Source organism: Dromiciops gliroides, chromosome 4 (genome assembly GCF_019393635.1).
Source record: "Dromiciops gliroides isolate mDroGli1 chromosome 4, mDroGli1.pri, whole genome shotgun sequence".
NCBI classification, from domain to species: domain Eukaryota; kingdom Metazoa; phylum Chordata; class Mammalia; order Microbiotheria; family Microbiotheriidae; genus Dromiciops; species Dromiciops gliroides.
The window spans coordinates 487,944,143-488,088,321 of NC_057864.1; the positions used below are offsets into that span (position 1 = coordinate 487,944,143).

The 144,179-nt window shown below is 45.1% G+C and overlaps 1 protein-coding gene across 1 annotated transcript; it reads left to right on the top strand.

Moving 5' to 3' along the window:
- Positions 1–7,045: 7,045 nt before the first annotated feature.
- On the top strand, positions 7,046–105,138 carry COL6A3 (collagen type VI alpha 3 chain). Its single transcript, XM_043964533.1, has 45 exons — positions 7,046–7,144; positions 25,621–25,733; positions 27,018–27,638; positions 34,161–34,763; positions 40,072–40,656; positions 43,078–43,677; positions 46,002–46,574; positions 47,447–48,055; positions 50,660–51,265; positions 52,120–52,731; positions 55,189–55,788; positions 56,997–57,334; positions 58,534–58,612; positions 59,254–59,399; positions 62,248–62,340; positions 62,993–63,046; positions 64,012–64,083; positions 64,707–64,733; positions 64,841–64,885; positions 65,192–65,245; positions 65,923–65,985; positions 66,743–66,808; positions 67,155–67,208; positions 70,530–70,565; positions 71,379–71,441; positions 72,055–72,117; positions 73,360–73,422; positions 74,831–74,893; positions 75,258–75,308; positions 75,775–75,810; positions 76,770–76,832; positions 78,318–78,380; positions 80,637–80,669; positions 80,761–80,797; positions 80,898–80,909; positions 81,221–81,714; positions 84,202–84,298; positions 85,228–85,926; positions 86,604–86,706; positions 89,761–90,109; positions 90,275–90,476; positions 93,017–93,280; positions 95,261–95,359; positions 102,496–102,660; positions 104,331–105,138. The coding sequence occupies exons 2-45, from the start codon at positions 25,652–25,654 to the stop codon at positions 104,369–104,371; spliced, it is 9,678 nt and encodes a 3,225-aa protein (XP_043820468.1). The 5' UTR covers positions 7,046–7,144; positions 25,621–25,651; the 3' UTR covers positions 104,372–105,138.
- Positions 105,139–144,179: the final 39,041 nt, after the last annotated feature.

The following is a 144,179-nucleotide window of genomic DNA, read 5'->3' on the forward strand; positions in this document are numbered from 1 at the left end:
AGAGAGACAGAGAGACAGAGACAGAGACAGACAGAGAGACAGAGAGACAGAGAGACAGAGAAATGGAGGAAGAGAGGAAGGGAGAGAGAATTGTGTTCAAGGGACAATAAAGAAAATAGGAACAACTCAATTATGGAGTATGTGTGTGTTTTGCCATTTCCTTCTCCAGCACCCTGTGAGGTAGAGACTATTATTATATGCATTTTATAGGTGAGGAAACTAGGGCTGAGAGAAGTCAGCTGACTCAGCTAGGGTCACTATAATAGGTAGTAAGTGGCATAGGCAAGATTCAAACCCAGGTCTTCTTGACTCCAGACTAGCGTCCTGACTATGATACCATATTACTAGATATTTGAGAATGTGAGATACGGAGTGAACTTCAGTCAGAAGATCTGGGCTTAAATCTTGCCTCAGACACTGACTGGCTTTGTGTTCGTAGACAAGTCACTTCTAAGCCTCAGTTTCTTCATCTTTGCCAAGAAAACCCCAAATGGAGTCACCAAGAATCAGACATGACTGAAATGACTGGACAGCAGCAGCAGCAACAACAACAACAACAGCAACAACAACAACAACTCACAGGCTTGTAAGGACCAAATAATTCTGGGATTCAGAGTTTTCTGTGATTCTGAGAATCTATCATTTTGACAGTCTCTGATTTGGTGACTTTAGAGATTCTTAGATTTCTTAATTCTGAGGATCTTTCACTATGTGATTCTGACATTTGGGATTGGGGGGATATACTCTAGACCAAATGGCAATTGGCTTTGTGCTTTAGGGCCTAAAAGAAAAGCAATCTGAAAACAAAGCTGGCCTCCCCAAAGAAGCATTACTTTATGATTTCCTTTCTGAAGCAAAAAATGGACAATGATAATCACTTAGTACAAGCACTGTCACCTGAATAGAAGTGATTGATCCCAAAGCAGTTGAGGGAAGTCTTTGTCTACTTTCAGAAATCAACCTGACATCTTTCAAACCCATCCGGTGAACATGTTCCAGAGAGGTAGTATTCCTTTAACTCAGGGAAGTTCATGCCAACTACACTCTGGCCAGTGCCAAGCTGCCCCGCCAGGAACTGTCAGATCCAAGAAATGGGAATCACAGAATGGAATGTGGCTTTTTCCCCAAATGAAGGACTCCACTATAAAATATAAACTTCATTTTGTCAGGTCCACCCCTACCCCACTCCTGGATTTATATCCAAGGGCATTCCACAGTCATCAAAATGAAAGGTGAAAGATTGATTTTATTTTCAGAGAATTTCCCTATGCTCTTTTCTCTCCCTGCCTCTACCTGTGGAAAAGTAGTGTAGACTTCAATGTCTGAATGAGATCCATGGCGGAAACCTTCTTTCTGAGACTTTTCTATCAGAAGTCATTCCATAGTAAATAAGAAATGCAAAGATGAAGAGCATTTTTTTTTTAGTGAGGCAATTGGGGTTAAGTGACTTGCCCAGGGTCACACAGCTAGTAAGTGTTAAGTGTCTGAGGCCGGATTTGAACTCAGGTACTCCTGACTCCAGGGCCGGTGCTCTATCCACTGCGCCACCTAGCTGCCCCGAAGAGCATGTTTTTTTAAACAACAGGTGACACGTGGTTGGATCCATGATCTTGTTGGTTTGGGTGGACCCTCCATGGGTACAATTAGCAGCCCAGGTGCATTTTCTATCCTGCACAGTTCTCCCTCATAAATTCCTTGCAGAAGGTCTTCCAAATGTTTAGGAAGCCTTCTCTTTCCTTTGGGATCTCCAGGGAAGCAATGTGACATGAGGACTGTCCATCTGTTGTCTCTTGTTTACATTTGCTTTTTAGTCATTTATGCTTTTGATCATAACTTTTCTGATGCTTTTTCATTAAGCAAGTCACTGCTGATAACATACACAAATCTGCCGATGTAGACGATTCATTTTTTTCATAACATTTTGGGTCACCTACAGTTTTTATTCCTCCAAGAGTCTCTTATTTCACGGAACTAGAGTGAGACCATAAGAGCTTTGCCCCAGGGCAGGAAATTTAGAAGGTACCACCAACACCATTCCTGAGCACCATTCACCTGCCTGTGCCTGTGGTGGACACCTCATCCCAAGGCATGCTTCTTTCTCCTCAATAATTTTGCCTCAGGTAAGGCTAGCCTGTTAACCTTGGCCGCTATTCTGACCAGGAGCGAATGTTGCTAGTTACAGCTAAGTCTTTCCAGTCTTGGCAGCCATATAGAGTTACATGGAAAATGTTGGTATTTAAGTAAGAAGTTTGAGAAGATTGAAAGCATCTCACTCTCCACGTGAGCAAGCCTTTCTTGTCTGAACATCAAGTTCTTTTTGTAGAAAGTGAGGAGTCAGACAACATCATCTTTCAAATTCCTTCCAGCTCCGTATCCCATGGACCCTAAATGTAACTTTCTCCATTCATTCTCTCATTCAGCAAGCATTTATTCAGTGCCTACTATGTGTCAGACATCAGAAGAATACAAAGACAATAAGGAAGCAATCCTTAGGAGGCAGTGTAGCTCAGTGGAAAGGGCACTGACTTTGGAATCAGAAACTGGGGTTCAAATATTGCTTCTTTTTTTTTTTGCGAGGCAATTGGGGTTAAGTGACTTTGCCCAGGGTCACACAGCTAGTAAGTGTTAAGTGTCTGAAGCTGAATTTGAACTCAGGTCCTCCTGACTCCAGGGCCAGTGCTCTATCCACTGCGCCATCTAGCCGCCCCCTTCGCATTATACTTTAAGGCTTACAAAGTACTTTTCTTGTAAGACTTTGAGTTATCTCTTTTTTGGGGGTGGGGGGAGGAAATAGGCCTTATGATGTCACCAGAGTAGGGACCTCCTGGTAAGGAGCTCACCCTTCACCGATATAGATCAGCAACAATAACGAAGACTCAGAGAATTTCCTGGGACTCGGAGGGCTTAAGTGGTTTTCCCATCATTACACAACTAGTGTGTGTCATAGGCGGCACTTGAATCCAGCTTCTGACTCCAAGGCTGACCCTCTTTATACTACATACTGGGGCCAGTTGGAAAGACTTGAGTTTGAATTTCAGCTCTGCTACTTGCTGTTTGACCTTAGCAAGTTCCTTTATCTGGGGGCTTCAGTTTGCCCATCTGTAAGATGGAGGGGTTGGACTAGATGCCTTCAAAGCCCCTTCTAGTTCTGAAGCCCAAGAGCCTCTGCTACTAAGTTTGGGTAGCATTCACCTGGTCCTTTTCAAAGTTCAATCCTTTTACGAGGTGAAGGCCTTGGGAAGGAAACATTTTAAGTAAAAACACGGTGGACTGGGGGCAGTTCACGGACAAGCTGTGGGAAAACTCATCTAGCAAATCCCTTCATTTCTAGCTTCATGGATATGAAGAAGCAACTTTCTGACCATCAGTTAGCAAACATTTATTAAGCACCTACTATGTGCCAGGCACTGTACTTAGTGCTGAGGAAACAAAGAAAGGCACCTACAAAGTCCCTTCCCCAGGCAATGGGGAAGGTAGCATGTGAACAATCGCGCACAAACAAGACAGAGATTGGATCAGCCAGGGACAGTGGGGGGTGGTGAGGGGCAGGGGAGAACCAGTTGGTTTTGGAGTTGGCATTGGAAGTCTTTTTATTTTATTTTTTTAAACATTTTTTGTCTAAATTGTGTATCTTCCTTTTAAACCAATAGGACTGAGTAACATTGCTCAGGGTTTCTCCACTAAAGCTCTTCTCTGATGCCTCCTTGTGGCTTCTGGGTGAATCTGGGCTCTCAAAGGTTTTGTCCGAAGCACATAAGCCCAGGAGATCCTCCCACCCCAGAGGCTTGGAGTGTGGATGGATGTGCTGTTGGCTAAATGGTCTTTCTAGCTGTCCTTCACATAACACCTCCCATCCCTATACCTTTGCTTAGGCTGTCCAGGTGCTTTAGAAGGCTCACTCTTCTCACCTCGGCCTCCTATAATCTCTGACTCCTTTCAAGTCCCATCTCCCACATGAAGCCTCTCCTGACACCCTCCCTCAGATGCTAATTGGACTCCCCCTCCCCACAACGATATGACTTTGTATTTACTTTGAATGTATTTTGGATTTATTTATGGGTATATATGTCTCCATAGATAGGAGACACAGTGGACAGAGTGCTGGGCCTGGAGTCAGAAAGACTCATCTTTGTGAGTTCAAATCTGGCCTCAGACACTTCCTAGCTGTGTGACCCTGGGCAAGTCACTTCACCCTGCTTGCCTCAGTTTCCTCATCTGTAAAATGAGCTGGAGAAGGAAATGGGAAACCACTCCAGTCTCTTTGCCAAGAAAACCTCAAATGGGAGCAAAAAGAGTCAGGCAGGACTGAAAGATGACAGAACAGCATCTTCTTGTGGAATATAATCTCCTGGAAGGAAGGGACTATTGCATTTGTGTCTTTGTGTGCTAGTGCCTAGCAGTGCTTTGTATGCAGTAAGTGATTAATCAATTCAGGACAGAGATCAGAGAGGTACCACAATGCCAAATTCAGAGTTTGTTCAAATAGTGAACCATTGGATTTAGTTATGAATTTTGATATAAGAACTTGCGTCAGAGTGTGTAAAAGAGTTTGTGTACTAGGTGGGATTTGAACTCATATAACTCCCCAGCAAAGCCTATTCCACTCTCTTTTGGTCGACTACCCTTGTGGTAAACCACAGAGAAGAACCCAGGCCACAACCACAGGAGAATGAGCCAGCCCTGATTCCAGGCAAAGTCCCCAGAAGGAAACAGCCAGCCTCCCAAGTGCTGGCTCCTCTGCCCCCATCTTGGCCATGATGACAAATTAGCCCCTTCTACAAAAAGCCTCATTCTCCCGTTCACCTTCCCAGCTGCCCACTAGGTGGGACTCGAGCCTCCCCACCCTTCACTTGGCCAGGGGCACTCTGTACCCAGCTGCCGCCCATGTGTTCCTAAGACCTCATGACTCAGGTTCAAGGTATGAGTCCTGGTGATCCCTCCCTGTTGCTCTTTGGCCCAAGTCCTTTTCTTCTCAGGTGTCCCCTTGGAAAGAGGGTCTTTTTGGCCCTCAAAGATATACAGCTCCCAGGATTCTCCCTCCACCCCAACAAGTGCTTCATCCCTTTTGGGAATGGCACGCATCTTTGGGGCTTGAGTCTACACCCCTTGTTTGAGATCAGGAAGACCTGCCAGGGTTCAAATCCTGCCTCGGGTCATTACTAGCTGTGTGGCCACAGGCAAGTGACTTCACTACTCTGAGTCTTGGCTTCGTCGTATGTAAAATGAGGGGTTTGGATAAGACAACCTTTAAGGTCCCTTTCAGCTCTAAATCAGTGACTGTGACATCTTTATGGACTCCAGGTCTATAGGATGGAGTTGGACTATTGGCCTAGAAATCCTTGGGGGAGGGGAAGCTCAATGGCTGAATTTTTTAAGGAAAAAAAGGCTTTCTTTTTGAATTTAATGATCATTAGCAACCATGAACATTTTAGTCAGAGGATTGCAAATGAAACTGTGGACTTTTGTTACCCAGTTTGTTTTATTCGGTCAACATGCACTTATTAAGTGCTGACTATGTGCCAAGTACAGTGCCAAGACTAGGGATACCCAAAAAGGCAAAACAAACCAACCAACCCCCACCCAAACAGACCGAGCCCCTGTCCTCTCAGCAGGACTCACATTCTGATGGAAAGATACAGAGAATAATCTATTCATATAGAGTGTGTGAAGGCAATCTGAAAGGTGGTAGGCTGTCCCTCTGTAGCCTCCCTCACCAGGTCACACTTGGAGTGTTGGAGTTTATTCTAGGGGCCACCTTTGAAAGGGCATTGACAAGCTGGACCATGTCCAGGGAAGGGTGAACAGAGTGGGGAGAGCACTGAAGGAGCTTTGGTTGAGGGACCTATGGAGATTAACCCTGAGAAGGGTCAAGTTATCTGTGTTCAAGTATTTCAAGGGTGATCTTGGGGAATGGGGATTAGCCTTGCTCTGCTTGCTTTCAGAGGGCAGAACCAGGATTAGTAGGGGGGGATGTCTAGAGGGAGAGAGGGAGAGAGAGATAAAGACACAGAGAGAAAGAGACAGAGACAGAGACAAAGACAGAGAGACACAGAAACAGAGACAGAGACAGAGACAGAGACAGAGACAGAGACACACACACACAGAGGGAGAGAGAGAGAGCACGAGAGTGAGAGTTCAGCTTTATAGAAATGGAAACTCCAATACTCAGAGCTGTCCCTGTGAGATGAGCTGTTTTGGGAGGCAGTGGGTTCCCCATCACTGGGCAGTCACTTCTTAGGGATGCTATGGGGGAGGGGTGATTCTCAGCCAGCTAGGACTTGGAACCAGATGATTTCTTCCACTTCTAAGATTCTGGGCTTCTAATCTTCTCTCCTTGCTTCCTCAATAAGAAATAGAATTTGGGTGAATGGAAAAACTAGCCAGTTGTGACTGCTGATTTTTGGAAAGTCAATTTTAACTGAACGGTTATTGGGAGAAGCCTCAAGTCCAGATTTCAAGAAGAAAACTGAGGGTGGGGTCCTGGTGGGTGTGTGTGTGGGGGGAACTGCATTTTCTGTTTTCCTCTTTCAGTCAAGTTGGAAAATAGCACAGAAAAACCATGGGTATCCAAGGAGGGTCCAAGAAGTCATGCTCTCTCCTCCTCAGGGCCCTGCCCCAAAGGTGACGAGCACATGTAGAACTGAGGGCGTCTGGGGGTGTAGGGGTCCGACTGCAGGCTTTGTGGGATGAAGGCAGGACTCAAAGTGTGACATCAGCCTGCAGCGGGGGCCAGAGGCAACAAAGCAGGAGTCTGGTTTTCATTTAGAGTTTGGGTCAGTTGCTCAGCGAGGAGAAAAAGGAGGGAGGAGGAGGAGGAGGAGGAGGAGGGGGAGGAGGAGGAGGAGGAGGAGGCAGGGAGCCCTTCACTGTATCACTGGAGAGCATCCAGTTTGCAGCTGTAGCCTCCCACTGAAGGCAGCTTAGCTCACCACGGCCACAGCCCTCCTATAAGCGAGCAGTGCAGAGAGCTTGCTCTCTCCTCCGTAAGCTGCACCCCACACCTCCTCCCCCTCTGCTCCTTTTGGTGCAGAAAGGCAACCTCAAGAAAGGACATTCAAAGCCAGAGGGAGGCAAAGGATGAAGCAGGCGCAGACATAATCATACACCGAGGTCCAATACACATAATTCTTCAGGTTTGCTCAGGGTAAGTTGTCTTTCTTCTCGTGTTTCCTTCCCTACTTTCCAAAGACCGAGTTCCAGGAAATGTTTGAAACCCGAGGGGCTCCGGCTGAGCAGCTGCAGCCGCGCGGGCCCCTTCTTTCCCAAGATTTGGGGCTGTCGGCTCTGAGGGCGTCTTTTCCCCATTTCTTGAAAACGTTTGTGTTTCTGCAGGGTGAGGGCTTCCCCAAAGGGTTCCTTCCTCTGCTCTCTTCACAGGTTTGCAAAAAGGGGAAGTCAAGTCCTATTCATTATTCAGTTGGTTTTTAGAAATTAAAAAAAAATCGTCCCTGTGATCACCCCACATTAAAACACTGAGATGGCGGGTGACTCATGCTAGGAGTAAGCCTCCTCTGGTGGACCCATCAGAGCCCTCATTTTGGAGTGAGAAAACTTGGATTTAAACTCCACCTCTGCCACTTGTTCTCTGTGTGACCTTGAGCAAGTCACTTACTTGTCTTGTCTGGGGCTCAGTTTCCTCCTCTGTAGACAACCCCTGAGGACCCTTCTAGCTCTTCCTCGAGCCAATGACCTTATGATCATCTGCAAGACAGAATGAGATAACTTATGCAGAGCACTTTGCAACCTTTACAATGCCCTATAAATGCTAGGCGTTTATTGTGATGATGACTTATTGATTAATTTATTTTTTAAGACGAGAGACCTCAAAGGTCCCTTCAAGCTTGAAACGTATGTTTGTTCCCATGAGTCTAAAGCAAAGCCTCCTGGTGCCCTCTTCTCACACTGAGATGTGCAGTGCGGCACGGACCACCATGGCCAAGGGATTGAGTGTCCATCTAGTGCTCTACACGGACTTGGTATGAGCTTCCAGTTCACACTAAGAACCAAACTAAACCAAGCCCAGCCAGATGAAAGAGTCTTTGCCTAGCAACACTGGAGCTGGTGGTTTTGGGGGGCCCAGGGGGCACTGCTGAAGAGCATAGCTTTCATATGGATTAGCATGGCTTCCTCAGGTTTGGGATGAGATTTGTCACCTGGCACTGTGGTTTTCGATTTCTGTGCTCTCAAGACAGAGAGGGTTGGATTCCCCAGATTCAGGCTTCTGGTGTGTGCAGGTCCCATGCCCATGCTAAGCTAACAGAGTGCTAGGATTGCCGTTCTCCACCAGGGTGTGGTCAGGCAGGACTGGCGCCTGCAAACAATTGGGGTAGGGGTTGGGTGGGGCTTTGTTCTCTTCTCAGTGAGCCGCCTCTGTGGAGGGCACAGCTGCCTTCCAGCCTCGGTGGTCCGGGGAAGCTGCCGATGGGGAGGGTCAACTGAGACGGGTGCTAGGTTTAGGTTCTTGTCATCTCAGGGCTCTTCTATCTCCTGTCCTTAGGGAAGGGCAGGGCAGGGCAGGGAGCACCACAGAGTTTGGAAGAAGTGGGCTCAGGGTTTCCAATTGTTCCACATTAGTCACATTTAGTAACTCCAGGGGTGCCACATGCAGACATAGAATGCTATTTTTTTTTAAATCAAAAGACGATCTATTACCTGTGTGATCTTGGGCACCCATTTCCTCATCTGTAAAATGAATGGATCAGACTCGGACGATTTCTGAGGTTCCTTCTGGTTCCTGATCTATGATCAGATGACTTCTCTGAGCCTTAGGTTCCTCCTCTGTAAAAGGAGGGATTTAGCTCTAGAGTGATTATCCCATCATTAATATGGGTATATCCTTCACCGACACAGGTTTTGATCTTGCCAAGGCTCTGTAGAGAGAGTTTGTGAGTTATAGCTTGATGGCTAGGAAAATGCCATATCCCTCAGGGAGGGGTGCCCTGGCAAATGGTCATTCACTGATGGGAGAGAAGCCACTTTGATTAAAGTCAAGTCTGGATCAGAATGAGAGACTGTTGGAGCTGCTCTGGAGTCCTTAATTCACAGATGGGGAAAGTGGGGCCCAGAAAGGGGGGGTGTTGTCTCCACGGGGATCCAGCTGGTTAGTGACAGAGTCAGAGTTAGACCTTGGGGCTCCACTTGGACCAGTGTGCTCACTACTGCTGAAATGGAGGAGGTAGTAACAGAGATGACAGAACAATGGATAACTGCCCCCCCATTTTCTTTGGAAATGAATGATGTAACCTCATTTCTTAGAAGATGAACATTCCTAATAATGCCTGGCTTATATGGAAATGAAGATGAACGTCCACTTTCTGAGTCCCAAGCAGTAGGGAGAGGTGTCCTGTGTTCCACCAAATTGTCTTTTATCTCTTTTGTACATTCTTATATGTTTTGGATAGAATGAAATCTCTTTAAAGGGAAGGACTATACCTCTGTCTTTGTATGCCCAGGTCTTAGTACAGTACCTAGCACATAGTAGGCTCTTGATAAATGCTTGTTGATTGGTCAGCTGGTGGTGATTGACAGGTGGTCCATGGGTAAGTCCCATGGCATTAATGGGAGGGCTCATGGAAATGTATTGCTTTTTACAAGGTCGCCTTTTTGTACTTGGTGCTCAGGTGAGGGGACCAACACTCCTCCCACTGCCTTCCCTCCCCCTAGAATGATGGAATGAATGAATGTGTATTTATTTAGGGTGTGGGCCATCCCTCAGCCCACCAGCTGGGCATAGTCAGTAGCAAGGTAAGACAGTGCAGGTGGGGGGTGGGTGGGTTGGGATAGGAGTACAGAAGAGGAATGAACAGTTTGTGTTTGCTCAGGGTTGGGTCCATGACTAATTTATTCTTTCCTCTCTTAATCCATCAACTTTGAATGAACAAAGCCTAGGAAAGACCTCATAAGATGGTGGTATGGTTGGGGTGGGGTGGGCTAGTTGTGCACAAAGTGGGCATGAAGGAAGGAATTTGCATTTTTTTTTTTCAGTGTTGGGTCCATGGCTGGTAATTTCTTCATCTCTCAGGCTGTTGACTGGTTATGAGTAAAGGAAAGGAAAATTAAAGACCAGGAAAAATAAGGGGTGAGTGTGTGTGTGTGTGTGTGTGTGTGTGTGTATGTATGTGTTAGAATAGAGTTAGAGGATTAGTTAAAAAAAGTACTGGTGTAAGAGTTGGCATGTGGGGTCTAAACACAGTAACCTTAAAGCTGAATGAAACACACTGATAAGGTTTGTGAGCTCTGTTGCTAGCTTGCTATAGGCAAGTTCCTTTCCTCCCTGGGCCTTAGTTTCCTCCTCTGTAAAATGTGCTGACTGGCTTCTGATGTCCCTTCCAGCATCAGCTCTATGACCCAGTGAATCATCTCAGGCAGGGAGGAGTCACGGTGCTCTGCTAGTCTAAGTGACAAGTCCTTGCCAGCAGAGGGACTCCTGGTCCCCAGGCAGTTCTGTCTGTACATGAGAGTGGCTTTTCCAAAGTGCTTCTGAGGGTCTTGGGTGTGGTGCAGGACTCTGGGTAAGGAAATAATCTCCCACTGAATCTTCTGTACCACAGCTCCCTCATTTTGGCTCTCCAAGATCTTTGGGTTCACTGCCACATCAAGTATTTCCCTTTATTGGTGAGACAACCCAGGGTGGGGGCTGGGGGGCTGGGGTGGTCCAGGGAAGAGCCTGGCAGCGGAGTGGCTGCTGCCAAGAGTCCATTTCAGACTCAATGTTCAGAAAAATGTCTTAACCCTGAGACTTGCTCTGGAGGAGCCTCCCTCAGGACACAAGGAATCCCCTTCCTTGGAGTCTTTCAGCAAAGGCTAAACGACCTCTTGTGGGGGGATTGTCCCAGGAATTCTGGTGCAGGGCTGGGCTGAGAGCCCTTTAAAGCCTCAGAGGCCCCTTTCAACTTAGCACTCCTGGGAGTCTCTTCACCCACATCTCTTCTGTGCTTCAATTTCCTATACACAGAGATAATGGGCTCAGCTTTGGGATGAGTGGCAGGAGAACCATTTTCTTACTTGGCTGAAGCAACGGGTTTGATGTTTGAGAACCTGGTTCCAAATCCTGGCTTTGCCATTTGCTGCCTGGGTCACCTTGGACCTGTCACATCCCTTTGCTGGGCCTCAGTTTCCTTCTCTGCAAAATGACCTCCAAGGTCCCTCCTGGTTCTAGAGCTATGATCCCCTGACCCTTTTTTAAAAAGGGGGTTCTCTCTCTCTCCCTTTCTCTCTCTCTCTCTCTCAGCTATCTACCTATCTCACTCTCTATTCCATCTCTATTTCTTTTTCTGTTCCTATTCTATCTCTTTATCTACTCTCTCTCTCTTTCACACCCCGCCCCTTTCCCTATCTTCCAGTGCAGCTATAAAGTTAGCTCTGCTTGTATCTATATAGATAGATATAGATATAGATAGTCTGTTCTCTGACTTCCAGCAGCCAGGAGTTGCTGGAATTTTCTTCACTGGCTTTCATGGCATGCTCTGTGTGAAATTCCACATTTTGTCTTAAAAACCCACCCCCACGCCTGGTATGTTGCATCAGCCTTTCTCCTGGGCACATCCCATTCTAGCCAAGAGACTTCCATGAAGATTCTTTGTCTCAGCCTTTCTAGGGAGATTAGGAAGTATTCAATATATGTGAGAAACATGCAGGCCTCTGTTTTCCTTCTGAATGGGGAAGATGGGAATGGAGGGGGGTGTGTGTGTGTGTGTGTGTGTGTGTGTGTGTGTGTGTGTGCGCGCGTGCGCGCGCGTACATAGGCGCACACTCATGCCCATGGTGCTGTCAGTTTTTCCCCTATGAAAGGTTCTTTGCTCACTGGTCTTACTCCTCTCCCCTCCCCCAGTGACACTGCTTGAAGGCAGAATCAGGCTAGCTCTTACTATTATATAAACAGTTCCAGGCTCCAGGCACTATTTTAAAAAACCAAAAAAACCCCAAACTTTCTCCCTTCGTAGCTCAGTTTAAGGATAGGAAAGCGGAAAGTGACCAGTATTACCGTAAGAAGGTCCAGAATTTGCTTTCCCCCCTATTTCACCCGTCATGTATTCTTGGCTCTCTTTTCTCTGTTTTAAGGAGAGACCCTCCCCCCCCCTTGTTTTTTCTTTGTGGGACTTGGGAGGGGGAGGGTCTGGGTAGACAATATCACATAGCTGAGCCGGCGTTGGATTGGGTGAGAATTCTAATTCTGTCACTCTCTGTTTGAACTTAGACAAACTTTGGGCCTCAGTTTCCCTTTTTGTAAAATTAAGTTCTACTAGATGATGTCTGAGGTTTCTTCTAGCTCTAAATATAGCATTTACGTGTCTTCTGCTGAGAAAGAGAGTCCAGGGTCTAGTTTTTGGGACGTGGTCTTCTCCTTGGAAAGATTTTTTTTCTCAACTGGAAAGAGGTAACTCCCAAATGCCTGGCAGGCTCCCAACTGCTTGGAAGATGAGAAATCCGGAGCCCCAAGGTCCTTAACTGGAGTGTCTCACATTGCTCTATAGTTCTGTGTCCTCTAGGGGGCGCCCTGACCCTCAAAGTCTCCCTTTTGCTTCTGAGCCAGGGTCTAGGGGAGGGGGGAAGGGGGGGAGGGGAGGTCCTCACTCTCTTCCGGAGCCCAAGCCCCCACCGGCCCTGGACCAAATCCAAGTCCAGGCCAAACGCCTCGCGCTGGGTTTCAGCAGTCTACACACAGACTTTACTGAGTTGGAGTCAAATCATGTAATCACGGGCTTATCAGTTTAGAGGGAACGCAGCATTTGGGGATGGATTATCATGGATTCTTCTAAAACCAAGAAAAGACCGGCACAGTTTGCTGCGGACTTTTGTGTTAGCATGCGCCTGGGACTGGAATGGGCCCCCTTCTCCTCCCTCTGCATCGGCCGTGGTGCCCAGCTCTCTGCGCCCCTGGCTTTAATCCTCATCTCTGTGCAAGAAATCAGCCAACAAGCATCTCAGTGCCTACTGTGTGCCACACATGGTGCCTGGCAGGCCTGGGCATGCAAAGTCTAAAGTGACACAGTGCCCACTCTCTCTTTTTTTTTTTGGTGAGGCAATTGGGGTTAAGTAAGTGACTTGCCCAGGGTTACACAGCTAGTAAGTATCAAGTGCCTGAGGCTGGATTTGAACTCAGGTCCTCCTTAAGCCAGGTCCGGTGCTCTATCCACTGCTCCACCTAGGTGCCCCACACAATGCCCACTCTTAAGGAGCTGGCACCCGTGATTCCCAAATCCACACTCCCATCCCCGATCTCTCCCCCGGTCTTCAGTCCCATATTTCCTGTTGCCTTTTGGATATCCCCATGAGTGTGTTTACTTAGCCTGAAGTCTTAGGCGCAATATGGCCAAGGGTGGTGTAGAGGAAGGGAAGGTTCGAATGCCACTTCTGCCACTTAGTCAGGCTTCAGTTTCCTCTTAGGTAAAATGAGGGATTTAGACTGTGTCCTCCAGCTTCACATCTAGCATCCTGTGCTCTTGGCCTTGTCTGCCATTTCTCCACCTTCTCTCATTCTATTCACAGTACCCTATCCTGTCCCACCCCCACAATTCTCCAGGTCCCCAGGTTCCTAATCTAGGATTCTCAGTTCAAATGCAGCCTATTACCCTCAGCAAGTCATTTAATCTCTGTTTACTTCAGTTTCCTCAACTGAGCATGAAAATAATAGCAGCTGCTTCCCAAGTTTGCTATGAAGTTCAAAGGAAATAATATTTGCAAATTGTCTAGCACAGTGTCTGGCACACAGTAGGTGTTAAATCCTTCCTTGCTTCCTTCCTTTCTCTTCTAAATGTTGGTCAAATCGAACTTGTGGCACTGAATCAATTATTATGGTACTCTCCCCCCTCCCCACCCAAGACTGGTTCAGCAAAGAGCTACTGCAGACACACTCTGGATGAAATGAAATTCTGTTGCCTTCCCTCATGACGGGTGAAGTGGGCATTGGAGGCGTCAAAGCAGTTTGAAAACTAGCTCTTCTGTGGTATACGTGGCAGAGTGGATAGAACACATGCTCTGGAGCCAGGAGAACCTGAATCAAATATAACCTCAGGCACACTAGCTGTGTGACCCTGGGCAAATCTCTTAACCCTAATTCCCCTCCCTCCTACTCCATTTCTTAAAGCACTGACTTTAGATGTGAGTTCAAATCCCAGCCCAGTCATTTACTAGCATATTTGACCTTAGACAAATTACTTGCACCCGTTTACTCATCTGTAAAATGGGACTTGCACAGGGTCCTTCCGAGGAAAGCATTCTGCAAAACCTCAAAATATAACATCTGGAAATGCTTTGTAACCCTTTAAAAAGCACCATATAAGTGCTAGTGATGATCAAAGTGGGCTGATTACCAGCCCTTTTTCTTAAGCAAGGAGGGAGTTGCTGAATTGGAGTTAGCCAGGAGGGAAAAGGGGAAAAGATAGGAAAAGATTTTGGCTAGTCACAGGACTAGAGATTTAGAGTTGAGAGGGGCCTAAGGGACCATCTAGTTTAAACTCATTTTACAGAAGAGAAAACCGAGGACCAGGGAGGTCATACTGGTGGATATGGATGGGATTGGAACTCAGGGCCCCAACTCCAGAGCCCATGCCTCTTCAGCTGTATAAACCAACTCCCTAGGGGGCGTTAAGGGATGTTCTTTCTTTCTTTCTTTTCACAGGGCAATGAGGGTTAAGTGACTTGCCCAGGGTTACACAGCTAGTAAGTGTCAAGTGTCTGAGACTGGTTTTGAACTCAGGTCCTCCTGAATCCAGGGGGCCAGTGCTTTATCCACTGCGCCACCTAGCTGCCCCCACTACCACTCTTTCTTGACCCTACCAATGTTGGCTGCTCAGGATTTCCAGTCCGGAGCTGGGCTTCTGATGCTAACCTTTGGTTAACTCAAGATTAGCTTTGTCAACTTGGGGCGTTCCCACCTGGCCCCAGGCAGGGTTAACAGACGGGTGAAAGTGTGGAGGCTTGAAGTCTGGAGAATTGCTGGAGGTAGTATCAGAAAGACGATTAACTCGATTAAAAAAAAAAAGTCATCATTTAATTGAAAACAGTATTTCCCCCATTCTGCGCGAAGTCAAGAGAACAGGAACAAAAGTGCTTGATTTTTCCTCTTCTGATTCAAGGACGCTTTGATGACCCTTTTTCCAGGTGTTTGCACAGTTCCTGGCTGGAATGCTGTGGCTGGGGTGGGGGCGGGGAGTGGGCAGGAAGGCGGAGGGGAGACGGCCAAGTACAGGGAGAGTTCTGAAGGCAAAGCTTCCCTGAGCCGGCCTCTCACCACGGGGAGGCTCTGGGCTATGTCATTGGGTTGGAATGAACGCTTGTGCCGGGCTCCTCAGGGGCCGGGAGGGATCGGCTTCCTTGGGATGAAAGCTGGCTTCTGCTGCGGCTCATTCCTCCTATTAGAAGCTATAAGTACAAATTTAGACCAGACCTTCAGTGGCACGAAGGGGAAGGTGCCAGGAGGCTGGCTTTGGTAGGACAAAGGTCCTAACGCCGAGAGCCGGCCCCGAGTAGCTGGCAGAGGGAGGGAGACCCCTCCCCCGAGAGGTCTTCCAGGGGGGTGGATGACCCCGCTTGGGGATGTTTGCTCGGGCCTCGGTTGGACTGGATGTCTCTGAGCTTCCTTACAGATCTAAGATGCTTTGAGTCTGGGCTTTCGAAATGAGACTTTCCGGGGGCGAGCGTTGGGTGCTGTGTCTCTACGTCCATGTGGGGATGGGTGGAGGATTCAGAAAGTCTCCTTTCTTTTTTGCTTTATTCTCGGACAAGCGACGCTGAAGAAGCTCTTGCCTCGGTCTTGTCTGCTGGCATGTTGTTGCAGGGTTCCATTACGTCTTTAGTCGCCGTCGGGCACTTTGCGCCTTCCTGATGTAGATCCTGACGGTCCTCCGCGCCTCAAAGGTCATCTAGTCCAATCCCCTGCCTGATTAGAGGTGAAACGGAGGCGTAGGAAGTATCTATCTATCTATCTATCTATCTATCTATCTATCTATCTATCTATCTATCTATCTATCTATCTACACACATAAATATCTACACACACACATATATATGCGCTACACACACACACACACACACACACACACACATATTATATTGCAGGTCAATGAGGATTAAGTGGCTTGCCCAGGGTCAAACAGGGCAAAGCTTTTAAAAAAGACAATCTTCGTTCTGATGAGTGCATCACTCAGTGATAAATCCATTCAGATGAACCGCGACACGGTTGTTAGGTGGCAAGCCAAGGCGGAAAGTCGCTGAGGCTCAGTGCATGTGGCGCCGCCGCTCTGAAGGACAGCCTGGAACGGAGACTTTCCTGGGAAGGTTTTCTGCCCCCTCCCTCCAAAGAACTTCCCTTTCAGAGAAAGTCCCCCCCCCCCCCTCCGCAAGCTCCCGCAGTGAAAGCCAAATAATGCCTCTGGTGCCTAACTCTTGTCAGGTGCACTTTCGGAGGAAGCCCCCGTTTCCCACCTACAGCTGCTCGGAGGAGAGGGGGCGGGGGGAAGGAGGTCTCGAATTCCTGTCCCAGGAGGTTTATCTCCTGGGCTTCATTCAGCCTGAGAAAGAGAGACAGGAGATCGCTAATCCGTGAAGAAAGCGGGAGAAATGGCTTTCCAATCTTGGGTTTCTAGGGCTAGGCTGGGAAAGGGTTTTAGAAGTCGTCCAGCCGACCCCCTTGTTTTATTGGCCCAGGATGGTGAAGGGTCAGACTGTAGCAGGATTCGAACCCGGGTCTTTCAAGTCTGGTATTCTATCCACTGTGCCATTTGAACCCAGGTCCCTAGACTCCAGAGGTAATCCTTTTCCCACTGTACTACAGCACCTCCTGTATTTTACACATCGAGAAACTGAGGCCCAGAAAAGGGAAGGGGTTCATCCAGGGTCACACATGTAGATAGTAGAAGAGGCAGCTCTGGAATCTATGCACAACGTCACTTTTGGGCATGCTTTGGCTCCCCCTTTTTTCTAGAGTTAATTAATAGTAACTCACATTATTTAGTGCTGTAAAGTGTGCAAAATGATTTTCAACATTATCTCATAATGCATGGCAACTGGGGAGGCACAGTGAATAGAACAGTGGGCTTGGAGTCAGAAAGACCTGGCTTCAAATTCTTCCTTAGACACTCTCTAGCTGTGTGACCCTGGGCAAGCCACTTCCCTTCTGACACCCTCAGTTTCATCATCTGTAAAATGTCATCTTTGAAAATAGCAGCTATGCCATAGAGTTGTTATTAGAATCAAATGAAATAATATGTAAAGAGCTTTGGATATTTTTAAGTGACAAAAATGCCACCTATTATTATTGTTATTACTAGTTTTTATTTGAAACATTGCTTAATTCATTCTCTTACATTTTTCAATTGTATATATTTAATGTATGTACCATATTAGCATAATATTACATATGTGATCTATAAATCAATTAATTAACATATATCATGTCTAAAACAGAGCTCATCAACTTTCCTCTATACCAACCTCTCTTCCTTAACTTTATTGTTTCTGACAAGGGCACCACCATTGTCCTAGTTTGGGTTAAACTCGGTTCTTCACTCCATACATTCACTCCTTTGCCAGGTCTTGTCAATCACGCCTCTATAACAGCTCTTTGTTCACAGACCCATCCTAGTAGTTCAGATTTTCATCACCTATTGCTATTACTATTAATTATGCCTGCATAAGAGGCTGGTGAGGTAGGCACTACACGTATTTTATTTCCACCTTACAGAAGAGGAAACCAAGGCTCACAGAAATGAAATTACTTGTCCAAACTCTCACAGCTAATATCACAGGTATGATCTGAACCCAGGTCTTCTTGACTCTGAATGCTGCGTTCTAGCCACTGTCTCCTGCTAGTGGTCAGGGCAGAGGCAATGCTAGTGTCTGCTGCTGCTTCTCTGATCATCCAGGAACATTTTTCATCTGCAGATATCTGCTTGGAACCTTCTCTTTGTATTGACTCAGTAGAGAGCACTGGGCAGAGGGGAACGTGGCCACCAAGTCACTGGAGGGCTATTATCAATAAGCATCAGGCCAGGGGACAACCAGCTGAAAGCATCCCTTTTCTGGTTGTTGTTGAGTTGTTTTGGTCGTGTCTGACTCTCTGTGACCCCATTTGGGGTTTTCTTGGCAAAGAGACTTGAGTGGTTTGCCATTTCCTTCTCCAGCTCATTTTACAGATGAGGACATAGGCAGACAAGGTTAAGTGACTTGCCCAGGGTCACACAGCTAGTAAGTGTCTGAAGTTGGATTTGAGTTCAGGATGATGAGTCTTCCTGCCTCCAGGCCCAGTGCTCTATCTGTTGGACCACCTAGCTGTCCCCAAACCATGCTTGGCTGATCTAATACTGATTGACAGTTCAGCCAGCCAATAACATTTGTGGAAAGCAGTAGAAGGTTTGATCCCCTCCCCCCTTCATTGTTATAGTTACTGAGACTACTTCTGGGGCTCATTAATACAGCATTCCTAGCAGATGGCTTTGAATGACTCAAAGCCAATATTTAATTATATTAATAAACATAGTTTTCTGCTTTCCCATTCAGATCACTCCATATATGTCCTGCAGCCAGCTCTAAGACACACAGATACATATACATATTCCCAACATGCACACACACACATCTATATACGAGTATATACATACACATGTGCATGTATGTATGTGTGTGTGTGTATATATATATATATACACACACATACATATAATGTATATATTTCCCACATCCCAGCGTAACAGGCCTGTGTTATGCTGGCCTGGGATGGGGTTAAGAGAAGGTTCAGGCATAGGCATAAGTTGCTGAATGACTCTTAGAGGACGGATGGACTGGGTCAGTGCTGATGAAGAGCTTCAGCCCATTCTCTGCATGGGTTTAAGCCTTTGTTCTGGAAATGGTTTCCTTGTGTGTCTTTCTTGACAACAAAACAAAACAAATCCAGACAAGGAAAAGAAAAGGCTGAAGATGTGATCAGTGTTAAAAAGAACTCATTTCAAAGAATCACAAAATGATTCTGAGGCTTCTTGGGAAGAGATTTCCAGACAAGAAACCACAGGGTGGCATTTCTCATTAGGTCAACTTTGTATTTTTAAAATTATGCACATCTTGGAGAGTGGAAGCTCCCTGAAGATAGGTGCTGCCTCACTCTTGTCTTTGTGTTTCCAGTTCCCAGCCTAGTGCTAGTGACAGACTAAGGGCTTAATAAATGCTGGTTAAGAGGTAGTGCAGGATGGCAGCTAGAGGGCTGTACTTGGAGTTAGAAAGATCTGGATTCAAGTCCTGACTCTGATAATGGTTGGCTGTCATTCTCAGTTTCCTCATCTGTGAAATGGGGGTTTATAAGATGAATAGTACCTACCTCAGAGGGTTGTTGTGCAGCTTAATTCAATTCAATAAACATGCTTAAATGAGATTTTCCCTATCTATCCATCCATCCATCCACCCACTCACCACCCACCCACCCATCCATCCATCCATCTATCTATCCATCCATCATCTATCTAAATCTATCAAAATGTCTCTATCTATACTGTGTTGCCAACTTTTCAGTATTATATAAAAATAATTAGTTGGTATTATCACTATAATTTAAAAAACTTCCTCATCAAAAATATCAAGAAAATCTTACAATGAGTATGACTAATCCTTCCATCTGAGTTAACTGCCTTGGGTCCATAGCTATACCTAGGAAAATCTAAGGTCCCTCCCTCCCCAGCCTAAGGGTCCTTAACAATTATTTTCTGAATATTGCCATTTTTCTTCCTTAGGTTAACAAGTGTGGCTGCACAAAGTCTGGTTCTGTTGAACTAATTTCAGTATGCTAATATGCTTTCAAACTGTTAGACAGTGGTATCTTACTTAGGGTCAAAGATGAGAAGGTAAGAGGACTTTAACTCCCAAAGCAGCCAGCAAGACCAGGAAGCAGTTCTTAGATCTGACTTCCCCCCAGTTTTGGCATGGTTGCATTTTAAATTTTATTCCTTTGTCTGCTTCCATGTCATACAATGTTTTAGTGAATGTTTTAGAGATAGAAGGGACCATAGAAGTCATGGGGTCTGAGGCCCAGAGAGGGTTAATTGACTGGCCCAATGTCACTCAGCTAGGTAAGAAGTAGAGTAGGGTTTTGAACCCAGGTGCTCTGATGCTGAGTCCAATGTTCTCTCTGTTGTTCTAGGTTGCCTCTTTTCACTTTTTCTATTGGTTTCAGTAATGATCATAACATTACAATAAAACTAGCTTATTTGCCCTTAACTCTGCCTTATTGGTTGCTGGAGGCAAAGTGCTGACAGTCCTTCCCTAGTTGGAGTTGTGCTTGAGATAGACCGTACTGCCTCCCCTCTTCCCTGATATGTCTTTACTCCCAAGTGCAATAGTCGTTCTTCTCCTGGTTTCACAGAACTCTATTACCTCTTCCTATCTCTGGGTCTATTCTGGTTATGGCCAGAGGAGAATGGCTCAAAGTAGAATTGTCTAAAGGGGAAGACTCTCTCCATAGAGTGTATGGTTTCTGATGCATCAGTATTTCACATTGGTTTAATATCTGAACAATATGGCAACCTCTCATTTCACAGCCTTGCTGTCACTGCTTTAGCCATTCTGTTTCAGAAAAGAATGAACAGTTTGGATGATTGGCCAATTAGCAGCATTATGGCAAAATTCCCCTGTTTTCTATTGGGACTGTTCCCAGAAAAAGTCACACTGGTATGCTACTCTTGTTTGAAGCTCAACTTAGATTGTGCTCTCCCTTTTAAGGTATTTGGGAGATGATATAGTGTAGGGAAAGCATGATGCAGGTGGGTTGGTGTGGGAAGACCTGGCTTTGAATCCCAACTGTGCCACTGAGTTGCTGAGTGACTAAATAACTTTCCCTGTTTGGGCTTCAATTTCTTCCTCTATAAAAATGAAGGGTTAGAATAGATGACTTCTAACGTTTGCTATCACCCTAAATCTAGTATTCCGTGACATCGTTTTCACAGAGGGTTCATTATCTTTGGGCCTATGGCATGGTCTCCATTCTATTAGTCCCTGCTTTGACTCTTAAAAATCCAGTCCTTACTGTTCTTTCCCCCTCCTTTGTAAATGAAGTTGTGGATTTTGACTTTTCCTCTTTGGTTACTAGATCTCTCATTCCTTCTCCCTACTTTAGAGAAACATTCATTCATTAATTTGTTCCACCAGCATTGAACAAGCACCTTCTGTATGCTAGATACTGATAGAAATATAAAGTTTCAATAAGACACAACTAGGGTTCCTGCCCTCATGGAGCCTGCAGTCTAGTAAGAGGATGAGATAAAAACAGAGAGCTATTAGTCAAAATATCGCATGACAAATACAGCTGGGTTATAAGCAAAGTGCCACGCAAGATTTGAGGAAGAAACAAGTTATTACTGACTGGGTTGAAATCAGGGAAGGGCTCATGGAGGGGTTGGAATTTAAGCTGATCTTTGCAGTGTACATGGGAATTCAATAGAGAAAGAGGAGGGGAGCATAACTTGATAGGCATAGGGAACAAGGAGAGTAAAGACACGAAGATAAGAGAGAGTAGTTACCCATAGACATAGTAAGTGTCAGAGGTAGGTATTAAACCCAGAGCTCTCCAGGAGGCATCATGGTACTGAGAGTAGAGTCAGGAAGACTTAGAGTTGGGAAGGACTAGCTAGATATTTACTAGCTGTGTAGCCCCAGGAAAGCCACTTAATCTTTTTCAGCCTCAGTTGTCTCATCAGTAAAATGGGGATTATATTAGAACCTACCTTAGAGGCTTGTTGTGAGATAATACTTGTAAGTTGCTTTGAAAGTCTTAAAGGGATACATAAAGGTCACCTGCTAGTATTTTTCTATGTGCCATCAATCAATCAAAAGCATTTTTAAAAAAGTAATCAACGGGCAGCTAGGTGGCACAGTGGATAAAGCACTGGCCCTGGATTCAGGAGGACCTGAGTTCAAATCCGATATCAGACACTTGACATTTACTAGCTGTGTGACCTTGGGCAAGTCACTTAACCCTCATTGCCCCACCAAAAAAAGAGTAATCAACATAATTATTATAGTTTTGGGTTCCAATTTTTATCACTCCTTCCCTCCCTCCCTTCCCCCTTCCCTTTATGATTATGTAAAACATTACTATATTAGACATTTTGTATAAGAAAACTTGAATAAAAGAAAAAAATGAATGAAAGTGAAAAACAGCATGCTTCAGTCTGTGTTCGATTAATATCTGTTCTTTTTTTGGAGGTGGATAGTATGTTTCATCGATAGTCTTTTGGAATTCTCTTGGATCATAAGCATTTTTGTGCCAGACAGTGCCAGGTTCTGAGGCTTACCAAGACAAAGAATGAAACCCTCTCTACTCTCAAAGAGCTTGGGGTCTAGTCCTAGGAAAGGATAGTTATTGTGTCTTGAATGACAGAAGGGCTATGGGCCTCTGGGCCCTGGACAGTGGCTTTAAAACCCTGAATGAGGGTGAAGTGGACCCCTGAGAAGTCTTTTGGGTGTTACTTTCATTCTCCATCATGGACACAAAATGAATTCAGTGTGCCTTTACTTTGAGTACAATAATCAGATAACATGTATTTTACTGCCCAATATGTGCCAGCAGCATCACCACATCCTCGCTTCTAGTTCTGTAGCTAACTCTGTGTGTGTGTGTGTGTGTGTGTGTGTATGTGTGTGTGTGTGTGTGTGTGTGTTGGCAGTCTGGTGAAGCCTGTGGACCCCTTCTCAGAATCATATTATTACAAATTGTGGTGTAAGAAAATGTTAAATTTCAATGAGAGGTTAGTGAAAATAAAGATGCAAGTTCAAACACCGCCCAGGCTAAAATCTCTGGCTCCGATTGTCTCTAGTGGAATGCCCTAGGCATCTGTCCTTGGTCCTGTCCTGGTCTACTCTTTTCTATATGATTTGGATGAAAGCATTAAGATGGGATGGCTGGCAAATTTGCAGAAGACATGAGTTAGGAGGGAGAGACAACATAGCATCTGGCAGAATCATGGCAAATCACAACTTCCTTTGTGCCTCAGTTTCCAGTGAGCGGAATGGCATCATAGAACTTACATTATACACATCATTGTGCTAGTGTTAGTATGGAAATAAAATGAGATAAGGGATAGAGATCACTTTGTCAACAACAAAAAGTGATGTAAATGTTTAATATTATCATAATTGTCATGACTGCTCTAAGCACTACTTCTGTATTTTCCATTTTCCCTCTTTAGAGAAATAAATAAGAGTTGACATTTTTATAATGCTTGATGGTTGGCAAAGCACTTTAAATGCATTAATCAACATAGTTAAATTTAACAAGCATTTAGGCACTGGTTATAAGAGGAAAATGGGAAATAGTATCCACCCTCAAGGAGTTCATATTATTTCATTTGAGCCCTATAAAGTAGGTGCTATGATTATTCACATTTTACAGGCGAGGAAACTGAAGCTGAGAGACATGAAGTGACTTGACCAGGGTCATACAACTAGCAAGTGTCTGAGGCTGGATTTGAACCCAGGTCTTCCTGGCTAATAGTCCAGTGCTCTGTCCACTATGTTGTCCAAGATGATTCCCAAGGTCCCATTTGGTGTCAAATTCTCTGACTCTGTGGAGACAAGCTTTGAAAGTTATCCAAAACCATTGGAGAAAGGAAACTACAGGTGCTTTATGGGAGAATGGATCTGAATCCTAGGATGGTAATTATTTTGTCTCCCTGACAGTCTTTTGCCTTTGCCCAGAAGCAGGCATCTCCAATGAACCAGATCCTAATTGTTCAAAGGGAAATAAGTTCCAAGGATGTAGAAACTCAACTGAGGAGACCTCAGTTGGGAAATTGGAAGGGGGGGGGGTGGGAATCAGCTGTTTCAAATGCAGCTGTTCTCTGCCTGATTCCTTATTCCTGAAAGTCTGGATAATCCAGACTAAAAACCAGGTTCAGTGTATATATAATTCTTTTTTGTGAGGCAATCAGGGTTAAATGACTTTTCCAGGGTCACACAGCTAGTAAGTGTATAAAGTGTCTGATGCCGGATTTGAAGTCAGGTCCTACTGAATCCAGGGCCAGTGCTCTATCCACTGTGCCACTTAGCTGCCCCCCAGTGTATGTATGATTAATGAATTTTCTAGTTTTGTGAGTAAGTAGACAGACATAATCTCTTTTGAAAACGATGCAATCTTGAGGGCAGCTAGGTGGCACAGTGAATAAAGCACCGGCCCTGGATTCAGGAGGACCTGAGTTCAAATCTGACCTCAGACACTTCACATTTACTAGCTGTGTGACCCTGGGCAAGTCACTTAATCCTCATTGGCCTGAAAAAGAAAATGATGCAATCCCCATAATCCTGGGATCTTATTGGATCATATATTTAGAGTTAGAAGGGACCTTGGAGGTCTTCTATGAAAATCTCATTTTACAGGGGAAGAAACTGAGAACCTGAGAAGGGAATGGACTTACTAGCTTAATAGTCTATTTTACTTTTTTTTTTTTTTAAGGGGCAATGAGGACTTGCCCTGGGTCACACAGCTAGTATGTGTCAAGTATCTGAGGATGGATTTGAACTCAGGTTCTCCTGAATCCAGGGTCAGTGCTTTATCCACTGTGCCACCTAGCTGCCCTTAAGCTGCTATTTTGGTTATTCAATCAATCAATCAGCTCACATTTGGTTTAGGCACTGAAGTGGTACAACACTAGACATGGAACTTCAAAGAAAAAAAAATGAAATTATTTTTCCTGTCAGGGAGCTTATATTTTTTCAGGGGAGGCATATACATATTTAAATATATAATAATAACAGTGCTTACCTCCTTGGTTTGTTGTAGGGATCAGTCATGATCATATATGTAAATTCTTTTGCAAACCTTAAAGTGCTATGTAAGTTTTAGCTATTACTACTACTATCAGTACTGCCACCACCACCACCTTTACTACTATTGCTGCTGCAGCTGTGTTGTTGAGTCATTTTTAGTTGTGTCTGATTCTTTGTGACCTTATTTGGTGTTTACTTGGCAAAGATGCTGGAATGGTGTGCCATTTCCTTCTCCAGCTCACTTTACAGATGAGTAAACTGAGGTAAACAGGGTGAAGTAGCTTGCTCTGGTCACACAGATAGTAAGTGTATGAGTTCAGATTTGAACAGAAGTCTTCCTGACTCCAGGCCTGGCATTCTATCTACTCCATTACCTAGCCTCCCTACTACTACCAACACCACCACTACTAGCTGTATGGCTTGGTGGGTCACTTCACTACCTTGACCCTCTATTTTCTCATCTGTATATTGAGGGTAGTAGTCTACTAGGCTCCGAGGTTCCTATATAGCTATAGATCCTTTACTTTGGACAAGTCACTTAGCTTCTCTGGGCCTCAGTCTTCTTATGTGGAAAATGGGGATAATAACACCCATATCATGCTATTGTGAGCACCAGATGAATGGATTCAAATTTCCCTTAAAAACATGTATAGTCTGGTAACATGAGGGATGATCATCAATCATGGGAAGGCCCCTCAGGGCATCTCTGAAGTCTATGGCAGTGCCTGGGCCTGTGGCCTACCCACTTAGTTCTTTGGGCCACAGCATTGCCTTGGAAGCAAAAGAAGAACAAAGCCAGAATGTGAACCATAACTCAAACATGGTGGTAAAGGGAATGGAAATTGACCAATGTTTTCCATCCTTTTTCCTTCTCAGGTCTGATAGCTGGTGCTTTGAAGAAAACAAAATGAGGAAGCATCGACATTTGCCCTTAGTGGCAATATTCTGCCTTTTAGTCTCAGGTTCCGGGATGACCAGTGCTCAAGAGGGTAAGACCTGGGAATGCCTTCTTTGACATGATTTTTTTTTTCAGAACAAGTTGGACGGGGATGTCCAGTCTTTTTTTAGAAACTCATGTCATTGTTTTGGCCAACATGGAGGCCATGTGTGCTGTCTAAAAACTATTGTTTACAGGATGTTCCTTTCATTTAGATACTACTTCTCTATGCAGGGAATGGGATTTCCTTTGTGAATATAAGGACATGAGCATAAGGATTGATCAGGGGCATCTCCCCCACCCAGATCAATTTGATGAGCTCACCAGGAAGATGAACCTTTGAATGTCTGTACCTCTTTCTCCATCAAGTGGAGATGCCCACTGGCACCTGGGCTAGAAGCCCAAAGAGGCTTCATTTGGTGGCTCCCTTTCCCAGCCTAGTCCAAAGGGTGACTCCTCTTTGCAGAGTCCATCCAATCTGGTCTCTCAGCTAACCAATTTAACTTGGAGGCTACCCTACTTATTAAGACTTAATAATGGGGGCAGCTAGGTGGCGCAGTAGATAGAGCACCGGCCCTGGAGTCAGGAGTACCTGAGTTCAAATCAGGCCTCAGACACTTAACACTTACTAGCTGTGTGACCCTGGGCAAGCCACTTAACCTCAATTGCCTCACTTAAAAAAAAAGACTTAATAATGGCTTGTCTCATCTCCTTAACATGATGCCAACAGGCATATCCCTAAGTTCCAGAGAGAAAGAGAAGTACACACACTCAAAAGTTCCATGAAACAATTCTAATCTCATAGAAGCATGATATAACAGTCTCAACTGAAAGAGTCCTTATTGGTTTTTTCCTGTAAAGGTGTGATTGAGTATTCAATTGTTAAATAATACTAGGAAATGACAGCTGGTTATCTGTGCTCAGAGATCCCTTCAGGTTGGACTGCATGTCTGAGATAAATCTTTGAGGTGACACTATATGGGAAAATTGCCACATGGTGACAAAGAATTCTAGGCAAACAGCAAACATTTCTCTTCATTCTGGATGCTTATGGCTGGTCCAAGGTCAATTTTACATATTGAACTTGGGTCACCATCAAATGAAGCTCTCTGTGTGAAAAGGCCTTTCTGCCACCACCATGGAACTTCTGTTTTGGTGGGTAAGTAAGGCTTGATGCTGGACTGATCAGCTTAAGATCTCATGTTCTTCCTCTTCCTTCTGTGCATGATGGAACTGACATAGTAGTTATTCATCTATGGTGCAGTGTAGATCAAGTCAGATGATGGAGAATCTGGATGGGTAGAAATTAACTTCACGAAAATGTCTTTTTTTAAAGCTGTCAAAATGAGTGGCGCTGCAGACATAATATTTCTAGTGGATTCCTCTTGGAGCATTGGCAAAGAACATTTCCAGCTAGTTCGGGAGTTTCTCTATGATGTTATAGAATCTTTAGCTGTGGGAGGAAGTGATTTTCGTTTTGCTCTGGTCCAGTTCAATGGAAACCCACATACTGAGTTCCTGCTCAATACCTACCGTACTAACCAAGAGGTCCTGTCCCATATTTCGAACATGACTTACCTGGGGGGAGACAGCAAGACTGGCAGAGGCTTACAGTACGTGATCCAGAACCATCTGACCCCGGCTGCCGGGAGCCGAGCGAGCGAGGGGGTCCCCCAGGTTATCATAGTATTAACCGATGGACAATCCCAGGACGATGTGGCCGGGCCCTCGGCCCAACTTAAATCTGCCGCCGCCGTGGACGTGTTTGCCATTGGCGTGCAGGACGCAGAGGAAGGCGAACTCAAAGAGATGGCCAGTGATCCCCTTGATTTGCATGTTTTCAACCTAGAGAATTTTACCGCCCTCCATGACATAGTAGGAAACTTAGTGGCCTGTGTCCGCTCCTCTATGGCTGCGGACATTGCCGGGGCTCCAGAGATACCCAAAGACATCACAGGTAACGAACGCTCCGGGCACCGAGCTGTGCCCCCGCCTCGCTCCCTCCTCGTGGCGTTAAGTTTGGCGGCAGCTTCTAGCATCAGAGCCACAGCCAGGCTCAGCTTTCTGGGGGGCGCGGACGTCCCGCCGGCCCAGACGGGCCCTGCTCCACGGAAGAAACTTGACCTAGAGCAGACGTTCTTAACCTCTTCGGTAGTCTGATGCAGCCCAGGGACCCTCCTCAGAATAACGCATTTTAAATACATAAAAGAAGATCTGTAGGCTCCCAAAGGAAATGAATGATATTGAAATAGTCGTGAAAGCATCTATTAAACCCCCAGGTTAAGAACCTCTGACCTAGGGGCACAGATGGTGACTCTCCACAGGTTTAAAAACAAAGGTTCTAAGAATAATTACTTACCTGTTGCTGGGCTAATTGACTGACCTGGGGTCATAGATTTAGAGTTAGAAGAGATCTCAGAAACCATTGAGTCCAAACGTCTCATTTTGCAGATGAGAAGACTGAGTCTCAGGGGTTAAGAGACTGAAGATCATAGATCTAGAGCTGGGAGGAGCCTCAGAGACCACTAAGTCTGGCATTACCATTGTTACAGATGAGGAAAATGAGGTTAAGGGACTTGCCCAGGGCCACTCAGCCCTTGCATGTCTGAGACAGGATTTGACCCAGGTCTTCCTGACTCTAATTCAAGTACTCTATTTATCAGAGTACTTTTGGCATTGAAAATTTGCACTGGGGCATTATGACTGAATAAAAGAAATATAAGCTCCCTCCTCCTTCTGCCCCCTGCCTTTAAAAAAATTACCAGGAAGAGATAACAAAAAAGTTGGCCACATTTTTTTTTTCTTGTGACTTTCCCCATTCATCTTCTGACTGTGAACTTCTTTCACTTTCCAGAAACCTTTGGGCCTAAAAGAGCCATCAGCCTGGGGAAAGCTGCCCCTCTTTATCCTGAGTCATAACATCCCCCAACCCACCTTTATGGGGTCCTCAGGGCCCTTTGCTAATTTGGCTGCCTCATTTCAGCTGCTGATACTGAGGCCCAAAGAGGGAGACCCTGTGCTCTGGCCTGTAGAAAAGCCTTGACTAGGATCTGGGACCCCAATTCCTAGGTCCTGAGAGGCTTCTCAGTGTTATTCTTGGGGTCTTTTTTGTTTGCTCACTGACTTCACACTAGACATATGTAGAACACAGTGCCTGATATGACTAGGAATTAGAACTTACTTGAAGGGAGGCCCCCTTAGTGGTTGCTGTGCCTCCCGCACCCCTACACACAGACACAGACACAGACACAGACACAGAACTGTCTAGCTAAACATCTTGCATTGTTAAGTAAATATTTGTTGAATTAAAATCAATATTCCACTTGCCAAAGTATGTGCTTTCTTAAGTCTACCACTCCTCCTCCCAACTCTCTGAATCCCAAGCCTGTGTTCAGAAGAGCAGTTTTTAGTCTTTGATTTGAACCCAGGACCTCACACTGGGTTTGGGTGTCTCTCCACTCTATCCTACTAAATCCGGTGGGGTGTTACATTTGCATCCTTTACCTCTGAACCCAGGAGGCACTGTGGTACAGTAGAAAGAGCTTCATTCAGAGGAGCTGGGTTCAAATCCTGACCCCAACATGTGCTTCCTGTGTGAACTTACCCAAGTCACTTAAGTTCTGCAGGTGTCAATTTCCTTCTCCCTAGAATGAAAGGGGTGACCTGTAGGGTTCCAGCTCTAGACTGAGGTCTTATGAGCCATGGTGTTGTGAGACAACCCTAGGCTGGAAGCTTCCCGGCTCTGACCTAATTAGGTATTTCTAGTTTTCTCATGGATTAGGGAAAGTCCAGATACAACTGGAGCCAAATAGGTTTGGGCTTTGAAGTAATTAGCAGACTGGGAAGGGTGAGGCTTATATGGGAAGGGCAGGTATTTGGATGAGGGAAAGGCAGAGATTGAAAGAAGTGAAGGGAAAGGATGCTTCTCTTCTGGAATAAATGGAACTGCTTTCTATTCCTTCCCCCACCCCAAGCTGATAAGGCCTAACATTGGGAGGAACTTGTGCCCAAGTGGGCACCACTGTAATGCAGACCTGAGTGCTATATTCAGCCTGCAGGGCTGAGTTATGAGGGATTATTGTAAGATGGAAGTGTGGACCTTATTTAACTGGAGTTTATGATGCAATCTGCAATTGCTGGGTAGACCTCGTCTCTACAGTGGGGATGAGACATTGTTCTAGATGGGGTTTATCAGCATGGTCAAGGAAATCACTAATTAGCATGTATAGTGATAGCATCTTCTGTAGCTGTTTAGCCAGTCCTTGGTGGTAGGGTTTTCGAGGGAGTGTAGACTTCCTTCCAAATTACCTCTAGTATTCTACACCACTATCTAAATGTCAGGGGAAGGTGTCTGCAGACATTGGCTCCCTAAAGACAGGAGACACCCAGTTCCTGTCAGTTTATCATCCAATTACCTGAAACCCTCCTTAAAATGCCCCAGTGCAGAAACTGACAAAGTGACTGAGGACATCCAAGAAGGGGATCCATAGGAAAATGGGGACACTTTGGTTGACTCCATTTTGCCAAACTAAAGAAAAACAGTTGATGAGATTGTGTTTAGAAATGACTGAAAGGCCTCGGCTGTCAAATCACCTCCCAAGGGAGTGGTTGTCAGTCCTGTCTGCACAGAACTGACCTGTGACAATGAAACCTTTGTTTTTATGCCTAGGGAAACATCTCTGCCTTCTAAGCAAGCTGACGCTCAAGCATCACCAACGTTCATTCAGCCTCTCCATTGTTTCTCTTCTAATTAACCTTGCTTTGTATGCCCACCGAGTCACCACTTCTTACTGCATGCTCTATGGTTTTAAACGGCCACTTTGCTTCCATTGAAATGTTTTTAAAAAGTTAATTCAATAGGACAAATACTCGGATGATTTATTAATTAGCAGTCATTTTTACCTCCTTCCCTCCCTTACCACTCTGGTTAGTTATGTATTAGCTGTCATTGTCTACTGGCCTCAGTTTGCCATAAGTAGACTGTGATCGCTTCTAATCACTACCAGGATGATCTTTCTTAAACCAGAGAAAAACATGAAATGTTCACTATGCTAAAAGAGGATTGCTTGCTAAAGCACACTTCTCATTTAAAGATGGGTTTGATGTTTTTTCCCCCTTCACATGACAAAGAAAGTTTGAAGCAAATGACAGAAATATATTTACAATGAAGCTTAGGAAACACAAATGATCCTTTACTTTTTAAATGAGCTCATTCTTTATGCTATGGATGCAAAAAAAAAAAAAACCTTCCCAATTCAGGATGCTATAAAAGCATTCACTTCTCTTGGTGGTTAATGATTCCATGATGCTTGACTGTTGTAACCCTTTCACTTTAAAATGCCATGGACATTATAAACCAGGAGCCAAAAAAGTAGAAAAAGGCCCCCTATTTTCCCTGGGTTTTTCTGAGAGAGCTCACTGCTTCTGGAGTCCTATTAGCGTTCCCTCTGGGTAAGGAACTTGAGCTAGCTAGGACTCCTGGGACATTCTGACTCCCTCACCTAACCAGCATGCTTTGAATCGTTTTCTAGCCCATGCTCCATCATTGTGTACATGAGTACTGTGGTTTTAACAGTGATGACAAATTATCCAACATTTCCCTAGGACCTGCCCTGGTTTAGGAGATGCTTGGCATGGCTTTTTCCTCAAAGAATGACCAAGTGTGTACCTTTCACTTTTGTGTTTTCTGGCCTGAAAGGAAGGTGTGTCCCTAATGAGGGAATGAGATGTTGTGTGGTTGGACTGTGTGATTGAGAGATGCAAGAAAGGATCTTAGAGGACTTCCAGTCCCTCTTTCTCCTGGTACAGATGAGGCAGCTTAAGAGAGGCAACGACTAATCCATGCTCCACTTTGGAAGAAGCAGCAGAGGCAGCGTTCAAGTCAGGTCTTTTGAACCCAGATTTAGTAACCCTAAAGCTTCGTGGTGAACACCTGAGAACTCTTACTATGGTAAAGTGGACTCATCGACCTTTGTCCCCATAAATCGGGCTTTGCCCAGATTGGTTGATGAGTCACAGAAAATCTATTGGCTAGTTTTTATTTACCTCTCAATGATGAGATATACATGATGGGATATATGTGATTGGTATGGTCTCCTCATCTACAGCACATCCATCCATATCACTGTTGCCTTTAGTAGATTTTCTCTGAAGGGTGAGTCATCCTCGATCTTAAACTCTCCTTTTGTGGATTGGGATCATTTGTTTGCTCAAGCTGAGCTATCCTTAGAGCTTGCAGCCACAACTCCTATGGGTCTTGTCTCTAGCAGATACTGAAACTCATTCTTCCTGAAGGATAACTGTCAGGATGGCTTTTATGGTCTAACAATAGAACCATAAACTGGACCCCGATGAATGAACTTGCCAATAGGGCTAAAGAGATGAAACTGGACCAATGTCCAAATTAGAGTTATTTTCTTTTTGTTTGTAAATGGTTATTAGTCTAGACCTGTGATTTCACTATTATAGGCATCCCTTGGTATGGGAACTCCTACCACTAATGAAGATTGTGAACTCATTTGAAACTTATAGAATTATAGACTTGATTGAGGGAAGTTTGAGATTTGCCCACGCTCATATAGCTAGTATGTGCAGCAGGATCTGAACACAGATCTTGCTGATTCCAAGACTAGACCCCCCCCACTCACCCTGTCCTATCGACTTATAGTTCTGAGTCAATATGGCAATTGGTTCAAGTTCCAATCTATGATCATAACAAAAACACAAAAGATTTTAGGGCATTTAGTCCCCAACTTCCAGAGAGAGTTCCCATAAGATCATATTATAATTTTCAAGTAAATAGTAAGATTTTAAAATTAGATAGAAGGATTGATTTACCAAAAGTGCCTCCATGTTAAAAGATAAGGAGAAAGAGCCTTTAGATATGCCCCTATTTTTCAAAAGTATGAAAGCAATACTCTTAAAATCACACTAAAATTCTTTATGGTGTTTATAAACATATATACATGTGTACGTATAGGTGTTTACAGTGTGTGTGTGTGTGTGTGTGTGTGTGTGTGTTCCTGTGTGTGTAGCTAGTATCCCTTCTTGGTCTGATTAGGTAGTTAAAATGGGTAAGTTAACTTTCCACTGAGTCTAGAAACCCCATATTAATGTGGCCATAGTTTTTTTCAGGGAATCTTTGAATAAGTCCATCATGCTTTGTAGATTTCAAGAGTACTGTCCGAATTTCAATGCTTTCCCATGGCTCCCATTTTCAGCAATGGAATGGAAGCTACTTGAGTATTATTGTGGGAAGAATAGATATCCTGGTAGTGAGTTCTCCATTCCTACCATTAGCCTGCAACAGGTAACTGCTGTATAAGGTTTTATCCTAGGTATGTCCCCCCACCATGTGATCATATTAGGGTTGTCCCTAAAACTGAATAAGGTTGGATAATTATGTCATGACTGGTTTTGTATCACCTTGTTTAACATTGTTCTGCATTACTTGACTGGATAGAGGTAAAATTGTTTTAAAATCCTTAAGCAATCCAAGGCTTTCATCTGAGTTCAATATGAGCACCCACCATGGCAGACAAACCAAATTAAGCCAAATCCTAAATGTTATTAAGATATTTATTTGGCCTTCCATCTTGCATTGTTTTAGTTTTCCTCCTATCATATTCATGAAAGTGATTATATAACACCATGTAAAAAATCAAATTGACTTTTCCAGCAAGGCCAAAGTATTACATGCCAAAGACATCCTGATGCCCTGGGTGAAGTCTGATGAATTTGCAAATCAGGGTGTATCATCTCACAGTCATACACTTAGATTACAATTGGTCTTCTTGTATTCACGATTGAAAATGGAAAGGTTTCAGAAATGTTTTATTGGTTTTTCCATTAATACATCCTTGGAGCATAAGTAATCTTTTTATTTCAGTTGGTTTCCCTTTATGTCATCCAACCAACCAGCATTTATTGATTGCCTACTATGTATCAAGGGATGTGCTCTCTCTTAGTTATTGGCATGCAGATTGCGTTTCAGACTGACCCCTAAAAACACTTGACAGAAGTGTTTCAGAATATTGGCTTGGGGCAGCTAGGTGGCGCAGTGGATAGAGCACCGGCCCTGGATTCAGGAGGACCTGAGTTCAAATCCAGACTCAGACACTTTACACACTTACTAGCTGTGTGACCCTGGGCAAGTCACTTAACCCCAATTGCCTCACCAAAAAAAAAAAAAAGAAGAAGAATATCAGCTCAATATTTAGCATCATTGGCCATGGGATCTTTTGGCCAAAATAAGATGAGAAATGAAAGTCTTACCAAGATGTAGTTTGACCAGGCACCTCTTATCCAACCAGAATGCAGAACTAAAGGAGATTTTCACATTTCTCACTCAATGTGTGGTGTGTTTTTTCCATATTCGTGTTTCTTATTGGTTTCCAAAGAAACATGTCATAATGTTGTGTGACTGCATGGAATCACCCATTTTTAATGCTTTCACATTTTGCATTTCTCTCTTTTAAAGCACAAGAATCTGCTGACCTTATTTTCCTTATTGATGGATCAGACAAGACTGGAAGTGTCCATTTTGCAGCCATTCGAGATTTCCTTGTAAATTTCCTTGAGAGACTTTCCATTGGAGCTCGACAGATCCAAGTTGGGGTAGTGCAGTATAGCAACGAGCCCAGAACTGCCTTCTTTTTGAATAGCTACTCCACAAAGGCTGATATTCTGGATGCAGTGAAGGCTCTTAGGGTCATTGGTGGTGAGGAGACAAATGTGGGGGCTGCCCTGGACTTTGTGGTGGAGAACCACTTCACCCAGGCGGGAGGCAGCAGAGTGGAGGAAGGGGTCCCACAGGTGTTAGTGCTCATCAGTGGCTCACAGTCTAGTGACGACATTAGAGATGGGGTGGTAGCCTTGAAGCAAGCTAGTATATTTTCATTTGGCCTTGGGGCCCAGGGTGCCGACAGGGCAGAGCTCCAGAACATTGCGACCGATGAAAATTTCGTGTTTACCACCCCGGAATTTCGTAGCCTTGGCGACTTACGAGAATACTTACTGCCCAACATTGTTGGAGTGGCCCAAAGAACAATTGTGTTGCAGCCCCCAACTATTGTCACCCAAGGTATGTATACCTCTCTGGACATCATTGAATGAATGGGGTTGGTGGGTTACCTCTTAGATAGAAGTAAAGTCAGTCATAGAGCAGATTTCTCTGTGGAAAAGTTGTAAGTCAACATAGCCACTCAGTGTCATGGATGATACCTAGAGTTTTTGGAGTTCAGTATGATTAAGAATGAGAAAACTTTGTGTGCTGATGGTTGGCTCTTCGTGTGATAGGAATTATTGTTAAGAGAACTTTCTAGACTAGCTTTACCAAGTATACTTAGTGAAAGTGCTAAAAATAATAAGAACCCTTGAATATATTATTTATCCTTGTAATTTAAATCTACCTGAAGATCGGGCCTTACTGTAAGCAATTAGCTCTTTGTCAAAGCAATCTAAGCATTGGACAGATGCCTTGTCACAGTCAGTGGCTCACTTCATTCTGGGATTTTTGATAGTTGAGTGCCTTCTTAAGGTAAAAAGTCCCCTATTCTCCTTTCAAAAAAGGGCTTTTGAAAGACAAAAAGAATGTCCTGAGCAATAACTCTTCTGCAAGGCATAATTTCAGACTCCCTTGTATGGTCCCCTCTTGATTCTTTGACCAGTGTGGCCTTTGTACTATTTGGTTGTGGTGCCATGGCCTTCCTGAAAAGTGAGTGGCTGGACAAGATGATATCAAGATTCCTTCCAGCACAGAGATTATTCATTTGTATTACAAATAGAATTTGAGGGGGAAATCGATAATTAAAAACCCTTTAAATATTATGGCATTACTGCCAATGGGAAATGACTAATTTAAATTGCTTTTCTTCTCAAACAGCCCCTCTTGCTGTCAGTACAGGAGACAGGATGGTTAACATAAGCAATGCTTTCCTAACTGGAAAGTTACGTAATTGAACTAGGTTGGAGTTTGTGTTTGCATTTTCTAGAAAAAATTGGTTTTGAAAAGCAAAAGGAACTAACCAAAACATCTTAAATGAATTTGTCCAGAAAATATTGGTCTGATTGGAGTGGACAAAGTCCTTTGCAGGGCTCTCATTTTGGGTATTGAGACTTTCCTTCCATGAGGGACATTGGAATGTTACCAGAAGAGGACTCAAAGACTAGCTAGTCAAACCCCTACCCAAATTAGAATCCTGACTACAAGTCATCATGCAGCCTCTGTTTGAAGACCTCCAGTGATGGGGAACTCACTACCTTCCCAAGCAGTCCATTCTATTTTTGAATGAATGAAAAAGTGTTTATTAAGCACTTAATATGGGTCAAGTTGTGTGCTAATCACTGGGGAGAGAAATAGAAAAATTGAGTCAGTCTCTGTTTTCAAGAAGTTCATTTTCTAAATGGAAGGGACAATGAGTCTTTGCTTCTCCAGGTTAATTTCTTATTAGGAAGTAGAGGAAATCATTGATATCAACTAGTATAAGTTAAATTGTATTATATTTATGTTTCCAATGATTTTTTTCTGCTTACTTAAATAATTACATTGTAATGTAAAATATTGCTAACAATGATCTCTGGTACCGAGGGCTGGACTTCAGCCAGATAATGCTGAGTGTGAATTGAAATGTTGCAGAAAACTATCTCCTTGTCAAGATCAAGGACAATGTGTCAGTAACTCTGAAAAGTATGACTGGGGTGAGGAGGGATTGTCTTTGGGCAGTCCCACACATAGCAATGAGAAGTGCCAGTGGATGGGTGGCAAGAGGAAGAAAGGCAGCCCAAGTCTGACCAAGGGACTTCCAAAGTCTCCAAATCTGGGGTCTTTTCTTGTTGGGGCAAATGGCCCTCCACGCTTCAGGAAGCCCTGAGGGAGTCACTGCCCAGTTATCCAACATGATAATTGATGTTCCTGATGATAAACCTGAGCTATTAAATAATGAGCATGGGGAGTGGAGTCAGAGGACCTGGGATCAGGTCCCCAGGTCTGTACCAGATTCTCCATCTGCCCTGACCAGACTACCTCTGCTGGTTTGGGGAGTGAGTGTACAGAGGAGGGTGACCAGGACCTTGAGATGATGTCAAATGAGAATTGATGGAAGGAACCAGAAATGTTTAATCTGGAGAAGTGAAGCCTTCTTGGGAGCCATCTTCAAGCACTGGAAGGGCTCTCATGTGGGCAAGGGGCTAATCTTATTCTTCATGGCTCCAGGTGGCAGAACCAAGAGCTCTGGGGGAAGCTGCAGAGGCAGGTTTAAGGTCTACAGGAGGGGAAGCGTCCTGATCACTAGAGCTGTCCTACTGTGAAATAGGCCACTCTGAGAGCTGGTGCTTTCCCCCTTCCTTGAGGTCTTCAATCAGAGGCAGAGGTTGGTGGGGAAGGGACCCATGTTGAGGGTAGAGTTGGACCTGTTGGCCTTTGATGCCTCTCTCTAAAATTCGGCATGAATCCTCCATGCCAATGTTGGGAGATGATGCCTAGACTTGCTCAGAGGAAGTTACAGGTCCTGCTGATTCATCGCTGCACAGGGCATGTAGTCAAATGGATCACAACCATTATGGGTTTTAAAATAGATGAAGAGTTTCCTAGGAATCTTTCGGTTGAAACTCAAGGTCAGGAGAGAGGCTATGTTGTCTTATATAGGTGTCCCTATTTTTTATATGTGTGTGAGTATGAGTGTGTGTGTTGGTATGTCAGACACTCTTGTGACCTTCACTGTTAAATCAATCACAGAGACTCTCACCTTTTTATCCAGAGATTTTTTCTTCCATCCATATTATTAGTCGTTGGAGATTCGACTTAATGACCTTAAAAAGCATAATAATAAGAGAACCTGGTTCAAATATGTTCCACCACTTACTACTTCTGTGACCTTGAGCAGGGTTTCTCTGACCCTCAGTTTCCTCATGTGGAAAATAAAGGCTTTGGACTAGATGACATCTAAGGTCCTCTCTAGGTCTGAGTCTATGAATATCTGCAGCTTTGAGGTTCCTTTAGTATCTTGAGCTTGTGATCCCATGTTCCTTCTCTTATCTCCCTTCTCGTATTGGGGAGGCAAGAGGAAAGGGCACAGGTCATGAAGTTGTAGGGTCTGTGTTCAAATTCTACCTTTGATGCTTATTCCTTGTTCACTGGACCTCTGTTTTCCTCATCTGTAAAACTGGAGGGTTGGATTAGATGGCTTCAGAGGTGCCTTCTAACTCTAGCTCTTGGTCTAAGACCCTTATTATATCCTTTCCCCCATATTTCTAAAGTTAAAAATTTTTCTTGACATCAAGCCAGGATTTGTCTATTTATAGCTTCCACCCATTGTCCCTCATTCTGCCTAAGAGGGCCAACAGAACAAATCCTGTCTCTATGAACTCTCTCTTCACTTATCCTTGCTATCTATTCCTTATTAGCCAGTTTAATTCTGTTCTTTGTATTCCAAAGATTTTTCTTCTTGTCAGAGAAAAGAGAAAAGATAACCTTGTCAGGTATCATCATCCCATCCATCCTCAGCTCCCGCTCCTCTTCAAGAACAAAGGACCAACAACAACCACCCCAGAAGTGGCCCTACCCTTTTTTTGTTTTTTTGGAGGGGCAATGAGGGTTAAGTGACTTGCCCAGGGTTACACAGCTAGTAACTGTCAAGTGTCTGAGGCTGGATTTGAACTCAGGTACTCCTGACTTTATTCACTGCACCACCTAGCTGCCCCTACCCTTTTTTTGATCCTCATGTTTTCCCTAGTAGAGCTAAAGACAAAAGGAGGAACCTCCTAAACCCAATAAAATCCCTTTATGTTGTCCTTCGATTTGCTTTCTAGCCTCAGTTCATTCTGAGCTTTGGTGCTCCCAACACTACTCTCAAAGCATTATGATGGGTTTATTTTTGTCTTCTATGGTTCCTCGTTGCTTCCATGTTCTATACATTTCATTCAGTTCTTTGAGTTTTTCAGTTCCCTAAGCACCCATAGCCTCCTCTTGATGTCTTCAGAATCACATTCTTTGGAGCTTGTTATCCCTCCTGGAATGATATCCCCCTTAGGATTTAAGCCCATAGTATTTAACTTATCTTTTCCCTAAACCCTTTGAGATATGTTTCCACATGCCAGGCTATTGACTCCCCTCTCACACATAGAGTAGTGCCCTCCACACAAGCTTCTTATTATTCCCACTCCAAGCAACTGATTTTTGTTAGCAAGAAATCAGATGCAGAATAAAATTACCTTTGTTGGTCCCTCCACTTGTTGAAGGATGAAATCCAAATATCATCATTATGACAAGTCAAGGCATGGGCATGATTAGCTGCTCTTTATTTGGCTCAGAGGGAGCTCTAGCAGATGTCTGGATCATTCAATCCCCCCCCCCCCCCCCGCCCCATCTTTACTATGACATTCCTCTGCGCCGGGCTTGTGGTCTGTTTCTGCACTGATCATCTGATGCTTCTTTCTATCCAGGAGATCCATAGCATATACGAGGATGATCATATTACTTGTGTTTTGCTTTTTTTGCTCTCCATCCAACACTCTCTGACATACTTCTCTGACTCCTGGGAGATTTACCTGTGCCTCTAAGATGCATAGAGTTTTCTCTATTCCTTTTGATGCTGCGATGTGGTCTTCCAGATGATCTTCTCTTTGTTATTTCCCCCAAAAGGAAATGCTCTGCTTAGGATATGTCTTTTATTCTCCTGTTTTTGTCTTTTCCATTTTATAGTCTACGGTTAGTTCCTATGCTATAAACCCATACTCTTATACCAGAACACACTTTCACAAAGAGCCTTCTGTGGTCTTATTTGTTTGGCTTTTATATCAATTTTCCTTTTGAACATCTACATTTTTTTGTTTATTTCTCAGTGATTTGAAATCACATTTTATTTTCTGAAAAGTGAAGCTGCAAAACAACAACAACAACACAAACAACAACAACAACAAAACCCTTGGTAAAGAATAGCTTTAACTGTTCCATAATTCTGCTTTGGCATTTGGGGACACTGGGGTCCTGGGCCCCTGTGCTAGTCCCAGGGGCATATCTGGCATATCTTTATCAATCCCATGTTTTTCTTTTGAGTTTCTAATGATTCCTGTTTTCAGGGCTGTATTTCAAGTGGTGTACTGGGGGAGCAAGGAAGATCTCATTGAATTTTGGTGGTGATACCTCAAATAGGAAGTTGATCAAAACCCAATTTGCTCTTACTTAGCTGATTTAACAGTTTCTAACTGCTATTATTTAGGAACAGATGTGGCTAACACTCAAGCATATATGCCCAGAGAATTCCCAACTGGAAAACTCTTAGTATTAAATCAAAGAAATTTGTAGTGTCTTCAATGTCCTAGGTTCTTAGAGAATCAAGTTGAATGTGAATATTTGAGTCTGTCCACTTACTATATAATATTACTGCCTGCAGTCATTGAAGTCAACAAGAGAGATATAGTCTTCCTGGTAGATGGCACATCTACACGGGGACCAGCCAACTTCAATGCCATCCGTGACTTCCTTTACAAAGTCATCCAGAAGCTGGAAATCGGACAGGATCTGATCCAAGTAGCTGTGGCCCAATATGCACACACTGTGAAGCCGGAGTTTTATTTCAAGGACTACCAAACCAGAAGGGATGTCCTCAGTGCTGTTCGGAGGCTGAGACCCCTTAACGGCACAGTGCTCTATACGGGTGCTGCACTTGACCATGTCAGGAACAACTTCTTCAATAGTTCTGTTGGTTATCGTGCTGCAGAAGGGGTTCCCAAACTCCTGGTGTTGATCACGGGAGGTAAGTCCCTTGATGACATCAGCCAGCCATCTCAAGAGCTGAAGAGAAGCGGTATCATGGCCTTTTCCATTGGGAGCCCATTGGCCGACAGAACAGAGCTAGAAGCGGTTGCCTTTGACTCCTCCTTGGTGTTCGTCCCTGCAGAATTCCGAAGTGGGCCTCTGCAAGCCATCCTACCTGGTTTGCTGGCACCATTAAGAACTCTTTCTGGAACCACCCAAGGTATGTTCCGAACTTTAAGTAGAGTAGTCGTTTTTAAGTGAGGTCATGGAGAAAGAAAAGGGTTTGGCCTCTGTGTCGCTAAATAGAATCCAGAACAGACTACTGCTAAAAAATAAGACAAGCTGGAGATTAATCTTGAGGTCCCTTTTTATTTGGGGTTGAGAAGCCTGGATCTTGGATGGCTAAAGGTCAGTCTGTAATGGCCGCATGTTTGAGCGGGCCTCTTGTAGGGAGGAGCAGTGCCTGAAGACTGAACTCCATCCTCTTCAAATTCCCCAAATAAAATGAGAACTAAACAAGGATAGAACGGTAAAGTTCAATTTTAAGTCCTCAAACGATTTCAAGCAAACCTTGCTCTGGGAGCCTGTAACCTGAATGGATTCGATCCACCCAGCCGTCCTTAATGAAGATGAATATCACGGAACCACCACTTCTCACCCTAACCAGCTTCTCCAAGTCACTGTCTCCTCCTTCTCTCTTGCATGACTGCATGCCAAGTCTTAAGATCATTTGGTGTCCCTGATGCCCCACCATCTTAAGGCTTAGTTGTCTTTCTATGTTTCAAATTTACCACAATCCCATGCCAAAGTTATGGAAAACAATTGTTCCAGGACATGATATAACTTATTGATTCTCAAAGTGATTCTCAAAGGGGTTAGCTGCTAGGTTCCAGTTAGGGCAGATGAGGTGGACTGTCAAGAATGACATGCCACATATTATTAATGTCTCAAAGGCATTGGCTCAGCCTTTATTTGGAAAGTAAGTAAATTCTGAAATACCTGAGGTCATCTTTTCCTACATTGAGAGGCAGGGTAGTATAGTGAAGGGAACTTCAGGAACAGCTGAAGCTCAGATACTTCCTAGCTATGTGACCCTGGGCAAGTCACAGCCTCTTGGGTTGTAAAATGAAGGAGTTGGACCTGAAGGCTCTCTAAGGTTCCTTCTATTTATGACCCCAGGCATGGATTATAAGCAGCATTAACATTTTTTAAGCTGTATTAAAGTCCGGGGCCCTTTATACATTTCATTTGAATATTGCACATATTTTATATGTCACAAAACGAAACTAAAACATGTCCCTGTGGCTTTCAAAGCACAAGGAAATGAGCAGGGAATAATGACAAATATTCTTCTTAATTAGACCATGGGCTGCGGGGAGGAAAGAGGACAAGATATGGACCTTTGTTTCCCCGTTACTTTACCCTTGGCCCTTGTGATGGGTACCCTACAGTTGTCTGTGGGAGGGGATGCCACTTTTTATATTTATCACCAGTTCTTGCCTCCATCAGTATGGTAAGGCCCTCCGTCCTCTTGGCTCACCTGAAGACAATTTTTCTTTCTTTCTTTTCTTCTTTTTCTTTTTTTGCAGGCCAATGAGGGTTAAGTGATTTGCCCAGGGTCACACACCTAATAAGTGTCAAGTGTCGGGGGCCGGATTTGAACCCAGGTCACCCTGAATCCAGGGCTGGTGCTTTATCCACTGTGCCACCTAGCTGCCCCCTAAAGACAGTTTTTCAAAAGGTTTTGCTTAGAGGGAAAAAAAAAGACACAAAAAAGCAGATCTGGGATAGGGATAAGGACCAGACTTGCAATTTCATTGGCACAGAAAGTTCCCTCTGCCGATATAAACCCTTAGTTTCCTCCTCTGGTGCATAAATTAAGTTGAATTCTTTTGCCTTGATAGGCCTTCAAATTCTTTTCTAAGGACCGGTGATCTCCAAATCCTTCACCCAATCCTTATCTACTATAGTCCTTAGTCTTTCTCCCAACCCAGTTCCCTTTTAACTCATCAATGCCCTTCATAAACTGTTATGCCCAGAGTAGGCCCACCACTTCTTTAGTTCTGGCCATTATACTCTTCAAAGCAGCATAAGGTTGCATGAGACTTCTTTGTTTGCCATAGTATACTGTAGGTTCATCTCGAGCTTGTAATCCACTAAGAACCCCCAGACCTTTTTCACAAGAGACAAAAAAAGCCACAGATGAATGGTTCCAATCGGGCATTAGAGGAAGAGCTCCAATCTATTTTAACCATCTTCCCAAACAGGACCAGATTGTGACAACGGCAATGGCACCTGGTGTGTGGATTTATTCTTGGGGCACTGGGGAGGGCTTTCACTGCAATTCTGATGATTTCTGACGCTAGTCACTCCACCATGGGAGATGGTCCACTCCTGTTTTGTGAGCTCCGCTCAGTTTCTTACCCTTGACCATTAAAATGCTTCACCCCTAGCAGTAGTTGAAATGAAATATGCAGAACCATCTGTCATATTTGATGCCGGCACGCTTGGCCTCACCGTGTGTTTCTCTGTGGTCTCGATGTTCCCATGTGTGTTTGCGCGGGATGCACACATGTCCAGCCTCACCCAGTGTGTTATCTGTCTCTGAGTATCTCACTTTGTTTTCTGTGCTTCACTGCAGTTCCCGTAAACAAAAGGGATATCATCTTTCTTTTGGATGGATCATTCAACGTGGGAAACGCCAACTTCCCTTACGTGCGCGACTTTGTAATGAACTTAGTGAACAGCCTTGATGTGGGCTATGACAATATCCGGGTCGGTTTAGTTCAATTTAGCGACACTCCTGAAACTGAATTCTCCCTAGACACATACCAGTCCAAAGCAGATTTGCTTGCTCGCCTGCGGCAGCTGCAACTCAAAGGGGGGTCCACTCTGAACATTGGCTCAGCGCTTGATTTTGTTCGCTCCACACATTTCACGGAAGCTGGCGGAAGCCGGATTCATGAGAACGTCCCTCAGCTCCTCCTCCTGCTTGCTGCTGGGCATTCGGGGGATTCTTACTTGCAAGCTTCCAATGCTTTAGCCCGAGCTGGAGTCCTGACCTTTTGTGTGGGGGCTAGCCGGGCTAACAAGGCAGAGCTGGAGCAGATTGCGTTTAATCCCAGCCTGGTCTATCTTATGGATGATTTCAATTCCCTACCAGCCTTGCCACAGCAATTGATTCAGCCCCTAACCACGTATGTTAGTGGTGGTGTGGAAGAAGTTCCACTTGCCCCAACAGGTAATGTTCAATTTTCTTCATCCCAACTCTCTATCTCCTCACTCCAGTGGAGACCAAACTGGGAGGCACTTGGTCAATACCTTTCTGTACCTTGTTGTGACCTTTAGGAGGGATGGAGGTTTCCTGGGATTGACTTTTTTTTCCTTTAAATTGGATGTTGGAGATACTATACCAGCATGCTCTGATTCTTCCCTCAGTGCTCTTGAAGGAAGAGAGAAATTAATTAAAAATGAATTAAGCAGGGGGGTGGGGGTGGGGTGGGGGTGGGTGCAGCTAGGCGGCACAATGGATAAAGCACTGGCCCTGGATTCAGGAGGACCTGAGTTCAAATATGACCTCAGACACTTGCCACTTACTAGATGTGTGACCTTGGGCAAGTCACTTAACCCTCATTACCCAGCCAAAAAAACAAACAAAAAATCAATTAAAAAGTTATTTCGTAAGTGCTCACCACGGGCCAAGTAGGATGTTAATTTACAAAGATAAAAGGGAGCAATTTCCTGCCCTCAGGGTGTTTACATTCTCACTCTGAATGTGAAGGAGCCCCTGGTAGCTCAGCTCCATTTCAGACAGCAATTAACAATGCTCTTATCACAATTGTGCCTCAGTTCCTTGTCCTTTTGGCTGCTGGAAGGCCAGCCCAGAATAGGTGTCTGTTCATTCCATGTCTCTTTTTCATCAGAATACTTTACATTTTAATTTTAAAAATTAAAAAATTAAAGTTCAAGGGTCGTATTGGATTTAGTGACCCTCCAAATGGACAAGTGCCATTGCCTTTCTGAGTTCTGTTACCATAGTGCAGAAACAGCAATATTCTTGGTTCATTAAATGACAGGAATTCAGGATATCTGAGATTTAAATCTGGAAGAGTCCTCACAGGCCATCTGGTCCGACCTCTCATTTTACAGGGAAGCAGAGGCCCAGAGAGATCATGGGATTATAGGGTTAGGGCAGGAAGGGGTCTAAGAGAGCATCTACTCCAACCCCCTTATTTTATAGGTGAAGAGACTGAGTTGGTTGGATGTGCCCTGTCAACATAATAAGGGAGATGCTAGCACACTTGGCTTGTTTGATCTTAATTCTGGTCCAAATTGTCCTCTTAAGCATTTGCTAGTAACTCCTGCTCATGTGAGCATCAGTGAGAACAGGGCTGGGTGAGAGAAAGCCCTGCATTCATCACAGCTGATCCCAATCTCCATCTACACCTGGCGTCATCTTTTTACACCTGAGCTAAATGTGTAGGATCATACAACTACCCCAAGGCTGAACAGAACCATCCGGGCTATTTAGTCCAAATGCTCACTCTGAGCTAAATCCTGGAGAGCCAAAGACAAAAATACAATACTCCCTTCCCTTGAGGAGTTTCTATTTTACTGTGGGGAAGTTCACCTTGGACCATTCCCATGATATCTAACAAAACATCTATTGTGAACAGGATGGCAAAGACAAATTTGGAGGGCAATTAGCTTGAAATGCTGGCATGGTTTCTACCCTGCCTCCCCTACCATAAATTGACTATGGTCATGGGCTCAGAAAGTTTCTAGGGGCTGCCTCTGCTGACTAGTGATAGACATGGAACTCATTGATTCTTGTAATCAAAACAGGTCCCAGGATCTGTTTGGAATGCATGGAGTAAAATTGAGTCAGCTCATCTAGTCTGAGCTGTAAATTCATGTTATCCATGGTTCTTGGTATTTTTTTAAAAAGGGAATTGAAGAAAAATTAGATTTTTGGACAAGGACAGAGTGGAGAGATAGATCTGTGACAATGCGAAAGAGTGTGCTGTTGGCCACTGTTTGGACCTTTTACCATAACCTCAAACTGAGTGAGATGATCATTCGTTTCAAAGTGGTAGCATGTTTCATGCCATTCATATTCGTCAACCCATGGCACCCTTTGTCATGGGGGATCAACTGCACATTTTAAAGCACAATTGTGATAAGAGCATAGTTAATTGCTTTATACATTAATTTAGCGTGAGTAAGGATGCAGCCTTCCTAAACCCTGCCACCAATGGCATTTCACAAGTGATAATGTGTCAAGGAACTTTTCTTGTGTGGTTTTTGGTTTTGCTTTTTTGGAGAAGCAAAGTGTTGAGTCAGATGGACTCATATTTTCTTCTTTCTATTCCCAGATGAACACGGTAGGACCTGACATTCTAGTGAGAGTGGATTTTCATTCTTTTTGGCTGCTGGTATAGCTTATCATCCTCCATCCTTGGTGAATCCTGTTAGCAAGTCCGGGTAGCTCTTTATTGAAAATCAACCAGCTGCAATCATGACTGTCTACTTTACTTATTTTGTTTCCATTCACCTTTATTTTAGAAAACAAGCGGGATATTCTGTTCCTCTTCGATGGCTCAGCCAACCTTGTGGGCCAGTTCCCTGCAGTCCGGGACTTCCTCTACAAGATCATTGATGAGCTGGATGTGAAACCTGATGGCACTCGGATAGCAGTGGCCCAGTACAGTGACAATGTCAAAATTGAGTCTCGTTTTTCTGAACACCAGAATAAGGGAGAGATCTTGAATGTTGTAAAACGGATGAAGATTAAGACAGGCAAACCCCTCAACATGGGTTATGCCCTGGAATTTGCACAGAGAAATCTTTTCGTGAAGTCAGCTGGAAGCAGAATCGAGGAAGGGGTGCCTCAGTTCCTTGTCCTTTTGGCTGCTGGAAGGTCAACTGATCGTGTGGACGTGCCAGCCCAGAACTTGAGACAAACTGGCATTATCCCATTCATTTTCCAAGCCAAGAATGCAGATGCTGCTGAATTAGAAAGGATTGTACTCTCCCCTGCATTTATCCTAACTGCTGAGTCTCTGCCCAAGATTGGAGAGCTTCAGCCACAGATTGTGAATCTCTTAAAAACTGTGCAAAATGGTGGACCACCACAAGGTATGCTTGGGGTCATAACTACTTTTCCAGGCTAGTTCTCCAGCATATGGGTCAGTGGGGAAACTTGATTGGAATTTAATGGAGAGATTGCTGAGCAAGTCAACTATGGGTTACATAGTGGTGTGATTTCATTTTTGCTACTGAGCTATTTCTATGACTGCCTCAGTTCCCCAACTATTAAGTGGGGAGGTGGTCAGGTGGAAAGAGTACTGGGTTGAAAATCAAATCCTGGCTTTGAAAATTTAATACCCGTGTGATCTTGGGCAAATTATGTCATTGATCTGGGCTTCAGTTTCCTCATTTCTAAAACAAAGGAGTTCAAAGATACTATCACTAAGGTCTCTCCCAGCTCTAAATATGTTGGACTATAGTGTTAGAAGAATACAGTTCAAATCCTGTCTCTGACATTTACTAGTTGTGTGACCTTGGCTTGGGCAAATCACTTAAACTTTGTGGACCTCGGTTTCCTTGTCTATAGGAGGGGGTTGGAGTAGATGACCCTGAAGGTCCCTTCTAGTTCTGAGTCTGTGATGTTATAATTTGTAGTCAGAGGGGACTCAGCTTGAATCTTGCCTCTGATATTTAACTAGATCTGTGATCTTAGGCAAGATTTATTGAGCTATGAATTTACTGATCTCAGGGAATTCCTTGAGCCCCAATTTCCTTATCAGTGAAGCAGATGGCTTCTGGGGGGATCTCTGTGATCCTATGATCCCCTCTCTTCTTTGCAATGCCATGAAACATCACTCTAAAGGGTATTATTGAAGACTAACAGAACTGTTTCCATCCTCCCCCATCTCCCACTAAGTCTCTTGAGTTTCTCCCAAGTACTAGGTCATTGTGAGTCACCTGCTCTGGCTTCTTCCTTTTAGGTCCAGGTGAGAGGAAGGACGTTGTGTTTCTGATTGATGGCTCTGAGGGGGTCAGAAGTGGCTTCTCTTTATTGAAAGAATTTGTTCAGAGAGTGGTAGAGAGCCTGGACGTGGGGCCCGACCGGGTCAGGGTGGCCTTGGTGCAGTACAGTGAGCGAGCCCGGCCTGAATTCTACCTGAACTCATACTCGGACCAGCAGGCTGTGCTCAATGCCATCCGCCGGCTAACACTGCTCGGTGGCTCATCCCTCAACACGGGCTCGGCCCTGAATTTTGTCTTGAGGAACATCCTTGTGGAGTCAGCAGGGAGTCGGATCTCTGAAGGTGTCCCCCAGTTCCTGATTGTTCTCAGCGCAGACAGGTCTCGGGATGACATCAGAGGGCCCTCGGTGGTTCTGAAGAGGAGTGGTGCCGTTCCCTTTGGCATCCGGATCGGCCATGATGATGACACAGAGATGCAAACCATCTCCTATATCCCCGACTTTGCCGTGGTCATCCCCACTTTCCAACACCTCGGTTCTGTACAGCAGGTCATCTCAGAAAAAGTGACTCTGCTCACCCGGGAAGAGCTGGGCAAGATAACGCCTGTGCTGACCTTGCCACCAACAGGTAGGTCTCCGATTCGCTTAGCTTCACCATATCTGGATTCGAGATGGAAATGACCTTCAAGCCATCTTCTGCTTGTGATGTGGGGTGAGATGTGCTTTTATGTTCAAAATCAGAGGCAATATGCCTTGAAGAGAAGTCTAAAGCTTACAAGGAAGCAAAACTTCCAGGCCGTCAGTGGACTTCAAGTTCAATTAGACAGCCAGGCAGGCAGGCAACAGGAACCTACTATGTGCCAGAGTTGTGCTAAGCACTGGGATTAAAAAGAAAGGCAAAAGACACTCCCTGCTTTCAAGGAGCTTAGAGTCTATTGGGGAAACAACATGCAAATAACTATGTACACACAGATATAGAAATGTGTGCAGGGGAAGCCAGCAATATTATAGGCTTGTGATTTCATCAAGATAGGAAGCTCCTTGTACTGATGGTAGCTGGCAGGAGCCTTCTATGTCAATTATAATCTTAGAGCAGCATTTCTCCAAGGGTGGTCTGTGGACCACCCCTGTGTCTCTCCAAAACCTTTTAGGTTTAGTCTGTGAGGTCAAAACTATTTTTATAATAATACCATTAAATTGCCTATTAAAATACTCCTCTCTTTCCCAACTACATATCTGTGTCAGGACAGATGTTCTTCATATACTTCAATTAAAACAACATATCGCAAAAGACTGAATGCAGAAGCCGATATGGGAATCCAGTGCTTAGCATTGTGCTTTCCACATAATAGGTGTATAATAAATGTTTATTGATTGATTGATCTATTAAGCCAGACATTAAAGAGATTTGCAAAAAATACAATGCTATTCTTTTTAATAAAATTATTTTTGTTTGGGAAGATGCAGTTTTTTTCATAAAAAGCCATTTTTGTTTACACATAATGGATACATTTTAACTCTAAATTTGTTTCTAACCCTAACCTTGGTGGCACAGTGGATAAAGTGCTGGTCTTGGAGTCAGGAAGACTCATCTTTGGGAGTTTAAATCTAGCCTCAGATACTTACTGCCTGTGTAACCCCGGGCAAATCGCTTCACCCTGTTTGCCTCAGTTTCCTCATCTGTAAAATGAACTGGAGAAGGAAATGGCAAACTACTCTTCTCTGCCAAGAAAATCCCAAGTGGGGTCACAAAAAGTCAGATGTGACTGAAAAACAATTGTAATTTTAAATGAATTAATAAATAAATAATTAATAAATGTAGTAATAAATAACAATAATAAATACAGTTGATCAGTTTTAGTGACTAATATGGAAAATATTGATAGAACACACTTAAACAAAAACTCTTTGGGGACCTCAATAACTCTGAAGAGTATAAAGGAAGTCCTGATATGAAAAAATTTGGAACTGTTGTCTTGGAGAGTCGGAGCTTAAGTGACTTCCTTGGATCCCAACTCAGCATTCTTTCCAATGCGCCATGTTGTTCCCATGAGTCTTTGGGCTGCAGCCTCTTCCCACTTCCTCTTTTTCTCCATCTGGGTTCTTTGCCCCTCCTGGACACCTGTAGTTCAATGTGCATGATATTTCTAAGTTTAAAACAAATGTTTCTACCCGGTAGGGAGCTGTGAAAGCCCAGATTTTATGCACTGACAGTTAGTCCATCTCCGGTTTTATATTAGTTTGGTTGGGACAGGGGCAAAAAAATAAATGGAAGCTGCTTCTCTTTGGCGTTTCCTGTGGTTTCATGTCTCTCAGCCTTAACCCTTGTGATTTTCATCATGGAATCTTTGAGATTCTGCAATGAATAACTTTGATCTCTGGGCATGTGGAAAAAGAAAATGTGACTGATTAATATCTATAAATGCTGGGGAGGGGGGCATTTCTAATGCTTTCTAATGTGAGAGGCCATATTCTGTTACAAATCAATCAATCAATAAACACTGATTAAGCACCTACTATGTGTGGGGCCCTGTGCTAGGTACTGGGGCTACAAAAATCCAGTCCCTACTTTCAAGGAGCTCCCATTCTAAAGAGTGAGACAGCATGCAGACAAATGTATACAGACAAGTTATATGCAGGATAAATAGGAAACAATTAACAAATCAAAGGTACCAGAATTAAGAGGGGTTGGGGAAGGCTTCCTGTAGAAGAAAGAATTTAAGTTGGGACTTAAAGGAAGACCGAGGATTCAGTAGTTGGAGTGGAGGGGGTGGTTCCTGGCATTGGAGAGGGCGGGAGAAATTGCAGGGAGCTAACGGATGGAAGGTCTGGTTTGTGGAACTAGGAGGAGGCCAGGGACCCATGAGAGTTTCTGTAGAAGGAAAACTACCCCAAAGCATCATCCTTCGGGATCATTTATTGAGGGTCATATTTAATTTAGCTCAAACTCTGTTGTGAAATCCAGCGCATTCTTTGGAGATCCTGGGAGATCGTAAGACCAGTTGTCACTTCAAATAAGGAGACCCAGTGGCTTGGACACACGTGTCTTTTTGTTTTATGGAGAAGAAAAATATGCTGAATTTGGAGCCAGAGGTTTCCGCTCTTAGCTATGCCGCTTACCTCCTGACCTTGAACGAGGGATTTAGACCCTTTTGGCCTCAGTTTCCTCATGTGTAAAAGGAGGGCCTCGGGGAGTTCTATGATCTGACATTCGGGCATTTGCTTTTCCCAGGGGTCAGCAGCAAGCGGGACGTGGTCTTTCTCATCGACGGTTCCCAAAACAACGTGCAGGAGTTCTCTTATATTCGTACCTTGATCGAGAGGCTCGTGGAGGACTTGGACGTAGGTTTTGACAACACGCGGGTGGCCGTGATTCAGTTCAGCGAGGACCCCAGGGTTGAGTTTCTGCTGAACGCCTACACCAGCAAGGAGGAAGTCCAGCAGGCAGTGCGGCAGCTGCGCCCCAAAGGTGGCCGGCAGATCAACATAGGCAGCGCCCTGGACTACGTGTCCAAAAACATCTTCCGGAGGCCCCTGGGGAGCCGCATCGAAGAAGGAGTGCCGCAGTTTCTGGTCCTGGTCTCTTCTGGGAGGTCAGATGACGAGGTGGAAGACTCTGCCTTCCAGATTAAACAGACTGGGGTGGCCCCCTTCACTGTGGCCCGGAATGCCGATCCCGAGGAGCTGGTCAAGATTTCTCTGAGTCCCGAGTATGTGTTTTCAGTGAGCACCTTTAGGGAGCTGCCAAGCCTGGAACAGAAGCTCCTGACCCCCATTACCACCCTGACCTCACAGCAGATACAGAACCTCCTGGCTCGAACCCAGTATCGGCCCCCAGGTGAGATGATTCTCAAAGTAAATGCTAGTTCAGATTCAAACAAGGAGCAAGACAGGACTAATAAATAAATGGTGGGGAAAATGAGAAAGATAGTTCAGCACCCTGAGTCAGATGACCTGGGTTCAAATCCTTGCACTCTTACCTGTGTGTCGGGCAAGTCCCTTCACTTCCGCCATACTCAGTGTCCTCATCTGTAAATTGAGTTGCTTAGATTTCGGAATCCTCAGGGTTCTTCCCGCTTTGTGACTGGTAAAAGGAATCTCTAGTATAATATTCTGGATAATTATTTTGCCTCAGTTCCCTCATCTGTAAGATAGGGATAATAGAGACACCCACCTTCTAGGGTTTCTGTGAGGAGAAATTGAGCATTTGAGACTTTTTGGAGGGGGATGAGAAAGGAAAAGGGGAATATGCATTAACTTCAAAATTTAAGAATAGTCCAAGAGACAAGTTGAATCCCCACGTGTCTCCCGAGGGCAGGATTTCGCTTTTAGAAAGGGATGATAGTTAAAAGTCTCCTGAGAATACCAAAGAAACAGTGTGGTGTAGTGTGGAGGGAGCTAGCCTCGAGGCCAAAGGATTCACTCTTCAAATCTCACTTCTGACACATTCTGACTGTGTGCCCCAGGTAGCTCCCTAAGACTATATATTGTGGAGAAGGTGCAAACTTGCTTTAGAGGAAGGCATTTTCTCTCCCGGCAGGTTCCTGTATCAATGAAATCCTAGATCCAGTCCTTATCCTTATGCCTAGAATCCAAAGGAAAAGAACCCAACATTCAAAGACCCTTGGTGAGCCTCGGTGGCCACACGAGAGAGAAATAACTCATTTTTCTTCTCTTTCCTACTTTCTCCAGTTGCAGAAGATGATGCTGCTGACATAATTTTCCTCATTGACTCCTCCGACAGTGTCAGCCGGGAAGGACTGGTCCACATTCGAGATTTCATTATCAGCATCGTCAGGAAGCTCAATATTGGTCCCAACAGAGTGAGAATTGGTGTGCTACAGTTCAGCAATGATGTCTTCCCAGAGTTCTACCTGAAAACGCACAAATCCCAAGCTGCCGTTTTGGATGCCATCCGACGCCTAAGGTTCCGTGGGGGCTCCCCACTGAATACTGGCAAGGCTTTGGATTTTGTGGCTAAAAACTTTTTCGTGAAGTCGGCGGGAAGCAGAATAGAAGATGGGGTGCCTCAACACCTTGTCCTGTTTCTCGGAGGGAAGTCCCAGGATGATGTGCTGAGGCCAGCCAGGATAATTAGCTCATCAGGCATTGTCAGTGTAGGGGTCGGGGGCCGAAATGTTGATCGAGGTGAGCTGCAGACAATCACCAACAATGACAGGCTCATCTTCACCGTCAGAGACTTTAGGGATCTTCGCAATGTTGAAGCGCAAGTCATAGGTTCATTGGGACCCTCAGGAGTGGTGACTCCCACACCTCCAGGTCCATTTCCTCCTTCAGCCCCAGGTAAGTGCATTATTACTCATGGATACAGATTTTGGTCTTATAGCTTAATGTTTTTAGATGCCCAGGAGTACTGACATTTTGGTAACAATGTTGTCGTTCGCTGTCAGGCGTATTCCCTAGTTCATCTATAAACTCCCTTCCCCAGGGCACTTTTCTCTCCAAAAGCAGAACTAGGAGGAACTCAAGATAATGTTCAGCGAGGACATGTTATTTGGGACACAGTATCATTGGCAACTCTTCATTATTGTTCACTCTGCTGACGTCCAAAGTGAGGATGTGTTAGCAAGACTGCAGGACCTAACTCCACCCTATCTTTGCACATGCAGTCTTTCTCCAACAAGGAAGGACTCCATGCCGAGCAGGGCTTTGCAGCCCCACACTTTCCTACACACTCACTGACTCACTTCTTCATTGGTTCATATAAACACTGAATGCCCTCTCATTCTTTTCAAGTTCCCTCAATCACTGCTGCATATGTAATTCCAGATGATAGTAGCTAGCATTTATATAGTGCTTTAAATAACGAGAAGTCCTTCACATGTATTATCTCATTTGCATCTCCCAACAATCTCAGGGAGTAGATGCCACAATAATCCCCATTCTACAGATGAGAAGACTGAAGATTAGAGACACTGACTTGCTTGGGGTCTCCAAGCTACTAAGTATCTGAGATGGGAAAGTGGAAGGAGTACTGAATTTCAAATCCAAGGAACTGGGTTCAATTCTTCAATGCTATGTCTGTGTGACCTTGGGAAAGTCACTTATCTTTTTTTTTTTTTTGGTTGGAACAAGTGGCCTGTATGGTCTTATCCAGATCTAAACCCATGATCCTATGGCTCCAAAGCCAGCTGGACTGGTGCTGGCCACATTGCTGAATCCCTGTGCTACAGTACTCTTCCATGCACTGAGCAGTCATTTGCCCCACTAGCTTTCAGGAGACCACCCTTACTTTTCACTTTCAGATGAGTCTTGACCTCCCATCATCAAATGTCAGTCCTGAGGCTAACCCTGACACCCTTAAACAGTTTCTGGGAAATAGAAATCAATCAATTAATCAATCCATCAGTCAATAAATAAGTTGTTACTTGTCCTTCATTTTCCAAGAGAACCATGACATTGGGGTGTTGTCATATGACTTCCACTGGATTGGATGTAAGTGAGGCAGGGCTGTGCATGGTCACTAACCTCACTTTCTCTTCCAGAACCGCTTGGGTCCAGTGGTAAGATGTACATCAGGACAATAAATATTTATTTATTAAGCACCATTTACAAGCTAGAGAAGAGTGTATAAAGACAAAAAGGAAAGAGTCTCTTCGCTCAAGGAGTAGTTTGCGTCCTATTAAAGACTAGGACACAGAGCTCCTTCTCCCTTCTCGTGTCCTCATAGCTTCCCCTATGGCTGACAGCCATATGTTTTAGTTTTTCTTCTGGTCTTAGAGGTGTCTCTGAAGGTGACTCGAGATAATAGGAAAGAGGAATAAAAATCGGTGGGAGGAGATACATAGAGAATAGCATCACCCCAATCAGTCGGCCATCTTTGATCTCTGTTGCTTTCAGTTAACTCAGTCAGCATAACGGAGTGGGCAAGATGTTAAATTTAAAGTCAGAATCCCAGCTCTGCACTTTCTATCTGTATGACCTTGGGTAAATCACTTGTCCTCTTCAGGCCTTAATTTTCCTAATTTTAAAATGAGGAGGTTGGACTAGATGATTTTGAAGATACCTTCTGGTTCCAAAGCAATTGCCCAGGTCTTGATCTCTCTTATCCCAATAGGATTCTGGGCGGGGGTGGGGGGAGAATCCTCTTACCTCAGAAATTATTTTCAACTCCTTCTTGTTCCTAGACTTCATTTCCCACATTTTAATTTTAAAATGCTCCAGACACCTTGCCTGGGTTAAGTTTTTACCATATTCTGTTTTATAATTATTCTAATTAAATTGAATACATTTAAATACTTTAATTAAAGATACCAGGGTGTTGAGGATAGAGTTGTTCTTAAACTCAGCAAGACCTGGGTTCAAATCCTGTCTCTGAAACAGAATTGCTATTAGAGTTAGGGTCCTAGACCCTTGGTAAGTAATTTAACCTCTTGATGCCCCCTGTAAGTTGCAGAGTAGGGACTGATCTACATTGTGAGGAGGCAGTGTCTTTTGGGAGTTCCCTATTCCAATGAAATTATAGGTCTAGTCCCCAAACATAACAAAACAAAAACCCAAACAGAAACAAAACACAGCCCCCTTTCCTATGTAATGAATTGCTACTTAATTACTTTAAGGAATTACTACTTAATGCTAGTTTTTTCTTGCGGGGGGGGGGGCATAGTTCCCTTTTAATCCTTCTGATGAGTATGCATTTTCTATAATCTACTTTTGACTCTCAATGAGTTGTTCTATCATTTTTGAGCTTTTTACTGTAGGCACATAAATAGACTCATTTTCTGTTTTTGATTATTTCAGTGGCAAAGAAAGCTGACATTGTCTTCCTGTTGGATGGTTCCATCAACTTCAAGAGAGATAACTTCCGAGAAGTTCTCCATTTTGTCTCAGGGATAGTTGACAGCATTTATGGAGATGGAGACTCCATCCAGGTGGGCTTGGTCCAATACAACTCGGATCCCACTGATGAATTCTTCCTCAAGGACTATGCAACCAAAGAAGAGATCATCGATGCTATCAACAAAGTTGTCTATAAAGGTGGGAGGGAAGCCAATACCTTTGTGGGCCTTGACCACCTCAGGAAGAACCACTTCGTGCCTGAGGCTGGCAGTAGGATTGAGCAGCGGATCCCTCAATTTGCCTTTGTGGTCACTGGAGGGAGCTCAGTGGAAGATACTGAGGAAGCCACCCGGGCACTGTCCCAGAAAGGTGTCAAGGTGTTTGCTGTTGGAGTGAAGAACATCGACTTAAGGGAAGTGTCAAGGATTGCTTCCAACAGTGCCACAGCCTTCAGAGTGGCCGATATCCAGGGGCTGTCCGAACTGAATGAGGAAGTGCTGGACATTCTGCATGGCACAATGAACGAGACGCTATGTCCCGGCATGACAGACATCTCCAGAGGTACCTCTCCTTATGTGCATGCGATATTGGGAAAAGCTCTGCCTTTGGAGTCATCCAGATCTGGGTTGGACGAGCCACTTGGCTTGGGTCTTCCTTTCCTGCTCTGTATAACAGGGGATTGTCCTGGATGCCCCTGAAATCCCTCCCGCCTCTAGACTTAGGATCCTCCAAATTATATCCCTTAGAAAGTGGCAAATGAGTTCATCACCCCCATCTCCAAAGATTCAACAGATTCCTCCCCCAGGTTCCCTGGCCATCCAGCTTGGTTTTCATTTGCTTCATCTTCCGCTGCATTCCTGTTGGTCAGGCACCATGCTGGTACTGGAGCAACTGTCGTTTGACTTCTGTTCTCATTTATTAAGCACCTAATGTGTGCCAGGCACTGTGCTAAGCCACAGGGATGCAAAGTCAAAGAAACCCTGCCCCTGTCCTCAAGAAACCTGCATTTTATTGGAAGAGATAACACACACACAAGTATGCACACACGCACACGTGTATGGGTGCGCGCGCGCACACACACACACACACACACACACAAGTACAAACAAAACAGGTCCAACTTCTCTTGCCCTTCGGGCTCTCTCCCTTTCTCTTAATTTTCTTTTAATTTCCCAGATTATAGAGGTTGTGTGTGTGTGTGTGTGTGTGTGCGCGCGCGCGCGCACACGCATGTGCAAGAATGTGAAGCCTGGTCAAATACTTTATTCAAAACTAGGTTGATTTGTTTCTTCAGGTTCTATTTAACTTAAATATAAGTCAAGGACTCAGGCTCAAATGATACCACTTAGATTATGATGAAATACTGATAGAACCTATTCTCAATGGCCTCATAAAACATCAGGCTTGGTACTCTTGTGACTAGCGCTTGCCATATAGTAATTTTCCCCAGCACAACTTCCCTCCTTCTCCCCACACCCTAAAAAATGGCTAAAGGAGAGGCCTTCCTTATTTCTCTTATTTCATTTATGGTTTGAAGCAGTGGGGCACAGGAGCCAGAGGCTGAGCTCAGGGAACGGGAGACAGGAGTTCAGTGTGCTCTGTTTGCCTCATATTGGCTCTGTGACCCTGGACAAGTCATTTAACTTGCACGTGCCTGGTTGGAAGGACCTCCTTGTATTGGGGTCTTTCCCTACTGAAAGGGTTGCTTTCTGGAGTCTCTAGCCTTCTTGCTGTGAGTTTGCCCAGCTTGACACATTCCTTGTTCCCAGCGTGCCACCTGGACGTGATCCTTGGCTTCGATGGCTCCAGAGACCAGAATGTGTTTGTGTCCCAGAGGGGCCTGGAATCCAAGGTGGACGCCGTCCTGAACCGCATCACGCAGCTCCAGAGGATCAGCTGCACAGGCAGCCAGGAGCCCACCGTGCGTGTGGCAGCCGTGGCCTACACCCCTTCTGGGCCCGTGGTAGGCTTTGACTTCTCCGAGTACCAGTCTGACCTGTTTGAGAAGTTCCAGACCATGCGCAATCAGCACCCTTACCTCCTGAGGGCAGACACCCTGAAAGCCTATCAGGATAAATTCAGGAGCCTCCCGGCAGGCAGTGTAAAGGTAAGAATGGGGCTGGCTTTCTGCACGTTGGGGATGGAAGTGGGAGGCAATGTGGTATAGTGAGGAAGGGCTCGGTTTTGGAGTCACAGGAACCGAGTTCAAATCCTGGGTCTCAGTTTCCTCATGTGGAAAGTGAGGGGGTTGGACTAGAAGATGAGAAGGTCTATAAGACCCCTCCCCACCTTGAAAGCCTCTGATATTTTGAGGAATAGGCAGAAGATTCTTGAAAGGAGGGGCTTTCTGAAAACCCTCGTAATGATCTTTCATTTCGTGATTATGTACATACTTTTTGCTGTTGTTGTTCAGTCATTTTTCAGTCGCGTGTGACACTCTGTGACCCCATTTAGGGTTTTCTCGACAAAGATACTGGAGTGGTTTGCCATTTCCTTCATTTACAGATGAGGAAACTGAGGCAAATGTTACTTGTCTTGGGTCTCACAGCTAGTTAGTGTCAGAGCTTAGATTTGAACTCAGGAAGATGTCTTCCTGACTCCAGGCTTGGCACCACCTCTCTGCCTGTACACACCTTAGAGCCCTTTGTTAGAAATTAATCTCTCAGAGGTACTGTTTCCTACACTTTCAGATCTAGTGCTGGAAGGGGTCTCAGCGGCCATCCAGTGCAAACCTTTCATTTTATAGATGGGGAAACTGAGGGCCCGAGTTTGGACTGACTCATTCATTGCTGGGGGTTAGGGTGAGGGTGAGAGACTAGTTTCTGCAGTTGAATTATCATTATATTCCAATCCTTATGTCCTCCATCTTTTTTTTCTTTCTTTTTCTCTTTTTTGTGGGGCAATGAGGGTTAAGTGACTTGCCCAGAGTCACATAGCTAGTAAGTGTCAAGTGTCTGATGCCGGATTTGAACTCAGGTTCTCCTGAATCCAGGGACAGTGCTTTATCCACTGTGCCACCTAGCTGCCCTGCTCCTCCCTGTCTTCTTTAAAAGCTCACCTTTGATTTAATAAATGAACCTTGCAGTCAAAACACCCAAGCCATGTCTGCTCTCTTGCCATCAGCTTAGAACTAGAATAGATGAGGTTTTTTTGAAAATGGGTGATCAGTTTGTATTATTAGAATGCTCCAGCTCAGGGCTCTGCATGCAATAGGCATGTTTGTAAATTGACCTGAAGATCCCTTCTGTTGAAAATTCTAGTAGTTTCATGTGAGTCTTGACATTGCTCCATTTTCCTTTTTCCAAGGTGGTTATTCATTTTACTGATGGGGTAGATGGTGACCTGGCTGATCTACAAAGAGCATCCGCTGAATTGCAAGAAGAAGGTGAGTACAATGGTTTGCCAAAAGTGGGTTTGCATACTTGGGTGCAAGAAAGCCTGGACTTGGAGACATCATCACAGTTTTCAAATATCCAAAGGGTTGTTTGGCATTGGCATAAAGGCATGGAGGTAGGAGATGGAATGTCACATGTGGGGAACACCTAGCAGGCCCATTCCACTGCAGCTGAGAGTGCATGAAGGGGAAGAGGGCTCAGACATGTTCTGCTTGGCCTCAGAGGGCAAAACTAGGACCAGTGGATGGAAGCTACATGCAAGTAAATGTAGACTTGACCTCAACAAGGAGAGCTCACCAAGACTAGAATAGACTGGAGGTCTTTCACCATAGATTTTCAGAGAGGAGTCAATTTCCTCATCTGAAAGATTAGGGAGATCCCCTGCATGTTGGACCTTTCCTATATGACCTTGTGCCAGTCATTTAACCTCCCAGACCTCAGTTTTCTCATCTGTAAGATGGGAGGGAGGTTGGTTTGGATCTGAGGCCCCTTCAGGTTTTAGAGTTATGATCCCATGAGCCCATCTTATCATTTGTTGCTTGGATAAAAGATGCCAGGAGCTTCTGAGTACCACAAAGCTTCTCCTCACACATTAGCTCTCATGAGCTTCTTTCCCATTTTCTCCCCACAGGTGTGAAGGCCTTGATTTTTGTTGGCCTTGAACGGGTTGCCAACTATGACAATGTGATGCAGCTGGAATTTGGTCGTGGCTTCACCTACAATAGGCCTTTGACAGTTAGCTTGATGGATCTGGACTATGAACTGGCAGAACAACTTGTAAGTTTTGAACATCTTTACTCAATGGATGAATCTGGGGGAATACAGGGTTTGGTTTGTAAGTTTCAGTGATCTGAGCTCACAGAGATGAAAGCATTAGCACAGATGGCTCAGCGGTGGCTTATCTGCTTGGGGCTTGTCTTGGTGCTGTAGCTATTGGTGGATCCCAAAATGCATAGGATGAGAGCCAGAATATAGGGAGGGGGGTCTCCAGAGCTGTGTATGTGGAACTCATAGCCCTTTGTCCCCTTTGATGACTGACCCCATCATTATCGATGGGTGAAAAATAGCTAACCACTGTATAGCAATTTAAGGTTTGCAAGCAACTTACATATAGGATCACATTTGGGCAATACTGAAATGCTGGGAAAACGAGATTGTTGTCTTGGCCTGTTGTCCAAAAACAGTAGCTAGAAGCATCGGAGGCACAATTCTAGAAATAGGTGAAAGTGGTTATGGCAAGATGGTAGCGATGAGATTCTAGGGGGAATGCTATACTTTCAAAGTGGGGAGGCATTGAAGAGACAAGGGCATGACTGTTAACAAAGTTCACTTACTCATGGGGAGCTGTCAGTTATCTCACCTGGAGGCGTTCTTTAAAGAAGAAAAGGGAAACAAGTGGGATAATGGAAAGAATGCCAGGCTTGGAATCCAAGGACCTGGGTTCGTATCTCAGCGCTGCCACTTAGTGAGTGCCTTGGAGCAAGCCCCTTGCCCTCTTCTGGGTCTGAGTTCCCTCACCTGTAAAATGAAAGTCTGGATGGCTTCTGAGGTCCTTCCAAACTCTCTATTTGTGATCTGTAGTGAACACAAATTTTGAAAGAGAAAGGGAAATCAGATTGATTCTTGCTTTAGGAGCCTAAGGGTGGCATGACATCTAAGCCTCCACAAGGATAGTGATGGGCATGGCTTCTAGCACAGAATAGCAGCTAAAGGTGCTGATGTATCTAAGGGTTGGGTGAACATTACCTATTGGTTATGAAATGTGCTTGGTCAAGCCAAACATGGTAGAAAGACTCCTGGGGAGAGAGGTCAGTGAACCTACAGGAAGGACAAATGAATAATAGTTATTGTTATATCAATTAATTTAACAAGATCACTACAGTAATTATCACCATTATAAGTAGTTTATATTGCATCTTGAGGACTTACAAAGCATTTTACAGACAAGTCATGTGAGATTCACAACACTGCGAGTTGGGTGTTAATATTCTTCCCATTTAACAGATGAAGAAACTGAGAGTCTGATGGAGTAAGTGGCTTGTCTGTGGCCACATACATAGTAAATGTCAGATTGGGATATTTTAGAATGGAAGTTTCCTGAGGGGAAGAATGGTTTCCTTTTTGCCTTTGCACCCTCAGCACCTGGGACAGTGCCAGGCACAGAGTAGGAGATTAATCACTTATTGTTGAATTGAATCGTTGAGCATGAAGAGCCCAAGAAGCAAAAATAAGGAGCACAGGAAGCAATGCTCAGCCCAAGAAGTGACGAGTGGAAGGGCGAGGCCCCTTGGAGGTGGCTGGAGGCTGAGAAATGATTTTAGTTTTGGAGGGTGGTGTCTAGATCACCAGTGGGCTCTGTGTGTGTGCACCTCTCTTTCTCCCCACTGACTGCTGAGGGGGTCTCTGAGGATCCCCCACCCCAGGTTTCTAATTTTTACCTGGTTTCTTTGGGCTGCAGAACGACTATGACTTCCAAATAACCTTCATTTCAGTGACACAGGATTTCAGGGTATGAGACCTCTCCCAACTGATGCTGGCTGTCACTCGTGATGACACAGTGGATCCTTTTGAGAGCTGTTGTGGAGAGGGGCTGTGGGGAAGGGAGTGATTATCTCAGGGTGGCCAACTTGGTGCTGAGAATCTCAGCACTTAGCAGGCTGGCCCATTGCATGATGGACGAATAGCCCCTTGGTGGGTCCAGACTGGCCAAGGCTGCAGTCTGCTGACTGAGACTCTGACGATGCAGGTTCACCTCATCACCACCACAAGACAGCCGACGAAGGCATTTATGGGGTTCCAAATCATGTGACATGAAAGAGCCGAGGCATTCACTGCCTAGAAACACCACTGGCAGTTAGTGGTTCATTGGCATGAATATCAGGGAAAAAACAAACGCCTTGATGATGCCACTCCAGTGATTGGCTAAGGGAGAGTTGATATTCCATCAGCTCATGTCCAGATGATGATTATGATGGTGACGAGCAAGGTCACAGACACCCGGGCAATAGAATCTGTAGAAAAGAAAATTTAAAAGTGGAATTAAGCAGGGACTTCCAGTGTGGAACCTCTCTCCCACGGAGCATTTGCTGCCTGAGGGAACCTGCTGAAGCTCAGAAGCATCCTTGAACTTGATCACACAGATCAAAAGAGAAAACAAGGAGACAGTTCATAGCACGTAGAGTTGAGGCACCTTAGGGGTCTTTGAGTTCAACTGTTTTCATTTTATAAATGAGAAAATTGAGGCACAGAATAGGGAGAACTGACTTGCCCAAGGTCACACAGATCGGGGTTAGAACCCTGGACACAAGATCAAAGTTTCATGTTATTTTGTAGCGTTCTGGCTGGTGATGGTGATACACCAGTAGTAAGAGTTACCCCTAAGAATCTCATCTGAGCCTGGACAGCATGAAATTAAGTCATTCACGTTGGCTTGAGAGGCTTCTACACTAGAGGTGCCTCTCCATCTGGCCCAGGTGTATACAGTCAGTTTTTTCTCAAATTCCCCCAGAAAGCCCTGTTCCTTTTAGGAGAAGGGTGGGGTGAGCCCTCAGGGCGGTTTGGTGGATTATTCACGTTCTCTCTCTTGTCACGGGCTGTCTTTCACTGTTCTCTTTTATTTCCCCAGGATAGCATTGCTGAAAGGGCTTGCTGTGGTGTTCCCTGCAAATGTTCTGGGCAAAGAGGAGACCGAGGACCTCTGGGCAGTGTTGGGCCGAAGGTAGCATCTGGGCTTTGGTTCATTTCATAAAACTGAAATCAAATTCCTGGAAAATTGTGTCAGCATATTTGAAGTGGAATTTTTCTTATCGTTTACCATGGGGTTAAGGAGGGGTAAGGGAACTGCGCTCTCATTTCTCAACAGAGGACACTGAAATGTAGCCAAGGTTGAGTTGACTAAAGGTCATGGGTGGAGATGGGATGGGACCACAAATCTCTCCAGTCTGTCTTTTCTTTAATATTCTGATTCTTTTTCCTAACAGCTACAGAAAACATGCATCGGCCCCCCTTATCTAAACACAAACATATTTCCATTGATTGATGTCCTAAGTCTGATCTATTTACTTGTACTATTGATGGGCTCAGGAATAGGAAGGTGAAACTCTGAGACTAGCTCCTGAGCTTCAGGGTTGGCAGGCATACAGGGTCTAGTGAAAGAAGTATTAGTAGCATCAATAAATAGCAGAAAAAACAATTCCAATTTGCTGGATGTCTGGAGAAATGAACACAAGTCTAGGAAATGAATCTGAAGTCAGGTTCACAGAATTAATGATATTCTCTGAAATTCAGGAGAATTGCTGAGGAATTGGAATAGATAGTGGAAGCTCCGATGGAATAGTATTCTATGAGTAAACAAATGGCTTTGTTTCTAGGGTATGCCTGGAGAAGACGGCTATCGAGGGTATCCTGGGGATGAAGGTGGACCAGTAAGTAACATTTTTTTTTGTCTTAAATTTCTTCTTTCCCTCCCTAACACGTTGTGGTCTAGGACTAAGGGGAAAATATACATTTATCCAGCCTAGACCATCTCTTCCTTCTGAAAATGTGTGATTCTTTGTAATCCCTTGTAGTTTTCCTGATTCTAATCTTGGCATTATTGTTCAGACCATGGCAGCTTATATAAGGAAAAATAGAGCAGAGCATTCTGATGTCCTTTATTCCTTTCACTTTTTGTAACAATTCCAAGATAAGACATTCTTCACCAGTGGCTGGGCATAGGACCTTTGTGATATTCTGGAGCCAGTGAAATAAATAGCCTTTCTAAGAGTAGGTTGTCAATTCATTGAGGAGAGAGACGGGTACTTTTCATCCTTGTGTTCCCAATAACTGGTCCAGTGCCTTGTATATAGCACATATGTATCTTAGCGTAGTGCTCGGCACATAGTGTTTAAATGGTTTAAAATCAGCCAATTGGTTCATTGATTGAGTAGGTGCTTAATAAGCAAGTGTTGAATTGAGATGTTTCGGCTGTGAAGATTACTATCAGACTAATCATTGTATGGGGACATGATAACAGTAATAATAGCTGGCTCTCAGGTAGTGTTTTAAGCTTAGCTGTAAAGCATTTTGCATACATACCTCATTTGATGTTACCTGTTTCCCTGAGCCATGCATTCCCATGGAGCAGATTCAATTTTGGATTGCCACTAAATATTTCTCTTGGGTTCAACCCAGAGCTGAGAGCCTATGGTTCATGCTTAGGTCTCAACTAAAAAGAAAAAGATCCTTCATTCCTATGCAAACACTTGGCTAACAAAGGATAGAACATAGACCAGACTTTATTTAATTTGAAAAAAAAAAGAGAATGCAAAAGGCTCCCATCCAACCCCATAAGCAGTCATAAGTAAATGAAGAAAATAGTTTAACTAACACATATCTTTTCTTTTCAAAGGGTGAACGTGGACCTCCTGGTGTGAATGGTACTCAAGGTTTCCAAGGATGCCCAGGCCAGAGGGGAACAAAGGTATGCTGTGGATGAGTGATTGGATCATGTTTGGGTAATATGTGAAAAACAACTGCAGCCCAGAAAAGTGACTTTAGCAGTATATGTGGGAAGGAGAATATTTTTTATAGGGATTTAGAATGAGAAAGATTTCATTTCTTCAAGGAGGAAGCTTCCTCTGAATTAACTAAATGAACTCTTCCCTCTTTGGAGCAGCTGCATTTTAAATATAGTAGCAGAATGACCCAAAAGGAAGAATTTCTCATGGTTGTTAAATACTATAGCCTTGAAGTCAGCATTTTGTTTTTGTTCATCACTCACTTTTATAACAACAACAACAACAACTAGCACATAGATAGGACTTTCAGGTTTGTAGAACATTTTACATGTTTTTTTATTTATGTAGTGCTAATATTGTTATTCTCACTTCATGAACGGGACAACTGAGGCTATAATTTGCCAGCCAGCCAGCCAGCCAATAAGGAGCCCCCAGGCCAATGTTGTCAGACTTGTTGTCTTTTTACTACCCACACAGGGCACCCTCTAGCCAGTGCCTGTCACTGCCCATGGATGACCTATCATTTTACATATGTATAAAATAGCATGTGTGAAAGGACTGCTAATTGTATCTCCTTGATTTTTAGGGGTCCCGTGGATTCCCAGGAGAAAAGGTATACAAGTATTTTTTAAAATATTGTTACTTTTCAATTCTCTTTTAAATTAATGGGCTCATTTACCTATTTATGTGTCTGAATCTTCTTTGTGTTTTCTTTCCTAGGGTGAATTGGGAGAGATAGGCTTGGATGGACTAAATGGAGAAGAAGTAAGAATTTTTTTTTTTTGGTGGGGCAATGGGGGTTAAGTGACTTGCCCAGGGTCACACAGCTAGTAAGTGTCAAGTGTCTGAGCTCGGATTTGAACTCAGGTACTCCCGAATCCAGGGCCGGTGCTTTATCCACTGCGCCACCTAGCTGCCCAGAAGTAAGAATTTAAAAAACTATTTGTATTTTAAAATAAAAAAAAAAACCCTCTTTTTTGAAATTATGTTGATTTCCAAAATCATCGGTCACATTACTTTGATGAGGGTTGTAGAATTCCCTTATGAAATTTTCCAAAACTTGTTTTTTAGGGAGACAAAGGATTGCCAGGTTCTTCTGGAGAGAGAGGCAGTGCCGGCAGACGGGTAGGTCATGTTTTCTCTACTATTGCTAAATTTATAAATACAATAGTTTTTCTTGCAAGGAAAATTTCAATTTTTACTTATAATCAAAGACATATATACCCAGCAGCAGAGCCAGAGGTGTTCTCTGGTTGGACAGGAGAGCTGTTTTCAGGTATCTGAAGAATTTGTCATGTGGAGAAAGGGGTTAGCTTTGTGCTCTTGGTACCCAAGAGCACAACTAGGTTGTGTTGAGTTCCCTAAAAACAAAGGTGCCTGGTTATGCCCCAGAGAGCACAATCAGGCACCTTGGCTGGAATCTGCAAAAAGGCATATTTAGGCTTGATGTCAAGAAGACCTTTCTAATGATTGGAGCTGTCCTAATGTGGAGTGGGCTAACTTCCAGGAACAAGGGGCTCCCCATCACTGGAAGCCTTTTCAGCAAAGGCTGGATGGCTACTTGTTGGGGGGTGTTGGGGAGGCAATTTTTGGTCAGGTACATATTGGACTAGGTGGCATCACTGGTTCCCTCCAATTCTAAGAGTCTGAGATTCTGTTTTCAGGTAAAATGGTATCTTTGGAGTAAGTCACCACTTTTTGAATATCATTGCCATTTCTAAGCTGAGTCCCATCATGCTAAAGGTAGGGAATGACTTTGGAAACATTTATGATCTTTGTTGTTTCTTTGTGTTTTATCTTAGGGAGACAGAGGTGTTAAAGGAGAGAAAGGAGAGAGAGGAGACATGGGAATTCGTGGCGATCCGGTAAAGAGAATTCCCTATTTGATTGCTCAGGGGGAGGGGGAAGGAAACAAAATGTGCCAGACATTGAGCTAAGGACTTTGCAAATATTATCTCATTTGACTATTTGCTCAGTGTCAAATCTCGGGCTGTGAAATATGAGAAAAACTCAGAAGGAAATGGAGACGTTCCCCAATTGAAATGGCAGGCTATGTGTGCCTAAAAAGAGCCCTGCCATCTCTTTCTAGAGAAGTCTGACTTATTCCTCTCTGGCTTGTAGAGGCTGTGCATTTCAGGCAATGGCTTCTTGTTCTCCACCAGTCTCTTTTCTCATGTGGCATTTGAACTCAATAAAGAAATCACCATTCCTGAGCCAGAAGGTTTCCATTTTAGTCCGGCTTACTGCCTCTCATTATGTTGGCCCTGGACTGGGACACAGAACTGCAAGGATTTTGTAGTAGCTTGTAACATCTTCCTTCTCAGGAGAAAATCCCTGCTGTCCCCAGTCTGTGAATGACCTGGAGAGTCTGTTGCCATGGGACTGCTGGCCAACCCCAGAATAAGTCCAGTGCCATGGTTTGGATGGACCATTGTGGGTTGGGATGATTTGAAAATTACCTTCTCTCTCCAAGGAGTCACATCTGGCCACTCTGCTAAATTCCCACCCCTGTTGGGTCATTCAGCAACAATCTAGCATTGGTCATGCGGTCCAGCGATTCATTAACTGGGTTAATTCTAGTATTGCTATATCAGATTTTCATGTTGTGGTTGTTGTTTTTAGGGTGAAATAGGACGGGACAGTCAACAACGAGGACCCAAAGGAGAAAAGGGAGAAATCGGCCCAGTGGTAAGCTGTTATATGGCCAAAGAAAGAAAAACTGAGAAGCTAAATTGGGGCAGAAGTAGGAAGCAGTGCTTTCCTTGGACTAATGAAGGCCAGTCCTGAGCCACAATGACACCGGGGCCAATGTTGTTAAAAGACAACCCTTCTGTGTGCTAAGTGTGAGACTCTCATCTTAATGAGCAAATCTTGGAGAAATATGTGTGTGGACATACCTGTGAAGGGGGAGTATGAATCCACAGTGTGGTGTACATATTTGTGCACACAGATCCATTTCATATAGTTTTCTAGGGAGCTCAGTTTCTTTCTTCATGCCCGTGAGATTCTCATTTCTGTCTCTTCTTTGTCCTAGGGAGTCCCTGGACTTGATGGGACCTCAGGTGGTCCTGGAGGAATTGGGAAGGATGTGAGTATATCTCATTTCTTTGCCTGGTGTTGGACATGCTCATTGGTGGACAGATGGTTCAAAGCCACTGGACACCTCTCAGTTCTTGGCAGGAAGTGAATTCCTGGAGCTCCAATTCACCGTAGACACTTTCCTTCCTCTACTGTTGTTCAAATTCGCAAGGGATGCTTGTCTCATGAACTCTTTGCAACCTACTCAATGTGAGAGGTAGGGTGTTGTAGTGGGTCTTAGAGTCAGGAAGACCTCAATATTCAACTCCTATCTCTGACATGTACTTGCTTTGTGTGACCCTGAGTAAATCCTTTAAATTCTCAGTGCCTGAGGCAGTTCTTTGAGACTCTAAGTGCTGGAAATCACTAAAAGAATTTAGAATTCAGGGAACTCCCCAAAACAGGGACAGTGTTTGGCAGCACACATGGAAGAGCAGTATTAGTGAATCATGTGATACTTGGTCTTTTTAGAGTCTAGAAAATAAGGATGTAGGAGACAGCCTACCTATGGAAGGTCATTGTCCAGCAGAGAGTGAATGGTGGACTGACTGGAGATGTAAGAAGCATTGCAGTGTCTAAAATTGCTCTGAGTATACATGAAGGCTGGTTCCAAAACAGAATGGCAAGGAGAGGAAGGTTTGGCCAGATCTTTTTGTTTTTTTTAATTTTAAATTTTAAAAAAGTTTTTTGGTGAGGCAATTGGGGTTAAGTGACTTGCCCAGGGTCACACAGCTAGTAAGTGTTAAGTGTCTGAGGCCAGATTTGAACTGAAGTCCTCCTGAATCCAGGGCTGGTTCCCTATCCACTGTACCACCTAGCTGGCCCGGTTTGGCCAGATCTTAATGGCCAGTATCTTATAGTGTCTGAAGTCAGACTGTGCAGAGTGAATTGCTGGAGGGGAGGAAATTTATGTGAGAGCTGCATTCTACCTACAATTGAACATCACACCAGGGTTACTCATTTCTTATCTCTGAACTCATAAATAGGCAAATAACTATGAAAATGATATTTTAGAAGCCCGCAGGGGAGGCTCATTAATTTTAAACGATGTCATTTGGAGTGACAATCAAAGGAAAGAGAGGTCATTTTTGGAGACGGCCACAATAAGCAATTGTCATTGACATGATGAAAAAACACAGTGAATGAATGAAGCCAAACATAGCTCCCATGGAAGGGGCTTAAAAATGTCACTGGCCCATAATTCATTGGAGGTCAATGAGTGTTTTGGAAATGACTTGTATAAGGAAGCCAGGACAACGCACTTTGTGCTCGTAGGGGGGGATGGGGACACACACACACTTGTCCTGCTGTTGAGTGTAGCAAGGAGAACGTCCTTCTTCTCTTTCCGAGTCTTTCCTTCCACCCTCAAGAGGTCTAAACAAAAGACCAGGCTAGGGCAGTGGTGAAAGATTATCACTGGCCATCTGCAGCCCAGTGGAATATTTGGATTCCACAGCAGAAAAAACTTCCTGACAATTTGAGATTCCCAAGGAGACTGCAGGACTTAGTCAGGAATGTTACTGTGAAGATTTCCTTTAGAGTATGAGTAGAACTAGTTCCCTTCCAACTTGCACCTTTTGTGAAAACCATAACTGGGGTTGAGTCACCAGAGCTTTGTAGCAGGGCATTGGAACTTAGAGGGCAAAATGATTCCAAAGGACTGTGCAATTTAAATATTTGCTACATATGTATTTTGGCAGCACTTTCCCTGACAGTTATGTAGGAACTAATTAGAACTAATTAGGTTACCTCTGAGCTCTGCTTTGTCCTGTTCCTCCCAGAAGCAGCCTCACATTATCCCAGGGACTCTGCCTCCCCCTCTCATCCCTCCCTTCACCAGGGGGATGCAGGCTTGCTCCTCCCATGGTCTATTTGAGGGCACATTTTATGCTACATGACTTGGACATAAAAATTGCTGGATTTAGCCCTGACCCACAACCACTCACACTGCCCCTAGGGAGCCATGCACAACTGAGGCAGGTAGGCTGGTGAAGTGGGATCCTGTGCAGAGGATACCTGAAAATATAAAGGGGGCAATGAGGATGTCCAAAGACTGGATGCCATCCAGTCAGATATTATGGCATAATGGACAGATGGAGGACTGGACTTGGCATCAGGAAGACCTGGATTCCAATCCCACCTCAGATTCTTGTTGACTCTGTGACCTTGGGCAAATTACTTCTCTTTTCTCAGACTCAGTTTCTTCATCTACAAAATGGGGTTAACAACAGCACCACCCTTACTGAGTTGTTGTAACAATCACATGGACGTTAAGCACTTGGCAGACCTTAAAGGGTTAATGAGAATGTGAGCTATTATGACTGACTATAGCTGCTTATACTTCCTTAGAAGGGCAGAGGGTCTGCATGACCCACATCTTGGGCATTTGTGTTTGCTCCTCCTTTTCCCACAGGGGGGAAGCACTCTGCCTAGAGATTACTGGGCATGGAAAGCTTGGAGAATCCCTGTCCCAGACCTGCTTTCTCTCTCTCGATGTGTCTGTGGGACCTGGGCATGGTGGCAGAGGCTTATTGCTACAGCTGTTTTCCAAATACCCGTCTTGGTGGGTCCCCTGTGCAAAGGGCTTCCGCTCCTTGGGGCGGGGTCTTGCAAGCAGCCCCAGACTGAAGTTTGGCCAAAGCATGATGAACGAGACTCTCAAAGCCTCCTTTTCCTCTCTCCCTTTGCTGCGCAGGTGTTATCTTTGGCTCAGAGGCTTGGGATAGTGGGGACGCCTGTTTGAAATCGGGCTTACATCACACTTTCTCCGCACTGTGAAAGAGTCGGAGTGGCGGAGAGGGAGAGTGTGGGCAAGGGGGAGCGATCATGGCCACAGGCTTCGCTTTGGAAACGAGGGGGAGAAAAAGCTGAGGCCGCGGGATTGTTTACTTTGGCAGCTTTGGGAGCCCCCTAAAGACTTTAATTGGCAGCAGTTCGAAGGAGACGAGGGGCCCTGCTCCAGGAGGGGTCAGATGGTGGAGGAGCCGAGACTCTGGACTCGGTCAAGCTCCAGTGCCTCACCCGGGGCTGCACATACTGAACACACAATAAAGATCTGTCGAATAGTAATAAGCACAACAGCTAGCATTTAGAAAGTACTTTTACATGTGTTAGCTCCCTTGATCCTTGCAAAAAGTCTGTAAGAGAGGTGCCGTGATCATCCCCATTTTACAGAGAGGGAAACTAAGGCAGAGACACACAGCTAATATTTATTCTTTAAGGTTTACACAGTTTTTTTGCATATATTTTTCATCAATGAATGAATAAATGATGAATGACTTGGAAGAGGCTCTTTTCTCTGCTAACCCATGGTGGTCTCTTGTTCCCACAGGGCGGCCCTGGGCGTAGAGGCCCCCCAGGAGTGAAGGTAAATGTTTTTCTTTTGTTCCTATCAATATTAAGGTCTCCGTGTGCCCTGCCCCCCTTCCACAGCTTCTTGGAAGGCTGAGAAAAGGGCACTGGGTCTGGGTACTAGTCCTGATACGCTTGTCATTAGACCTCTCTGGGGTTTGTTACAATGGGTGGTTCTGTGGGTATAACATGGGAGAAACAGGTTTGGAAATGTAGGTGATATAAAAACCAAGGTTTAAAAGCCAAGGTGGTAGCTAGTCCTGCTCTGAGGGGATGCCCCCTGGACAAAGAAAATGGATGGGAGCCGGCTTGGGTCAAGCTTCCTTCCAGCTCCAAGTTGGTGATCCTCCCCATGATCTGATACTTGGTTGGTTTATTTCAGCCATTGATTTAGCCTGCTCCCCACCACAGTTTCCCCAGTGCCTCCTCCTGGGGGCTAAGCCAGGGTATTCTCTGGATGGAAATGTTTCCAGTATGGCACCAGGGCTGGACTGTTTGCCTGTGGCCCAAGAACTGGCCTTGTTAGTTCAGAGAAGTTCCTCCCCAGCAAGTCGGTCACAGGGGGATGATGTTTTTGGCTAGTCACTCTAGGAAGGCTTCTACAAAGTCTTCTTGGTGGCATTGGGCACTGGAGGGAAGGAACACTCCACCCAGAGACTGTGGGGCGTGGGAAACTAGGAGAATCCCCGCCCCAGACTTGGTTTCCCTCTCTTGATGTGTCTGTGGGCCCTGGCTGTGATGGTAGTGAGGAAAAATGGGTGAATACAGGGTTTGAATTTGAATGAAATCAGACTGCCATGTCTGACCTTGATTGTCTCTTGTTTTTCAGGGTAACAAAGGCGGCCCGGGCCAAGTGGGAATTTCAGGAGAGTCAGGAGCAAGAGGGCCACAGGTAGGTCAAAGCTGAGGAGCTCCAAGCTTCTTTCTCAGGGGACAAGTTGTGTTTTAATTTGTTGGTTTGACTTTTCTGATGCATGGAGATTCTTGTGGTGGGTTAACAGCTAGGATGGGACACTTTGGCCGATATTTTTGTTGCCTTCTGAGTCTCAGTTGAGAGACCAGACCCAGTGTGGACAAGTGCCAAGAGTGTTAGATCTCTGGAGAGAACCTGGTGGGAACCTTGCCTCTGACACATGACCTTGGGCAAGTCACTCCCTCTCTCTGACAGGTTTTTCTGTCAAGTTAGGGGGCTGGATTAGATGGCCTCTGGGGCCCCTTCCAGCACTAAAGCTATGATTCCGTGGTCCTCTCTATGACCTAAGCAAGTGATCTCCCCCTCTGAGCCTCAATTCCCTAATTTGTAAAACTGGGGAAATAATGCTCGCCCATCTCATCTCACTGATACTTGTGACTAAAGGGCTTTGTACACCTTGAGGCTGATCTGGACCACAAGCTAGCATTGCCTTCACTGTTTTGGAACTACTCACACATACCCCCATCCCCCAGGATCTTTCTTAGAGGCTCACCCTGCTCACCATACTTATGTTGATCTCCTCTGTCCACAGGGTCCATCTGGCCCAACTGGACCCCCAGGCTTAATGGGTGAACAAGGCATTCCTGGACCAAGGGTAAATATGTCTTCCCCTCCCCTCCTGTCCCCTCCCCTTCCCTCCCCTCCCCTTCCCTCCTCCCCTCTCCATCTCCCCTCCCCTCCCCTCCCCTTCCCTCCCCTCCCCATCTCCACTCCCCTACCCTTCTTCCCCTCCCCTTCTCCCTTCCCCTTCCTTCCCTCCCCTCCCCTTCCTTCTCTCCCCTCCTCCCTTCCCCTCCCCTCCCCTTCTCCTTTGCCCTCTCTCTTCATTCTCTTCCCCCCTTCCCTTTCTCTTCTCTCCTGTTTTACTCCTCTCCCTTCCCTGGGAGTTGAGTGGGGAGAGGGAGGCTATAAAGGCAGCAGATGAGCACCCAGCCTTCCATTTATGGTGGCCAATGTTGAAGCCCCATCTCAAATTTTTTTTGTTGTTGTTGCTCCAGGAATCTGATACACACCTCCCTCCCCCCCCCTGCCCCCACCCCAGCTGACAAATTCTGAATAAATATATGAATGGAATAGAAAACAATTTGGAGGTAAAACCAGACATGAAAGTAGCAGTATGGTGTAGTGGAAAGAGCACTGGAGTCAGAAGACCTGGGTTCAAATCCAGCCTCTGAAACTTATTACCTGTATGACCTTGGGCAAGTCACTTTACCTCCTCAGGCCTCAGTTTCCCCACATGGAAAATTGAGGGTGGGGTGGGCTAGATGCCCTCTGAGGTCCCAGTCCAGTACTGAAACACCAATTATAGAAGCCTGCTGAAAAAGTATTAGCTTAGGAGAGCTTCCCCCAAACAAGCAAAGGCAGATGGCTTCCAGTCTGGAGTCTCAGTGTGAGGCCATTTCACATCTTTAAACCCACCCCACCTAGACAGGGGCAGTGCCTTAATTAAATTTTGCATATCTCTCAGAGGTGCCTGGACATTGTATGCTACATTTAGGGGGTGCTTAACAGCTGCACATAATGATCAATCCCTGCCCACAAGGAGCAGAGGATGGAGTGGGGTGGAAGTTGTGCAGGATGTGTCACGGGCCATGCCAGTGGCACAAAGAAAGCAGGAGAGGATGTGGAAGGGGCAGAGATGGCTTCACTCGCTCACAAATACCTGCCACGTGCAGGGAACCAGAGCTGGGCAGGGATGAGTAAAGCCTCATCAAGGAGGTAGAATTACATTTGGGCTTTGAAGGCTGAGAACAAGTGGGATAGATTTGGGAATTTGTGTGGACACCTATCGTAACCCTTGGACTAATCTGCACAATGCTGGCTCTTCTTCCTCTAGGGAGGTGGTGGCACCCCTGGAGTTTCTGGAGATCGAGGCCGACCTGGTCCCCTGGGAGCCAAGGTATGTCCTAGGAGACCCAAGTCCCTTTAAGGTGGACTGACTCCTAGATGAAGACTCAGCCTTAGAAGACCCTTATCTGTCATTCTTTCTGACTCCCGAGCTGCTCACAGCAGCACAGAGTGCACTGGTGGCTTCCCTTTTGCCTTTCAGAACAATGATCAATCAAGTTCTGTCTCACTTTTCTCATCTGTAAAATGGAGTTAGAAGGTGCCATAGAAAGAACCCATCTTGGAGACACAGACAAGCTGGTTTTGTGCCCCAGCTCTGCCTCTTAGTAGCTCTGTGACCTTGGGTAGATCACTCCATCTCTCTTCATCTGTGAAATGACAGGGTTGGACTACATGGCCTCCAAGGTACCTCTCAGATCTAGAGCTGGCATCCTCTGATCTCCAAGGTTCCTTCTATTTTGGAATCTATGATGTTATTAACTCTTGTTCTGCATACCTGGAAAATGCATGGATCGGTCAGTCCCTTCAGAATCCAGACCCATGAGCTATGATCCTATGTGGTCAGCTAGGTGGCTCAGTGGATAGAGCACTGGACCTGGCATCAGGAAGATCTGAGTTCAAATATGACCTCAGATACCTACTGACTGTATGGCTCTAGGCAAGTCATTTAGCCACCGTTTTCCTTAATCCACTGGAGAAGGAAAGGGCAAACCACTCCAGTATCTTTGCCAAGAAAACTCCCCTGGACAGTATTGGCATCTACAGGTTCACAAAGAGTTGGACATGACTGAACAACAACAGTGATCCTTGATTGAATTCTTGTTGTCTAACTCAAAAGACCATAGCTTTAGAGCTTGAAGGGATATGGGAGGTCATTGAGTCCAACTGTTTGAGTTTTACAGATGAGGAAACTGAGGCAGAAGGTGGCTAATTGGCTTGCCCACCTCAAAAGGATGTGATGAAGAAAATGCTCAGCAAATGTAAAAGCCCAATTATGGGCATATGAGCTGCCATTGTTATTTCTCCATCTCTAGCATTTCCACAGACAGATGCTATGAGAGATTCTTTCTCTCTTCTTTTTCCTTTGCTCTGTTACCAGCAGGGTTAGGGAAAGATTGGCTAGCTTTCCTGGATGACTTTCAGAAGTCCTCACCAAGGTGTTCTGGTTTCTTAAATGACCAGATCAGGGAAACCAACCAACAAACAAAAAAGTCCCAAATGGCTTTCCCTAACTGGCTTTAGAGATGCAATCCCAAGCTTCTACCGAAATCCAGTTCAGTTCAGTTCAATTGAATTCACTTCGGTCCATTCTAACCCAACCCAACTTATTTCAACTCAGCCTAACTCAACTCAGTCTAATCCATTCTGACCCAAATCAACACCACTCACTTAGGATCAAAGAGGACTTTTATGCACAATTTGAAGCAGGAGTGACTCTCTAAAATCATCTCTTTTCCTAGGGTGAGCCTGGAGAGCCTGGTCCAAGGGGAGGGAATGGACCACGTGGACCTCGGGGAGAGATGGTAAGTCTGAGAATGAACTCAGTTCCCGAAACCTTTCACGATTTTCTTCTGGAGCCATGACTCATAAGGACAAAGATGGGTCTTAGCCTCTAGAAGGTCTTTCCTGAGCAGACATTGTATCCTGAGGGAAGAATAGAGATGAATTCCAATCCAGGCTTTGTCTGTTTCTTTGGGGATCCATTTGAAATTATTGATCTTAAGAATTTTTGGTTAAAATGGCCTTTTCTGGGATAATGGTATGTCTGTTTAAGCATGACAGGATTACTTGGGCAGTGTTTAACCACACCCCACCCCACTTCCTTAAATACCAGGAATGCCCTACTATATACCCAACTGATGGTAATGTTGTCTTTTTTCTTCCCAGGGTGATGATGGGCGAGATGGCATAGGTCTTGAAGGACAGAAAGGCAAAAAAGTAGGTGCTTCCCACATGAAGAGTGATTGAACATTTATTAAAGTTTCACAAAGTGGCCCCAACCTATTCCATGGCTAAGGTGGCAGCAAAACTGCTTATGTGAATCTATGCACATCACATTCATTATGAACAAGAGAATGGATGTGAATGCAAGTTGTAGATGGTAAAACGCCATAGGGATGTAAGAAGTTATTATTAAGGGAACACTAGTCATCTTATCCCTAAACCTGTTACATGATTCTTTTTATGTTTATAATTAATAAATACCTAGAATGTTTACATTTATTAATAAAACAACAATGTGAATGTTCCACAAATAATATTCATTAAATAGAGCTATACAAAGCCACAGTCTTCTTTTCTTTTTACATAGACAGACTTTATAGAAATAAATATGAGTTTACACACATTTAAATTGGAGCAAAATCTTGACTGAGTCCTTTCTTGTCTTTGTTTTGTTTCTTAGGGAGAACGTGGATTCCCTGGATATCCAGGACCAAAGGTAGATAGATTCCTTCCTAGTAATATATTAATATGGCAAATCATATTATACCGTGTAAATCATCACATAAATCATTCTATACATCAACTGCTCTAAATCTGTTTCTCCACAACTCTACAAGGGAGATGAGAGCAATAAATGTGAAGTTTTACAGTTGGGTTCAAGCAACCAGCTTTACAAGTACAAGATGGGGGAGACATGGGGAGGCAGCAGTTACATGTGAGGGAAAGTTGAGGATTTATTGAGCTGCAGACTCGCCATGGCTTAGCATTGTGATATGGCAGTCGCCAAAAGCTAATGTGGCCTTTGGTTGTCCTGAGAGGCAGTGTCCATAGTGAAGGAGGGGAGCGTCTCACTGTTCTGTGCCCTGTTCTGCCCTGCTCTAGATGACTGTATCCAGTTTTGGAAGCTCCGTTTTAAGGGGATCATTTGTTAGGATGGGAGACCCCCAGGAAGATAACTGGGATGCTGAAGGGGCTTAGAAACCATATCATAAGATGATCGGTTGAGGAAACTTGTGTATATTTAGCCTGAAGAAGCACTCAGGGAGACCTGATAGAAGTCTTCTAGTTTCAAGAAGGCTGTCCCATGGAGGAGGTTCTTGCCCCCAGGGCAAAGAACTTTCCAACGATTAGAGCTATGAACAACCCAAACTGGCCAACTTGTGAGGGAGTGAGTTCCCTGTCACTGGAAGTCGTGTTCAGATAGGGACCACACTAACTTTGGTCAGAGATTTTTGCATGAAGTGGGAGACTGTACTCAACCAATGGGTCTGTTCCTAGTCTAGGATTCTATGTGGTGTACCCAGTGTAAATAACATAGACGCCCAACATAGCTGGAAGACTGAACTCAGTAGGCAAGGTGATCGAGTCATCGAGGACCTATCTGGCCTCTCTGACCTCAACATAGACCTTCTTACTCCAAAGCTGAAGTTGCCTATTCCTCTTCCTTTTTCCCAGGGTGCTCCTGGTGATCGAGGCATGGATGGAGGACCAGGGCCTAAAGGAAGCAGAGGCCGCAGGGTAAGTCAGGCTCCAGTATCATCTACGAAGCCAATGAATTCCTTTGTCTACGTTGGTTGACATGGCGACAGGCTTCACTTAGTCTCTCCAGACCTCAGTTTCCTCATCTGTAAAATGAGGAGGTTGAACTAGGTGGCCTCTGAGGCCTCTTCTGGCTCCACCTCTGTGAGCCTAGGCTCCTATGAATACATCTCAACTCCAGTGTACCATGTTGGCCTCTCACACTCTCCCTCTCTAGACATGGAAGAAGAATGGAAAACAAAAATACCTCCTTATCAAGATTTTTTACCCTTCCCTTACATTCTGAAAAAAAGCAGGTAATTCCCTCTTCTGCTACATGACTTTTATTAAGGCATAGTACTAGAGAGCCCTCCCTAGATTTGGAGACACAATAGTTGGAAGCATAGAGCTGTTAAAAGTTCTCAAAGTTGGAGTTGCCCCAACTGGTCCAGTGCATTAGTCAGCAGATTATCCCATCACCAGACATCTGTTGAGTGTTTCCAGGGTGTTTCTGGGCACATTGGGAACCCATAATGTTATGCTTTCCTTGCTCATCAACCGATGCAACTTCTCCACTTGACTAATGAGTTCATGATGGATCTTGCTGGAGGTAAAATTTTTGCTCTATTTCCTTGGGTTGACTTGACCCTTGCAGCAGCTCAGACTGTGAGATAGCTCAAAGTCAGAGGTCATTAACAAAAACTTATTTTTAGGCTTCTGGGTTTAAAAATTCCATTAGTGTAGATTGCTGAACCAAACTATTGAGAAGAAAGGTGGATTTAAAAAAAATGGATTGGTTGTCTACACTCAACAAATATCCTATGTTATAACCTTAATCCAGTTATCTGTCATATGTAAACCTTTTTTTTCTGGTGGTTGAATCAGAGGACAGATTCACTCTAAGACCACAGATCTCACAAAATCTACTGACTCCCCCACATTCATTTTCCCCCATTGCTCTTTGGACCATCTAGACTTTTGTTCTTCTAAAATTGTGGTGGATCTTTGATTTTCAGTTAATCAATCAATCAACCAATCAACAAACATTTATTAAGTGGTTACTCTTCCTGGGATATAAAGACTGCCTTCAAAGAGTTTACCTTATAATGGTTAATTAGCTATATGACATCCCTAGGAGAATAATTCTGTTCAGTCCAGACAAAACAAAAAAAATCCATGAGCTTTATTGACAGCAGGATGGCTTGAGATCATTGAAAGTATCATTGATTTCTGAACCCAGCTCTGTGTCCATCTTTGGAGCCTGGTCCAGATGTATATTTATGGCAGCAGGGAGGAAGGTGCTTGGCCAGATCACTGAGCCATGTACTCTCTACTGAGTTCAGTGCCAGAGACATACAGAGCCATTCCTTTGAGCCCAACCCTGGGCAAATCCTAGATTAGTCCAAGGAGTCTTAGGCTCTCCATGGGTTTCGGAACTCTGTCCCAAGTACATGGACCTTATACATTTGCTTTGCTGCTTTCCAGGGAAATTCAGGACCTCCTGGAGCAGTTGGACAGAAGGGAGACCCAGGATATCCAGGACCATCTGTAAGTACTCCTGAGACCTGCTGAACTAGCCACCTTTTCATTCACTAGTAGTAGTCACTGAGAATCACTCGGTGTCCAGTTCCTTCCTTCGCATGGGACTTCTTGAGTGTTGCAGTAGGAAAGGGATAAAATCAATCTCATGTGTCATTTCCATCTGCCTCAATGGAAGGCTTGGTATGTTGCTACGAATGAAAAGATTTGAATGTGTGTTTTTAAAATTTTTTTTTATTATTATTATTTTTTGGTGTAAGGCAATTGGGGTTAAGTGACTTGCCCAGGGTCACATAGCTAGTAATTGTTAAGTGTCTGAGGCCAGATTTGAACTCAGGTCCTCTTGAATCCAGGTGCTCTATCCACTGTGCTACCTAGCTGCCCCGAATGTGTTTTTATTGTGAAATTTAGAGAAGTCATCTAACCCAGCCTCTTCTCTTTGCAAATGAGGAGCCTGAGGTTCAGAGAGGCCCAAGGATGTAATAGATACAAAGTGCTTTGGAAACATCAAGGCGCCATTTGAGGGGGCAGAGATGATTATTTTATTGTGATTTGCCTGTATTCAAACAGGTAATAAGGAGAAGGACTGAACTTTGAACTCAGGACTGTGGCCTCTGCATTTTATTCATCTTTTACTGGAGCCCTTGACCCCATAACTTTCACCTTCTTCCCCAATGATTGGTTCAGAAGTCATTCATTCATTCATTCATTTACCAAACGTGCATTATAATGGTCTAGTAGTCACTCATTCTCTCACTCTCCACTGCCTCTTTCCCATATTTCCATTCTAAAAGTCCCCCCCAAATCTATTGAATGAATTGCTATTAAAAATCTTCTTGTGATTGTCTACCATTTCCAGCTGCCCTCCCATCTCTTCTCTGTCTTTCCCTGATGAAGTTCCTGAAAAACTCTACACTTGATGTTTCTGCTTACTCTTGACCTCCTCTATCCCTTCCTTGCCACACCTTGACTGAAGCCCTGCTCTCAAGATCACTAATGATTTCCTAGTTATTAAATATGGTGGCCTCTTCACCCATCCCCCCAGGCCTCATTCTCCTTTGGATATACTGTCTTCCTGGATGTTCTTGCCTTTGTCAGATCCCTGGCACACCCTACTCCTCCTGGGTTTCCTCTTCTCTCTTTAATTGCCCATCGTCTATTTTCCTGGAACCTCATCCAATTGCCAACCTCTCACCAAGGGTGCCAGTCAAAGGGCTGTCCTTGACAAACTTCTTTATCATCTTCAGTAAAACCACATGATGAGGGAAGTGGGGGATTCCACAGTATCTATTCCTGGAGATCTGAGGGAATAGAATAGATGGTTTAGACTGTCACCTGCTGAAAGGGCAGCTAAGAAGGTTGCAATGATCTCTTAGGGCTCCAGACAGTTTTCCAGTCTTGCTTTTGTGGGTTCTTTTTCCAGGGTTTCCAGGTTTTCCAGGGTTCTTTTGTGGGAGGTAAGTCTGGTGAATTGGAAGGAGCCTTAGATTGGAACCACAGGACCCAAGCCGGACTCTTGGTTCTGCTTTTTATTGCCTGTGTGACTTTGATCAAGTCAGTCTGTCTCTGGGCTTCATTTTCCCCATCTGCAAAATGAAGAGGCTGGAGAGAGAGAGAGAGAGAGACAGAGAGAGAGAGAGAGACAGAGAGACAGAGAGACAGAGAGACAGAGAGAGACAGAGACAGAGACAGAGACAGAGACAGAGAGGCAGGCAGAGAGACAGAGAGGCAGAGAGGCAGAGAGGCAGAGACAGACAGAAAGAGAGGCAGAGAGACACACAGAAACAGAGGGATACAGAGAGAGACACACAGAAAGACACAGAGAGTCAGAGAGACAGAGACACACACAGAGACACACAGAGAGAGAAACAGAGAGGGAGGCAGTACAGTATAGTGGCAAGAACACTTGAAGATAAACCCCAGCTCTTTTACTCATTAGCTGTGTGACCTGGGCAAGTCCCTCACCCTGGTAAGGTTCCAAGCATCTTTCTAAGACTAAGTTCCAGAGGAGGCATTAGTCTGCTTTGTTAGAGGAGGTCTCTCACCAAATCACAGGGATGGATCAAAAATAATGTGAAAGACTTGTGTTAAGAAGATAACTGGATCATTTAATTTATTTCTTCAATGTAATACTTTTCTGGATACCAAAGGCTAAAAATGTGAATAGGGGAGTGAAAAATTAGACATTTCTTTGCTAAACTTCTTCAGTAATGATACAGGAAAATAGTCCATAATTTCCAATCTTTTCTTCTTTTCCTTTTATAGGGTCATAAAGGCAACCGAGGAGAATCAGTTGATGTAAGCTAAACATTCATTAAAATTTAGAATATTGTTCATCAAGGTGTTCCCAGCTCATGCATATTACAATCTGTATTTTTTTCTTTTACAGCAATGCTCCCTGATTCAGAGCATCAAAGACAAATGCCGTAAGTCCTCACCCCCCCACCCCCCTTGAGTTACCTTACAACAATTAGGAAACTGGGGTTTGAGAGATGTTGATCTAACTGCTTCTCTTTTCCTTTTCAGCTTGCTGTTACGGTGAGTCTTTCTCCGTGGGTCATCGTTCTCACCCAGCAGTGGAGTGGGGAGCCCGAGTTTCAGATCCTGGCTCTGATATTTGCTAGCTTTTCAATGCTGGGCAGTCTGCCTGACCTCCCTGAGTATCAGTTTCCTTATCTGTAAAATGGGGTGACTTGTTCTTCCCCTCCCAACTTTCCAAGCTTGCTTTAAGAAACGAGTTTTGTAAACTTCTCAGTTCCACAGAGATGGAATCTCTCATTACGCTTCTATGTTTCTATCAGGAAAGGAATTAATTATTTGCTTTTCAAAAATTTGCCTCTTTTTTGCAGGGCCCCTGGAATGCCCAGTTTTCCCAACAGAGCTCGCCTTCGCTTTAGACACCTCACAGGGGGTCAGTCAGGATACTTTCAGCCGGATGAGGGATGTCCTCCTAAGGATTGTGAGTGACTTGACCATAGCAGAAAGCAACTGTCCCCGAGGCGCCCGGGTGGCGGTGGTGACCTACAACAATGAAGTGACTACGGAGATCCGCTTCCCCGACTCCAAGAGGAAGTCCCTGCTGCTGGAGCGCATCAGGAACCTCCAGGTGCCCTTGACGTCCAAGGAACGCAGCTTGGAGACCGCCATGTCCTTCGTGGCCAGGAACACATTCAAGAGGGCTCGCAGCGGCTTCCTCATGAGGAAGGTGGCTGTCTTCTTCAGCAACGGCCTCGTCCGATCCTCCCCGCAGCTCAACGAGGCTGTGCTCAAGCTGGCTGATGCAGGAATCACACCCTTGTTCTTGACCAGCAGGGAAGATCGGACCCTCATTAATGCCCTGCAGGTCTGTGCCGTGGGTGGGGCAGGGAGGGTCACATCATCTGCCTGCCTTTGGTCACTGCATGTCAGGAATGCTGTCCCCATGGACGGGAGCGGTGGTTGGCTAGTGAGGGCCACAGAGCAGACCAGAATGAGGCAAGTCTTCAGCAACCATAGGATTAGAGCTGGAAGGGAGCCCACAAGTCACCTTTAAAGACAAACTCAGTCGTGGTAGGGCAGACAGAGTCCCGGTGACATCGCCCTACTCAGGCAGAGGCCCTAGGCACTCTGAGACCTGGGATGAGGTAGGCTTCAGATGGGTCAAAGCTATGGGAAAGCACACATAGGGCAGCTTCTTCTTGGCAAGCCAGCACTAAGTGCAATGGCTTCTGCCACACAAGGGCAGATGGTGTCAGCACCCTCTAAATGTCAGGGAGCTCTGGGAAAGCCCTGTTTCTCAGTCCTGGCTCTGGTGGAGAAGACAGCCAAAGCACACCTCTCCTTCTGCCTTTTGTTTCCCACACGGCTTACAATACGTTAGGTAGGCAAGATGACCTAAGAGCCAGACCTCCTCACTGGGGATTCAGATTGTGTTGTCGTCAGTGAGGAAACTCCCTCCTCCCACACAGGCTGTCCCGAGCCCTGCAACCTAGAACTTTAGAGAGGGGTCTGGGGCACGGAGAGGTTCGATGACTTGGCTTCTTGCCCCCAAGCCCCCCCCCCCCTATCACGGCGCCTCTCAAGGCATGAGGAACGATTTCTAACGTTTGTCTAAACAATCCCCAATGAGGGGACACTGTTTCCTGCCTTGGTTCATCAGACGCCCAGAGCTGGAGGAAAATGGATGGTTTGGAGGGCTGGCATCATATTTACCCATCCATACAGCCTTTTGTTATGTTTCCTAGTGCTTGGACCCTAGCTCAGATGTCATCTGCAAGAGGCTTTCTCAGAGCTCCAGCTGCTGCTGCTGCCTTCCTCTGAGAGTACCTGCTGGCCTCTTCCTCCTCGCCTTCTTGCTATTACTATGTATATAATTATATACTTTCTTATCTATGTCCCTTCCCCTACCCTCTGTGAACCTTAATTTTCTCATTTGAAACTGACAGGGTTTCACTAGATTACTCCCAAGGTACTTTCCAACTGTATGGTTTTGGGAGCTGAATTCCATTTAGTCCAGTGGACTTTCAGTAATTGCCTACTCGGTGGGTGGGGGGCACCGAGATACAGAGAAAAAACAAAGCAGTCCCTGTCCTCCAGCAGCTTGCATTTTATTAGGGTTGGGGTGATGCTCCCTGGTGTTTTATCCACCAGAGCCAGACCTAGGGCTGGGTAACAGGGACTTGAACTTCAGAGAGTGCTGGCAACATTTGTCCCTGTACAGTACAAAGTCTCACAGCTAGTGTGTGTCTTCACAGAGCAGGTAGCCTCTGGTTGGAGCCTTGTAAAAAGCTGAGGCTTTTCATAAGAATTAGAGCTGGAAGGGACTTTAGAGTTCATCAAGTCTCACCCTCTGCCCCATTTTGCAGACGAGGAAACTGAGGCCCAGAGAAATTAAGTGATTTTCCCAGGGTCACGCAGCTAGTAACTTTTTGAGGTAGTCTTTGAACTCAGGTCTTCATGACTCCAAGTCTGATGTCCTATGGAAAGGCGCAGGGGGAATGTTACAGGCACTGGGGCATGGTCTGTGATTGTACAGCTTGGAAAGGGCCAGAGATACCCTCTTCCCTCTCACCTGGCCTGGGGCTCATTAGTTTCTCCTGTGAGAGCTTCCCTGGAGCTTTCTGACCCAGAGAAGTCTTAGCTGAAGGCTTAACCTTCAACTTGCATCATTTGGGAGGTAGAGGAGCAGGGAGCATCTCTGTCTGATTCTTTCTGTCTGTCACTTGGCTTGTAACCACCCAGAGCCGTTTGTAACCACTGATTAGTGCATAAGGAATGATGGGTTAGAGTGTTATGGTTTCAGGCAAGACTGTTGGGTCACAGGGGCAGCTGGGTAGGGCAGTGGGTAGTTCCCTGGGCCTGGAGTCAGGAAAGCCTGGATTCAATTTTGACTTCAGAGATTTAGTAGCTGTGTGACCCTGGGCAAGTCACAACCTCAGTCTGCCTCAGTTTCATTGTCTATAAAATGGGGATAATAAACATATCTACCTTACAGGGTTGTTGTGAGAATCAAATGAGATAATAATTGTAAAGTGCTTAGCATGATGCTTGGCACATAATAAGTACTATAGAAATGATTATCATTATTATAAAATGGCTCTGGGGCAGAGTCTGTAAATTCAGTTCTTACATTTGAGGAAAATGTTACTTCAGACTTGGAGTAGAGAGGAAGGGGAAGGAATGTTTCAATCTACTTGAGACACAATTCATGCTGCATTTTATATATGGACACATATATGTATCTGCGGGTATATACATATACATACATGCATATATATGTGTGTGTGTATGCAAATTCACACTGAATTTATTTGCTTACACCTTTCAAAACTGTTCCTTTTATCTGACCCAGATCAACAACACAGCTGTGGGCCATGCTCTGGTTCTCCCTGCTGGAAGGAACCTCAACGAATTCTTGAAGACAGTGCTGACTTGCCATGTCTGCTTGGGTAAGGCGCGCCATATTGGTAAAGGTTCAGTCTGCTCATTCATGGGGTTGATCAAATGGGATGCGGTGGTGGGATTGTCCGTCAGTCAAAAAGCAGTTCTTTATGTGCCAGGCACTGTGATGGGCTCTTGGGGTACAAAGACAGGCAAGATTACTGCCCCTCCCCTGAAAGAGGAACATTCTTATGGGGAAGATGACATTCGAATAACCATGGACATAAATGGTAGGGGGAAGGCATTGTCTGTGTCTTTGTTCCATTTCATTATTGTCTGAGATTTAATTTAGTTTTTTTTTTTTTTTTAGTGAGGCAATTGGGGTTAAGCGACTTGCCCAGGGTCGCACAGCTAGTAAGTGTTAAGTGTCTGAGGCCGGATTTGAACTCAGGTACTCCTGACTTCAGGGCCGGTGCTCTATCCACTGTGCCACCTAGCTGCCCCTTAATTTAGTTTTTAGGTTTTTTTTGGTAAGGCAGTTGGGGTTAAGTGACTTGCCCAGGGTCACACAGCTAGTAAGTGTTAAGTGTCTGAGGCCGGATTTGAACTCAGGTACTCCTGACTCCAGGGCCAGTGCTTTATCCACTGCGCCACCTAGCTGCCCCCTATTGTCTGAGATGGCAGTGAAAATCTGGCCATAAATATGGATGTGTGATTTGGAGATGTTTCCAGACTGGCTAATACTTCCCTTATATTTTGACTAATCCCACCTTTCTTATTTTTTTTTTCTTCCAATTTTTTTTTTGTGTGTGTGAGGCAATTGGAGTTAAGTGACTTGTCCAGGGTCACACAGCTAGTAAGTGTCAAGTGTCTGAGGTCAGATTTGAACTCGGGTCCTCCTGATTCCATCCACTGCACCACCTAACTGCTTCTCCCACCTTCCTTCTAAGGGCGAGGTCTGCCCAGAATCAAATGTCTTCATTGTGTTTCTCTCTAGATATATGTAAGCCTGATGCATCCTGTGGATTTAACAGCTATAGGCCTGCCTTCAGAGACAGGCGAGCCGCGGGCAGCGATGTGGACATCGACATGGCCTTCATCCTGGACAGCTCAGAGACCACGACACCGTTTGCATTCAATGAGATGAAGAAGTACATAGCCTACATGGTCAAGCAGTTGGACATCAGTCCTGACCCCAAGACGTCCCAGCACCTCACCAGGGTGGCAGTCCTCCAGCATGCACCCTGGGAGCACGAGACCAACAGCAGCGTCCTCCCTGTCCGTGTGGAACGCTCATTAACTGACTATGGTTCCAAGGAGAAGCTGGTAGACTTCCTCAGCAACGACATGACCCTGCTCCCTGGGACCCGGGCATTGGGGAATGCCATTGAGTACACCATAGAAAGTATCTTTGAAAGTGCACCCAACCCCAGGGACCTGAAGATTGTGGTGCTGATGGTCACGGGAGAAGTGAGGAAGGCCGAGCTCGATGACCTCCAGAGGATCATCGTCCAGGCCAAGTGCAAAGGGTACTTCTTTGTCGTGCTGGGTGTCGGCCGGAACGTCAGCGTCAAGGACATCTTTAGCTTTGCCAGCGAGCCCAGCGACGTCTTCTTCAAACTGGCCGACAAGCCCACGGAGCTGAATGAAGAGCCCATGTTACGCTTCGCGAGGCTGCTGCCCTCCTTTGTCAATAGTAGGTATCTTGTGGGAGTTACCTGGGGAGTACAGGTTGGAGAAGAGAAGGCCTGGGGGTGCAGTCAGTGCTTTGAGGGTAAAGACTGTGTTCTGTCCTGTCTTGGTACGCACACAGTAAGTGTTTAATAAATGCTTGATGGTGATGGTACATGAATTACAGAATCAGAGGTTTGGGGGTGGTCATCTGGTCCATCCTCCCATTTTACAAAGGTAGAAACTCAGGCTAAAGAGGTTAAGTGATGACCAAATTCACAAAGATAGGAAACAGCAGAGAAGTGTTGTGAACCCAGCTTCCTTGACCCCAAACCTAATGTCCTTTGTATTATGCCATGTGTGGAGGGGGCGTTTCCTCTCCTCTTTAAGAGGAGCTGCTGAGGGGCGGCTTTCTGAAGGCCCCCCCGCGGTCCCTGGGTGCTCCACTGCCTTTGGGCTCTGCCAGTCCTCCATGCTGAACGCCTTTCCTCCTCTGCCTAAAAAACAGATCATGTCTTTACTGTGGCCAGTGGGTCAGTCTGACACAAGGAGGTGAGGAGCCATGCTCCTGGTAAGCCCCAGAAAGCATCACTGGCCCCTCAGATCCAGGCAGAGTGGGCCCCAGCTGCGCCCACGGCTAACAACCGCCACAGCCACCGTGGCCACCACCGCCCTGCCATTTGTGTTTCCTTTCCTGCCTAGGTGAAAATGCCTTTTACCTGTCTCCGGACGTCAGGAAGCAGTGTGACTGGTTCCAGGGAGACCAGCCAGCCAGGAATCCCATCAAGTTTGGCCAAAGGCAGATGTAAGTGGTCCTTCTCCCCCAGGACCCCCCTCTGGGGAAAAGCTGGAAGGAGGAAGCACCAACATGGAGCCCTTGTTCTCAAAGTTGTTTGTGTTATACTTGAGATGCTCGGTGGTCTAGTGGGTGGCCTTGGAGGCAGAGGAACCCGGGTTCAAGTCTTGACCAACACTTGTGATTATGGACAGGTCACTTAAGCTGTCTGGGCCATAGGGAACTTTGGAAAAACCCCCTTTTTTTTTCAAGTGACAAGCATTTATTCTTTCTCCATTGGAAAAAAATGGGAAAACCCTCGTAATAAATATGCCTGGTCAAGACAAACAGATTCCCCCACTGGCCATGCCCTCAAATGTCTCATTCTGCATCTGGAGTCCCCTCCTCTCCTCCAGGAGGGGCGCAGCAGGCCCTCTGGAATCGTGGCCGGCCGCTGCATCCATCAGAAGTCTGGAGTCTTTCAACGTGGCTTGTGTTTATGACGTTGTTGTTATTGCCCAAAGTGTTCCCTGGTTCTGCTCACCTCCCTCTGTCTCTGTATCAGTTCAGATCAGTCTTCCCGGGTTTCTCTGAAGCTCTCCTGATCATTTCTTCTGGCCTCGTGGCATTCCAATACTCTGTGAATGCACTAAGACAGTTGAGGGACTTTCCATACAGGCAGTTCCCATTCCATGCCCCCCCCCCCAGTGAAATGACAAAACAATAATAGGAATAACTAAAGAGCTCCCCGTCCTGGGCACAAGGCCACGTCTGCCCTTTACGCAGCCAAAGTATTGTGTTATGCCCGGGAAGGCAGTGGTTGCCTCGTAGACTCTTAGTGCCCATGTGGGCATTGGCAGAGTCTCAATGTTCAGCCACACAGAGACTGTATTTCCTGCCTTGAGGTCTGGGGCAAAGGAGCTGGAGGGATGGGGGAGGGGGAGGGAGTGTAGCCGGAGCCTGGCACGGGCACGCTCTTCCAGGGTGTTGTTTGTGCATAAGGATGGCGAGGTGGCTATCCCCCTTTTCAAGTCCCTGCTCTGGGGAGTGACTCTAAGACAAAGGAAGGTCTAGTTTTTCATTCTACTGGGACTGGGGATGGGTGTCAGGGAGCTCTCCTCCAAGGAAGACACATCCAACAACTCCCTTAAATTCATCGGCACGAGCATTTATTAGGCACCTATTAGATATGGGGACGCAAAGAGAGCTTGATTGAGAGCTGGAGGGCATCTTGGGAGCCATCAAGTCCCACCTCCTGATTTTACAGGTGAAGAAACTGAGGTCTAGAGAAATGAACACCAGAGTCACACCGCCAGCTAGTGTCTGAGGTGGGATTTGAACTCAGATCTTTCTGATTCAAAACTCTGTACTTTTGTCACTATAGCTGCCACAAAAACAGTCCTTGACCTCGAGGAGTTTACAAGTCTCTTAGAGAATGGACACGCACACAGATTTGAAAACCCAAAGAAGCTACAAAAGCTTCCAGAGCATCTTGCAGAGGGTGGGGGAGCAGGGGACTCTGTGTGTGTGTGTGTGTGTATCTCCAAGACCCAGTCTGTTGTAAAGCCCTTTGCCCACACAAGCTTATTCAGTCCTCCCGACCCTGTGTGAGGCAAAGAACTCCAGCGTGAGGGGCCCCATTTTACTCATGGGTATACTGAGGTCTAGAGAGCTGGAATAACTTGTCCAAAGTCTCTGCGGGCTGGCAAACGGGGGAAGTGGAATTTGGATCTGATCAATCACTTAATTAACAAGCAGGTACCAGTCTCTGGTGAAACCCCAGCTGGTTCTGATGTCATCTGACATTGTGTCTACCACGCCCACTGCCTTTCCACTCAAGTACAGGAAGAAGTATACTTGGGTGGGGGAGGAGAAGAGCGTGGTTCAGACGCAGGATTTCATGTGTGTGTGTGTGTGCAGGGGGACAACGCGGTGACTGCCCTAGGTCGGCATTTCCTCTGCAGTTCTTGGCCCTAAGAATTGCCTGAGGATCAGAGAGTTCAGGACACTTCCCCAGGGTCACACAGCGACGTCAGAGGCTGGATGCATACTCAGTTCTTCTGGTCATTGAGGCGGGCTCCCTTTCTACTCTGCGTTGTCCTGTCTCTGTCTTTCCCTTCTCATCCTTCTTCTATCTTTTGTCTCCTTTTGCTTCTCTGTCTCTGCCTTCCCTCTCCCTCAGTCTTCATTCCTTTAATCCTTCCAAAGATTTCTCATGTCAGGGCTGTGGACTACAGTGGGACCCAGAAGGCACTGACACTTACAGGAGTTCTAAGGTGACTCAGCTCCTTTCCTCCCACTACGAGTTCTACTCCCCATCTTTCTTCTCTGTATGCACTGGATATTTGATCCCCCCTGCCCCAAATGAAGCCAGTTCTGTCACCCCTCTATGAGGTGAAGACGCACGCTGCCAAATAAATATACCTCCTGTCTTTACAAACATTCTCCTCAAATTCTAAGTAGAGCTAGAAGTACCTTGTGCCATTGCCTGAGCAGAGAGTTCCTCTCTGTAGATCATGCCATCCCTTGGACTTGCAGAACACTCAAATCTTTCTTCCATTGAGCACCATTCACTGGTCTTGTTTTTGGTGGCAAGGGGGCTCCCAGCCTTTTTAGATGGGGATTCAGTTAAACCTGAGTTCAAGTCCTGCCTCCAGAATCTACTAGCTGTGTGACCTTGAGCAAGTCACTTAACCATTCTCAGCCTCAGTTTTCTCATCTGAAAAGCAGGGATAACAACAGTGCTCACCTCACAGGCGATTAGCTCCTGGAGAGTGGGGAGCTTCTGTCTTTCTTTGTATCCCCAGAACAGAGAAGTGCCCGGCACATAGTAGGTGCTTGTTAAATGCTTGTTCACTAGATGACTGAGTAGCTTTGCAAACCTTGGAGTGCCAGATAAACGTTAGGTGTGGTCACATCCTACTGACCTCTGAGCTCCGGGAGGGCAGAGGCTGTGCCTGCACTTCTAAGGACCTGGGACTGACACAGTCCTTGGCACACAGTACAAATGCCACATTTGTTGAACTGAATGAACCGGAAAGAGAAACTCTCTGCATAGAACTAATGTTGCCTCTGTTTTTCCAGACATGTTCCTAACAATGCAACGTCCATGTCTACACCCAAGCCTGTGACGACCACGAAACTCACAACTTCAGCAACTCTACCTTCTGCAAATCAGGCTCCTGCCAAAGTGGCCCCTGCAAATCCAGCTGCCGCTAACCTTCCCTCTGTAAAGCAGGCCCCTGCAAACCCGGCTGTCACTAATCCAGCCTCTGTAAAGCAGGTCCCTGTGAGTCCTGTTGCTGCCAACCCAGTCCCTGCAAAGCAGGCCCCAGTGAGTCCTGTTGCTGCCAATCCAGTCCCTGTAAAGCAGGCCCCAGTGAGTCCTGTTGCTGCCAACCCAGTCCCTGCAAAGCAGGCCCCAGTGAGTCCTGTTGCTGCCAATCCAGCCCCTGCAAAGCAGGCCCCTGCCAATCCAGTCCCTGTAAAGCAGGCCCCAGTGAGTCCTGTTGCTGCCAATCCAGCCCCTGTAAAGCAGGCCCCTGCCAATCCAGCCCCTGCAAAGCAGGCCCCTGCCAATCCAGTCCCTGCAAAGCAGGCCCCAGTGAGTCCTGTTGCTGCCAATCCAGTCCCTGTAAAGCAGGCCCCTGCAAACCCAGCCTCAGTCGCTAGGCCAGTTGCCTCAAAGCCAGCTGCTACAAAGCCAGTGGCCGCTAAGTCAGTGGCTACAAAACCTGTGACTCCAAAACCACTCTCCACGAAACCCCAGGCCACGAAGCCACTGTCCCCGAAGCCAGCAGGTACGTATGGAGCCACATTGCTAGGCCTCAAGTGTCAGGTGGAATGGGGAAGACCCCTAAGACCTTCCTTTGGCAGGTGGGCAGGGGCTGGCCTAAGGGGGGCATCCTCGAAGGGTTTTCTGGAGGTGGCTTGTGTGTCAGCAGCTCTCTGCCACTTGCTGATTTCTAATTTAAAAGGGGAGAAGATTAAGAGAGATAATTTTTCTTCCTCTTGGAAGCAAAGCTAAGCATGGATTCCAGGGCTCTTGGCCTCCCTATTTGGCCACCTTAGCCACGCCCAGAGGTAGATCCCAGGGTCATGGGTATGGAGCTAAAGGGACGTCAGAGTTCATCTGCTCCTGGCCCTTTGTCTTACAGATAAGAAATGGAGGAAAGAGGAGCTGGGGGATTTGCCAAGAGTCACACAAGGAGTCAGTAACAGGATTTGAACTCAGGGTTTTGACTACTCTAGATTCAGCTCTTTCTTTACACCTCCTCATGCTCCTCCATCCCATTTGTCCTCATGTTGTGGCATGAGCGAGTGCCAAGCCTAAATCTATGGGAGGGGGTTTGCATTTGAATAGAGACCAAGCCCTATTGGAGGACTTCCGGGCAGCAGCCGAGATGGGGGAGAAATGGGGTTGGGGGCTGTCTAATGCTTCCCCTCAAAGCAGTGGTGTAGCCAGTGGCCTTCTTCGCCAGCAGAGACAATTCGCCCGGTGACCCGGTAGTCAAAAAGCAAAGAGAGGTCATCAGACAGAGAGTGTGTGGATGTTACCCTAGGAAAAGGAATCACAGAACTGCTCTGTAGCATCCCAAGTCAGTCACAGAATTAAGAATCCTAGGATTCCAGATCCTTAGGCTCGTAGAATCGAAGAATTCCAGAGGCCCACAAGCTCAGGTTGGAGTCCAGCTGTAGCTTAAAGCTTCCTGCCCAGGGGCCAAGCCAATGTTGCTTGACTTGAGTTGGGGTGAGGGGAGCGTGGTACCCGTCCTCTTGTGTTTGGGGGTGGTGGTGGTCATTTGGTCCCGAGGGCCAGGATTAGGAGCAATGGATGGCCGATCTGAGCTTGATGTCAAACAATGACTCCTAACTTAGAGAATCTGGAGGACCGATCACTCATTGAGTAGTGGAGCTTCCTGTGGCACACGGGATATTCCAGAGGGCCACCACGGCCTCCTTCTCTCTTAAATGCTGCATTTCTGTGAAGACTCCCAGTGACATCTAGAGAACACAGAACCGGATATGTGTGTGGAATAGCATCCCTCTCCCCTGGAATGAGGCAATCAGTGACTCTTAGTTTATTACAGAGATGAATCCTAAAAACCTTTACCACAAGACCATAGACCAAACCCAGTCTTGGAAGTGAGCATGGGAAAAGAATGTTATGGGGAGGCCAAGACATGAAGGGTAGACTGATTTCCGGAAAGTCAGCCCATGTGGTTTACTCTGTGGCATTTAGGCAGTGAGTTACTCATTCAGAGAAGACAGGAACCGCATTTGGCTAAGCACAATAAACTGTAATGCTGTGGGGAAATTCTGGGTAGAGCCAGAGTATCTTCTGGAAATGGCTAGACTCTTCTGGGGAGAATCCGTGGAGGAATGGAAATACCCATAGGCATTGCCCGGGATGAGAAGGGGTGGATGGATGGTGACTTGCACCAATGGAGAGATCGATGAACTCAGTGAGATTACAGCTCCATCTGATATGGAAGGAGGCTTTGTCTTTGTAGTCTCTCATGAGCAAGAGACTGATGATTGCTTTGAAAAAAATAATTTTTAAAAGGCAGGTGTCAAAATTGCATTCCATTAAAATACTTAGGAGTATCGAATTCTTCTCAAGAAAAAAAAATCACTGCATAGCAAGGGAAGTTGAAGATAAATCACTAGCCTCTTGCTCGTAAGAGAGAGTGTAAAGGGGCAGCTAGGTGGCGCAATGGATAAAGCACCTGCCTTGGATTCAGGAGGACCTGAGTTCAAATCCAGCCTCAGACACTTGACACTGACTAGCTGTGTGACCCTGGGCAAGTCACTTAACCCTCATTGCCAGAGAGAGAGAGAGAGAAGGAAAATCTCTAAAAAAAAATTGAACCAGGAATCAAATTGAACAGATGACTTAGCAGGGAGTGAACAGTCTGAATTTTCTTATGAGACTTTAACTCTATACCTTCATATGCCTTGACTGAGCAGTTTTCCATGAATTCTGTTCAACCTCGGTCTAAACAAGTTCTTAGATAATATTAGGAACATCTGATACAGGGCTTAAAAGGTTATTGTATCCAAGCACTTCATTTTCTAGGTGATTTTTACAAACTGAGACCCAGATAGGTCACACAATCGTAGATCTGGAGGCAGGCTTTTCAGGTCTTCCAGTCTGAATACTTCATTTTACAAGTGAGGAAACTGAGTCGCAGGGAGACAAAGTGATTTGGTCAAGGCCAGACAGGTACTAAGTAGCCACGCTAGGATTTGAACCTGAAATTCCTCTGACTCTAAAGTCAGCTTCCCCCTGTGCTGTATCACATTGCCATGTGTGACTTTGCCTTCTTTTTTATTCTAGTGAAGACATCCCGAGAAGTCCAGGTCTCTGAGATTACTGAGAACAGTGCCAAGCTTCGCTGGGTGAACCCTGACCAACCCAACCCTTATATCTATGACCTCACCATCACCTCCATGCATGACCGCTCTGTTGTCCTGAAACAGAACCTCAGTGTGGCCGAACAGGTCATTGGAGGTCTTGTTGCTGGGCAAACGTACCATGTGGTGATTGTCAGCTACCTGAAATCCCAGGTCAAAGGGACCTATGAGGGAATATTCACCACAAGTAAGTCTCTTCATTGCTTTAATAAAAAATAAAAAGAAATCTTTCCCTGAGTCTCAAATGGAATATAGGTTGGCCAGTGTAAGCAAACTACCCCACTCCTCCTGCCATTCCCCATCTTGTATCTCTGAAATAGTCACTATATGTTATCTTTTTATATAAGGATATATAATATAAAGACTATATAAAATAAATTTATAAAGCATAATGTCATAACAATTAGGGCTGCTGAAAGGTGGCATGAACTGCCTTGGGAGGTTGTGGAGGGGGGGTCTCTAAACAATGTCTGGACGATCACCTGTTACAGATAGAGGAATTCTAATTCAAGTTTGGGTTAGGCGACATGACTTTCTGGCCATGTGCCCTTCATCCAATCGCAAAACCTTTTCTGTACAATTGGGGTTTGGGGTTAGGTGACCTCTGAGGTTCCCTCCAACTCTTTGAACCACTAACCTCTGAGATCTCTTCCAATTTTGAGATCTTAGGGTTCTGTGTAAGTATTCTTCCCGTGTGTGTTCCATGTCCATGCATTTTACCTGTGTACATCCCTTTCTTCCCCATCAGTGGTTTGACCTTTGCAACAGTGCATCCTGTGTGCATAGGCAGAAAACCTTTCTTGTCACTTGCCTTGCTGGGCTGTTTGATTTCTATTGCTTTGAACTAATGCATACCCTGGTTTGCGGGTCAAAGAAATATATCGATGGGGGCCTCCTGATTTGTGTCTTTAATGAATCCTGACCCAAATCTACAACATGCATAGAATCTGGGATATTATTCAAGGGGGTCCAATGTAAAGGATATCCCAGGTTCTATAACTCTAAACCTACCTACACACATATATACATATATGAATATATGTATATATGTGTGTATGTGAACACAATTTATTTTTTGTTGTTGTTTAGTTGTTTATCAGTCATGTCTGACTTTTTGTGACCTCAGTTGGGGTTTTCTTGGCAAAGATACTAAAGGGTTTGTCATTTCCTTCTCCAGCTCATTTTACAGATGAGGAAACTGAAGCAAACAGGGTTAAGTGACTTGCCCAGGGTCACACAGCTATTAAATCTCAGGCCAGATTTGAACTTACAAAGATGAATCTTCCTGATTAGGCCCTTGCTTTATCCACTGTACCATCTTGCTGCCCCAGAATTTAATTTATATTCAATATAAAACCTTATAGGAAGCTGGACTTGGCTCATTTCTCTTTGTAATTGGATGCTGTCAGTGGCTTTACATTAGTGTTGGGATTTCTTCACTCCAGTCCCTTCTACAGTTGTCACTATATTAATGGAACCCAAGCAGAAATACTTGGACTCAATTCATCATCATGCTTTGATAAGACTTTTACATCAGTTTTCTCCTTGTACAAGAACAGAGATCTCAAGCATCATTTGTACATGAAATTAATCAGCTGATAGTTTGTTTCTAGAGAAAACAGGCTCTCCAAAACGGAATTTTAGTCATGTTTGGTCAGCCCAATGGTCCATTCTTCCACTGGTCTATTTCAGTGATACTTGCTGATCTCTGGACACATTTTGCTCCTGCCTCCCCAGAAGAATAAAGGAGCCTTAAGAGCATTTTTGTCTTCGCACCCCCATTGCCCAGCAGAGTGTGTGGAACACAGTAGGCGCCTTATTGAATTGAATAAAATTGTTTCTGAGAAGATGTTTAAATAACAGCTGATAGAAAAGCTAAGGAATTGCCCAAGAGGTTAGAGGTTGTTTTGGTTACTTGGTACAGGAAAAATGAGTTTAGAGAATGCTCAATCGATCAATCAATCAGCTTTTATTATGTGCTCAGCACTGAGAGGTGCTTTTATTTATAGAAATGTCCTAATCCCATCTCAATACCCATCTTCACTCTAGGTTTAGTAGACAATTAAGCCTCGAAAATTGCTTTCTTCAAGTGGCTAAGCCGTGTTGATATTCCTTAAAGGTTCATGACTCTGCTTCTCTAACATGAAAACTTATTTTGTTCCTGTAGGGAAAATCCAGTCTCTACCACCTCAGCCACCAAAGACACCTTCAAGCGCCACAGTGAACCTCATGGTGAATTCTGAACCATGGAAAGGGACAGAAGCAGGTGAGTCACTACACTATGAACAGTAAGGATTTGGGGTCCAGATCTCTGTGTTCATGAGCTTGGGGAACTTCCAGTATGGAAGGTCTTTCCACAATGCAGATCAACAACTCCCTGTAACTTAGGGTCTTAGAAAGTTACCTGGAATGCTGGGAAATTCAATGACTTGCTTAGGGCCATGCAACCAGAATGTATCAAAGGCAGGTCTTGAACTCAGGTTTTCTTGACTCCAAGGCTAGGTCTCTCTTCACTAAGCCACTCTGCTCCTCAAACATGGTAGATATATGCACTTGATGACATTTTTTTTAACAGCTTTTGTCTTTATATCACCTTTATTTCCAAATATCTCATTTCCCTTCTTCCCACCCAGGGAATCATCCCTTATAACAAAGAATAAGAAAAGAAGAGGAAAAGAAATAGTTTAGCAAACCTCATCAAAACATCTCCTGGGTCTGATAGTGTTTGCAGTATTCCACACCCATAGTCCCCCACTCCTGTGCGAATGGGGAGAAGTCTCATATCATTCTTTAGGGGCAAACTTGCTTATTTTAGTCACATAGAATTCAGTCTCAACACTTTTTGCAGCTCTTTTTTCCATTGACTTTATTGTAGGCAGAAAGACAGCATTTAATGAGCTCTTACTGCATGCCAAATGTGTGTGAGGGGGAATCATGTCCAAGCAAGTGACACAATCCTTGCCCTCTAGGACCTTACAGTCTAGTGGGGGGGGTGTATGAAGAAGACAAGATGATTTATTTCCTGCGTCATATGATTGATCAGGGAGTAATGAGATTCTGACCTGCAGTTGACAACTGCCTCTAATATGAGACACACGTGGCACTGGGCGTGTTTTTTATTTACTAAATATTTGAGGGTTTAGCAGGTGCCAAGACACTCTAGAGAACACAGACCAGAGCCAGGAATACTCAGTGCCCCCAAGAGCTGGTAGCCTGGGAGGGGCCAGAGAAATGGGCAGAAACTTGGTGCAGAGTCTAGGACATATGAAGCTCACTTTTAGGAACTGGGGAAAAGAAGGCTTGGGATAGTAGTGGGGGTGGGATTTGAGGTGGCTTAGAAGGGAGCTCCCAGTGTAGACACTCTCTTCACCAATGAAGATCAACAAGTTGTCTAAAGCTTCTACTCTTAGGGAGTTGTCTAGTGGTGTTGAAAAGTGAATTGATTTGCCCAGTGTGTGTCAGAGATGGGACTTGACCCCAGGTGTTCCTACAAAGAACTCCAGTGAAGACCTGTGGTTTCCAGGAATTCCCCCCTCCCCCACTACATGTCCTGAAGGTTCCCACCAGGTTATGAAGGACCCAAGATGGAAACTGCAAAGGGCAGATCCCATAATGCTATGAAAACAATTTTCTCAAGACTTGAGTTGGAGAAGAAATTTGCTTTTAGTCTAAGGACATTCAAGGGGTGTGTGTGTATGTGTGTGTGTGTGTGTGTGTGTGTGTGTGTTTTGGGCACAGTGACACTACCCCAGCTCATATTTGGCTGATGATAACATTGACACCCAAGGTACTTTTGTTGTTGTTTAATTGTTTCAGTTGTGCTCTACTCTTCATGATCCCATTTGGGTTTTTCTTGGCAGAGATACTCGACTGGTTTGTCATTTCCTTCTTCAGCTTATTTTATATATGAGGAAACTGAGGCAAACAGGGTGAAGTGACTTGTAAGCTAGTAAGTGTCTAAGGCTTTCTAACTCCAGGCCCTGTACTCTGTGCCACCTAGCTTCCCCAAGTATATAAGGTGCTTTATGAATACCAGCCTCCTCTCTGGCAAACATGCCTCCCAACTCCCATAAGGCTCTATGGGATTCCCCTAAGATCACCCATTTGGGACTGAACAGAACTTTAGTGATCATTGAGTCTACACCCCCCCACACATCCCCATGTTGTAGATGAGGAGACAAAATCCAGAGAGGTTTTTAAACACCACATGGTTCAGTAGCTGAGCTTGGATTTAACCCCAGGATCCTCTAACTTTAAATCCAGCCTGGATTCTCCCCCACGATGCTGTCCCTTTTTGGATGGAGCAGCAAAATTCCTTCCTCATTCTAGCATCCGTGAAAATAATCCCAACCTCAACTAGGGAGATTTGGGGGTCTGTTATGTGTGGCCCAGAAGGATTAAGGCAATACAAACAGTTTTCCCAGGGTATAAACAACAAAATCTTTAAATGAGTCTCTGGCTGCTTTTCTTCTCTTTCCCCTTTCTTTTCATGGTGAGTCAGAAGGAGCAGAATTAGGAAGACTTTGTAAGCTTTACATTGGAATTGTTCCCTGTGAACCTTTAAAAAAGGCTAAGAGGCTTCTGGGGCTAGAAACCCAAAGCGGGCGAGGCCAGGAAGTATGGCGTAGGGGAGGGTGGTGACTTCGAAGTTGGAGGCCCTTCATCTGAATACTGGCTCTGCCACCTACCACCCTGGTGACCTTGGGTCACTTCATTTCCCTGGGCCTCAGTTTTCTCTCCTGAAAAAAGGTGGGGGGGGAGGTTGGTCTACATAGTGTCTTCCAGCTCTAGACCCAGGAATCTCCTTAATGTAGGCTAGTAGACTAAATCAACCATCCTCAGGATTTCTTTCTTCTCCTCCTCTCACAAAATTCAATGCCCAGTTACCTCCCATGGAAGCCTACTTTGAGGAGCTGCTTTTGAATGGCACCCTTTGGACAATGACTTTGGGATTCCTGAAATCAAAATAGACACATTTAATTTTTTTCAAAAAAGCACAAACGAATGAAATTGACAGGCATTTATTAAATGCCTGCTATATGCTGTGCTGTGCTGCATGCTGGGCATACAAAGGAAAAGAAATAACAACAGTTCCTGCCTTCAAGTAACTTACAGTCTAGTTGAGGGAATCCCACATACAGCCAACAATGCTGCTTCATCTACCTTTAGATTTAAACTCATTGATGGTTAAATTGATTTCAAATAGTTAATAGTTCTATCTTTTTACAGAAGGGTGAAAACTTCAGAGAGATATCAGAAGCTGTAGTTGTCCACTAGGGAACTCTGCAGAAAAACCTGGGATTCCTTTCCAAGGGACTCCATTCCCAATCAGTCACTTCCTCTCTACTCTGCACCTCAAAGTGGTTCACAAGAGAACACCATTAAAATGGTGAAAAAACCAACTACCTTTCCTTTAGTCCATTCCCTTGGCCCCCTCCCCACTCTCTTTTTTTTGGCTTAGATGTTAATGTTTGTGCCTTTTGGAATTCAGATTGTCTGTTGGTTTTTGACATGGGACTATCAGATTAAGTGGTTCTTTGACTGGACCAGGCAGAGCTGTGTCCAAGTGTGGTATGGTGTGTTGGGAATGCCTGTAGATTTGAGACAGAGGCCAAGTGCATTATCAGATGTGTGGTATTGTGTAAGTGCCCTCATAGGGTAGCCCATTCTGCTGCATGTGGCATCATCAAACTTTAGACATGCAGTATGTTATTTTTGGTCCCACCAAAACAACCTCACTCCTTTTCCCACCACTACAGCAACCGAAAGAGTTGAACAACAAATGCTTCTCGACGGGCAATGGTTGCCAGGTAATTGGCTTCATTTGGAGCCGATCTCACCTTTAACATCACTCCCTGTTTGGGTAGCTTGACCATGCAAGCATTTCTATAGCATGCTTTCTCACAAAGCTTTGTACCATGAAGTGGGTGTGAAGGGATGATCAGATGATTTTTCCTGGTCACCTCAGAGGAAGGCACCTTGATGCTCTGAACTGGTGCCTTCTCAGAGTTCAGTCATTGGAGCTAAGATGTTTCACATTCCCATTAACTTTTGTTTCTGCCCCAAGAACACGGTTTGCTTCCCAGGATATGTGCCGTTATCCCTCTCTGCTAACTCAGCATCACATCCTTTGTCTCTCTAAGGCACCACATCACTAACTCGTCAGCCAGGCGTCATGATGTTGAGTAAGACAGTAACAAGGGAGGAACGTCAGGTGAAATAATGGGGGGAGACTGCTCATCTAGTCTATTCATGAGTTACGGTCCTAAGAAAGAAACTTTATTTTATTGTAAGCACAGATCAGATTATTGATATGAATGGGAATGTTCCTCCCTCAGAATTGCTGCTTAGTCCCTTGTGCTCAGGGAGAGAAGCTCCAAGCAGCAGAGGCAGCCAAGCCCTGGGTATCGAGTCTCCTGCTCACCTTGGCAAATGTGCATCCTCGTTGTGAAGTGTGTGGGACCACCACGACTGATGCTTGGGGGAAAGGAGAGAGTGTGGCCCTCCAGGCCTTTGCTAGAAGCCTAAAACAGAGCTAGAATTATTTGCTTAATGAGAAGGGAAAGAGAGAGCAAGAATAGAAGTTGCTTTTACTTTTTTTTTTTTTTTTGGTGAGGCAATTGGGGTTAAGTGACTTGCCCAGGGTCACACAGCTAGTAAGTGTTAAGTGTCGGAGGCCGGATTTGAACTCAGGTACTCCTGAATCCAGGGCCTGTGCTTTATCCACTGTGCCATATAGCTGCCCCCAAAATTACTTTGAGACCCATTAGGCTGCACCAGGATACACAAGTGCTGAAGGTCTCCTGCTAGTTGATGTCTTTTCCAACATCTGGGATGGAATCTCTGCAGCAAGATCTGCTCAGAGACAGGCTTCCTTCCCTTGCTGGCTCTCACTCCAGACTCAGACCCCTCCTAGAACACCAGGGCCAATGCTAGAGAAGCCTTCTTGCTTCTTGATCCATTTCCCTTCCATTTAAGGAAGTCATTTCTCCTTGGCTACTGCATATGTTTCATCCATCAGAAACAGGCAGTTGGTTAAGATGGGCTTTTAAAAGCCACATCTGTTTCAACAGTCGGAGAAGGCTTCCTAAGGGGAGGGTTCCATTGTCTTTCTTCCCTGCTGTTTCCATTGACCCCAGAAGGACAGGAAGATGAGGGCTGTCTACCCCTTGCTGGGTCTGATCCAAGGACCAGACCAGTAGTGACCCCAGAGTTACGTCTGAAAACTCAGATGAATTTCAGGGAGGACACAAAAGTCCCTTCGGCAATGAATCTGTTATAGGGAAAAAGCTGCCTTCAAGTTCTTGGATGGCCACTATAGAGAGGGGGAATGAGCAATGTTCTGCTTGGTCTCACAGGGCAGAACCAGGAAGGATGGGTGCATGTCTCAAGTAGTTAGGTCTGATTAAGGGAAGACTTCCATACAAAGACTCCCGGCTGCTGGAGGAAGGGAGTCTGCTCCCTTGGAGGTCTTCAAGCAGAGTTTAGATGACCCCTTCTCAGGGCTGTTATATAGGGCACAGGCTGGGCTGGATGGCTGCTGAAGTTCTTCTAGACTGGAGAACCCATTGTCTCTTGTTGTCAGTGGGCCACTTACTGGTCAGGGGTCTGCCCCTACTGAGCATCTCCTGAACTCCAGAGCCCACTTCTGAGACTGTATCCCGTGGCGAGGATGTCTTCTGAACTGGGGTGAGGGGATGACAAAGGTGGAGCTAAACGGGAAATGGAAATTGGGTTCCATGCTGTGCTCTTTTCAGACCGTCAAGCTCAGGTGGGTCTCTCAGCAACCTGTGAGACATCTTGGCACTCATCTATCCTGGGGTCTTTGTAGGCAGGCCAATCTAGGATGACGCGTTCAAAGCACTTGGTCATCAGGAAAATGATTTTTAAAAATCCTCCTTCCTAGTGGGGGCGGCTAGGTGGCGCAGTGGATAAAGCACTGGCCCTGGATTCAGGAGGACCTGAGTTCAAATCTGACCTCAGACACTTGACACTTACTAGCTGTGTGACCCTGGGCAAGTCACTTAACCCCCACTGCCGGGCAAAAAAAAAAATCCTCCCTCCTTCCTTCCTTAGGAATTTGGAGCTTCACATTTTTCTCTGCAGCTACTTGGGATGCTGGAGGATTGGTCAGGAAGCGGGTTTTGTGAGGAGGACATGATGAGAAAAACAAGTTGCCTTCCTTTGTTTGTTTGTGGGTGTTTTTTTTTTTGCAGGGCAATGGGGGTTAAGTGACTTGCCCAGGGTCACACAGCTAGTAAGTGTCAAGTGTCTGAGGCCGGATTTGAACTCAGGTCTTCCTGAATCCAGGGCTGGTGCTTTATCCACTGTGCCACCTAGCTGCCCCTGCCTTCTTTTGTTAAAGGAAAATATCCCATACTCCAGAGTAGCTACAGTGTGTGTGGTGTGTTTTATGTTCCTGTGCATGCATGTGTGCTCACACACACATATGTGTATGTGCATGTTTGGGGTCTTTGTGGATTTTATATTGGTGTTTATCTTCAGTTCCTCATTTAACTTTGCCCCAAAACTCCACAGAGAGCTAAGATCACCTCCTCTCAGAGGTTTCCTCTGTTTCTCCCAGAGCCCAGTTCTTGTTCAGAGCCCCTCGCAGGGTGTTGTTTGTGAAACTGGACTGGGCAGGGACTGGCGCTTTTCAGCTCTGAGAGTCTGGGCTATTTCTTGGAGGCTGTGGGAGTGGCACGAGGAAAAGGCTGGGGCTTTAGCTATAAAGAGAAGGACAAATTCCTTTCCTTTCTCATCTTCTCCATCCTCTCTTCTCTCCTTTCTTTTCCCTTCTCCTCCCCTTCCTCTTGGGTCCCCCTTTCCTCTCCCATCTTTTCTCCACTTTCCCTCCTTATCCCTTCTCCTCTCCTCCTTTCTTCTCCCCTCCCTTCTCTGCCCTCCCCTCTCTTCTTCTCTTCCCCACTCTTTCTTCCTGTCTTCTCCTCCTGTTTCTGCCCCCTTTTCTTTTTTCTTTCTCCCTGATATCTCTCCTCCTCCTCCTTCTCCTTCTTCTTCTTCTCCTTCTCCTTCTCCTTCTCCTTCTCCTTCTTCTTCTTCTTCTTCTTCTTCTTCTTCTTCTTCTTCTTCTTCTTCTTCTTCTTCTTCTTCTTCTTCTTCTTCTTCTCCCTTCCCCCTCTTCCTTCCCCCCCTCTCTCTTTTCCCCTTTCTTCCTCTCCCCTCCCCTCCCTTTCCCCCTCTTCTTCCCACCCTCATTTCTTCTCCTTTTTCTCTTCTTTCTTTCTCCCCTCCCCTCTTCATTCTTCTCTCCTCCCTTTCTCCTTTCTTCTCTCCCTTTCCCTCATTACAATATCTTTGGCTGAAGGAGCCCTGACACCTTGGCTCCAGTGACCAGTACACATGCTGCCATAATGCTCTTTCCTTTTCTCTGAATTCAAGATGTCTGCAAGCGGCCCAAGGAAATTGGGACTTGCCGGAAGTTCAACTTGAAGTGGTTCTATGACCCAGAGACCAAGAGCTGTGGCCGGTTCTGGTACAGTGGCTGCGGGAGCAATGGAAACAACTTTGAGACTCAGTCCGACTGTGAAAAGACCTGTTTGCCTGGTGAGTGGCACTGACTCCCTCACTCAACCATCTCCTATGGCTCCCTAATGCCTAATGATCAAATACAATTTCTTTTGTTCGGCTTTTCAAACCATTCACAACCAGACCCCAACCTCCCTTTCCAGTCTTCTTTACTCCCCTTGCCTAATACTGGACTGGATCTTCACATATAACCTTTCATTTTGCCCCCCTGCCTGAAATGCCCCCTTCCTCCCCTCTGCCTTTTAGAATCCCTTGTTTCCTTTTAACTTCTGCTCACTCATCATCTTCTAGAAGAGGCATCTCCCAGTCCTTCCAGCTGTTGGCACCCCCCCATAACCTTCTTTATACATTTATATTTATTCTGTGCACAGATTTGCATATTTTATCAGTTGTTTCCCCCAGTAGAAGGTGAGCCCTTCCAAAGATGGGCCGTTTCCTTCTGTTGTCTTTCTCTCCCTAGTGAATTCCTAGCACATAGTAGGTGCTTAATTCATGCATGTGGGGAGGGCACATATGTTCACTTCCCCATCCCTGACCCTGCTCGAATGGGATGCTGAACAGTCAGCCCCGGGAGGCCAGAGCATGTGCATGGGAAGAAGCATCCCCTAAACATTTCTAGGATGTGACGCCCAAGCTGGGAACTCTGGCCATAAAGTCAATTCATTTTAGATCAACCAAAGCAATAACCACTGACAATGGGTAGGTCCCTGTGCTGAGTGCTGGGGAAATAAATGTGAACCAATACATCTAACACACACTTAGGCAGTAAGCCTTCCCAAAGGACTGTTGTGCCAGGGCCACCGAGCTCAAAAGCAAGAGGACTGGGATTTGATGCCAAATCCTCCACTTTTCACATTCCCTTGATTTATTATCAGTGCAAAGGACAGGCTCCCAAAGTCAGCCTCTCATGAGCTTGGGAGTCACCACTATGGATTGTGACCCACAGAGCTCATACCACAAAGCATACAAGCAGCCTGCAGAAGTCCCTCAAATTACACACACACACACACACACACACACACACACACACACACACACACACACACCTCTTTTAAAGACCAATTCAGTTAAGTGGGAGTGGTGAGGGGAATTTGCAGGCCACTCCCCTTTTGACTATTCTTACAAACTAGGTGCTAAGCCCAGATTCTAGTTGCTGAAGTGCTATCTGCACTCTTTGAATTGCTCTGCTCTGGAAACTGAGGCAGATAGGTGAAGTGACTTGTCCTTCATGACATGGATTTGAACTCATCTTGCTGCCTCCAGGCCTCTATCCACTGCGTAACCCAATAAATTACAGCTGGAATTTGAACCTATATCCTCTATGCTCTGGGCATAGCTCTGTTGCCCCACCTTAGTCCTGCCTCTGATCACATTAAAGATACTTCTAGGGGCAGCTAGGTGGCACAGTGGATAGAGCACCGGCCCTGGATTCAGGAGGACCTGAGTTCAAATCCGGCCTCAGACACTTGACACTTGCTAGCTGTGTGACCCTGGGCAAGTCACTTAACCCCAATTGCCTCACCAAAAAAAAAAAAAAAAGATACTTCTAGTTGATTTTCATAATCAGAAAATGGCTTCCCCTGTTTGTTAATAACATTCATTCATTCTCTCTCTCTCTCTCTCTCTCTCTCTCTCTCTCTCTCTCTCTCTCTCTCTCTCTCTCTCTCTCTCTCTCTCTCTCTCCACAGCTCACATCAATCCTGGAGTCATTTCAACAATAGGAACCTAACTGTCACAGACTGTTGACACATACCTCTTCCAGAAGCACAGGACTCAGCTATTCCCAACTCGCCCCCGTAGAAGCTATGGGTAGACAAGACCATGCACTGTACTATTTCATGCTTTACCTTATGAGCAAACCTTGAAGGAAATATTTTTTGTTTTTTAATTTTTTTGCTGCATGACCTATCAATATGGTGCTAAATTTGTTTGTGGACTGAGTGCTCTTGTCTTCAGGTGGTTATAGCCAATCCCTTCCACATTATGAAATCCAGACACCCCCCCAACCCCCTGCCCCAGCAGTGTTGCTCATGATCAGTTGGCCCAATTCTCATTCCCAATGGAGGCTCATTTGGAGCCCATGTAAAATCTCCAACAAGAAGCCCCTAGACTCCCTACAGCTATATTATCTAGACCTGCTTCGCTCATCATTTCCCTAACTGAGCATAACTTGAGATGGGCAGCCTCCATGTGGAGAGCTATTTCTCCCCACTGACTTCCTATGAGCTTGGTTGTGCGGGGTTAGATTTCCATCTGATTCCTCTTTGTCAAGATTCTGAACAGAAGTAACCTAACTAGAAAAGAAAAAAAGCACCTTCACCCAGATGCACTGCTGGGCCCCGCACCTCAGTTAAAGATGTTAAAGTCCTGGTGTAGAATGTTCTTGCATTCCTCTGATGTTTTGTGTTTTATAGAATAAAAAATGGGGAGGGAGGGATTTAATTTTTATTTTGTTTTGGGGAAATCTACACAATGGAACTTTTAAAATAAAATTGAATGGAGATTTTTGAGCTTGGATTTCTTGTTCTTTTGGGGGGAGTCCTGTCGGATATATCCCCTAAATTGGTGGTGTGGGAGGAGGATGCAGCGGCAGCATTATTAGTGGTGGTAGTAATATTAATATGAGTATTAATTAATATTAGTAGTAATATTATCAATAACTAATATGTACAAAGGGCTGATTGTGGGCCAGATGCTGTCCTAAGTCCTTTACAATTCCACACCATGACTTTCCCCATTGCAGTTTTGATATGTCTATATCATGGGTTGGCATAAGAAATTAAGTGGGATTTTTGGGGGGAGTTTTGCAGAAACCGCAGATGATACAGAAAAATCTAGAAACTCAGAAATGCACAAATATATGTACTGTTCCATAAAGACCCTATAAAAGCAAAAGAAAAAGCTGAGAATTCTCTCATAGGAAGGGAGGGTCAGTAAATTTTATACAGATTTTTCGGATCACAGAGGTGGGGTATAGGGTGGGCGGGGAGTAGGTGGGCGTATGTACCCCCAACCTCCTCCAAGTGGGAAGGACGACTGTAGTATCTCATTTCATCCTCACCACAACCCTGGGAGGTATGGGATATTGTAATCTTCATCTTACACATGAGGAAACCCAAGCAGACAGAGGTGAAATGACTTGGCCAGGGTCGCATAGCTAGTAAGTGTCTGAGGCTGGATTTGAACTCAAGTCTTGCTGACTCCAGGCCTCTAGCCACTGTGTAACCCAGTAAATTACAGGTAGGATTTGAACCCATACCTTCTCATTCTCAGGCTAAGGCTTTTTCTACTGTACAACATTGCCTGTCACATTATATCTCTGAGTTGGAGCAAGATAGAGAATAAGTAGCTGGGACTGAAGCTACGAAGATTTAATGTCAAATCCTATTTCTGACAGTTAATGGCATTGTCTGACCCTGGCCAAGTCACTGAACCTCCAGGGGCTTCAGACACCCACTTAGGGCTTAGCTACTAAGTCATATATAGGTGACAATCTGTTTTAGTGGAGGACCTTCCCACACTGGGTGTTCTGTTGAAATTATCATGGCTCCTTCCCTTCTCCAGTAATATTTGTATAGTTTACCCTTTCAGGGTTGCTGGGAGAAGGGAGAAAGCACTTTCTAATATGACTCACCCCCAAATGAACCATTGGGATATTTTTCAGTGACCCAAGAAACCCTGGGAAAGGCATCTAGCCCCTAGAAAAGATGAGGCTCATATGCATTCAGGCAGTCCCTGGTTTTCCACCATCACCTCACAGATAGATGGAAATGTCTTTTCCCCATCATCACTGATTATGTCAATCAGTCAATCAACAATCATTTATTAGGTACCCACTATATGCTGCACACCATGCTGGGCTCTACAATTACAAAGACAAACAGTACCTGGCTTTAAGGAGCTTATCATCTGTCTGAGAACCCAACGTACACAGAAGAGTAGATTCACCATGAGCTCCCTCTTCTCTCCTCATCTCCCATGCCCCTGATTCATTCCCTACTATGTCCTCATTTATTCCAGTGTCTGATGAAGAGGTGGCCCTCTTCCTTGCCAAGTCATCTTCCTTTGGATGTGCCCTTCATCCTCTCCACTCTATCTTCTCCATTATATTGTCCCCACTCTCATTTCATCACTAATCTTCAGTCTCTCACCATTTACTGGATCATTTCTGGCTGCCTGCAAGTGGATCCCTCTCTCCCCATCCTTAAAAGCCCCTCACTAGTTCTCCTATCCCTGAGAGCCATTATCCTGACTCTTTTATCCCCATCCTCTCCACCCTTTTTGGCTAAGAAGCCATCTACATTTGGTTCCTCTATTTCCTCTCCTCCCTTTCTCCTCTAAACCCTTTGCAAATCTGACCCCTAATTTCATCATGGAAACTGCCCCCTGTCAAGTCATCTCTTAATTGCCAGTTTCACTGGCCTTTTCTCAACTTTTATCTTTCCCAACCTCTCTAACACCATCGATCACCTTCTCTCCCTGGACCTTAGTGTCTTTCTCTGTAAATTGATGGGGTTGGAGTGAATGGCCGCCAAGGTCCTTGCCATTTCTATATATATCAGCCCAAGATGCTAACCCCAGGCAAAGTGCAGTAGTGGCAGGATATGATAATTGCCTCAGCCCCACTCACCTCTTGGAGATGTGGGAAGATCAAATGATTGACTCTTATGATGGATAATGAACAAACGGGAGGCCAATACCCTCTCACCCTGTCCCATCCCATATGCTGACCTATCTAGAGCCATCTAGTCCAATAGTCTCATTTTATAGAGAAGGAAACAGACTCAGAGAAGAAGCAAATTGCTTGGGGTCAGATAGCTAGTAAGTGTCCTCTACTCTTTCCACTGCTTTCCTTCTTCTAAGGATGCAGTCTGACTCTGGGTTTTTCTGGAAAAATAGGAAAGACAACATAGCATGATGAATTAAGTCCTGGTTTTTCCTGTTAAGAAGGAAAAGGACCCTACCTGTGATTTTATTGCTATTGGGAACTCATAGTTGAGAAAACATTTTCTAACAATTAAGGATGGAACTTCCTCTACAGTCCAGAGTCTTAGAGAGTTGTCTATTGCCTTGAAAAGTTAATTGATTTACTCAGGGTCACGAAGCCTGTATGTGTCTGTTACAGGTAGGATTCAAACCCATGACCTCTTACCTCTGAGACCAACTCTCTATCCACTATGCCATGCTGTCTCTCAGAGTTAGGAAGAGCCGGATTCAAATCCTGCTCTTTATGTTTTGCTAGCTGAGTGACCACTAGCAAGCCACTTAACTGCAGAATGACAACTTTGAGGGTTAGGAAGGATCTCAACGATCACCTTGTCCAACCCATCAAACAACCCAAGGAAGCTCCACCATAATGTCATTGACAAGTGGTTGTCCAGTCTCTGCTTGAGGACCTTCCTGGAAGAGGAGCCCCCCGCCTCTCGAGACAGACAGCCCATTTCCTTTCGAGGCAGGGCACATTAATAGAAAGGTTTTCCTGACATAGGGTCTTGAGGTTGCACTAGCAACAGTGAGCGGGTGCCCACTCACTGTTGCTAGTGCTCCCCTTTGGGGCCAATTACACCAACGCTAATTCCTCTTCCAGAAGACAACCCAGTGAACACTTGAATACAGGTGCTATGTCCCCCAGAGTCTGCTCTTCTCCAGGCTAATCATGCCCTGTTTTTTCACCTCATCCTTACATTTCATGAACTCAAGACCCTTCACCATCCTTGTCACCCCCTTTGGACACTTTCTAGCTTATCAATGGCCTTCTCTAAATCATGGTTCCCAGAACATGGTTTGACTGGGGCAGAGTACAATGGGATTATTCCTTCCTTACATCAGGAAGCCACAAGCTCCCCAGTGCAACCTCAAGAATCTGAGGTTTCTCCACTCATCCTGTGGATGGGTTGCACCTGCACTGGCTGAAGAAGTTCCCACATTAATGCAGCCATAGATACTTTATGTAATTATGTATCCTTGGTGTTATCACCAGCATCATTGTTGCTAGACTTTGAAGTTGTGTCATCTCATTTGATACTCACAACTCTGTGAAGTAGGTTCTAGACAGAATGTGAGGTAGGAGGCAGATGGAAGCAAAGTGACTTGCCCAGGGTGACACAGCTAGTAAATATGTGAGGTAGGATTTGAATTCGGGTCCTCCTGATGCAGATGAGAACTCTATTACAGAAGTTAACATCCATCTTTGATTTTCCCATAATGGCATGGGGTGAACATAGCTCCTTACAGATTGTCGCGGAGGAGAATAAACTCTTTTAGGCTCTAGCAGTCCAGAAAGGCTTCAAGTCCAGGCCTGGTGATGAAGAGTGTCACTGTTGTCCATGGGCCAGCATCAGTCTGGATCACTATGTCGGTCTCAGATTGACGAATATTTTTTGGACCACAGTAACTCAAAGGCTGTCCACTGGGTTAAAGGGAGCTTGAATTCTACACTGGTGGAGGGAGAACCCATTGATCATGGAAATAGTGGCTTTTCTGAAGGCCAGAATGAGTGTACTGCAGTGAAGGTATACATATTTCCTGTGTAAACTACCCTGCATGCAAAATTTTAAAAATATTTATTTTCCTATGACTGTGCAATAGTTTCATTAACACCTGCTTACTAGGCCAAAGCTTCCTGTTGATCATTGCAGAAATTCCCTTATGATGAAAAATAGGTTCAATGGGACTAATTCCAATAATATCCCCATGAAAAAAGAGAGAAAGGAAAGGAAAGGAAAGGAAAAAAAGGAAGGAAGGAAAGAAGAGGAGAGAGAAAAAGAGAGGGAGAGAAAAAGAGAGAATCTGTTGATTTCTCTGATTTTGGTCAAGCCTAGATGGCAAGGATCATAAATCTGAAATACCAGTAAGGAAAGAATTTCATGGATATGAACTATATTGCAACATTGCTAGTAATATTTTCCAAGGAAATAACCGGGAGCTGCCTATTTCAGGCATTCTTTTTTAGCAGCTGACCTTTTCTCTGTCCCCTTACTCCCCACTGTCAATGTTCTGATTCTGATCTGTGGGGGTGGGAAGAAGGAGATCCTATATCCTTGACATGAGTAAAGACATTATAGAACCAGCTGCCATTGCAGTATTAATGGGCAATCACAGTCAGTTCCCATGTTTTGCCTTTTGCTACCCATACCCAAGAGTCATACTTCACTAGGTGCCAACTGCGTCTCCCTGCCTTGGCTTGTTACAATGTATGGAATTTACTGCCTTGTATTCTCAATTGTAAGAAAGCAGGTTTCCTTTCCGTGCCAAAATTCCATTGGCCAGTTCCAGCTGGTCACCCTTGGGGACTGGCCACTCTCATAAGAGAAAGCATATTTGAAGTTTCCCGGCTGAGGCAATTCTTACCCTCAGTTATAAGAGTCATCCTTGTTACTGACGCCTCTTTGGTTTCATTCTGCATGCTTTATCTTGCCCCTTTACCTCCTAAAGGTGAATGGTTTCATTTTTCCTGGATTTTGAACCTCTCAACTTACTCTTTTTGTCATTCAGTCATTCAGTCATGTCTGATGCGCCATGATTTTGTGGACCATACTATTCATAGGGTTTTCTTGGCAAAGATTGGAGTGGTTTGCTATTTCTTTCTTCAGTGGATTGAGACAAACAGAGGTTAAGTGACTTGCCCAGGGCCACACAGTTAGTAAGTGTCTGAGGCCATATTTGAACTCAGGTCTTCCTGATGACAGGTCCAGTGCTCTAACCACTGATCCATCCAGCTGCCTCCAATTTTCTACCCTTTGGTATTTAGGTCCTCTGTATTTAGGTCTATCTATCTGATTTCCCATCCTTATCTCCAATCCATGCTTATGTCCTGACACCAGTTTGATGACCTGCTCGTTTTGTTTTTTGTTTTCTGATAAAAAAGTATTTTATTGTTTTTTCCAGTTACATGTAAAGATAGTTCTCAGCATTTGTTTATACAAGTTTTCCAATTTCAGATTTTTCTCCCTCCTTCCCTCCTCCCCTAGACAGTAGGTAATCTGAAATAGGTTTTTTATATATATATATATATATATATATATATATATATATATATATATATATTTATATATATATGTATATATATATACACACACACACATATATACACACACACACACATATATATACATATACACACATATAATAACATTAAACATATTTCTGCATAAGTCATGTTATAGGAGAAGAATCAGAGCAATGAGGAAAAACCTCAAAATAGAAAAACAACAGCACCAAAACCAAAAGAAATAGTATGGTTCAATCAGCATCTATACTCCACAGTTCTTTTTTTTCCTTGATTTGGAGATCTGGTCATTATTTTTGGAAATGATCTGACCCTTGATCCTCTGAGTCTTGCTTCAGGGTTTCTTGCCCATGGCCTTCATCTTATTTACATCATTCCAATGTGGCAGGAATATATTGATTTTTAGTCACGTCGAGGGTTAGCTTTAAACTCCCTATGGCAGGAATCATTCCCCCAGCCCAAATCTTCTCATCTCCAGGCTAATCATTCCTCTTCCCTTCAAATTCTTCTCTAGAAAGGTTTGGAGTTCTTCAGCAAACTGCTCATCTTCCTCTAGAGTTGATGCTCCATTACAACGGGACACGCAGAACTGGAGATAGGGACCAGTGGAAGGTCTTACACTTGAGCTCAAGCCACTAACCTCAGAAATACAGAAGGGGGGACTGCTCAGAGTTTTAGTGGACCTCAAGGACAATGTGCATTCATTAGCAGCATGGCTGTGGCAGCCAGGAGACCACGCATGACCTTGGGCCATATTAAGAGAGACACAGCTTCCTGGAATAAGGTGGTAATTGTCCCTCTGTACATTGGTCACATCGGATCTGGGATAGTGTGCACCATTCTGAGCACAAGGATTTAAGAAGGGTGTTGGTTAAGCTGGATAGTGTCCATGGGAGGGTAATGAGGATGGGGAAGGGATTTGAGTCAGTGTTATATGATGAAAGGAACTTGGGCTGTTTAACCTAGAGAAGCCCGAAGGGTCACTATGCTAGCTGTCTTCAAGTATGTGAAAGGTTCGTTTTCTTCTAGCTGGATCCAGAAAGTAGAATCAGAAGCAATGTGTAGAAATTATAGAGTCAAGTTGAGGCATGTTAGCAAGAAAATGTCCTAAGCATTAATGGAAAAAATGAGACTATCCAAAGGTAGAAAGGGATGCCTGGGGCTGTAGTGGGCTCTCCATCACTGGGAGCCTTTGATGAGTGGCTAGATGACTATTGGGAAGTATTGATGGGCCAGATGAGTTGACCGCTGGGGTTCATTCCAATTCTGAAATTATGTGACCAGGAGAGGATCATAGAGGAACTTGAGAGATTTAGTTCAACTTTTTCATTTCACAGATGAGGAAAATGAATCCTAGAGAGATGAAGTGTCCAAGGCTTGTCCAAAGCCACACAAGGATTGAGTAGCAGAAGGAAATTGGTTTCAGACCTTCTCTCTCTCTCTCCAAATCCAGTGCTTTTCCTGTGGCGTCCTACGTCCCAGCCTCCAAAGGTGATCTGAATAGTGCAGGGTCCAAGAGGACTGACACCCTCCCTCCCTCTCTGCTGCTTTTCTATACATGCAGATAAAGGGGATATTCATTTTTCAGCAGTCACATCATCCAGCTGGCTCACACCGAGTTTGTGCTCAGCTTAAACCTTGAAGACTACTTCACAAGATTTGTCAGCTGCCAGCCTAGGACTCTTCCTCTCTGTAAATGCAACAATTCTCTGAAATTCCCTGGAAGCTTTGGTGTATTCCATGCCCACAGCATCCATTCTGAAAACACCAGAAATCCCATAATGCTGCAGGGCTTGTCCATGTTAGGTGGACTCTGGGTTTAGCTGCTGGTCCCTCTCACCAAACCCTGTGCTCCCGTGTCCTGTGCCCACATCTCCTGAGGCACCACCAGGGACACTCTTTGGATTCTGATGCTCCCCATGTTCCCCATTGAGTTGCTGGTTCTTCTGTACCTGTTCATCATTCAGATGCTGTGTCATCACCACCTGTTCTTTCAGAGAGAGAGAGGTGGGGAGGGGGACTGGTCCCATTTTATTTGCTGGTGATTCTGACATAGACCCCTGACAACATGCTCTCAAGTCCTTCTCATTTGCCACAATTATGCCCACACCCAAGCCCTGGGTCTGTCTGCTTCTCCCCCATGTTGTCTTTTCCCATGTGGTCCTTGGGGGTGCGCCCATCTGATACTTTAATCTGCTGGGGTCCTGTGGTTGATACTGAGATGGCTGTATAGGGAGTATGGTTGGGAACCAAGAGCCATGACCTCTCTTGTCAACTCCGCTGGCACAAGTGCCCTGCCTCAGCTTGGCTCCATTCCTGATGCCCCATGCATGGGACAGAGGAGCCACTCCCTTCCTTGCTAGTTGCTTTAGACACAGAATCATTTATGAGGTCTAATTACATGTACTTTTTTTTTCTTTGGTAGGACAATGAGGGTTAAGTGACTTGCCCAGAGTCACACAGCTAATAAGTGTCAAGGCCAGTGTGAGGCTATGTGTGAGGCTAGATTTAAACTCAGGTCCTCCTGAATCCAAGGCCGGTGCTTTATCCACTGCACCACCTAGCTGCCCTCCATGTACTTCTTACCTTGAGGATCTAGCATAGAGACCCCACTAGCTCATCCTAGGTCTTAGGAAGCCTGGGTCCTGCCATGATATTCTGGCTCCCAGACATGAGCTAATATTTTTAGCTCTTGGCATATACTTGCTTCTTTCTGGTCTGGGTATCTAGCCTCTGGGCCAATGGTGCCATATTTATAATAATAATAACAGATAGCATTTATTTACTATCAGTAATAGCCAAAACTTGCACAGGAATTTAAGGTTTGAAGAGTACTTTATCTCTATCTATCTATCTATCTATCTATCTATCTATCTATCTATCTATCTATCTATCTATCTATCTATCTATCTATCTATCTAATCACATTTGGCCCTTAAGCATAAGAACCCTGGGGGAGGGGAGGCAGGGGCTATCCCTATTTGACAGATGAAGAAACTGAAGATGAGAGAAGTTAAATGACTTGATTAGGATCACACAGCTAGCACATGTATCATCAGGTGGGATTCAAACTCCGGTCTTCATGACCTTCCAAGTCCAATACACTTCCCATTATGCTCCCTAGCTGCTTCATCATGGCATTCCATTGGGGATTCACTGGTTTTGATGGTAGACACAGTGGTCTGGAGCTTTTTCCATGAAGATAATTCATGGAATTCCAAAGTTTCAGATTTGGAAAGGACATCAGTCACCATCTAACCCAACTTATTCCTGGGCAAGGGTCATCTCTACATCCTAGCCAACAAATGGAGGTGGGGCTAGTGCTCCTGACTCTTAGGAATATATCATGGATCACACCTGGGGCATCCAGCATAAGAGAAGGTGCCCTTAAAGGAACTTTGTAAGACAAAATCATTGGAGGAGGAGGGAGAGATGACTTTATGAAGAGACCTTAGACCTTGGGACACAAGTCCTTGGGCGAGGTTCAAGGTAGATCAAGACATTGGAGCTATGGCCACAGACCCAACAGTACCAAAAGGCAGCTGATGAGGTTGTGACCATGGGGGTAAAGGGGTAGAGAGTAGAGCAGGGTTGGGCTGGAGAATTCCCTGAGGGACAGTGGCTAGGGAATATCTTCCAGTGGGATCCTGTTTATAATCCAATGATGTTTATATCCAATGATGATTGGATTAGAATCAGAAGGGATCTCAGAGGTGATAGAGTCCATTCCCCTCATTTTATAGAGGAAGCCAAACCTGAGAGTGGTCGATTGACTTGCCCATTTTCTCCTAGAGCCAGAGTATCTTTTGAAGTCAGATCCTCTGACCCCAATTCAACACTCTTTTATTATCGTTATTTTTGCCATTATGATTTTTTCCCCATTTAATATATTTGAGGACAAGGCCAAAGTAGGACATGGCTAAAACCTGTTTTCCTAGAGACTGGGCAATTATGTTGAAACCTTTCCTGAAAACTGACTCATTCAATTTGAAATCAGCTATAGGCGCATGCATCTTTCTTATTCTTAACTCAGAACTGGCTGGGAAATAGTAAGATGACAAATGATCCTTTTATTTTTTCCAGGAAAAATAACAGTCCCATTTTATATTTCCAGGCAGTTTGCAAAGGTCGATCCTGCATGACCACACCCCTGCCTGAGAGGAAGGTATGATGGATGTTGGTCCCTTAACGATTAATCCTTTGCTGGGGGCAGCCCATGAAATGGAGGGAAATTTTTCCCTCTCTGTGGGTCTCAAAAAGCTGCAGGATTGGGGTGCAGTGGTCCCCATGCTCACGAGTAAGAGCTGCCAGAGACTTTAGGGACATCTAGTCCAAGCCTCTCATTTGACAGCTGAGCAAACTGAGGCCCAGAACATTTCAGTGTCTGCTCAGGGCCACAAAGGCAGTGAGCAGCAGAGCACGGACTGGAATCCGGCTGCACGGACTCCAACCTCAGCCTCTTCCCACTGCACCCTGTGGCCGTCATTCCACAGTGGCTGCCCTCAGTTTCTTACTTCCATCCTCCGATGGCTCATCTGTGGGTCTCGTCTGCAGACCACCCTGCTTTTGTCGCCTGACGAATATGTCGCTCATGACTTTGTCTGAGGATGCCTTTACAATGAATCTGTGGGGCTGCGGAAGGACCCCTGGATTTGGAGTAAGAGGACCTGGCTTCTTATTCCCCTTCTTGTAGGACTTTGGATAGATCCTGTCACCTCTCTGGGCCTCAGTTTCCCTTTCTGTAAAATGAGGGGGTTGGCTTTCAAGGTCCCTCCTAGCTCTCAGTCTATAATTTCCAGTTCTTTTTTCTGGCCCCTCCCCCTTCTTTGTTCCACTGCATTCTTTCCCGGCTCTTTTCCCTTCTTACTGAGCTGGCCCAGCTCAGGCCAAGTCTTAGAGAAGTCAGGGCTGGAGCTGCAGCCGACAGCCTGTAGCCAAGCTCAGGAGGCTCCTCCCAGGAGCCGGGCATGTGATCATCTGTTTGCAGACCCTGAGTATCTTCTCCTAAGTTCCCCGCCCGCCACCTTCCCTTCCTCACTTTCTGCTGACATCATGAGGGTGCCAGGGAAGGACATGGTCTGCCCTCCTTTCATTCTCATCCTCACCGTGGGCCCAGCTCATTCTCTCTTCCTATCCCACTTCCCAGGGGACAATATTGTTAATGGGAGAAAGCAGAGTCCTTGGCCAGTGGAAGCCCGGCCCGTCCCTGGGCCCATACCTGGAGCCCTTGCCTGTGGGTAGGGTCTGACAGAGAGAGCCAGGCTCACCTCAGAGGAAGCCTGTCATGAATATGAGTTATTTCCTAAGTCTGAGCTGGAGACCACCGAGCTGTATCCTCCCCCACCCCTCTCACTTGACGAGGGATTCTTAACCTGGAGTCTTCATGTCAATGCAATGGTTTCCTTTCAATCCTACGTATTTGATCTTATTCATTTCAAGACATGATTGGGAGAAGGGGTCCCGAGGCTCCACCAGACTCCTAGAGGGGCCGTGACCCCCTGAAGTCAGGGATCCTGCCCTTGGCCCTTCCCCCACCTCTTCCCAGGTATCACTGAGATGGCGCTGGGCCTCAGTTAGGGTGGCACAGGAAACAGATGAGATGCTTTAGAAAGAACAGAGGCATTCTAGCCAAACAGGAGGACCAGCCGAGATAATTGTAGAGCTATTGGCACTGTGCCTGGCACAAAGGACACAAAGAAGGTGCCACACAAATGCAGCCATGTGAGAGGGTGTGGCTAACACCTCTATTTTACAGATGTGGCTAGGGCTACTCAACCAGCATCTGTGGTGAGATTCAAACTCTTGTCTTCCTGACTCCAGCAATAGGGAGCCCTCTCTTGGCTTGGAGCCAGGGGACCTTCTCTATGCTAGACAGGCCACGGGGGCATTCTCAAAGGTAGCCAGGAGCCAACTTAGCTAGCAGTGACAACTGAGTCGTTCTTCTCTCTAGAAGCTTCGAGCCCTGCTCCACACTCTGCCCCCTTCGTCCCCCACCTCCTAACAGAAACGGGAGCCGCCAAGGTCCAGCTCAAGAGGAGTCCCTTCTGCTTTCTATCCCTCTTTGGTCTCCTGCCCTGTCCTGTCAACCATATTCCTGAGCTTGCTAATTCCTTATAAGGAATCAAGCTGGGGCCTTGGAAACTGTTCAGAGGCTTCATTCCAGCGTGTGTGCTTGGAAGCCAGAGGGTCCATCTGAGAGGGAAGCGGGGAGACAGAGGGGAGCGGCGAGGGGTAGGAGAAGGGAAGAAGAGAGAGGAGAGAGGCAGAGAGAGGAGAAAAAGAGAGAGAATTGGGGGGGGAGATAGAAGAGAGAGAGAGGAGAGACAGAGACAGAGACACATACAGAGAGAGAGATCATTTGCCAGCGTGGCTGAGATGGAGACCAACAATAATTTTGTACAGCCCAGTAGGCTTTGCTGGGAGAGCTTAATTTTTTTGCACTGTTCAAACAGTCCCAAGCGTCACTGGGCAGTGTTAATGGCTCTACCTGGCAGAGTCTATTCCTGAAACCCCAGGCTAAAGGCCATGGTTCTTTTCAGAGACAGCCAGTGTTTCACTGGGCATGGAAGAGAGAAGAGGCATCTGCCATTCACTTAGACATTTGTTTCTGGAGTCAGGCTGAATTTGGCCTCTGGCTCTGGAAAGACTAACCCCGCTCCCACCTTTGGGGAACACACGGGATTAGACCCCAGAGCATTCCAAGGCAAGCCTCTGGAATCAGTCAGTCAGTCAATAGCAATTGTGAAGTATCTCTTCTGCTCTGCACAGGGAGTACACAAAGAAATGAATCAGCACTTGCCCTCAAGGAGCATGTAATCTATTGGGGGGAGGGGAAACAAACAATATTTACACAGATTAATTGATATGGAATAGAATCAACTAAATATGAAGGGATGGGAGTGCTATCTGTTGGGGGGTCACGTTTGACCTCGAAACAAGTCCTGCCCTAGAGGAGGCTAGGGAAAAAAAAACAGAACTCATTCATTCTCTGGTCCTCTAAACCCACACCCTTTTCCTCTATTCCCTATTTCTGTCAAGGGCACATAATCCAGTCAGGATGCCCCTAGCTGCCAGTGTACCCTTTCATCTTCCTCTAGCCTCTCTCTCTTTCTCCCTCTCTCCCTCCTTCTCTCTCTGTCTCTCTCTGTGTCTCTCTTCCTCTCTCTGATATCATCTGCTATCCAAAGCTCAGTTACAACTCTAAGATTCACAGGCCTAGATTGTTGGCCGGGGAGTTGTATGAAATGTCTTGCCTGAGGTTATATAACCAGTGTGTATTGCAGTCAGGATTTGAACCCAGGTCTTCTCGATTCTGAGGCCAACTTTGTCCACTGCACTGAACAGCCTACCTGGCTTATAATCATAGGATCCAACATACAAAGTGTGAAGGTTCCTTCCCTTTAGCAGCTTACATCCCACCGCCCTCCCAGCCTCCTTGGCCAGCGATGGGAGTCAGCCTCCACTCTGTGCCCCCTCTCCCCCTCTCCTCCATATCCAATCAATTGCCAAATGCTGTTGTTTCTAACTTGGTTAATGTCTCTCAGAGCAGCCTTCTTCTTTCCTCTGACAATGTCACCCTGGCCGGGCCCATCATAACCCAGTGGCTCCATATTTCTTCAAAGTTCTTACATCTCTCCTCCCCACCCTACCAATATTCTGCTGTTCCTTGCACACAACACCCCATCTCCCAGTTCTGGGTGCTCTCCTGGCTGCCCCCCACCCCCAAGCCTGGGACTCTCTCCTTCCTTGTCTCTGCCTCCCACTTCCTTGGTGCCTTCAGATATCAACTAAAATGCTCTATTTTGCAAGAAGTCTTTCCCAGGCCTTCGTAACTTCCTCCTGAGATCATCTCTCATTTGTCCCATAAATATATCTCTTGTATGTATGTACACAGTTGTTTCTTGTCTCCCCCTTTAGACAGCGAGCTCCTTGAGGGCAGGGACTGTCTTTTGCCATTCTCTATATCCCCAGGGCTTGGCACAGTGCCTAGACATAGGAGGTGTTTGATAAGTGCTTGTTGAATTGATCTGACCTGCCTTGAGGGCACGCCCAACCTTTCAGAATCCCAGATTTTTAACCTGGGTATTATCCTTGTCCGTCAGCTCATTTATCCAATCAGCCACCAAGTCTTGTCGATCCTGCCTCCATCTTTCCCCTTACAAGGTTACCATCCTAGGTCCTCTCAGGGATACTTGTATGTCACTACCCTGCCCAAGAAGCTCCAATGGCTCCCTATTATCTGCACCAAAAAATACAACCTCTTCTGGAATTCATAAACTGACTGCAGATGTTTTTAATCAACATATGTTTTTAAGTGCCCAGGTCCTATACTAGGTTCTAAAGATACAAAGCATCAGTCTTACAAACCAAGCCCTAGGGCTCAGAGAAGTCAAGTGATTTATTTGCTCAAGTATTCTCATGAATAAAACAAGGAGTAAGGGGCTGGTCTCAGTTACCTCTCTGATTTACCGACCTAGATCGTTGTGGGGGCTTGCGTTAAGTGACTCGCCTGAGGTTATTTATTTATTTGAACAGATAGATGCTAGGATTTGAACTCAAGCTCCCTGACTCCAAGTCCATCTCTTTCTACTCAACCTTGGACACTTGAAACTAGCAATTAACACATATTTACCAAGATATTATAGGAACCATTCTTAGCATTGGGGTTATCAAGACCAAAAAAAAATATGAAGGTCCCTGCCCTCAATGAGCTTACTATAACTCTATAGGGGTAGACAATATGTACTCTTATAAGTTATACAAACAGATAATATATATGTGTTATGTATGTGTAGCACATACACATGTATGTACATACGTATGTATGCACGTATACATGCATGCATGTATATTCAATCCTCAACTTTCATGGTGTAATGTTTCTAGAAAACAGCACCAAAGAACAAAACATGTGTTGATATATTGAATCTATGGGAAATGTGGGATTAGGTTCCCACAATTATCAAAAACTGTAATCTTTCACTAGAGATTGCTGAAAATACAGGGGTTTTTGCATACAATTCTTTACAATAAAATGTTAATTCTAATAATATGCACTTTTCCTAACACAGTAACCATGAAAGAACCCATAAAATGTAGCACACAAAATACAATTGGTAACATGCCAAACACTTTTTCATGCTAGTAATTCCCTAGGATTCTGTGACTTTTGGTGCTAACATCTCAATAAAAATAACAACACATTAGTTTCAGACAATATTCACCTTCCATAACTTGAAATCTATAATACCAAAAATATTGTGAAGCAAATATTTTTAAATTGAATACATTTTTAACCTGAATCTTACCTTTCACCGTGTCAGATAGCATGTACTATATACTGCTGTAAACCCCTCTATCTTGGCTGCCCTTTGAAAACCAAAGGAGAGGTTGCTGGTACTTTCTTTGCTACTGCTGGAAGATGCTAACATTGTTGAGGTCTCGATATCACCTCCGACACTGTCCTTCATGGATGCTGGATGGTGGTAGACATTGTCAGTGATACACCAGCAGGATCAGATCAGAGAGGGCACAATTGCTGCACAAATTGAGTTTTAAAGGCAAACAATGAAAACATGAGAGGAATGTACACGGAGCTCTTTGCTCTAGTTGGGTGAACAAGCCCAGTGAAGCCCAGTCGAGGACCAGCTGCTCCACAAACGTGCTTATTGTGCCTCTCATTTATCTCTTTACTGCACAGAGCTATGAATGTGCATGGCTCCTAACATGAAAGTGAAAATGATAAAATCATGTGAATGCTTTAAGTGGTGCAAGCTGAACACATGAATACTGAGGAATGACCATGTATATACTTCAGTCCTCTTTTGTTGGTTTTTTAATGGGGAAATAGTCATGCTTATTGATGTTGATTTCAATCTTTCACATTCATAAAAATAAAAAGGATAATGTAAGAAAAATTATATCCCAAACTTATATATAAAATTTGTGTAAAATAAACACATTTAGGTCAAAATTTTCAGTGGAGGTACTAGTAACTTGGGGGGAATCGGTAAAGACCTGAGGTAATTGGTGATATCTAAGCTGAACTTTTAAGGAAAGTAGGGATTCTAAAAATTGAAGCTGAGGAGAATGCATCCCAGGGTTAGGGGATATCTTGTGGAAAGTCATGGAGGTGGGAAACAGAAAGTGTAAGCAATAGAAAGAAGTTTAGTTTCACTGATGGACTCTGAATTGGAGGATTTTTTTTTTTTTGCCAGGGGCAATGAGGGTTAAGTGACTTGCCCAGGGTCACACAGCTAGTAAGTGTCAAGTGTCTAAGGTCAAATTTGAGCTCAGGTCCTCCTGAATCCAGGGCTGGTGCTTGATCCATTGTGGCACTTAGCTGCCCCCTGAATTGAAGGATTAAAAAAAAAATTCTTTATTTCTTGCTTTAAAAAAAATTTTTTTTGATCTGTGTTTTCTTTCACATCATGGCCAAAATGAAAATACATTTTGCATGACTGCACATGCATAACCTATATCAAATTGCTTGCCTTCACAAAAAGGGCAGGGAGAAGAGGAAGGGTAGGGAGAGAATTTGGAACTCAAAATTTAAAAAATGTTAAAATTATTTTTTTATTTAATTGGGGAAAATAAAATATCAAATAAAAAATTTAAAGGTCAGTTTGTTTGAGAATTCAAGAAATGCACAAATCTTGGGGGTCCATATGACCTACAGAGAACTTCAGGAAGACTCTATAAATGGAGAAAGGGAATTGCAGAAATGTTACTCCTTTGCCACTTGTGTTTTCTTTTTCTTTTTGTTTTTGTTTTGTTTTTTATGGGGCAATGGGGTTAAGTGACTTGCCCAGGGTCACACAGCTAGTAAGTGTCAAGTGTCTGAGCTGGGATTCGAACTCAGGTACTCCTGAATCCAGGGCCGGTGCTTTATCCACTGCGCCACCTAGTCACCCCTGTGTTTTCTTTTTGTGTGCCTCCCAGCCATTGTACTTTAAGTTTGTGTCTATTTTTCTCATTGATATTATGTGTATTTATGGAAGTGCATCACCTAGGTTTTGTACTAACTCTTTTTGTTGTTCCATCTTAGTAAAAATATTTCTAGAAACAAATTATCTGGTTGACTGATAGTTAACGGACACCGATGGGGGCTTAGGAGCAATCATACCAGATACATAGCCTCTCAGGATTATCCATAGAATTGTGACACAGATAGTAGCAACTGCATTACCTGAGAATATCAATTTGTCAGTGCAAGTACGTGTTTGGAGAAGTAGTCCCAGGGAGTGTTGTATTTATATTATCTAAGGGAATAAACTCTTTTAAAGTGATCTGAAGTATTCTTGAGACAGGGCAAGCTAGTCTTCCACTCAAGAAGAACTGGGTTCAAGTCCCATTTCTTTTTTTTTTTTTTTGCTGGGGCAATGGGGGTTAATTGACTTGCCCAGGGTCACACAGTTAGTAAGTGTCAAGTGTCAGAGGCTGGATTTGAACTCAGGTACTCCTGAATCCAGGGCCGGTGCTTTATCCACTACGCCACCTAGCTGCCCCTCAAGTCCCATTTCTAAACATATTGTCTTCTGTGGCTCTAGTTGCAAGAGTTCGTATTTATGGTTCCTTTTATTTTAAATAAGAGAAATGTGTTCCTTGACAAAGTTTCAACATTGCCAGTGAGGGCAAAAATAGTGCTCAGTTTTGCAGAGCTTATTAAAAGCCTTCAGAGATGAATTACAGCTGATTTGCTGAAAACCAGAAACCGTGATTCCAAAATGCAAATTGCATCAGTCAGCTCTGGAGGACCTGGTGATAGAGAAAGAATCCACCTCCTTATGCCTACTTTGGGGAAAGTCACATTCTTCAGATGCTGTCCAGCCCAGATCCCCAACTTCCCCGGATTTTCCTGGCAGAGAAAGTGGCTTTAATTATCTCAAGTGGTGGCCAGGAAGACCCCGCCTTCTTGCAAAGTGCTCCCTGTGCCCGTCTCAGATATTTTCCATTCAGGCTGAGGTGACTCATGCTGATGGAGCACACCTCGCCAACAGTATCATATTCCTTGTTGGGTATGAAGGTGGAAAGAGAGTGCTGGCTGTGTGCTCACAGGACCCGGGTTTGAATTCTACCTCTGGCCCTTTGTGCAACCTTGAAAAAGTCACAACCTCTCTGAAACTCCGTTTCTTCTTCTGTAAATTAAGGGTCAGATCAGATGACTTTTGAGGTCTCTGCCAGCCCCAAGTCAGTGATGCTCTGACTTGCGTCAGGGATCCGGGCTGATCATGACCTACATTCTTTAGTGACTTAGCAGGGCTGCTAGTGGCCTAGCCCGGGCCTAAAGGTCTTATTGGCTTTGGGTCAGATCTGTGACATCATCAGGATAAAGAATCTCTCATGAGGAAATCCCCTTTATCAGTAAGGAATGGTGTCTGCTCTGCAGCTTGGGGAGTTTAGAGTTTCCGTGGGGAATGAGAAGTTCAAGTATTTGCTCTGCGTCATAACAGACAGTACATGCTAGGGGCCAGAACTGGCCTCATGAGTCAGTCTGTACACAAGCATTTATTAAGCACCTGCTGTATTTCAGGGACTAAAATGGTCCCTGCCCTCAAATGGCTTACGTTCTAATAGAGGAGATAACATGCAAAGAACCAGGGACACAAGGTACACGTCTCTACAACAGAGCATTGGATGGGAATCTCAAAGGGAAAGGTGGCAGCAGCAGCTGGGAGCCTTGGCAAAGGCCTTCTGCAGAAGGGGGCCTTGCAGCTGAATTAGGAAGAAAGCCAGGGAAGCAGAGGCAGATGGGAGCAAGGCATGGAGTCTCGGGTTAGGGCGGGGGCGGGGGGGTCGGTGGGGCCAGACGGATAGTGTGGGAGGAAAGAAGGAAAGTGGAGGAAGTGGGAAAGGTGGGATGGAGCCAGCCTGTGAAGGCCTGAAACACCAAACAGGGGATGTCATGTGTGATCCCGGGGCGATCGGTCGGGAGCTGCTGAAGTTTATTGGGCTGGAGAGTGGACCAATAGCTCAGAAAAATCACTCTGGCTACTGAGCACTGAGGGCCTTGTACAAAACTCTCATTAGATCCTCACGACAACCCTGCAAGGTAGATGCCATTGTTTTCCTCATTTTACATTTGTGGAAACTGAGGCAAACAGAGGGGAAATGACTTGCTCAGGGTCACCAGCTCATTAGTGACACATTTGGCCTCAGGAATTCCTTATTCCAGGCCCAGCAGGAGGGAGAAATGAGGTGGGGAGACCCATTATGGGGCTCTTGCAAGAGTCCAGGTGACGGGTGATGAAGGCCTGAACTAAGGCTGTCTACCCAAGAGAGGCTCCAGATAGGAAATCAAGAGGCCTTGCCCATAGCTTGGTTATGGGGGTGAGGGACAGTGAAGGGGCAAGGATAAAGTCTTGGGGGAAAAGAGCCATGTGCCTAAAATCGGGGGAGACCTTGGTTTGAAGGCCACAGCTGGCACTGACTAGCTGTGACAGTGTGACTGTGGACAAGTCATGTCACTTCTCTGTGCCTCAGTTTCCTCATCTGAAAAGAGTAAGAATACCTCATGAAGTTGTTTTTAGGATCAAATATGGCAATAGATTGAAAATCTTGAAGGGATAGATAAATGACTTCTATTTCTTTCTATTATTCATACTATTAATATAAATTAATTTTTTTTGTTGTTAAAAAGCCCATCTGAGGGGCAGCTAGGTGGCGCAGTGGATAGAGCACCGGCCCTGGAGTCAGGAGTACCTGAGTTCAAATCCAGCCTCAGACACTTAACACTTACTAGCTGTGTGACCCTGGGCAAGTCACTTAACCCCAATTGTCTCACTAAAAAAACCCCCCAAAACAAACAAACAAACAAAAAAGCCCATCTGAGGCTGCGCTATAATGAAAACACTGAAAGACAAGGTAAGCCTGCCAGAAATCAAAGGCAAAGTCTGGCCATATGTTAATGAGGATCTTGTGTGAATGAACAACGATTCGTGTTCAGGGGAACATTGGCTGCTATGTTAGTCATGCAGAGTGGGGGGGGGGAGGGGGATGGGGGTGGGCTGGGTTGACATGTCTCTGGGAGCTCCAGGGCCTTCCATACATCTGGAGATCGAGGTTATGGCTTCCTGAGACAGGCAGTCTTTCAGGAGAAAATGTCACGTGGACTCACTGTCAGGAAGAAGAAATGGCTCCAAAGAGGGGAGAGTCCCCTTTGTGAACACTGGCCCAAACTGAGAGCATCGTGGGAGCTTTGGGGAGGAAAAGGGCCCAGTTCCATCCAGCGAGTTGTTTCATTCCATTCAAAGTGATGGTTTTGTTTAAAGAGAACCAGCTGGTAGGTTGTGCCAAAACTTTTGAAGATGTGCATGTGTGTGTGCATGTGTGTGTGTGTGTGTGTGTGTGTGTGTGTGTGTGTGTGTATACGTGTGTGTTTGTTCAGATTAGGTTTCCTACTTAATTTCACACTTTGAAGATCTCTAATTCTGTCAGCATGAGTCTGTTCACCAGCACAGATCACAATCCCTCTGATTTAGTACAAAGCCTGCAAGTGTTGTTGTAGCTGAAAATGTCATGTCTCTGTGGCTGTTCTGGTGACGAGCCTGTCCGAAGTTTGTGAGGCTGATCACTAGAATATGGACCCACCGTTTGTATTGTTCTCCTTATTTTTACGAATGAGTAAACCGAGACTCTGAAGGTTAAGTCCATGGTTAGCTGGTGTATAGTGTAGGATTTGAACTTGGAACTCCTGGTTCCAAGTACAGTGTGCCGTACTAAAATACATCCCTCCCGGAGATGTGCTGAGTGACTTTGTCTAATGAGGGAGGTCAGTCATGTGCTCCCAGCCCTTGCCCGGCTTGTCCAGGTTTCCCCAGACCCCTGGCCCTAGACGGTTTCATTGCTGGTGTGAAACACAATCCGGATCTATTTCTTCAGGGGTCATTGACTAAGCTCACTCTCTGGGAAAACCTCCAAGTCCCCGAGGAGCCTGGGATGTTTCCCAATCAGGACGTGTTCAGATGCACACAACTGGAGGAAGGTTGAGTCTTCATTGATTGGTTCATCGCTCTCATGCCCGGCCAGAGCCCTGAACTGGTGCCCAGACCCTGATGTATCTCGTCAGCTCTCTCTCCTGCTGCCGGAGGCGCCACCCTCTGGGTCTGGCAGGGACGGCTCCTAGAAAACAATAGCCCACCAAAGTCGGTCCCGTGGCCTCGGCAGGCTGCCCGGACCCCAGCAGAGGAGACTCTCTTACAGTGGGAAGGGAACTTGACTGGGAGTCCAGGACCTGAATTTCAAGGCAGCCCCTGCTACTTACCTCTGTGACCCACCCCATGGAGCTTGTGCTTTTCTCCTCTGTAAAGTGTGGGGGTGGGGTGGGCTAAGTGGCTGCTGGAGTCCTAAATTGAAGCCTAACCCTATTAGTCTATTTGATGGAAAAGGAGCTTCCTAGTCTAGAACCTAAATTGTTCCTATCTGGTGACTGAGATTCCAAATTTAACAGACCGTGTGGCCACGAGGAAGTCACCTACTCTCTAGGAGACTCAGTTTTCAATCTATAAAATGAGGATGACACCATGCATTCATTTTGTATCTAATTGTGTATTTACTTCTTTGTAAATATGTTGTATCCCAGCACATGCCTTATGCATTTTAGGTATTGAGTTCATCTTAGTTGAATTGAAAGAACACTGAGTTTAGTTAGAGACAGAGGACTTGGGTTCGAATCCTGCCTGCACCATTTACTGGCTGTGTGCCCTTCAGGTCCTTAGTAAAAGGAGGGTATTGGGCTGCATGACTCTGAGGCTCCCTCAGGCTCCAGATGTTGGCTCCCAGGTTCCTATGGACTGAATTGAGGATCTGGTGTATCCACGGGACATAACCGGAGGCAGCAGACAGAGGGTACACACCCAGGCACTTCATTATTTTCTCTTTAGCAGTAGGGCGCTAGTAAAGGATCAGAATGGGCTGATTATCCCTAGAAATAAAGAGTGTGCCCAGGCTGCAGATCTAGGCCAGCCTGGCATCAGTCTGGATACCTCTGCATGCAGACGAACAGGGATCTATGGGGAGCTCAGATGCTTGAGGAGCATGTGGCTCCTTATTGTCTCTTTTGCTTTGTTGCCAATAAATGGCAGTTGCCTTGAGGATAATGCGTGTCTTTCCCTCGAATTTCTAACTGAACTGTCACAGGGGAGCATTTCTTTTGGCAAAGGCTCTCACTGGGCCTGGGCACATCATACCGTGCTGGTGGCTTCCTATTCCTTCTAGGCCTAGGGCCATGCCCTTCTGACCCCCTGCCAGTGCTGGCAGCCTCTATGATGCAAGCAGTGTCAACAGCCCCCTTTTATGACTTCTGAGCCCAGACGGTATCCAAAACAAGATTGGGGGGCTTGGGTATTATGGAGGAGATTCCCCTGGGTTACTGGGAGCTTAGTCCATTACACTGCTGAAGAATGCCTTCATTTCTCCACCATAGGAAGTGCAGAGGATCAGCCACGGAGATGGTGCCCCGTCTGATTAAACCATGAAGCCATCTGCCTCCCTTTGCCATCTGTGGTGGGGGCAGGGATGAGGCAGGGGTCTACCCAGAGAGGGGCTTTTTCGAGATTGGTTCATGATCAGAAATTCACATGCATGAGGCTTATGTTTAATTCTGCAATTATTCCCATCAGTCTTCAATCACCATGACTAATTGCTCCAAGTTTGCTCACATGGTAGCTTGGCATCATAAAATAAACAGCCCCCACCCCCACTGGACTGTCAGTCGAAAGACCAGGCTCAGTGTCCTGACTGTGATTCAGGGCAAGGAACAAAGGGGCAGAGATCTGAGCTGGGAGGGACCTTGCAGCTCTTTAGATACTGCCCCATCATTTCATGGATGAGGAAACCAAGGATTGGAGAGCTTCAGTGACTTGTCCAAAGTCACCCAGCTCATAAATGCCCAAACCAAGCTTCAGACTTGGGCCCTCTGACTCCAAATGCATCATTCTTTCCACTGTGCCTGGCGATCCTTAAAAAGCCCCCATTCTATGAGAATGACCAGCGAAAGGAATTGTAGGCTGCCCCAGCTCCAGGTTGGTTCCCAAGTACTTTCCTCCAACAGAACTACTGTGGGTAAAAACTCCCTCTCTTCAGAATGTGAAGAGAGAGAGGGGTGGGGAGGGGGGAGGGAGGGGGGAGAGAGAGAGAGAGAGAGAGAGAGAGAGAGAGAGAGAGAGAGAGAGAGAGAGAGAGGGAGAGAGGGAGAGAGGGAGAGAGGGAGAGAGGGAGAGAGGGAGAGAGGGAGAGAGGGAGAGAGGGAGGGAGGGAGGGAGAGAGAGAGAGAGAGAGAGAGAGAGAGAGAGAGAGAGAGAGAGAGAGAGAGAGAGAGAGAGAGTAACATGATCCAAACACCTACTCTGCTTTTTTCCCTCATCCAATCCCGCCCTGTTGCAGGTGCTTATCACCTCTCACCTGGCTGGTCTCTCTTTCTCACCTTTGCCCCACTCCAATCCATCCTTCACTCAGCTGTGACAATTATGTTCTTAAAGTACAGGTCTGACCTTGTTACCCCCCTGCTAGACAACCCCCTGGCTCCCTATTACTCCCAGGATCAAATATCAATCCCTCTGTTGGGCATTGAAAGCCCTTCCCAAGTGACCTCCACATAGCTTTGCTGTGCATTACTCCCCTTCATATACTCTGCTGTTGAGCCAACCTGGTGTACTAGGCATTCTTCACATTCAGCCGAGGCTGCCCCACTCTCCATGCCTGGGATGCATGTTCTCTGCCTCTTAGAATCCCTAGAATTAGCTTCTACATGATACCTTCCCTCATCTTTCCAGTTGTTGGTGCCTTCTCATAAAATTGCCTTGTATTTATTGTGTGTGATACATATTAGGCACATATAAATATATACTATATATTTCTTTTGAAATGCTTCTGTGTCTATGCTGCTTCCCCCATAGGATGTAAGCCCCTAGAGGTAAGAGACCGGTTTCCTTTTCTTCTTTGTACCCCCAGTGCTTGGCATAGTACCTACCACACAATGGGCCCTTCATAAAGGCTCAGTGGTGGTCTGATCGCTTGATCTCTACACCTGGTTTGCTTAGAGAAATGCTGGGAACGACAGAAATACCAAGGCGTCCATTCTGAGTTTTAGATTCCCTGACGCTCTCATCACTGAGGCGGGGCAAGCAGCCTTTTGCCACATTATTCAACAGGGAACCACATCTGTACCATTTCCTAATTGCCTGAAATGTGTGGATAACAGAAGATTCTATGGCGTTTATTGCCTGCCATCATAAAGACACATCTGATTTGTCAGGACCGAATGTTCCTCTATAGGCTCTCACCCAACAAAGCATCTCCCATCAAGCACCAACACTTCTGACCCCAAGATGGGCTAATCACATTGGCAAGAAATTCGCCTCCTCCTTCCTTTCCCTTCCTGAGACTAAATATTTCCGGGCTGACACAGACTCCCGTGACTTTCTCTGGGATGTTTCCTCTGGGCCTTTGTTAGGCCAATTTCTTGATTATTTTGGGTACTGGAAGATGGTACAGTGGGCAGAGTTGGAATTGAAGTCAGGAAGACTTGAGTTCCAATCTAACTTCAGATAACTATGAGCTGCGTGCTCCTTTTCTCAACCTCAGTTTCTTTATCTGTAAAATGGGGGTGATAATGCTAGCATCTACCTCACAAGGTTATTGTGACTCTCAAATCAGATATATAGAAATATGCTTGGCACATCTTGAGGTGCTATTTTTTTTCTTTTTCTTTTTTTAAAGTGAGGCAATTGGGGTTAAGTGACTTGCCCAGGGTCACACAGCTAGTAAGTGTCAAGTGTCTGAGACCAGATTTGAACTCAGGTCCTCCTGACTCCAGGGTCAGTGCTCTATCCAATGCACCACCTAGCTGCCCCTTGAGATGCTATTTAATGAAGTTTTAACTTTAATTCAATACATTTTAATCAAGCACCTACTATGTGCCAAGCACTGTGTCAGGTGCTAGGGATGGAAAGATATAAAAAGGATAATCAAGGAAAGTTTCTGCCCTTAGGGAGCTTCTATTTAATTGGGGCATCTGTGTGTGATAGAAGCTTCACGGACACATCTCACGTGTCCAATGAGAGGGTCGGACTAACTTCCCTCTAAGATGCCTTCTCCCTCTATACCTCTGACCCTGGAATCTTGTGGTTGGGGGTAGCGGGAGAGAGGGCTTTCCTAGATGTGGAAGCATTGCCTCAGTAGCCCTGTTCTCTCTATCTCCATTGCCTTCCCTCCCCCTCCCTCCCTCCTTCCTTCCCTCCCTCTGTTCCTCTCTCCCCTCCCTTCCCTCTTCCCTTCCTCTCCCTCCCTCTCTTCCTTTCTTCCTCCCTCCCTCTCTTCCCTTCCTCCCTTCCTCTTCCTCCCTCCCTTCCCTTCCCTCTCTCCTGCCCCTTCTCTCTTTCCCTGTCTCTGTGTCTCCCTCTGTCTCTCTGTCCCCTCCTTCTCTCCCTGCTGCCTCCAAGAATAGGGTACCCAGAAATCCAAGGCTCAGGGCATTTTGGCATCACATCCTGTGACAGATACATCTCCTCCCTTTTCCTTCCAAGGGAGGGGCTTTAGGATGGAGCTCTTTAGAGACTGAAGCACACACTACAGCTTTAAGAAATCTTTGGGAGGCTAACAGGGGTCTGGATTAGTCATGACGGAGTGTGAGCCCTGGCAGCCAGGAATAGGTGACTTGGTTCAAAACTTGTGGCATTTTTCTTTTGCTCCTGAAAGCAGAGGTTGCTGCCACTGCCCCAGTCACGTCTTTCAGATTTGAGTTCCAAATGGCCAGAAAGCCACCTCCTACCCTTCTGTCTGTCCACATCTTCAGGGAGGCAGCATGGAAGGATTTGGTATTAGGGGACCTGGGTTCAAATCCTAACTTCTATTTGTTATCTGTGTGACATTAGGCAAAACATTTAATCTCTTGGAGCCTCATTTCCCTCATCTGCAAAATAAGGGGTTCAACTAAGTGGCATCTGAGATTCCCTCTAGTTTTGTTCCAGGGTCTCTTCACCTTTTCTGTGTCATGTACCCCTTGGGTGATCTGGTGAAGCCAATGGACCCCTTCTCACAATCATGGTTTTAAATAACTGAGGGAAATGCTATATTTCACTAGTGTAAATAACGATGTGATTGTTTTCCTATGCAAGATCATAGGCCTCTTGAAATCTATACATTGATTCCTCAGGTGTCCATAGATCCAAGGTTAAAATCCTGTACCCCCTTTGGATGAGTCACTATTCTCTGAGCCTCAGTTTCCCCATCTATAAAACAAGGAGTTTGGCTTTGATTGCCTGTGAGATCTCTTCTAGCCCTAGACCTGTGGGAGTACATGGGACCTTGGACACCTCCTGGTGTAGTTTTTTCATCTTCAATATGAAAAGATTGAACTAGGTATCTTCTGGGGTCTCTTCTAGGCTCAGATCTGAGATCCCATGACTCCTGGTGGCAGTGGTCACTGATTGGAGTAGGTCCATCAGGTCTGCTAAAGCAGTGTAATCGATCACCTTCAAACCATCAACCTCAGCCGCCCCCCCCACCCCGAAAGGCCTTGTCCAGAGGAAGCCATGAATGGGTATTTGCTTAATTAATATATGGATGGTATGGTGACTTCTGAGTTAGGAGGATATGACTCTAATACATACTGTGTGACCCTGGCAAGTTAACTTCTCAGAAAACTACCTGAGCTGAAAACTTTCTTCTCTTCTCTTCTCTTCTCTTCTCTTCTCTTCTCTTCTCTTCTCTTCTCTTCTCTTCTCTTCTCTTCTCTTCTCTTCTCTTCTCTTCTCTTCTCTTCTCTTCTCTCTTCTCTTCTCTTCTCTTCTCTTCTCTTCTCTTCTCTCTCTCCTCTCCTCTTCTCTTCTCTCCTCTCCTCTCCTCTCCTCTCCTCTCCTCTCCTCTCCTCTCCTCTCCTCTCCTCTCCTCTCCTCTCCTCTCTTCTTTTTTCTTTTCTTTTCTTTCTTTTAATTGTACCTTTAGACTTTACTTTTATAGGAAGCTTAAATTCTCTGTGGAATTCAAATTCTTAGAATAATGCCAATTTGGGGTCCACCATTCATCACCACCCACCTTCAGTTGTTAGTAGACGCCTGTCGGTATATGCTCGAAGTGAGCAGCAAATACTCATGAGATTAATTTGATAGTGTTGTCTACAATAGAGGCATCCTTTTCTTACCAGCTACTCTCTCCTTAAGCCCTTGAAATCTTCATCTACCTAGACCATTCTGCTCTCTGTATTTCTGCCTTTCAACCATTAATATCTGTTGAAATAGAGGAGACTATAACTTTCAGAGCAGGTGCCAATCTGCATTGGTAGAAGGAGTTTCCTCACCTGGGAGTTCCCTACACTAAGAAGAAAATAGGTTTGTTCACCCACAAATGCTTTCTGACAGACGAGCTACTCTAATGACTGAAGCTGTCCAATTGAAGATGGCTTTCAGGAATAGAAAAGAAAATATGAGCCCTATGTGGAAAAGGGAAGGATCAAAAAAGAGATAGTACCACTGCTTGCTGCTCCTCGGGAGGGATAGGACAATGATAACAGGCAACTAAGAGAGAAGGTAAAGCTGCTTAACTCTATTTGTGCTTCTGTTTTCTTTACCAAGGAGAATGACTTCATGACTTCAGGAGTAGAGTAGATAGGACACACACACACACACAGAGACAGAGACAGAGAGAGAGACAGAGACAGAGAGAGAGACAGAGAGACAGAGAAACAGAGACAGAGAGAGACAGAGACAGAGAGAGACAGAGACAGAGACAGAGAGAACCCAAGAGATAGCCAAGGCAAGAGTGAGAAAACCCCCACTGCCCTTGAAGAGCTCAAATCTCCAGGAGCGGGAGCAGGCAGACTAGATCTTCAGGTAATGAAAGAACTGGCCACTGTAATCCTGAACCACTGTTGGTCATCTCTGAAATCAATCCATCAGTACATTCACTGTGCTCATTCTCCTATCCTTGATGGCTGTCATAGAGTTGGTGCTTAACAAATGTCTGTTCATTGATTAATTGATTCCTTGGTTGACATTTGCGTAGGAGGACACTGTTCTCAAAGGGAAAAATAATTATATCTGGTTGAATTCTGTGACCACTTTTGAGGTGACTCAGATTTTTGGTGAATCAGTTTTCTTGGCCCCATCAGCAAAGTTTATTCATAACATACACTTAGATTCAAAAAAGACATTTCTTACATTTGGACTCATGTTGCCTGCACATTTTTGAAACGACTCAGCAGAGCAACGTTGGAATTTATTACAAAAACAGAAGAGGAGAGAGACAATATCTGGTATCTTGGTGGGTTTGAAGAAGTCTTTTTTTTCTGACAAAGGTGATTGGCATTTAGCATTAGGTTAACAATTAAGCTTGGAGCTCCCCTCATGATTTTCTGTCTTTGATCACCTCCCATTTCTTTTTCATGCTTCAGGTTCAAATCTTTCAATTTCTCTCTTTTCCAAACCTCCCCTCCATAGCCCATGAATTGCTGATTCTAGCTCTGCAACATCTCTCCTTCTCTTCTTTCAAACCATCATCACCTTAGATTGGACCCTCATCCCCTCTTCCTAATGGGTCTCCCTGTCTCCCCTCCTTCCCTCTTCAAATCTATCCTCTACATGGCTGAGATTTACCTGAAGATCAAGTCTGACCACATTACTCACCTGTTCAACAAGCTCTAGAGGTTCCCTCTTGCCTCTAAGAAAAATGCAAAGTTCTCTCCTTGGTATTTAAAGCCCCTCACAGTCTGGGTCCAACTTCTCTTCCTCATTATATTTTGTATCATATTCCCTCATGTGCTCTAGACTCCAACTTTTTCTATCACTCTTTTAGAACCCAATTTAGAGGAGCAGCTAGGTGGTGCGGTGGATAAAGCGCTGGCCCTGGATTCAGTAGGATCTGAGTTCAAATCTGACCTCAGACACTTGACACTTACTAGCTGTGTGACCCTGGGCAAGTTACTTAACCCTCATTGCCCTGGGGATGTGTGGGGGGAGAAGAACCCAATTTAGAAAACCTGGTGCTGAGGCTTCACTGTTACATGAATTCTCCTTTTGCCTCTGGCCTCTTTCTAGGTCTGCTGACTACCCCCTTGTCAGTCACTTTACTAAGGACAAACCCTAGCCAGGGACCCTTCACAGACCCACTGTCATTTGGCCAGTCCTGAATGTGGTCCTGAGCCTTCCCATCAGGTGCTCTGAGTGAAGACACTCTGCTTGTCATGCCACAAGACCTGCTCTGACCTCTGGCCTAAAGCTGGGTCAAGCTGGGTGCTCAGATACTCAGTCACCACTAGGATAAAATACACTTTTTTTGGGGGGGGGCACTTAGAGTCCTTTCCAGTATAGCTCTAGTCTAGCTTTCCAGATGATTCATTTTCTCTCTGTCTCTCTGTTTCTCTCTGTTTCTCTCTGTTTCTCTCTCTCTCTCTCTCTCTCTCTCTCTCTCTCTCTCTCTCTCTCTCTCTCTCTTCTCTCTCTCTCTCTCTCTCCCCCTCTCTCTCTCTCTCCCTCTCTCTCTCTCTCCCTCTCTCTCTCTCTCTCTCTCTCTGTCCTTCCCCTTTTCTCTGACTCTGTGTCTATCTGTCTCTCTCTGAATCTCCACCTCTCTCTGTCTTTGTACGTTGCTGTCTCTTTGTCTCTGTCTCTCGCATTCCTCAAAATGACCTTTTTGGTATCTCCTGTACATGACATTACATTTCCTTTCTCCATGCCTTTGCCCTAGCTTTCCCTCATGTACTCCCTCCTCTCTTGGAATCTCTAGTTTCCTTTAAAGTTCAGCCTCAAGCACCACCTCCTACATGAAGACTCTTCTGATGCCCACACCCCAGGTGCTGTTCCTCCCCTCCCCCCTTGCTTCTATTACCTAGTACTTCTTTTTTTCTTTGCATATATGTGTACATGTTATTTTTATAGATAAAATGTAAACCTCGAGGGCAGGGATTTGTTTCATTCCACACCCCTCCCCATATCCCCAGCACATTATCTGGCATATAGTAGGTGCTTAATAAATGCATTTTAATTGTTTTATTGATGAAGGACAGGGAGTGGATATTGTTTGTGTCACTGTATCCCTAAGCAAACGTCTTAGTATATAGTAAGTGCTTAATAAATGCTTCTTGAGTTGAAATGACACAGTTTTAGATTTCCTTTTCCATTCACATTTTAGTTCAATGTCAGTTTCAATCTGAGGGGAGAACCTGACAAATTGTTTCTTTGTTCAAAAAAGAGAAATGGAGAAAAAAGCTGCCTAAGCTGCAAGATGGTGGCCCATGCTAAAGGCCCCGGCATCCAAGCAGTTGTTAAAAAGTAGACATCCTGAGTAAACAGCCCCAACAACTGCTCTTGAGGGTGTGCCAGATGAGTAATGATTTATGCTTGGGGAAAACTGGGCTGCATCAGCTTCCCTTAAACAGCGAGGGGAGATCCAAACCAGATGGCTGGCTTTTATCTGGGAGGCATTAAAAAAAAAGAGTGAAAAGAGAGAGAGGGGGAGGAGAGAAGGAGAAAAACCAGACATGGAGAGATTTACAGAGAAAATGTTAGGGAAGGATGAAGAAAGAGGAGAGGGTAGGAAGTAGGTGGGAGTGGAGGGAGGTAAGGGAGAGAGAGAAGAGGGGGCAGGAAAAAGGAGAGAAAAGGGACAGACACTCCAAAGGGGGAAGCTGATGAAAATGGAACATCTTCCAATGTCAACTCATAAAACGAGACATCAGCCAGGAAGTTCAGGACTTGCAAGGGCTATAGGTTCAGTTTGAATGTGGGTTTCCATGGAAACCCCTCTGAAATAAAAGTCCAGGAATTTATTAGTGAACTCATACCACTTAAGAATCAAATGTATAACATTCAAAATATATTAAACATAAACACATTTTGATGAGATACTTTTTTGTTCACTCTAATTAAATCTCAGAGTTTTCAAAAATTAATAAAAATAGGCAGATAATTTATCTTTAGGAAAAGATAAAAATCTCTGCATACAAGTTGGCTACATATTCTCTCTCCCTTTCCTTCTCTTCTTTCTCCTTCTCTCTCCCCTCTCTTCTTCTCTCTCCTCTCTGTCTCTGTCTCTGTTTCTCTGTCTCTCTGTTTCTCTCTCTCTCTGTGTGTCTCTGTCTGTCTCTTCCTCTTCCTAATCCCCCCATTGTTACATTGTGCAGAGAAAGAAGTACATGATGAAAATATCCCCCGGGGCCTCTCCTGAAAGGTCGGTGACTTAGAGCAAAGGAAATTGCACAGATCCAATAACCAGAAAGTCCAACCTCTGTACCATGAGATACTGTGGTATTTTCCAGCAAACTTTGTATTTGATGCTGATTTTTAAGTCATGGGAGATAATATCTAATGTGATGTAAGAGAAAATTTGCTGGATTTAGATTCAGAGATCATGGGTTCAAATCTTATTTCAATCACTTGCTGGTAGGGTTATCATGGGATAGGCATTTTAAAAATTTTATTATTTTTATTTTAAAAATATATTTTAATGATATCTTTTGTTTTTACATAGCTTAGACTTCCCCCATATCTTTTTCCATCCGCCTGCCAGTCATTCCATACAATTAAGATTTTTTTTAAGAAACAGAAGAGAAAGAATTCAGTAAAACCAATCAATAATTTGAAAAAAAAAATGCAGTCATACACAATGTCCCATACCTGTAGATGCCCTGTATCTGAGGGGAAGGGGGTGGGCAGCAAGTTTTAGTCACATTTCTAGATTTCTATCTTTTGGGGCGAGATATGTATTTTTACCTTTTAGCCCCAGGTTCCTCATCTGTATAATGAGGAGGTTGGTCTGGAGAGCCACTAAGGTCCCCTCCAGCTCCAAGGTTATGATCCCATGACAAACTGAGATGGTGGCTCAGGAATCTAAGTATATAGGAGGAGGGATAAGTGAGGCTGATCCTCATTTCTATGAATGGAACAAGCCTCAATTCTTAGAAAAGATTTTGGAAACTCCATTGTTTGTAGCGGCGAGGTGCACAAAGAGAAGCATGTGGGGGAATGAATTCAATGTCTTTGCTCCCACACTCATGGACTGAGCCTGGCTGGAAGAAGAGATGAAAGGCAGTTTGGGAGAAGGTCTTTGTGAACACTACATGCAAACCTGGTCTTAATCATCCTTCAGAAATGGAATCAGAGCACAGACACTGAACAATGTCTATATGTGGAGAAGTCAAGGGTGGTTGCCTCAATCCCCCCGTAATTTCTCTGTGTGAGGATGCATTGTGCATACATGTTACATGTATATGTGTTGTGTATGGGTGTCATATACGCATGTTGCATGTGTGTAGAGTGTGTTTATGTGTGTCCATGTCCCATTTCTATATCTCTGCCCAGGCTTGTCCCCATGTTTGAATTCTCTCCTTTCTCCTCTCCACCTCTTACAATGCTTAGATCACTTCACATTTTGACTTAAGGGGTCTCCCGGTATTCTCTAATTCACTGATAAATCACCATTCCCTAAGAAAGTCCCGGTCTTTATTTCAGAATGGTTTCCATGGAAACCCACATCAAAAGTAAACATATAGCCCTTGCAAGTCCTGAACTTCCTGGCTGCTGTCGTGTTTTATGAGTTGACATTGGAAGATGTTTCATTTCCATGGAGACTCCCAGTTGTTAGTGCCCTGCCACACCTGGAAATTACTTTGTATAGCATTGATATTTATCCTTCTGTGAATGTATTGCTCCCTTCTCACCCTGGTACAATGCATCCTCCTCATGGGCAGGGCTTTCCGGACCTCTTGCTGTTCTTCAATCATGCCACCCCACTTCTACCTCATTAACCTCGCCTATTCCCTTTGTCTGGAAGGCTCTCCCTTCTGACCTGAGTTTCTCAGCATCCCTAGCTTCTTTCAAGGCTCAGCCCAAATAACATCTTCACCTGTTACTCTCTCCACTCCCTTCTACCCCCATTAGCATGTACATTTTGCATTATATATGCATTATATATATTTGGATGTATGTGTTATCTTACCCGGCCAGATCGTAAGCTCCTTAATGGCAGTTTTCACTTTGATCTTTGTCTCTCCAATGCCTAGTCCTGAGTCTAGCTCATAGTAGGCTATTGATAAATAAATGCATGTTGACCAAGTGGGTAGGCTGGCTCATGTTAGGGGATGAGATCTACAGTCCTTGCCATCTTCAAGCCACCAAATAGACAGCAAGAAAGAAACCTGTCCCTCAAATAGTCCAGCAAGCAAACTTATTGAGGGATCTAGATAGTCAGAATATGGGAATGATGTCAATGTCCTGGTTTAGGTAAAGAAGTAGTAATGGGCTTTTGGAAGAGGAGAGTGTCACTTCCATCATCTGTTGAGTATGCTCCACCCCCAAGTCTGGTGGGAGGCTAAAACTCTTGGGATCTTTAAAAAAAAATAATGAAACAACATTTTTCTTGGGATTTTTTGACCATGATCCTAGCACACCTTCAAAATGGAATCCACAAGATAATGATAAAGTTTTGCTTGTTAATAAATATAGCAGGGACAGCTAGGTGGCACAGTGGATAGAGCACCGGCCCTGGAGTCAGGAGTACTTGAGTTCAAATCCGGCCTCAGACACTTAACACTTACTAGCTGTGTGACCGTGGGCAAGTCACTTAACCCCAATTGCCTCACTAAAAAAAAATATAGCAGTCTAGTTTGAGTTGAGCTTCCAAGACCTTGAAACATCAGGGGAAATGATCACTTCAATGACATACATCTTGAACAATACCAGCTTTTACATAATAAAAATAGAATCCTTAACAATAATGGTAGAAACTTAAGAGACATAATTAAGCATACTTTATATTAAGACATGAATAAGTATAAATAAAGATGATGGTCCTGGATTATCTTTCCTGTGCTCAGTTGGGCATTTCTGGACTACATGTGGGGCTTTTCCCACTAGAAAGAAATATGAGGGAAGCATGTGGTGCCATTGGAGAAGGGATGGATTGGAGGCAGAAGACTGGGTTTGAATTCTAGCACCTTTGCTTCTGGCTCTCTCTGTTTTTCTCTCATTCACACACACACACACACACACACACACACAGGCTTTTGAGTGAGGAGGAAGATGTGCTACAAGCCTCTGGGTACACATAGATAGCAGGCACTTATGGTCATGAACACATGGTACCTCTTGTGTCTTTGTTCTATTATAGTAAATCTTTCCTAATTTTAGGCAGATGGGTAGCAGTCATTACTGAGTGACCTTTGGATGCTTGGATGGACTATCTGAGGTCCATCAACTAGAGATTCCAGCAGATTTTTTTTTTTTTTTTTAGTGAGGCAATTGGGGTTAAGTGACTTGCCCAGGGTCACAAAGCTAGTAAGTGTGTGTTAAGTGTCTGAGGCCGGATTTGAACTCAGGTACTCCTGACTCCAGGGCCGGTGGTCTCTCCACTGTGCCACCTAGCTGCCCCAATTCTAGCAGATTTTGCTGGTAGCCATAGCAGCTGAGCCAGACTCAAGGAGTGAGCTGATTGGCCAAGCCCACAATGAGGTGACTCTGCAGTTGAGACACTCAGTCTATCAAACGAGGGAGTTACTTGTTCATCAGCTCTGCCAAATTTAGAGGTGCATGTGACGAGGGGGGATATTTGGTAGCAGCCGGTTTGAGCCACTCTCCCCAGGGACTGAAGTAGTAGAGGAGAGATACTTTACTTCTGAGGCTCTTAGTCGTGCTACATCTTATCAATAAACCATCCATTTCTGAAAGTTGATTAAGTCTAGTGAACTAATTGACATCAACTGACGATCAATGAGAACAGCACCCTTGCTCTGGGGTCCCAACCTGTTGTCTTGAATGTGGGTTGGGAGAAGAGCTCCAGGGCCTCTTGATACAGAGTAGTTGGAAGGTGACCATAGAGAGGAAAGTCCCTAGCATGTAAGGGACCAGGAAAGACTTCCTGAAGAAGGCGTTGCTTGAGCTGAGTCTTAATGGATACCAGAGATTCCAATAGCTGGAGATGAGAAGGAAGAACATTCCCAGTCATGGGGGGCATGGAGCTGGGAGTGATCTTCTTTCTACATAGCACTTGGAATTTTAAAAGCTCTGCATACATTATCTGATGCAATCCTCACAAAAACCCTGCAGTCATGTGGATATTATTATCATCCCCATTTTACAGATGAGGAAACTGAGGCTCAGTGAAGTTATGTGATTTGCTTAGGATCTTAGCACTGTAAGGGTCTGAAGCAGGATTTGAAATCGGGTCTTCCACATTTCAGGAATACCACTCTTCCCATTAGAGTGGACTCTCTCTCAAGTAGGAGGAAAAGAAAGATGATTGGACTAATTTAAATAGATTTTTAAAAATCAGCAAACTTTTTTTTTTTGGATAGGCAAAGGTTTTTTTTTTTGTGTGTGTGTGTGTGTGTGTGTGTGTGTGTGTGAGGCAATTGGGGTTAAGTGACTTGCCCAGGGTCACACAAGCTAGTAAGTGTCAAGTGTCTGAGGCTGGATTTGAACTCAGGTCCTCCTGAATCCAGGACCAGTGTTCTATCCACTGCGCCACCTAGCTGCCCCGATAGGCAAACTTTTAATAAGAACCTGTTATGTTCCGTGTACTCTGCTAAGGATTGGGAATATAAAGACAAAAATAAAACAGTCCCTTCCCTCAAGGAGCTTACATTCTATCTGGGGAGATAACATATGCACAGATAAATAAATAAATACAAGATACATTTTAAAAAGTGAATTAATTCAATCTGATTTATGGTGTTAAGGGTCCATCAGAAGACAAGGAAGTTGAGACAATTTCATGTTTAAAGATCTTGGATTTTGAGGGCAGCTAGGTGGCTCAGTGGATAGAGCACCAGCCTTAGATTCAGAAAGACCTGAGTTCAAATCCGACCTCAGACATTTGACATTTACTAGCTGTGTGACCTTGGGCAAGTCACTTAACCCTCATTGCCTTGCCCCCCCCCCCGCCCCCCCCAAAAAGATCTTGGATTTTGTTAGTGTGGGCAGTCTCTCCCCCAGTTCAGGTCCCCTGTGTAGGTCACCATCCCTCTATAACTTGGTTCAGAGTCTTTGAGGGTTAATTGTTTCAGAAAAGGTCATTTCTCTGTGGCTAATCTAATTGTAAACTTCTTTGAATGTGGGCTCTGTAGTCCCCAAACCACAAAAATAACAGTCGGCCTCACTTCCTATTCTTGGACCTGACCAGCTAGGTGAGACCTGCTGGGGTTTCTGCTCAGCTGGTGAAGCCTTCATGAGCCTAGAATCAGTCCATAGCATGATGAGGTATTGAAGGGAGAGATGAGTGGAGGAGAACATCAACAGCCATTACAACATTGGCTTCCCTAAGTTATCATTTCCTTTTGGTTTGACCAAATTTGGTGGAGTCTTGGAGTCTCTGGTTTGTGTTCATTTGCAGGGCTAGAGTTTCCTGGATCTGTGGGGCTCCTGAAACCTTAGGGATTCACCACAGGGAGGCAGCCTGAGGTGGGAAAGACTGCTATGCTGGAGAGACTTGACTCTGGGAATCAGAGGACTTCTGGTTGGGCATCATTTCCCCTTCTGAGGCTCAGTTTCCCCATCTGTAACACAAGAGCATTGGACTACATGACCTCTGGGGTCCCTTCCAGATCTACATCCATGGGGTGAAGTCATTTATCCTTTCTGAGCCTCAGTTTCCTTACCCATAAAAATCAGGGTTTCTGATGTCCCTTCCATCTCTAGAGCTAGGATCATACTGAAAGCTATTTCTTTAGTTTATCATTATTGAAATGAAAACAAATGCAACAGATGAGATTAGAAGATTAGGGTTAGAGATTAGATTAGATGAGATGAGATGAGATTAGAAGATTAGAAGAATCATGACCTTTTAACTCTAAAACAAGCAATTTAAAATGAGGGGAAGACGCTAATACAGTGTCCTCTCTAAAGAGAATAAGTAATACAAGTCCCTGACCCAAGCCTCTTGAACACATTTGTTTGATGGTAGGATGAGGGTCCAAGTTTCTCATTTTACAAATGAGAACATTGAGAACAGGAGAGGATGAGGGACTTCCCAGCACCACAGGTTTCTAAATTCAGTCTTAGATCTGCCAGTGACCCCAGAGGTCCTCTAGTCCAACCTCCCATTTAATTAAAAAAAATTATTTAAAGTTTTGAGGTCCAAATTCTATCCCTTCTTCTCTCCCTCCCCTCTTCCCTCCCTGAGGCAGTAAACAATCAGACAGAGGTTATTCATGGGCAATTATGTAAAACATTACCATATTAGTCATTTTGTATAAGAACACTTGAATAAAAGAAAAAAGAAAGTAAGTAAAAAAATAGCTGCTTCAGTCTGTACTCAGTCAATATCAGTTCTTTCTCTGCAGGCAGATAGTCTGCTTCATCATTAGTCCTTTGGGATTGTCTTGGATCATTGTATTGCTGAGAATAGCTGAACCATTCACAATTCTTCAACTATCAATGTTGCTGCCACTGAGCACAATATTCTCCTAGTTCTGCTCACTTCACTTTGCATCAGTTCATGTAAGTCTTTCCAGTTCTTCTGAAACCATCCTGCTTGTCATTTCTTATAGCTCAGTAATATTTCATCATCATCATATATGAGGATACTGAGGCTCAGAATAGTAAAATGATTTGCCTAAAGTCATACAGGTAGGTAGTGGCAGAGGATCTGAAACTGGCTCCTCTGAATCCACATTTAGCACACATTCTACTTGTCCCAGAATTCCTTGAAGTTGCAAAGGAAATTAGACCTGTGCAATTTTTCTGTCAGTAGGTGACTGTGCAAACACTCACTTCTTTCTGGCCCCATCTTTTTTTCTTTTCTTTTTTTTTTAGTGAGGCAATTGGGGTTAAGTGACTTGCCCAAGGTCACACAGCTAGTAAGTGTTAAGTGTCTGAGGCCAGATTTGAACTCAGGTACTCCTGACTCCAGGGCTGGTGCTCTATCCACTGCGCCACCTAGCTGCCCCTGGTCCCATCTTTTTTTCTCTCTATCCTTTGGAAGCTCCTGGTTCCTGAATTTCTGCCTTCCACCCTGTCTCTTCCAGGTCTTTCCATTAACATTGGCTCTCTGTTTATCTCAGCTCAGCCTGGCTTGTGCTTTGGAAGCAGCATCACATAGTTATGAGAATGCTGGACTTGGAGACAGGAAGATCTGGGTTCAAATCTGGCCACTGGCTCTGAGCTTCCCTGGGCCTCAGCATCCTCATGGGAAAAATTGAAATTCACAGGATGAATGTGCTGCCTCTTGTCAGCTATTGCTATGATTGCGATGTGCTCATCACTTCTCACTTGGGCTACTCCAATGACCTCTCACCCCTGCCATTAGTTTCTTCTGCTTCAATCTTTCCTCTATCTGACTGCCAAGCTGACTTTCCTACAGCAAGCTCTGACCAGGTCACTCCCCTCCTCAATGAATGTCAGTGGCTCCCCCATTCCTCTGAGATCAAGTGTAAAGTTCTTTGGCATTTGAAGCTGGACTCTGCTACCATTCAGTTTTCTTACACATGCCTCCTCTCCATGGGATTCATCTACAGTCAGTTCCTTGCTGCTCCTTACACACACCGCTCCGTTTCCCATCTGACTCCCATGTCTGCAGCACTTTCCCTCCTCACCCTTACCTCCTCATTTGTCTGGCTTCCTAGAGGACTGAGCTCAAACTCTGCCTTTTATAGTCCCAGATCTTACTACCTCCCCTCAGAAGTCCTCTTTCACTCACTCTGGCTTTCTCTTGTATAGGTCTTTATCTGTATATATTGTTTCTTCTTTTAGGATGGAAGCTCCACAGTGTCAGGGGCTGTTTCGCTTTGGTCTCGAATCCCCTAGCACTTAGTACAGTAACTAGGACACAGCGGGCTCTTAACAAATGTTCGCTTGACCGATGCTCCTGAATGCTCCCCCATCCTACGTTTTGGCTCCTTCCCTCCACCCATCCCTGGTTCCCCAGAGCTGCAACCCGAAGCCCTAGAATAAGGTTGGAAGCCTATCTTGTGGGCTCCCTCAAACCTGGGTTAGGACATTAGTGGTTTGGAAAGTTCAATTGAAAGACTCCCTCAGCTTGTCTCTTCCTGGGCCAGCCTCCCTCTGAGAAATCCCATCTTTTGGATGTTGGCGGCACATCTCTGTGTGGGCTGTGCCCACAGAAGCCTAAGATACCATGGAAGTTTTCTTGGTTGGAAAAAATGCCAGGGCCTTAATCTCCAGATCTGGCATTTATGCTGTTACCCATGTCCCAAAGGAGCCAGATCCTCCTAGTGAAACTTTTCCTTGATTTCTCTGCAACCCTGTACCAAAGAAAGGAGGCAAAGTCACAGGTCACCTGGTCCAAGTCCCAAAATTGGCAGATGAGGCAATAGAGGCCCAGAGAGATGAAGTCAGAATTATTTTTTTTCTTTGTGGGACAATAAGGTTAGGTGACTTGCCCAAGGTCACACAGCTAGTAAGTGTCAAGTGTCTGAGGTGGGATCTGAACTCAGGTCCTCCTGAATCCAGGGCTGGTGCTTTATCCACTGCGCCACCTTGCTGCCCCACTGAAGTCAGAATTCAAACTCAAGATCTTGCTACTCCAAGTTCAGAGCTCTTTCCACTGGACCACAATGTCTTCCTTTGTGATTCAGTCTGACATG

Excerpts from the sequence above, each read along its gene's own strand:
- COL6A3 (XM_043964533.1), top strand. The coding sequence starts at position 25,652 with ATGAGGAAGCATCGACATTTGCCCTTAGTGGCAATATTCTGCCTTTTA. Across the intron at positions 51,266-52,119 it reads AACCCAGTATCGGCCCCCAG|TTGCAGAAGATGATGCTGCT; the intron begins GTGAGATGATTC and ends TACTTTCTCCAG. Across the intron at positions 90,110-90,274 it reads AGCAGGCCCCAGTGAGTCCT|GCCCCAGTGAGTCCTGTTGC; the intron begins GTTGCTGCCAAT and ends CCTGCAAAGCAG.